Raw genomic sequence first — 144,179 nt, forward strand, 5'->3', positions numbered from 1 at the left:
GCACTGACCTCCCGGTCGCTACTACCATGAGCCAGAAATTATCTATTTTTCTGCTCCCTGTCGACCGCAAGTCTGCCAGGCCCCATCCACACGTTCATCTGGAAAGGGCAGCCTGCAGTAGAGTCACAGGAAGTAGACAAGGAGCCATTTTGGAAGGGGGCAGATGCCCTAAAACAATGCCAGTGTTCTATCAGAATACCGCTACCTCTCAGATTCTGCAACCGGAAGTGACGTTCGGACGAGAACAAGTTATATATAGGTATATATAATAATATATATACTGAAATAGACTATTTCACCACGACCAAGTGAAATAGTCTATTTCACTATATAATCAGTTTGTCGCTGAGCAGTGTGGGGTGTACCAACATGGCCGTCGCCACCTTCTGCCTGCAGGTTTCTCGTTATTCTTACTAGAATAGAATAATAATAGAAATCTAATACTGTTATTCAGTACTGTATATAAGGAGAATAAACTATTGGAATGCACACAAGACACCTGGGCAAAATCTGAGCCATTTTTATGAATTCCAGGGATTCTATGTTAGCTGCCATTTAACCACTTACCGACCCCCAGTTTTGCATCGGTCCTTTGAGGCTAAATACCGGGGTTATGGCAGCAGATAGCTGCCATAACCCTGGTATTTTTGAAAACGGCGGGCGATCGACATATAAGTGTGGTCCCAGCAGCGTATTTGCCGCGGGATCACCCTTACGGTGTGGCGGAAGAGGTGCCCCACCCCCATCCCGCCACATCCTGGCCGTTTTTCCATGCTTACCGGACCCGCTGGCAGCGGGGAAAACAATCCGGTCCAGGATCCTCAGAGACAGGAATTCGAGTGAGGGTAAGATGGCCCTCACTGGACTCTATGTTCTTGGAGGACCGGAGCGACGTCAAACGTCGTTGCCTAGCAACCGGTTTGAAGGGCCGATTTTAGTGTAGTTGTCTTTTTGACCCCAGATCTCACAATAAAGAGGACCTGTTCATGCCTATTTCTATGAGTACATTCCTTGTAATAGGGATCAAAATTATCAACATTTTTTTTTTTTTTTTAAAACTGAGTAAAAATAAAAAAATAATAAAAAAAACAAATATGAGGAAAAAAAATTAAAGCTTTCTGTCCCCGTTAGCTCGCACCCAGAAGCGAAAGCATATGGAAGTTCCGTCCACATATGTAAATGGTGTTCAAACCACACATGTGAGGTATTGCCACGATCGTTAGAGCGAGAGCAATCATTTGAGTTCTAGACCCCCTTTGTAACTCTAAGCTGGTAACCTGTAGAACTTTTTAAAATGTCGCCTATGGGGATTTTTAAGTACCAAAGTTTGTCGCCATTCCGCGAGCATGCTCAATTTTGAAGCATGACATGTTGGGTATCTATTTACTCGGTGTAACATTATCTTTCACATAATGGAAACAAAAATTGGGCTAACTTTACTTTTTTCTTATTTTTTAATTAAAAAAAAGTAAATTTTTTCCAAAAAAATTGCGTTTGGAAGACCGCTGCGCAAATAAGGTGTTATAAAAAATATTGCAACAATCTCCATTTTATTATCTAGGTTCTCTGCTAAAAAAAAATAGGCCCGATCTTGAAGTGGTTAAAGCAAATACAACAAAATGATCGCTGTCAATTTTCCTTATTGGGCAGCAATTTAAATGTTCAATAAATATTTTCTGCTGGTGTGGTGAATAACAAATTTTGTTCTTAAAGCAGACCTTGCCGTTAAATGTAAGGTATCCCGAATTGCTTAGGCCCCTCCGTCTTTACAAATCCCCTAATTATTTACTCTTATTATTTTACAGGATTCATATAGCGCCAACAAAATTAAATAAAAGACCAAAAACGGTTCACCCTGCGCGTATGTGAATAATTAAATGAAGATTAACTAAATACTGCAGCTGCTGCTCATCACCAAGTGAAAAAATGAATAAGTAAATAAACACAGCACTGAAAACAGTGTAAATTTAAACAATTAATTCTAATAAACCAGTGATAAAGTGATTTAAATATACATTGATAAATAGAAGTGTCCAAAAAAAATATATTGATATTGATGAGAATGAAAACATTTTATATTATATAAATATCAGTATCCAAATACATTTCGTAAACACAAATGTCCACTGTGAAATTCTTTGGGCAAATAATGAATAATAAATAGGGATGATTGAACTTTTGAAAAGTTCGGTTCAACCAGAACACCCGAACTTCCCGAAAGTTCAGCCCAGATTTCAGAACCCCATTGAAATCAATGGGACCCGAACTTCGGTAATCAAAAAACACCATTTTGAAGCCCTAAAACCCAATAAATGCCCCTAAAAAGTGCCTAAGGTTCTGGGTCATGCCCCAGGGACTATTAATCACACAACAAAAAGTTCTTAAAAATTGTTGTTTTTGATAGAAAGCCAATTATTGAAAAAACTATTGAAAAAAAAATGAGATTTCTTTGGATTTAGTGTCTGGGGGGTCTAAAAAGTGTACCTGTGAAGTTTCAGCTCTGTAGCATGTCCAGAACCAGAAAAAAAAGATTGTTTGTATTAGAATTGCAGTAGAGCAGGATAGTGGCTCCGCTATTTTCACACCCGGCCGTTTTTGTTGCAGGCGTTTATTGGGCTTTTTTGTGGACGTCTTTGGAGGCAGGCATGACAGCTGAACTTCTGTGTAGGGGTATATATACACACACACATGTATGTATATATACACATATATAGGTGTGAAAGTAGCAGAACCCTATGCATGCGCTAATGAAATAATTTGCAGGCATAGGGCTTCGCTCCTATTACACCTATATGTGTGTATGTGTATAAATACATATAAGTGTGTGTGTATATATATACCCCTATACAGAAGTTCAGATGTTATGCCTGCCTCCAAAGACGCCCAAAAAATGCCCAAAAAAAACGCCTGCAACAACACACCTGGGCGTTTTTGTTGCAGGCGTTTTTGTGGGCATTTTTTGGGCGTCTTTGGAGGCAGGCATAACATCTGAACTTCTGTGTAGGGGTATATATACACACACACATATATGTATTTATTTATACACATACACACATATAGGTGTGATAGGAGCAAAGCCCTATGCCTGCAAATTATTTCATTAGTGCAGGCATAGGGTTCTGCTACTTTCACACCTATATATGTGTATGTGTATATATACATACATGTGTGTGTGTATATATACCCCTACACAGAAGTTCAGATGTCATGCCTGCCTCCAAAGACGTCCACAAAAAAGCCCAATAAACGCCTGCAACAAAAACAGCTAGGTGTGAAAGTAGCGAAGCCACTATCCTGCTCTACTGCAATTCTAATACAAACAATATTTTTTCTATGGCGGTCACCCTGACATGGAAGAGTTTGGTCACCCTGCCATAGCAGTCAGAGTCAGTTCACCTTACACTACACTACGGTCACCCTGACACTTAACACTTTCCCTACAGAAACTAGATTATTAAATCTAACTATAGTGGAAAATAGTACCCTAACTACACTAGATATCCCTTTCCTCACACTAATAATTGCTAAATGACACTTTTGAAGCAGGAGTAACAGAACTGCTTCCACTCTCTTCCACATCCCTGTATTACAATGTTAGAGATTTGGCGGGGCTATCTTATATACTGGGGGGCGTATTCACTACTGATTGGCCTCTGGACCCCCTAGTCACTCCAATCACATTCCTAGCATCCTCCTGCTCCCTCAATTGGCTTTTACTGATGGTTCTGGTCCAATCATGGGCTTTTAAAGCCCAGTTCCTGTCCCATTGCATTTTGGTCGGTTCTGGTTGCCGAATTCCGAACTTTTTCAGCAAAAAGTACGGAATTTGGCCGAATTTCGAACAGTCAATGTTCGGGTCGAACCGATGGTCGACCCGAACCGTTCGATCATCCTTAATAATAAAGTGCTCCCAAGTGCTTCAACGAATTAAGTGAAATCAACACGTGCCCTTCCCCACACGTGAGTCCACTTACCAGATTTTGTGGACCCCTTAAGGCTTTATGGTCTTGGGGTCTGACAGGCTTTAGGTAAGTGGATAAGCTTGGGTGCCTTCAGGATAACCTTCCCATGTGGATATGCAAATAAGCATAAAAGACCAATGGTGCAGTACGTTCCAGTTAAATTAATTTTAATTATTCAAAGTAACTACAGGAAATACACTCACATTTCCAAAATGTATACAAGCCTTCTAATATCAAAAATATCCCCGGCGTCTAGTGGATAGTACTCCTACCTTCCTCCTAGATCTGGATAGCGGAGTGCGTTCCAATGCTACTTGCGTTCCACCACACCGGAAGTGACGTATCACGTTAGCTGTGAAGACCGGACATACTTCGACGTGTTTCGCCCCTCCTTGTGGGCGTCATCAAAGACATAGTTTCCGTCCTCACAGCTCATGTATATATATATACCGCCTCTGGAGATCAGCTGACCTACAGAGCTTGTATCTGGTAAGGTGTTCTTCCAGCTTCAAGTACACCCAATAGGACATTTCCTGTGTATGCCCCCGTGCATAGAACTAATAACTAATTGACAACAGAATTTGCACCGGAACCGGAAGTGAGGGTTCGTGCGGTTCGTGCGGCAAGGGAGAGAGGAGGAAGGAAGAGGAGCTGCGGGGACACGTGCGGGGGAAGCCGCACAAGGGGTGCGGGTGCACCGTGCAGGGACCAGCAACTGAGCGGAGGTGGAGGACGGGAGCCGAGGCAGAGAGCGGCGGCGGCGGCGGAGGTCAGAACCCGCCTTCCCTAGTGCCTGGAAGAAGAGGAGGAGGACCGTCCGTGCCCAGTGAGGAGGAGGAGACATCCGTCCCAATGTGTGTGTGTGTGTGTGTCAGCAGCTGTGAGTAGAGCAGCAGCTGGAAACAGGGGGAAAGCTGTGTGACTGTACTCTGTAAGAAATCAATAGCTGTTTGTCTGTACTGCGACTGACTGCTGTGTGACTGTCTCTGCAACTGAGTACCTGGGAAGTCTGGTAAGTATCCTTGCGACTGGTGAGTATCCTTGCGACTGGTAAGTATCCTTGCGACTGGTGAGTATCTTGTGACTGGTGAGTATCATTGCGACTGGTGAGTATCTTTGCGACTGGTGAGTGTCCTTGCGACTGGTGAGTATCTTTGCGACTGGTGAGTGTCCTTGCGACTGGTGAGTATCCTTGCGACAGGTGAGTATCCTTGCGACTGGTGAGTATCTTTGCGACTGGTGAGTATCTTTGCGACTGGTGAGTATCTTTGCGACTGGTGAGTGTCCTTGCGACTGGTGAGTATCCTTGCGACAGGTGAGTATCCTTGCGACAGGTGAGTATCCCTGCGACTGGTGAGTATCTTTGCGACTGGTGAGTATCTTTGCGACTGGTGAGTGTCCTTGCGACTGGTGAGTATCTTTGCGACTGGTGAGTATCTTTGCGACTGGTGAGTATCTTGCGACTGGTGAGTATCTTTGCGACTGGTGAGTATCTTGCGACTGGTGAGTATCTTTGCGACTGGTGAGTACCTTGTGACGGGTGAGTATCCTTGCAACTGGTGAGTATCCTTGCAACTGGTGAATATCCTTGCACTGGTGAGTATCCTTGCGACTGGTGAAGTAGCTTGCGACTGGTGAGTATCTTGCGACTGGTGAGTATCCTTGCGACTGGAAGTATCTTTGCGACTGGTGAGTGTCCTTGTGACTGGTGAGTATCTTTGCGACTGGTGAGTATCCTTGCGACTGGTGAGTATCCTTGCGACTGGTGAGTATCTTTGCGACTGGTGAGTATCCTTGCGACTGGTGAAGTATATGGCGAGGGGTGAGTATCATTGCGACTGGTGAGTATCCTTGCACTGGTGAGTATCCTTGCGACTGGTGAAGTAGCTTGCGACTGGTGAGTATCTTTGCGACTGGTGAGTATCCTTGCGACTGGTGAGTATCTTGCGACTGGTGAGTATCTTGCGACTGGTGAGGATCCTTGCGACTGGTGAGGATCCTTGCGACTGGTGAGTATCTAGTGACTGGTGAGGGTATTAGCGACTGGTGGGTACCCCAGGTTTTGTACCAGGGAAGTTAGAGGTAGTGTAGGTAAGGAAGAGCAGGTCGTTAATATTATCCCCATAGAGTAGTGGGTAATAATGTCCGACAGGATTGGGGATGCCACTCAGTGCACTTCTTGCGGCATGTATGCGTTCCTTGATGAAACAATCGAGGACGAATACTGCTGTGCAAGATGTGAGCGACTTGTTGCTCTGGAAGCCCACATCGTGGATCTAGAGAACACAGTGACAAGACTGCGTGGCATCTACAACCTGGAAAGGAGCTTGGACTTTACCCATCAGGCGCTGGCAGGGGTCAGCATAGAGGAGGAAGGAATAGAGGAGACGCAAGCAGCAGAGGTACGCAGCTGGGTGACTGTTAGGAATGTTAGGGGGAGGAGAGTCAGGGAGGCCAGTCCTGAGTTGGTACACCCTAACATGTTTGCCGAGTTGCAGGTTGAGGGGGATATCAACTCAGGGGTGGCAGTGCTGGAGCATGCGCCCTCCCCCAGCTGCCAGGGGAGGGACGGCTCCAGGAAGAAGGGGGGCCGTAACGCAGGAAAGGTTAGACAGGTTGTGGTAGTTGGGGACTCAATTATCAAGAGGACAGAGAGGGAAATCTGTAAAAAAGATCGCGTGAACCGAACAGTTTGTTGTTTACCGGGCGCCCGAGTTCGGCACATCGCAGATCTGGCAGACAGATTGTTGGGCGGGGCTGGGGATGACCCAGCGGTCATGGTGCATGTGGGCACTAATGACAAAGTTAAAGGTAGGTGGAGGATCCTTAAGAACGATTTCAGGGACTTAGGTAATAGATTGAGGAAAAGGACCTCCAAGGTGGTTTTCTCTGAAATACTGCCTGTACCTCGAGCCACACAGGAGAGGCAGAAGGAGCTTAGGGAAGTTAACAAGTGGCTGAGGAATTGGTGTAGGAAGGAGGGGTTTGGGTTCCTGGAGAACTGGGCTGACTTCTCAGTCGGCTACCGGCTCTTTAGTAAGGATGGGCTGCACCTTAATGGGGACGGTACAGCTCTTTTGGGGAGAAAGATGGCCACCGAGTTGGAGGGGCTTTTAAACTAGGAGACGGGGGGGAGGGCTCAGAAATAGAATCAGTCAGGAGGGAGCAGAGGACTGAAGGCAGTTGTAGGGTCAATAGCGACAGTAGGTCAACAACATCAATTGGCGGGTCTGTGCGGGAGAACAGCAGACCAAACAGAAATAAACAAAACCGCCAATCACGTTTAACTTCCGTAAAACTAAGAGGGGTATATGCTAATGCCAGGAGCCTAGCTAATAAGATGGATGAGTTGGACATGTTAGTACATGAGGAGGACATAGACCTTGTGGGAATAATGGAGACTTGGTTCGACCCCTCACATGACTGGCTGGCCAATATCCAAGGGTATTCGGTGTACCGGAAGGACAGGGTTGGTAAAAGAGGGGGAGGGGGATGTCTCTATGTCAAGAACAATATAAAGGTGCTAGAAAGGAGTGACATTACGGATGGGATGAGCATGGATTTAGAATCTGTGTGGGTTGAACTCGATAGGGAAGAAGATAAGGGAAAAGTAGTTGTGGGGGTTTGCTATAGGCCACCTAACCAAGGGGAGGAGGTAGAGCTGGAATTTTTAGCACTAATAGGTAAAGCGGCAAAACTAGGATCAGTCATCATATTGGGGGACTTCAATTATCCCGACATTGACTGGGAAGAGGGGACTGCACACTCGCATAAGGCCCGGCTATTCACGGAAACCTTACAGGATAACTACATGTCGCAGTTGGTGGATTCCCCTACTAGAGAGAATGCTATCCTGGATCTATTGATCACTAATGACCCAGACATAATCTCGGAGGTAGGAGTCCAGGACAACCTGGGCTCTAGCGATCACAGGATGATCACATTTAGTATAAATAACAATATAAAAAGGCAAGTGGGGAACATAAGAACCCTAAACTTCAGAAGGGCAGACTTTCCAAAATTGTACTCATTGATGGAAAGGGTAAACTGGGACCAAACCCTGGGATCACTGACCACAGAGGAAAAATGGGAATGCTTTAGAACAATATTAAGCAAAGGCATCTTGCAGTGCATTCCTATGGGGAATAAATTTAGAAGAGACAAAGCCAAACCTGGCTGGCTAAACCGTAGCGTTAAAAAACTTATTAGGGGAAAAAAATTGGCCTTCAAGAAATATAAATCAGAGGGCACCGTATCGGCCTTCCAGCAATACAAGGAGGAAAATAAGAAGTGTAAACACAAAATCAAGATGGCTAAAATCAACTTTGAGAGACAAATAGCGGAGGATAGTAAAAAAAACCCAAAGAAATTCTTTAAATATATCAACAGCAAAAAAACTAGGGCAGAGCATATTGCACACATAATTAGCGATGATGGGAGGATGGTTACAGAGGACACTGAAAAAGCAACCGTGCTGAATTCTTTTTTCTCGTCAGTCTTTACGCAGGAAAAGGAAGGGTACACTGACCATGACTGTATGGTTAGTAGTAATACACAGGACTTGCCACTATGGCTAACAGAGGGGGAAATCAGGGAAAGACTGGATAAACTTAACACAAACAAATCACCAGGCCCGGATGGCGTACATCCGAGAGTGCTCAAGGAACTCAGTATGGTTATATCTAGACCACTGTTCTTGATCTTTGCTGACAGTATTAGGACAGGAGATGTACCAGGGGATTGGAGGAAGGCTAACGTGATTCCGATATTCAAAAAGGGCCAGAGACATATCCCGGGAAATTATAGGCCTGTCAGTCTGACATCAATAATATGTAAACTTTTGGAGGGGATGATAAGGGACTATATCGTAGAGTATGCTAAAGACAACAACATCATCAGTAGTAACCAGCACGGGTTTACAAATGGGCGATCTTGTCAAACCAATCTCTTAGCATTCTACGAGGAAGTAAGCTGTGAGCTAGATAGGGGGAGACCAGTGGATGTGGTGTACTTGGATTTCGCTAAGGCGTTTGATACAGTTCCCCACAAGCGCTTAATTTATAAAATAAGGTCTGCAGGTATCGACAGCAGGGTTTGCTCTTGGATACGGAATTGGCTAAAAGGCCATGTCCAAAGGGTAGTAATAAACAGCGCATACTCAGACTGGTCTGAGGTAGTAAGCGGGGTGCCCCAGGGCTCAGTCCTGGGACCAACCTTGTTCAATTTATTCATAAACAGCATTAAGGAAGGGATCAGTAGTTCGTTATCAGTTTTTGCAGATGACACAAAATTGGCCAGGGCAATAACTGCACAGCATGAAGCAGATATCCTACAGAATGACCTGGACAAAATTACGGAGTGGGCAACGACATGGCAAATGAGGTTTAATGTGGAGAAGTGTAAGGTTTTGCACTTGGGGACCAAAAACATAAAAACACAATACACGTTAGGAGGGGAACCCTTGGGGGAATCAAAAATGGAGAAAGATCTGGGAGTCTTAGTTGATGATAGATTAGGCAACAGCATGCAATGCCAAGCGGCAGCTTCCAAAGCCAACAGAATATTAGCATGCATAAAGAAAGGGATGTATTCCAGAGATAAGACTATAATCCTTCCACTTTATAAAACTCTGGTCCGACCGCATCTGGAGTATTCTGTCCAGTTCTGGTCGCCAGTCCTCAGGAGGGATGTGTTGGAGCTGGAGAAAGTCCAGAGAAGGGCAACTAAACTGATTAGGGGGTTGGAGGACCTTACCTATGAAGAGCGGCTGCAATCGCTCGATTTATTTTCCCTGGAGAAAAGACGTCTGAGAGGGGACATGATAGCAATTTATAAATATCTTAATGGGGATCTCAGCTTAGAAGAAAAGCTGTTCATTCGAAGGAATTGCATGAGGACTCGAGGACATACAATGCGATTAGAGGAGAAGCGTTTTAACCTCAGGCAACGTGGGGGGTTCTTTACTGTTAGGGCTACAAGATTGTGGAATTGTCTACCACAAGAGGTGGTTTCTGCGGGTAGTATGGTGACTTTCAAAAGACTCTTAGACTTACATCTCAAGGATCAGGAGATTGAGGGCTATGTTAGATGATTACAGTCACACACACCTACACAGGTTGAACTGGATGGACTATTGTCTTTATTCAACCTCACCTACTATGTAACTATGTAACTATGTAACTTTTTCCAATATCTTAAAATCTTAAAAACTGAAATTATATTAATAAGTCTTTTAAGAGGGGCATTAAGAACCTAGTCATAAGCCAAATGATTTGCAGATAAAATAGTCACATATAAAATGATTTGCAGATAAATACACACCAAACGATTTTCAAATAAATAGATTAAAATCATTGAAAATAAAAATAAAATAAAAATAATAATAACAAAAAATAAAAAATAAAATAAAAATAAAATTAAACTCAACATCTAACCTCTACAAGATATATAAATTATCTAAAATTATTACACTACAAAGCATTACCAATTCAATATAAAACAGTTCAAAGCTTTACCAATTAGATATAAAACAGTTAAGATCCAGTTCTATGTTCAGACCTTTGGGATTCATTGTATTTAATAAATAAATCAATTTCCCCTCATTCTGGGATATTCCTTGTTTCATATTGCCTCCTCTCCAATCTCTGAATACCCTGTCTATACCACAAAATTTAAGACCAGTGGGATCCTTAGTGTGAACTATTCTTAAATGATTGGATAGGCTGTGGTTTCTAAAACCCTTTTTAATATTAGCTATATGTTCTCTTAGTCGAATTCCCAGCTTCCTTGTTGTCCTCCCTACATATTGGAGCTTGCATGGACACTCCAACAAGTAGGTTACATGTGTAGTTTCACATGAATTGAACTTCTTTATCTCAAATGATTTCCCATTATGTTTGGACTCAAATGTAGTGATTTTCCTTGGTCTATTCTGGACCGTCGTGCAAGCCATGCATCTACCACACGTAAAAAATCCGACCTGATCAAGGAATGTTTTACCCTTTTTTGGGGGATCAACAACATTTTTTGCCAGTCTGTTCCTTAGCGTAGGTGCTTTTGTGTAAATAAACTGTGGTTTGCTAGGCAAAATCTTTTCTAATACTGGATCTCTCTTCAAGATATGCCAATGTTTATCAAAAACCCTCTCCAGCTGCTTATATTGTCTTGTAAATCCTGTGAGAAAAGACAGTCCAAAATCCGTATTATGGTTTCTTGTTTTTGTTTCTAACATACCCTTCCTTTCCTGCCTCCTTATATCTTCTTTTACCTTATACAGCTCTTTGCTAATATAGCCTTTTTCTTCAAATCTTCTCGCAATAACTGCCGCTTGGTTCTCATAGTCTTCCTCTGTGTCACAATTTCTCTTTATTCTTGAGAATTGGCCTTTGGGAATTCCTTTAAGCCATCTTGGGTGATGGCAACTATTGTACCCATTCAGATCAACTTCTTTAAAAAAGGTCTTGGTGCACAATTGATTATTATGCTTGTATATAACCAAGTCCAAGAAGTTAATACTCTGTGTGTCATAGGCTTCTGAAAAACTGATGTCAAATCTATTATTATTAATTTCAACCACCAAAAAAGTATCAAACGATTCCTTTGATCCTGCCCAGACAATTAGAATATTGTCTATATATCTCTTATATAGCCTTAGCTCAGGCCTCATTTGTTTAAAAATGGCTTACTGCTCCCAATAGCTCATAAAAATGTTATACACAATGTTAACAGGCGCTTGATCACATATCGAACCAAAAGTCCATAGAGTTAAAAGTCATTAATGGCACAGGGGGAGAAAAGTCCACCATGTAGGGCAGCCATCCAGAAACCAAAGCCAGGGGTTCCACAGGGCTAAAACAAAGACAAACAGAGGCGCCTCTAAGTGTAGACTTTATGCAACAGGTTTAATGAATAAAATTATGCACTCATGTTAGTAAGCATATTTTCATGCACATAAAACAAGGTTCCAGTTTGAAGAAGTGTACATCATCTGGTCATGGACATCCGTCCTGCTGGAGCTGAAATCATTTCGCCGTGGCCGCTTGCCACGGCGAAAGGATTTCGGCTCCAGCAGGACGGATGTCCATGACCGGATGATGTACACTTCTCCACACTGGAACCTTTTTTTATGGGCATGAATATATGCTTACTAACGTGAGTGCATAATTTTATTGATTAAACCTGTTGCATAAAGTCTACATTTAGAGGCGCCTCTGTTTGTCTTTCTCATACAAATGTTAGCCACTGATGGGGCATACTTGGCCCCCATTGCAACTCCCCTCTTTTGCCTAAAGTGATTTCCTTTGTGCCAAAAAAAATTTTCATTCATGGCAAGTTGTAATGCTTCCAATAAAAAATCCCTTTGCTTTTCTTTAAGATCTGTCTTTTGCAAAGCCCATGTTACTGCTTCAATAGCATGCTTCTGTTGTATGTTGGTATACAAAGAGTTTAAATCTGCACTGGGTAAAATATAATGACCTTGGACCTCAGTGCCTTTTAGAATATTAATCAACTCTTTGCTATCTTTTTGATAGGCAGGAAACTGTTGTGCCAAGGGTTGTAGAAAACAATCCAAATATTCTCCGAGTCTACTAAAAAGGGGGTCAACCCCACTCACGATGGGTCTTCCAGGCGGTTTACTCATGCTTTTGTGAACATGGTACATGACTGGCATTCTAGGTGCATCCGGAACCAAATATCTTGCTTCTTTTTTATTAATGAATCCTTCCCTCTGTGCTCTTTTAACAAGTCTTTTCAATTTAGCTTTATTTTTATTTGAAGGGTCCCCTTTCAGTTTTTCATATGTATCCGGATCATTTATAAGACTGTCCAATTCTTCCATGTAATCACTCTTATTCAGGATTACCAATCCTCCTCCCTTATCAGCTGGCCTTATTAATATGTTTTTGTTTTCTTCTAGAGTCTTGATTCCCATCTCTATATCCCCTTCCCAATTTGATTTTCAGGTTATCAATATCTTGTTCGACTAAAGATTTAAATACATCTATAAATTGATTGGCATTATTTTTAGGGTTAAAAATTGATTTGTTCCTTAAAAGCGTGTGTTTAACAAATTCATTATCAGGTATGTTTATGGAGTTAAAGTTGTGGTAATGCTTCCTAATATTCACTTTCCTGATAAACTTATGCAAATCGATAAAAACTTAAAATTTATTTAGATTCCTATTAGGTGCAAATTTAAGACCCAACTCTAAAACCTTCATTTCATCAATACTGAAAGTGGCATCACTAAGCGCCAACAGTTTGCGCAGCGCTTTACAACATGAGGGCAGACCGTACAGTTACAATACAATTCAATACAGAAGGAACAAGAAGGCCCTGATCATGAGAGCTTACAATCTAAGATTCTATTTTATAATTACCTCTCCCCCATCCTCTGCATCGTTGGGTGTGATGTCACCGCTCTCCCAGAAATATTCTTGGGGAGAGCTAGGGAGGTAAAATCACAAAAAGACACTTCATTACTTGATGTGGGAGAAGGGCATGTACGCACTTTCAGCTGAGGTATATAGCTATTTTTGGTGTCTGAGTTTTAGTTTGCTTGCCCTTAAACCCTTCTTTGTATTGTAATGTTCTGCATGGCAATTGGTTTATGCACTCATTGACTTTGCTGTACTTTCTGTTTGAATTATTGTTGCCTATGTTTAGGCATTGTTGTACCTCATTGCAAAAATCTTTCTAATAAACATATTGAAATAAAAAAAAAATAAAAAAAGACACTTCAGCCCACTGAGAGTGATTTTTGGCGAGAGATTGGCTGCTCATCATTCCCCGGAATCAAACCATTCTCCTCACCTAGGTGCCACTGGTGGGAAACAGGGGTAATGCATGTAAAAAACATATCTTTTCTTTACAGGTGCAATTTACATAACTTTTAAGAAGTTACTTAATTTAAAGCCATCAGCCAGACAGGAACATTCAGGTCAGCTTTGATTCTTTGGTGGTTGGTCCAGTTCTAAGTAGGAACACATGCATACACCCAGCTTATGTTATCTCTGCACTGTATTATTACTCTGTTTACCCTTGTATGGAGTGTGACCGCAGCATTATGTTTGGCCTCACATTACCATTTCTCAAATTATTCAGCCATGCTTCATTACATAAATTCATACTGGGATCAATGAATTACATAATATTCCTAACGTAAGACAGAAGATAGATAGACAGACAAATAGATAGATGTAAAAGTGTTGGGGCACCAGGTTGGGCACTAGTGGTATAACTAGTTTGTGAACTGCAGTCTTTACAAAAGGTATCCACTCTATTTTTCCTAGCCCAAAGGATGATGTATTGACCTAAATTAAAAGTGTTGAGACCAAAAAAGGTTGACTCCATATTGGGAGAGATTTCTTTTTTGCTTTCCTCTGGAGACACAACAGGAAGTGAAAGGAAATCCCTACAAAGTGAATTGAAATACCCTCTTAGACTGTTGGCACTGGAACAAGTGTCCCATTGGGAGAATTATACTCTTTTTTTTTTTTTCTTTACAACTTTCACAATTTGACTTTCCCATGCTTTGTTATTCTGGTGATGATGAGAAATATCATAAAGTGTCCTTCTCACTTCAGGAGGGACACTTTTCCATAGTTGCTAATGGCAAAATACCAATAGGAAACATAATGGAACTGACTAATATTCCTTTATAAATTGACAAAATCTAATCTAAGGAAAATATTTTATCATTTTCTTCTGTCTAGTGGCATTGGGAATCTGCTAAATATGGGTGGTGAAATATTTTATTAACCAGTAAAAAGGGAGAAAATAAGCCTTAAAAGGCATCACGATTTCAGTTCTCTTCTTTTAAAACTTTCCTTCGGTATTGTTCATTTAAAACATTTTGCCCAAATTAACATTTTCCAAGTAGAATGGACTTTTCAACATTGAAACCCTGGCAAATGTTAGAGCATCCACAACTGTGCAATAAAATAAAGAGCACAGCAGGCACTAAGCAACAATGCAATCAGCACCGAGGATAGGAAAAGGTTTCTATACACTGCTGTCTAGAATTTGGCCAATATGGCTTGCACTCATATCTGGCTGGAGTCTTTGGCAGAGTTATCTAATGAAAATGACACCCAGGAGCCAGGAACAAGAACAACAGACTGATGATGCCACAGTATGTGCTGCTCAGGCCAGTGAGCAAGCAAATTCACTTTTATAACCTTGAGATCTTTTTTGTTTTGTTTCTTCTCACACATGGATAGCCAAAGGAACAGCACAAACATTACCAGTAAAATGATGTAGGCTCGAACATTTTGTGAACAGTTTTGCAGATGGTGAAGTAAATACCCTTCACTTACATGCCTTCTCTGCGCTTTACCCATGCAGGGCCAAATAACAGAATTTCTTTAATGTAGACTTCCACAGACCCATATACTAACCTTCTTTTTGCTTCCCTTGGACATGTCCTGCCCCAGAAGTGAAAGAATAGCCCTGTGCAAGCTAGGAGTCTCTGGTGTCCTAGCTTACACAGGATTATGACTACTTGTGGGAAAGCAATGATTGGTAGAGTTCTGTCATATAGCTGAGGCACATGCTCCTCCATGTACCAGCTATTTCCATTGGCTTCCAATGCTGCATGGAGTGTTGGGGGAGCGAAGGAAAAGTGAGAATATGCTCCTGGGCAGGAGGGCTAAAAGAAAACCTTTGCATGACTGTGGACCGGCAAAGTCAGAATTGGACGTTTTCATATTTTTTTTTATCATGACATGTTCTCTCGAATGTGATCCTGTCATGAATATGAAAATTGCCAAAAAACAAATACTCTGTAACAACAAAAGAAAAATGAAAATAATGCTGATTGTGCCTCTAGTTTACACTCTGTTCAAGAGAAATAGTCTCCCAAAGTCCATTGGAAAACTAACACTTCAGGGAGTGTTGATTTTCTGTGTCCCCCACTGTGTTTACTGATTTCTCCTGGGAAAACACACAGCACCATTATGTTTACTGGTGCAAGGAGCTCCCCTTCATGCACCCCCTTGTTATGGAGTTCCAGGGTGCATAAAAAAACACTTTGGCAGTAGTACACCTTTACATTTTTCTCACTGGCATCTGTTCACAGCACTAAATACTTTTCTTGCACACGTTTCTCGAGCAGCCATGTGGCTAGTCCAGGGAAAATTTTTATACTGGCCGTAAGGCCTGCCTTGTGTTACTGCCTGCCTTTATTTACTTTTTTCACTATTTATCACAGGCACATCACAGCATGTGTGTTTGTTGGGTTATTTTTGCACAGAGACTGAAGGCGAAGGTTCATCAAGGCCATCCCTGTTGTTAAGTAGAGGATCTGTGGCCTTCAGGTTTTTTTCCTCTTCCAAACCAGAGGTCTCTCTTCAGGAGAGCCCCTACCAAGTACTTGGAGGACCAGCTTTGGCAGGTCCCTAAGCAGCAGGGTCGACCTGGCTTAGGCCTAGATAGGCCATAGTATGCCTTGTCCCTGTCAGGAGCCTTGCACCTTGGTGGGTTCACGGTTAGCAGCCCTTCCTCCTGATCCTATTCTGTATATTTTGTGCATTCTTTTGTGTCCTGTAATTTTACAGCTCACTTTTTTTTCTTCACACTGGATCAACTATGCACAGCACCGTTGAGCACTAGAAAAGAAAAAAAATGATGTCCTCTGGTGACGTAGAGACTGGCGGGAGGAACCAGTGAGTCCACAGAATATTGGCCATCCCAGGAATGTTGGTTTCCTAGCAGACATGGGGGGACCATTCCTCTTGGGGGGACCATTCAGTTGCTTGGCAGCAGGAAAGATATGTATCTACATTGTTCCTTTGCAGGGTGTTCATTTTGGCACCTTTTCATATTTATGGCAGGGTCATTTTACCACTTTAATACTGGGCGCTTTCACCCCCTTCCTACCCAGGCCAATTTTCAGCTTTCAGTGCTGTCGCACTTTGAATGACAAATGTGCAGTCATGCAACACTGTACCCATATGAAAATGTTACCATTTTTCTAGATAGATAGAGCTTTCTTTCGGTCGTATTTAATCACCACTGGGTTTTTTTATTTTTTGCTAAACAAACTAAAAAAGACTAAAAAATGTTTCTTTGTTTCTGGTAAAAAATGTTTGCTTCTTTACTGATGTGCACTGATTAGGCTGCACTGATGGGCACTAATAGGCTGTACTGATGAGGTAACACTGATGGGTGCTAATGAGGTGGCACTGATGGACACTGATGAGGCGGCACTGATGGGCACTGATAGGTGGTACTGATTAGGAGGCACTGATAGGAGGCGCTGATGAGGAAGCACCTATAGGCCGTACTGGTGGGCACTGATAGGTAGGTAGCACTGATGGCAACTGATAGGCAGCACTAATGGGCACTGATTGGAACAGATAATCAGGGCACTGATGATTATTGCCCTTATTATCTGTGTATATGTTCTCTGTCAAACTTGCTGGTTATCGGCTCTCCTCACGCTGTGACAGAGCGTCAGGAAAGGAATACCAATTAACCAGCAAGTTTGTTTATATGTGATCAGAATGTGCGTTATGGGCACATGAGATAGGGATGATTTTTTTTTTATTAAGGAAATCTCTGTCTTTGCCTTCTGACCTTTTTTCTATCTGATCCTGTGTTAGCTAGAGATAAACATTGTTATAATATACATGTGGGTGGGGCCTACTTACCCTGCACATGGGGGTACCTTTCGCCGTGCATGCGCTCATCAATGTCCAGGACCAGGCAGGGCCACGTTCATGTGAAAAGTCAACATTATGGCAGTACCCTGGCTTAGAGTCAAGTCGTACGCTGTGTGTAGCAATTAAATGTACAGTGTTTTTCCCATGTTACTGCACACCTTTCCATTTGTAAGTTGCATTTAGAAGGGGCACTGCTGAGCCCATGCCCTCTCTACCAGTGCAGCAAACCTCTGTCACCACCTCACTCTTAGTGACAAAATTGGGTTCCGCCAAGCACCTATCACTCTTCTGTACCATGTGGCCAGGTACATGGGGTCTCTGTCCCATGGATTCAGTCCTGAATTATTTTGGGGAACCGACCGCCAGGGAGAGAGCCAAAACACCAACCCCCTCGCTACCTGAGGACCTGTCATTTACACCAGGTATGAAGCTTCATGACCAACTGCTTTGTACTTATTATTTCTGGTTACCCATAGCAACTGCTTTCCTCCTTCCACTTGTTTTGCCAAGTAAACCTTTTGTAGTAGCCTTACCCCATACCCCATTGTGCATTATAGGCCCTGTTCTTTCATAGACCATCATGCACCCCTTTGAATGACTTCAGGCCAGGCTTAGAAACAGTTTAAGAACTTTACTGAATATTTGTGGCAAAGTCCAAACAGTAAATTTTTAGTGCATTGCTATCACAACCCTAACTATCTGAACTGAGCTGCCCAGGCATACTTTGACAAAGGTTATGGTCCATTACTGGCATCCACCAAAGCTTAGCGGTTCTCCAATCATCCGGTGTTCTGAAGGACTACTGGGTGCAGCAAACCCTTCTTAGTGTCCCATGTCTGTTGTGACCAGGAGCGGGAATGAGACAGCCCATGAACCCAGCCTTCCCCCTCATTTTATAACACAGGGTGCAAAGGTAGGGCCCAAAAAGCCAGGAAAAGAAGCCCAATGCTGGGTAAACTCTTCCCCACCTGGCCAAGCTAACTCACTTGCTGTAGCTAAACCCACACTTGTAGGCAGCCTGCCTACAAACAACAAAGGTTTTATGTATTTGATACCTTTTAATGGCTAATTCAAAATGATGAACTCAGTATAATGACTTGTAATGGGGTGGAGAGGTTTCAGTTGTAATTACAAAGAACATTACATTGTGCAGTGTGTTGGCCAACAGGTACTAGATTCCATTAAAAACTACAACATAGACACCTTCATAAGCTAAAATATATGTCATGTGGATACATATTATGTGCAAAATTAGCAGAAGAGCTAACAATCTGCCAACTGGAGTGCATTTAGTAGCTTGTGACTGGAAACGCAGAGCCTTATAGAGTTATTAGGTGACAGGGCAAATGTATAAGACCAGGACTGTCCTTGTCTTCCTTCCATTATACAATAAATGTGCACGGTCACATGGCCATTTCTTTGTGTTATTATGTCATTTCTCCTGACTAAAGAATAATAATATTTACTTGGTAACCAATCTGTATTACTAAACTTGTAACAATGTAATCTGTTTGTCATTTAGGTTTAATGACTATTTTGTAAGTGCTGTTGAACATTCCTCACATTCCCGTCAAACTTTCTCTGTCATCCCAATCCTTGCCATTGTCTGCGGTGAGTGTAACTCAACTGACTGTCTTCTTCGTATGTCTCTCTCTTCCCAGTCTTCTTCAAGTTCCAACTCTCCTCGCAGGGTTGCCAGCTTCTCAGAAAAGGTCTTGGTGTTTGGGATGAGGACGTAGTGATAGATTAAAGATCCTAAGACTGCACCAAGCATTGGTCCTAGCCAGAACACCTAAAATGAAAATGTCAAATTAGGAAGCAATTCCAGTAAAACTTTTTATTAAACTGCTAAAGCTACCCTGTATAAATTCTGGTTCTGCTGAAACCAAAGCAAAACATCAATTTACCCATCAATCATATCTAACCTGTGCTAGGAGTAAAGGAGCAAAAGGTGAGAGATTTCAGCAGCTGTAGCAAACACGCCCCTGGATGTTAGAGTTAATCACCATTATAGGCGTGGGCAGGGGTGGTGTGCTAGGGCACACCCTAAACTCTGTGTGTGGTGCCCATCCCCCCTACTGCCTGGGCTTCTCCCTGCGTTGCCCCCCACCTGCAGTGCTGCTTGCTTTCTTCCTCCTCTCTCCCCTCGGGTGCTGCGGGGATGTCTCAGGATGGAGAGCAGAGGCGGCTGGTGCTCCATGGGCCGGAGGGGGCGGCAGACGAACCACACCATACCCCCCACACCAGCTCGCACACCATACCACCCCCTCTCCTCCCCCTTGTCGCTGGCTCATTCACCCGGACTGACATGGAGGGCAGGCGGCGGCTTCCCTGAGCGGCGGCTTCCCCGGCGTCTCCTTCAGCCTCCTCCTCCTCCTTGGCCAACAGCATGGCCTCTCCTTTCGGCCAATCGGGAAACGGGTCTCAGGACCAGCTTCCTGATTGACTGGGAGGAGAATCAGTGTGATAATAGCGAATATTCATTCGCTATTGTCACACAACTGGGTGGGCTCAGGGCCCAGTGCTCTGCGCCCTAAGCCCACCCTTTTTTGTAGCCTATTAGAGCCTCTGGCTCTAATCACGTGCTTCAAAAAAAAAACCCATTGGAATCCATGCATCCGGCGCCCTGCATGTAGATTAGGGGGCTGGACGCATGGATGGGGGGGGGCGGCGCCCCTGTGCCCCCAATACACCAGCCGCCACTGATGGAGAGTGGTGGGAAAAGGGTTATTCAATATGCCACTTACCGTCCCCTTTCTTTTCTAAATTAACACAATGAACATATTTACTGTGTTCATTCTTATCTGAAGCATAGTAAACTGTTTACTCTGCTTCAGTTTGCAAAAAAAAAAAAAAAAAGGAAGCTGCTCAGAACAGAGCCATTCCCATTCATTCACTGTCCAGTCCGCCTGAAGCAGCAAAGAAAGGCATGCGTGTTTGAGCTTTGGGGGTGCACACCTTAATGCAATAGGCTGTGCACACCTATGATCAACATATGCATATATATATATATATATATATATATATAAAATATAGTGGTGATCAAAAGTTTGGGCACCCCAGGTAAAAATTTGTATTAATGTGCATAAAGAAGCCAAGGAAAGATGGAAAAATCTCCAAAAGGCATCAAATTACAGATTAGACATTCTTATAATATGTCAACAAAAGTTAGATTTTATTTCCATCATTTACACTTTCAAAATAACAGAAAACAAAAAAATGGCGTCTGCAAAAGTTTGGGCACCCTGCAGAGTTAATATCTTGTACTGCCCCCTTTGGCAAGTATCACAGCTTGTAAATGCTTTTTGTAGCCAGCCAAGAGTCTTTCAATTCTTGTTTGAGGTATCTTTGCCCATTCTTCCTTACAAAAGTCTTCCAGTTCTTTGAGATTTCTGGGGTCTGTCTGTCACGCACTGCTCTTTTAAGGTCTATCCATAGATTTTAAATTATGTTGAGATCAGGAAATTGTGAAATTGTGAAGAGCTCTCAGAAGACCTACGATTAAGAATTGCTGACTTGCATAAAGCTGGAAAGGGTTATAAAAGTATCTCCAAAAGCCTTGCTGTTCATCAGTCCACGGTAAGACAAATTGTCTATAAATGGAGAAAGTTCAGCACTGCTGCTACTCTCCCTAGGAGTGGCCGTCCTGTAAAGATGACTGCAAGAGCACAGCGCAGACTGCTCAATAAGGTGAAGAAGAATCCTAGAGTGTCAGCTAAAGACTTACAACAGTCACTGGCAAATTCTAACATCCCTGTTAGCGAATCTACAATACGTAAAACACTAAACAAGAATGGATTTCTTTTTGGGAGGATACCACAGAGGAAGCCACTGCTGTCCAAACAAAACTTTGCTGCACGTTTACAGTTTGCACAAGAGCACCTGGATGTTCCACAGCAGTACTGGCAAAATATTCTGTGCAAAATATTCTGTGGACAGACAGATAAAACCAAAGTTGAGTTGTTTGGAAGAAACACACAACACTACGTGTGGCGAAAAAGAGGCACAGCACACCAACATCAAAACCTCATCCCAACTGTGAAGTATGGTGGTGGGGGCATCATGGTTTGGGGCTGCTTTGCTGCATCAGGGCCAGGACAGATTGCTATCATCGAAGGAAAAATGAATTCCCAAGTTTATCAAGACATTTTGCAGGAGAACTTAAGGCCATCTGTCTACCAGCTAAAGCTCAACAGAAGATGGGTGTTGAAACAGGACAATGACCCAAAGCATAGAAGTAAATCAAAAACAGAATGGCTTAAACAGAAGAAAATACGCCTTCTGAAGTGGCCCAGTCAGAGTCCTGACCTCAACCCGATTGAGATGCTGTGGCATGACCTCAAGAAAGGGATTCACACCAGACATCCCAAGAATATTGCTGAACTGAAACAGTTCTGTAAAGAGGAATGGTCAAGAATTACTCCTGACCGTTGTGCACGTCTGATCTGCAACTACAGGAAATGTTTGGTTGAAGTTATTGCTGCCAAAAGAGGTTCAACCAGTTATTAAATCCAAGGGTTCACATACTTTTTCCACCTGCACTGTGAATGTTTACATGGTGTGTTCAATAAAAACATGGCAACATTTCATTCAAATCCATATCATTCCAAAAGGTTCACATACTTTTTCTTGCAGCTGTATATATATATATATATATTGTAACGGACCGTTTCAGCAGACAAGGGGTTAAAATCCGTTTAGGCGATATGCCCCTTTCTGAGAGACAGGCACAGCTACTGCAGAACACCAAACTCCCGAACTCGATACAAAATAGCACTCCAACCTGGAACCTCACGAATAGCTGCTAGCAGACGAACAGGAAAAGCATACATCAGCTTACACTCCTAGCAATCAGCCTCCAACAGCATACAGTGAATCCCCCCAAGAACCAGCTAAAGCTCTGAGTTGAGGGTAAAACAGGAACAACAACAACATTTATTGGAAGAACACAGCACACTTTTATACAGAATTTGGAACATCCTTCCCCCAACAACCGCTTTCCCATTGGTCAATTTCACAGTACCTGCAGTCCCCCATAAGGTCCTCTCCAGACATGCAAATGAGGGCTCGAAAATGAGTCAGTAGTGATTGGTCAGATAGCTTGACCAGGAGGGCTGCTATGCAAATGAGGACTTGAAAATGAGTCAACAGGGATTGGTCAGATAGCTTTGACCAATGCAAGGAGACAGAAGCCCCAGGGGGCAATCAATGTAAACTATAGTCAGACACAGAACAATGGTTCCCTAACAAGCCCTCAATACACATTACTCTGAGTGTCAATACCTCCCTTAGCAGACAACAGGTGAGGTCATTAGCACACCTGACAAAAGGTATATGGGGAGCCACCTTAGACATGTCCGTCTCCTCAGAACTTCTTGGAATGACCATATTAGGAGTTGACTTCCTGTTCCTTACAGTTTACAGGAATACGTTTTAGCTTCCAGGATAGAGGCAAGACTCCATTAGCCACATTGGTTAAAGAAACACAAAAAGACACAAAAATGCATAACTCCCAGTCTACTGAACAGAACCCCCACTTTCAACCCATCCCCAGATAGCCTGGATTTGAGCGCTCAATATATCCAAACAGCGCTCAGATGCCACAAACATAGTCAAATTGCCATGGGGTTTACGTTTGGCATGGGCTGATGAGAAGGTCCATAGTCACCTTGCAGGAGGCGAGCAACCAGGCTTCTCCAATGTCCAGTGGCGAGATTGGTCTCGTCACATATATATATATATATATATATATATATATATATATATATATATATACACACCACTATACACTACCCAAATACATCACCAACTAAAGTGTTACTGTATATCACATTGATAAATAAATTACCTAATCGCAATAAAAAATAACATTCCATCCAAAAAATGAATTATATCCTGACTCATTAGGTGGATGAGTAAAGTGCTATAAGTGCTGTTCTTTAAAGTGTCCAGTACCTGAATTAGATGAACAAACTGAACAAATTAAGTGTCCAATGGTTTGATGGTTGTAAAGGCAGAAGGTTGTTTACCTTATTGGCTTCTTCTGCTGTCAATTAGAGCCAGTAACAAGGGGGGGGTGCTGTCTAATGGACACACAGAGCAGGGCTCAGGAGCAAGCACATAAGAGTGCCCCCATAGCAAATAGCTTGCTATGGGGGCACTCAGTGGGCGAAGGGGGGTGGAGCTAGGAGCGCCGGCGGGGGACCTGAAAAGAGGAAGATCTGGGCTGCTCTGTGCAAAAATGCTTCACAGAGCAGGTAAGTATGGCATGTTTGTTATTTTACTGAAATAAACATTTAACCCCTACAGTCACATTAAAGTGTCCAGTGCATAAAGCTATTAGGGTTTCCCATTCTCCTCATAGGTGACCAAAGTTACCCCAAGGGGAAAATTTTGTTTGTATAAAAAAGGAAGTCAATACTATCTGGTAAGTTTTCAGGAGTGAAGGTGATGTTACACCACAGAAAAAAAGTGGTGTGGAAAATATAGGATTTTGTGGTGAAGCATTACTATATTGATTAATGGTCACCTCTTTCTTCTCTGGTGCTGAAAACTGAGCTGCACATGCTCAGCTTAAAGTGGAGTTCCACCCATTTTTGGAACTTTAGATCTATGTAATCCCCTTTAAAATGGCTTTTACCAATGGAAACTTTTTTTTTTTTTTTTGCTAGTAAATACCTTAATTTCGGCTTTATTCCTCCTCACCTCACTTCCTGGTCCGATCGGCGATGACGTCATTCGGCGATCCGCAGTGTCTGCTGGGATGTATTCTATTCCAGAAATCTCGCAGTAGCTGTATCTGTACTGAGCCGTGCCTGCCCCGCCTCCGCCCCGCCTCCGCCTCGCCTCCTCTAATTGAGTTGCATTGTATGAATGTATTAAGGCTGTTCTCTGCCCCGCCTCCGCCCCGCCTCCTCTCATTGAGTTGCATTGTATGAATGTATTAAGGCTGTTCTCTGCCCCGCCTCTGCCCCGCCTCCTCTCATTGATTTGTAAGAGGAGGCGGGGCGGAGGCGGGGCAGAGAACGGCCTTAATACATTCATACAATGCAACTCAATGAGAGGAGGAGGGGCGGAGGCGGGGCAGGCACGGCTCAGTACAGATACAGCTACTCCGAGATTTCTGGAATTGAATACATCCCAGCAGACACTGCGGATCGCCGAATGACGTCATCGCCGATCGGACCAGGAAGTGAGGAGAGGAGCAATAATGCCGAAATTAAGGTACTTACTAGCAAAAAAAAAAAAAAAAAGTTTCCATTGGTAAAAGCCGTTTTAAAGGGGATTACATAGATCTATGTATTCCAACCTATTAAAAATGGGTGGAACTCCGCTTTAAAGTGCCAGACCCGTCTCTGTGAAATGACGGGGGGGCTTTGGAAAGGTAAGTTTAACTCCATTAGTACCACTGTAAGCTAAGCAAGGAAAGCACAAGGATATATATCGGACTATATAAATGCAGCAAATCTATTTGAAGGGCAGCAATATATATATATATATATATATATATATAAATAAAACGTGGGTATAGAAAATAATTACCCCCCTGAAATGAAGACAGACACAGTTTTTGTTTCATCCAGCTGTATTTACTAGTGCAGCTTATAACATCCAAGTGAAAACTATAACACCAATATGTCAGAAAAAAATATAAACCAATTCAAAAACAGAATCACTGAGTTGGAAAAAAGATCACAGCTTGTGTCAGTATTTTGTTGGACCACCTTTTGCTTTAATTACAGCCTTTAGTCTGTTGGGATTTGTCCCTGCTAACTTTGCACATTTGCTCATTCTTTGCAGAACTGCTCAAGTTCAGTTACATTTGATGATGACTGTTGGTGGACTGCAGTCTTTAAGTCATTCCACAGATTTTCAATAGGGGTTTAAGTCTGGGCTCTGACTAAGCCATGCAAGGACATTCAACTTTGTCTCCCTCAACCACTGTGTGGTAATTTTTGCTGTGTCCTTTGGGTCATCGTCATGTTGGAAGGTAAACCTTCTTCCCATTGACAACTTTTTGGCAGAGGGCAGCGGATTTTCCTCAAGAATTTCATGGTATTTTGCCCCATGTAATTTTCCTTCTATCCTGACAAGTGCTCCAGTTCCTGCTGCAGAGTAAAACACCCCCATAACAGGATGTCACCACCTCCATACTTTACTGTAGGAATGGTGTCATTTGAATGGTGAGCTGTATTGGATTTCTGCCAGACATATCGTTTGGTGCTGAGGCCAAATAATGACATTTTAGTCTCATCTGACCATAACACCTTTTTCAATGTGGCCTCAAAATCTTCAAGGTGTGTTTTGGCAAAGCTCAGTCATGACTGCATGTGACCTTTAATGAGGAGTGTTTTTTCCCTGCAACCCTCTCATACAAGCCACATTTGTGGCTATATGTCAGGGTGCCAACAGCATGAGAAGGGCTCTAGGACTCAGCATCCCTACCAGCACTTTGTCAGGGAAGAACTCTAGGACCCAGTATTTTTACCAGCACTTCACCTGGGTCTTTTTAAGGAAGCCTGTAGGTTATTTTGGTGGCTGGTTGATCTTCAGCTTCTCCCGTGTGTTCCTGTGCTTGATATTATTGGATTTCCTGGTACCGACCTGGCTTGCCTTTGACCTGTCTTGATTCCATTCCTGGCTTTGACCCTTGGCTTGTTCCTGTGACCCCGCTTTTGCTTGCTGCTCCTTGCTTGACCTCTGGCTTGCTCTTTTGACTCTGCTAATGCCAGATTATCCATGTATGAGCCCGGCTGACTCCTGACCCTGCTTGCTGCTTACTCCTGGCTTACCTTCTGTGCATGACTTCTGGCCTGGCTCCTGACTTTGCTCCTGGCTCTCCCTGCTGCCAAGTCTCACCTGGTACTACTGAGGGACTCCTGCCCAGCAGTGCATCCTGCTCGTCAGCCACCATCCAGCGGACATTTCTGCATGCTGGTGCTGAGCATAACACTCCCTGTTATCACCTTCTGGGACGCTCTGCACTTAGCCGCAAGGGAAGCCCTCTCAGCACTTCGGCCTCCATCCAGGTACATGACAATATATTTGTGATATATTGTCGCATGCACACAATGCCCACTCTTTTTCATAAATTCTTGCAACTGCTTCAGAGTTGCTGTAGCCCTCTTGGTAGCCTCTCTGACCAGTTTCCTCCTGGCTCTTTCATCCAGTTTGGAGCGACGTCCTGATTCAGGGAGGGTCTGTGTTATACCAAATACATTCCACTTCTTAATAATAGACTTCACTGTGCTTCTAGGCATTGATAAAGCCTTTGAAATTTTTTTGTATCCATCTCCTGACTTGTGCCTGTCCACAACTTTATCCCGAAGATCTTTTGACCGTGCCTTGCTACCCATAGTTACATAGTTACATAGTTAGTGAGGTTGAAAAAAGACATCCGTCCATCCAGTTCAATCTATGATGTGTGTGTGTGTGTTTGCTTTTAACCGTACATTGTATACCCCTGTATGTTGTGGTCTTTAAGGTGCCCATCTAATAGTTTTTTGAAACTATTAATGCTCCCTGCTGATACGACTGCTTGTGGAAGAGAATTCCACATCCTTACCGCTCTTACAGTGAAGAACCCCTTACGCACTTTAAGGTTAAACCGCTTTTCCTCTAGTTTTAGTGAGTGGCCACGTGTCTTATTGTATCTCCTTTCTCTGAATAGTTTGTTCCTTATGCTAGGGTCGCCAGTAAAGTATTTGTACATTGATATCATATCCCCCCTCAATCGTCTCTTCTCCAGAGAGAATAGGTTCAGTGCCTGCAGTCTTTCCCCATAGCTGATGTCCTCCATTCCCCTAATTATTTTTGTTGCCCTTCTCCGGACTCTTTCCAGTTCCAGCACATCCTTCCTGAGGACCGGTGCCCAGAACTGGACAGCATACTCCAGATGTGGCCGAACCAGAGTCTTGTAGAGAGGGGAATAATCTCTTTATTTCTGGAGTGAATCCCCTTTTTTATACATCCCAGTATTCTGTTGGCTTTGCTTGCAGCGGCTTGGCATTGCACATGCCACTGCCAAGCCTGTTGTCTACCAGTACCCCCAAGTCCTTTTCCATCCTAGACTCACCCAGAGGTTCCCCCCCTAGTGAGTAGCTTGCTTTCTGGTTTCTGGCCCCCAAGTGCATTACTTTACATTTTTCAACATTAAACCTCATCTGCCATGTAGTTGCCCACCCCATTATTTTGTTCAGGTCCGCTTGTAAGGTATCCACATCCTGCATAGCAGATATTGGCATGCTTAGTTTAGTGTCATCTGCAAATACTGAGATTGTACTAGATGTCCCCTCCTCTAGATCATTTATGAATAAATTAAACTGGATTGGTCCCAGGACAGAACCCTGGGGGACCCCACTTTCCACACCCGCCCAATCTGAGTACTCCCCATTAATCACCACCCTCTGGACTCTCCCCTGGAGCCAGTTCTCTATCCAGGTACTCACCTTATGGTCCATGTTAGTTGATTGTTTGCTTTAGTTGCACTACCAGGGACTGAAATGCTCCAGGAAAGCCCTTTTCATGTTGAGCCAATCAAAATGTCAAATGGCTTTGTGTGCCATCGGAAGCTGATTAGACTACACCTGATTGTACCTCAGGAATCACCTCAGTGATTCTGTTTTTTTAATTTTTTAAAAAAATGTTTGACATGTTGGAGTAAATACAGTTGTAAAAAACAAAACTGCATTTGTCTTCATTTCAGGCTGCAAAGAAACAAAATTATTATGAAGGGGGGGGGGATTCTTTTCTATACCCAATATATGTATGTATGTATGTGTGTGTGTGTACACTAAATTACCAAAGTATTGGGGCCCCTGCCTTTACACGCACATGAACTTTAATGGCATCCCAGTCTTAGTCTTTAGGGTTCAATATTGAGTTGGCCCACCCTTTACAGCTATAACAACTTGAACTAGTCTGGGAAGGCTGTCAAAAAGGTTGAGGAGTGTTTCTATGGGAATGTTTGACCATTCTTCTAGAAGCACATTTGTGAGGTCAGGCATGTAGACAAGAAGGCCTGGCTCGCAGTCTCTGCTCTAATTTATCCCAAAGGTGTTCTATGGGGTTGAGGTCAGAACTCTGTGCAGGCCAGTTAAGTTCCCCCACCCCAAACTTGCTCATCTTTGTCTTTATGGAGCTTGTGCACTGGTCCAAATCATTTGGTGGAGGGGGGATTATGATGTGGGGTTGTTTTTCAGGGGTTGGGCTTGGCCCCTTAGTTCCAGTGAAGGGAACTCTTAAGGCGTTAGCATACCAATACATTTTGGACAATTTCATGTTCCCAACTTTGTGGGAACAGTTTGGGGATGGCCTCTTCCTAATCCAAAATGACTGCGCACCAGTGCACAAACAAGGTCCATAAAGACATGGATAGGCGAGTTTGGGGTGTAGGAACTTGACTGATCTGCACAGAGTCCTGATCTCAACCCTATAGAACACCTTTGGGATGAATTAGAGCCGAGACTGTGAGCCAGACCTTCTCTTCCACATCAGTGCCTGACCTCACAAATGCACTTTTGTAAGAATGGTCAAACATTCCCATAGACACACTTCTAAATCTTGTGGACAGCCTTCCCAGAAGAGTTGAAGCTGTTATAGCTGCAAAGGGCAGGCCAACTCAATTTTGAAACCTACGGACTAAAACTGGGATGCCATTAAAGTTCATGTGCGTGTAAAGGCAGGTGTCCCAATACTTTTGGTAATATGTGTCTCCCAGCACAGTCTCAAGAGAATGGAGGAGATTCTAGGAGACAGGCAGTTTCTCTAGGAGAGTTGGACAAAGCCGTAGACGGTCCTTAACCCATCAGCAGGACCGGTATCTGCTCCTTTGTGCAACGAGGAACAGAATGAGCACTGCCAGGGCCCTACAAAATGACCTCCAGCAGGCCACTGGTGTGAATGTCTCTGACCAAACAATCAGAATCAGACTTCATGAGGAGGGCCTCAGGGCCCAATGTCATCTAGTGGGCCCTTTGCTCACTGCCCGGCACTGTGAAGCTTGATCGGCATTTGCCATTGAACACCAGGCAGGGCCGGCGTTAGGGGGGGGCAACCTGGGCAACTGCCCCGGGCCCCGTGTCACTGTCAGCAGCTGGATCCAGGGCCGGACTGGCCGCTTTAAGACAAGGCCGTCCGCAGCCCCGCTTTAAGCATTGATCGCCGCTGCATTGATTGGGGCAGCTCGTCGGTCGCCGCTGATGATGGTTGGCCGCCGCTGCAGGCCTGCACTGCCCCGCCCCCTCCCCCTGCTGGGCTCCGTCTCTTCTACGTCTGTGAGCGGCGTGACGTCACGAGGCGGCTGCCCCTGCGCGGCGGATCGCCGGCGGTGCTGGTGCATAAGCGAGCTGACTGGCTGTGGCGGCTGCTGAAGAATGTCTGTCACTGCGCCGACAAGATGATCCCTCCTCCTGTGACACAGACAAGACGTCACGCGCCAGAATGTGATGTGATCGCAGGTGAGGGGGCTTACTGAGGGGTCTGTACTGGGAGGGGCTTACTAAGGGGTCTTTAGTGGGAGGGGGGCTTACTGGGGGTCTGTACTGGGAGGGGGGCTTACTGAAGGGTCTGTCTGTACTGGGAGGGGGGCTTACTAAGGGGTCTGTAGACTGTACTGGGAGGGGCTTACTAAGGGGTCTGTACTGGGAGGGGCTTACTAAGGGGTCTGTAGTGGGAGGGGGGCTTACTGGGGGGTCTGTACTGGGAGGGGGGCTTACTGAGGGGTCTGTCTGTACTGGGAGGGGGGCTTACTGAGGGGTCTGTCTGTACTGGGAGGGGGGCTTACTAAGGGGTCTGTACTGGGAGGGGGGCTTACTGAGGGGTCTGTACTGGGAGGGGGGCTTACTGAGGGGTCTGTACTGGGAGGGGGCTTACTGGGGGGTCTATACTGGTAGGGGGGCTTACTAAGGGGTCTGTACTGGGAGGGGGCTTACTAAGGGGTCTGTACTGGGAGGGGGCTTACTAAGGGGTCTGTACTGGGAGGGGGATTACTGAGGGGTCTGTACTGGGAGGGGGGCTTGCTGGGGGGTCTATACTGGTAGGGGGGCTTACTGGGGGTCTATACTGGGAGGGGGGCTTACTGAGGGGTCTGTACTGGGAGGGGGGCTTACTGAGGGGTCTGTACTGGGAGGGGGCTGACTGAGGGGTCTGTACTGGGAGGGGGGCTTACTAAGGGGTCTGTACTGGGAGGGGGGCTTACTGAGGGGTCTGTACTGAGATGGGGGCTTGCTGAGGGGTCTGTACTGGGAGGGGGGCTTGCTGAGGGGTCTGTACTGGGAGGGAGGCTTGCTGAGGGGTCTGTACTGGGAGGGGGTCTGTAGTGGGAGGGGGGCTTACTGGGGGGTCTGTACTGGGAGGGGGGCTTGCTGAGGGGTCTGTACTGGGAGGGGGGCTTACTGAGGGGTCTATACTGGTAGGGGGCTTACTACTGGGGGTCTATACTGGGAGGGGGGCTTACTGAGGGGTCTGTACTGGGAGGGGGGCTTACTGAGGGGTCTGTACTGGGAGGGGGGCTGACTGAGGGGTCTGTACTGGGAGGGGGGCTTGCTGAGGGGTCTGTACTGGGAGGGGGGCTTGCTGAGGGGTCTGTACTGGGATGGGGGCTTGCTGAGGGGTCTGTACTGGGAGGGGGGCTTGCTGAGGGGTCTGTACTGGGAGGGGGGCTTGCTGGAGGGTCTGTACTGGGAGGGGGGCTTACTGAGGGGTCTGTACTGGGAGGGAGGCTTACTAAGGGGTCTGTATTGTATTAGGGATAGGGGGAAAACAGCGTTGTATTAGGGGGAGGGGGGTCAGCATTGTATTAGGGGGAGGGGGGATCAGCATTGTATTAGGGGGAGGGACGTTGCGCTGAAAATGACGTTGCGCTGGTATAATGACGCAATGCTATGGGGCTGGTATGTCATTTTTTCCAGGGCTGGTTTTCATACCCAGTCCGGCCCTGGGGCCCCACTTTTAGGTTTGCCCAGGGCCACACTTTGTCTAAAACCGGCCCTGACACCAGGATTGGCAGGTGCGCCACTGGTGCCTTGTGCTTTGCACACATGAGATCAGGTTCACCCTGAGCACATGCAACAGATGCCAAAGGATCTAGAGAAATCGTGGAGAACATTATGCTGCCTGTAACATCGTTTAGCATGACCAGTTTGACTGTGGGTCAGTGATGATCTGAGGAGGCATATCCATGGAGGGATGCACAGACCTCTACAGACTAGACAATGGCACCCTGCCATTAGGGTATCGGGATGAATTCCTTGGACCCATTGTCAGACCCTACGCTGGTGCAGTGGGTCCTGGGTTCCTCCTGGTGCACGACAATGCCAAGCTTCATGTGATGAGACTATGCAGCCAGTTCCTGGAGGATGAAGGAATTGATACCATTGAATGGTCCGTACTCTCGTCTGACCTAAATCCAATAAAACACCTGTGGGACATTACATTTCAGTCCATCTGATGCCACCAGGTTGCACCTTAGTCTGTTCAGGAGCTCAGTGATGCCCTGATCCAGATCTAGGAGGAAATACCCCAGGACACCATTTATCCAGGGTCGGGCTTTGCCGGGGGGCAGGGTGGCAATTTCCCCCCTGGCTGCACTTACTTATATTCAAAATGGCTGGTGGCTGCTGCCAGCTTATCCGGCAGCCGCTGTTATATGAAGCCCCGCCTCCTGGACCGGCTCCTATCATAGACAGCACATTGGTGATATCTATCATAGGAGCTGGTCCAGGAGGCAGGACTTCATATGACAGCGGTCGCCGAGTAAGCGGGAGATCCCTGCTCTGTTTAATCCAGTGGCTCTCCTTTCTCTTCATTGCAGACTGCATTGGATGGGCATGCACTGGTGAGGCTGCATTGGATGGACACTGATGAAGCTGCATTGGATGGGCATGCACTGGTGAGGCTGCATTGGATAGGTACACACTGGTAAGGCTGCATTGGATGGGCATTGATCAGGCTGCATTGGATGGGCATGCACTGGTGAGGCTGCATTGGATAGGTACACACTGATGAGGCTGCATTGGATGGGCATTGATCAGGCTGCATTGGATGGGAAAGTACTGGTGAGGCTGTTTTGAATGGGCACTGGCGAGGCTGCATTGGATGGGCACTGGCGAGGCTGCATTGGATGGGCACTGGCGAGGCTGCATTGGATGAGCACTGGTGAGGCTTCATTGGCCGGACACTAATCAGGCTGCATTGATGAGCACTAATCAGACTGCACTGGTGAGACTGCATTGAAGGGCACTGATAAGGCTGCATTGGATGGACACTAATCTGGCTGCATTGATGGGCACTGATCAGGCTGCACTGGTGAGGCTGCATTGAAGGGCACTGATGAGGCTGCATTGATGGGCACTGATGAGTCTGCACTGATGGGCACTAGTGATGATACATTGATGGGCACTGATCAGGCTGCATTGGATGGGCACTGGTGAGGCTGCATTGGATGGGCACTAATAAGGCTGCATTAGATGAGCACTATCAGGCTGCATTGGATGAGTACTAATCAGGCTGCATTAATTGGCAGTGATCAGGCTGCACTGATGGGCACTGGTGAGGCTGCATTGAGTTGCCCTGCTCAGGCTGCATTGGTGGGCACTGATGAGGCTGCACTTATGGGCACTAGTGACACTGCATTGATGGGCACTGATCAGGCTGCATTGGGTTGGCACTGATCAAGCTGCAATGAAGGACACTGGTGAGGCTTCATTGGATGGGCACTGGTGAGGCTGCATTGGATGGGCACTGATCAGGCTGCATTGGATTGGCACTGGTGAGGCTGCATTGGACGGGCACTGATGAGGCTGCACTGATGGGTACTGGTGATGCGATATTGAAGGGCACTGATCAGGCTGCACTGCTGGGCACTAGTGATGCTGCATGGATGGGCACTGATCAGGCTGCATTGGATGGGCATTGATCAGGCTGCAATGATGGGCACTGGTGAGGCTGACCTGATGGGCACTCGTAAGGCTGCATTGATGATGGGCACTAATTAAGCTACATTGATGGGCACTGGTGAGGCTGCACTAATGGGCACTAGTGACACTGTATTGATGGGCAGTGATCAGGCTGCACTGATGGACACTGGTGAGGCTACATTGATGGGCACTGGTGAGGCTGCACTGATGGGCACTAGTGACGCTGCATTGGTGGGCAGTGATCAGGCTGCACTGATAGACACTGGTGAGGCTGCATTGGATGGGCACTGGCGAGGCTGCATTGGATGAGCACTGGCGTGGCTTCATTGGATGGACACTAATCAGGCTGCATTGATGAGCACTAATCAGACTGGACTGGTGAGACTGCATTGAAGGGCACTGATAAGGCTGCATTGGATGGGCACTAATCTGGCTGCATTGATGGGCACTGATCAGGTTGCACTGGTGAGGCTGCATTGAAGGGCACTGATGAGGCTGCATTGAAGGGCACTGATGAGGCTGCACTGAAGGGCACTAGTGATGATATATTGATGGACACTGATCAGGCATTGGATGGGTACTGATGAGGCTGCATTAGATGGGCACTGGTGAGGCTGCATTGGATGGGCATTAATAAGGCTGCATTAGATTAGCACTATCAGGCTGCTTTGGATGAGCACTAATCAGGCTGCATTAATTGGCACTGATCAGGCTGCACTGATGGGCACTGGTGAGGCTGCATTGAAGTGCACTGCTCAGGCTGCATTGGTGGGCACTGATGAGGCTGCACTTATGGGCACTAGTGACACTGCATTGATGGGCACTGATCAGGCTGCATTGGATGGGCACTGGTGAGGCTGCATTGGGTTGGCACTGATCAGGTTGCAATGAAGGGCACTGGTGAGGCTTCATTGGATGGGCACTGATGAGGCTGCATTGGATGGGCACTGGTGAGGCTGCATTGGATGGGCACTGGTGAGGTTGCATTGGATGGGCACTGATCAGGCTGCATTGGATGGGCACTGGTGACGCTGCATTGGATGGGCACTGATCAGGCTGCACTGATGGGTACTGGTGATGCGGCATTGAAGGGCACTGAACAGGCTGCACTGCTGGGCACTAGTGATGCTGCAATGATGGGCACTGATGAGGCTGCATTCGATGGGAACTGGTGAGGCTGACCTGATGGGCACTCATGAGGCTGCATTGATGGGCAGTTATTAGGCTGCATTAATGGGCACTGATGAGGCTGCACTGATGGGCACTAGTGAGGCTGCACTGATGGGCACTGATAAGGCTGCACTGATGGGCACTGGTGAGGCTGCAATGATGGGCACTGATCAGGCTGCATTGATGAGGCTGAACTGATGGGCACTGGTGAGGCTGCACTGATGGGCGCTGCTGAGGCTGAGCTGATGGGTACTGGTGTAACTGCATCGATGGGCATTGATCAGGCTGCACTGATGGGCATTGGTGTGGCTGCATTGATGCATTATTTTTGTTAAACCTCCTTTGTTGCTATTAACATTAAATTATGTTATCACGTTGTATCATGTTTGTCATGCTTCACAACATCAATATCCATTATAAAACCAGGTGGGCATGGATGGTGAGCTGATTCAGTGGTTTAACCACTTTACCTCCGCTTACATGGAGGCTACTGCGGCAAAGTGCCGCGATCCCGTCCAGCGACGTAGACCTACGTCGCTGGACTCCGCCCCTTGTGGGCGGCGCTCGCGCGCCGCCGGAGGCTCGCTCCCGCTGTGTTCATTCACAGCGGGAGTCGGGCCAGCGGAGGAGCAGCGGCGATTGCCGCTGCTCTGCCCCGATCGTCGGGCATCGAGTCTGGAGATCCGCCCGCTGTGTGTAAACACAGCGGGCGGATCTCCATAGTGACAGGGACTGACAGATCGGAGTGTTCAGCATAGCTGGACATCCGATCTGTCCTTCTGTCACACAGTCACCTTCCCCCCCACACGTCAGTAAGCACCAGGCATACATTAACCCCTCCCTCTCCAATAAAATTAACCCCTTCCCTGCCAGTGTCATTTTTACAGTAACAGTGCATATATATAGCACTGATTACTGTAGAAATGTCACTGGTACCCCCAAAAGTGTCAAAAATGTCAGTCAAGGGTGCGATCTGTCCGCCGCAATGTCGCAGTCCCGCAAAAAAAATCGCAGATCACCGCCATTACGCGTTAAAAAAAACCCACCAAAAATGACAGAAATCTTTCCCTTAGTTAGTAAACGCAATAACTTTTGCGCAAACCAATCAAAATACGCTTATTGCGATTTTTTTTACTAAACATAGGTAGCAGAAAACAAATTGGGCAAAAATTTAAAAAAAATTTGATTTTTACATTTTTTTTGGGGGGGAATTTCATATAAAAAATGTGAAAAATATTGTTATTTTTTCAAAATAAACGCTCTTTTTTTGTTTATAGCGCAAAAAGTAAAAATCGCACAGGTGATCAAATACCACCAAAAGAAAGCTCTGTTTGTGGGAAAAAAAGGACGTAAATTTCGTTTGGGTACGGCGTCGCACGATCGCGCAATTGTCAGTTAAAGTCGCACAGTGCCGAATCGCAAAAAGTGGCCTGGACGGAAGACAGCAAAATCCTCCGGTGGTAAAGTGGTTAATGGGCCACTTCACTGGACTTACCCCCCAGGCCTAAGGCTGCCAGCCCTCCCCATCCGTCGTCTCATTGGGAGCATGCCCCGATGTTGTCAGGCATGCATACAAGCACGTGGGGGCCATACAAACTACTGAGTTCCGATTTGAGTTTCTGCAATGAAATTTCAAAATGGACTAGCCTGCTGCATCATTTTTTCACTTTGATTTTTTAGGGTGTATTCGAATTCAGCCCTCTGTACGTTGATAATTTTAATTTCCATCAAATGATGTGGCATCCTTTCCTTCCTAACACATTACCCAGTCCATATCAGTATATATATCCAGCATGATATTTTTCCCCATTGAGATCTGATGTGTTTTTAAAGTGTTCCTTAAATTTTTTGAGCAGTGTATATATACACACACAAAAAAATACCAACATGTTTAATATGTGACTGCTGTATTTACCAGACTTTATTTACCTGTACATCTGGTGTGAGAGCAATGTCTGCTCCTTTATTTTATCATAGTACATTATAGTAAATGTTATCTGCTGTATAGTAGAGGTACCATGGGATATACTGTATATAGATAGCTGACCTGGAAAATGTCATTACTGTGCATTGCCTTGGTTTGTCTACAGACATATCACAGGCACTTTAACTGATACATTTAGACCATGATTATTTACTAAATAAATGTAATATACAGTTGTGCTCATAAGTTTACATACCCTGGCAGAATTTATGATTTCTTGGCCATTTTTCTGAGAATATGAATGATAACACAAAAACTTTTATTTCATTCATGGTTAGTGTTTGGCTGAAGCCATTTATTATTAATCACCTGTGTTTACTCGTTTTAAATCATAATGACAACAGAAACTACCCAAATGACCCTGATCAAAAGTTTACATACCCTGGTGATTTTGGCCTGATAACATGCACACAAGTTGACACAAAGGGGTTTGAATGGCTATTAAAGGTATCCATCCTCACCTGTGATCTTTTTGCTTGTAATTAGTGTGTGTGTGCGTGTGCGTGTGTGTGTGTGTATAAAAGGTCAATGAGTTTCTGGACTCCTGACAGACCCTTGCATCTTTCATCCAGTGCTGCACTGACACTTCTGGATTCTGAGTCATGGGGAAAGCAAAAGAATTGTCAAAGGATCTGCGGGAAAAGGTAGTTGAACTGTATAAAACAGGAAAGGGATATAAAAAGATATCCAAGGAATTGAGAATGCCAATCAGCAGTATTCAAACTCTAATCAAGAAGTGGAAAATGAGGGGTTCTGTTGAAACCAAACCACGGTCAGGAAGACCAACTAAGATTTCAGCCACAACTGCCAGGAAAATTGTTCAGGATGCAAAGAAAAACCCACAAATAACATCAGGTGAAATACAGGACTCTCTGAAAACATGTGGTGTGACTGTTTCAAGATGCACAATAAGGAGGCACTTGAAGAAAGATGGGCGGCATGGTCGAGTCGCCAGAAGAAAGCCAGTACTACGCAAATGCTACAAAGTATCCCGCTTAGCCCCCGTTCACACTGGGGCGACCTGTCAGGCGACCTGGTCACCTGACAGGTCGCCGTAGGTCGCCTGCCATACAGAAGCTATGGACCCGTTCTAATAGGAGCGACACAAGTCGCTCCGACTTAGAAAAAGGGTCCGGAGCTTCTTTGGGGCGACCCGGAGTGACCTGCATAGACTTCAATGTTATGAAGTCCGTGCCGGCCGCTCCGAGGTCGCCTGGCGAAGTAGCGTTGCCCCAGTGTGAACGGGGCCTCACAATACGCCAAAATGAGACCAAAATTGAGCCACAACCATAAACGCTACATTTGGAGAGGAGTCAACAAGGCCTATGATGAAAGGTACACCATTCCTACTGTGAAACACGGAGGTGGATTGTTGATGTTTTGGGGATGTGTGAGCTTCAAACGGCACAGGACATTTGGTCAGAATTGATGGCAAGATGAATGCAGTATGTTATCAAAAAATACTGGAAGAAAATTTGCATGAATGAAAGAATGGGCAGCTTTACCATCTGAACAGATAAAGAGCCTCATCCACAAATACCACAAAGGACTTCAAGCTGTCATTGACGTTAAAGGGGGCAATACACGGTATTAAGAACTGGGGTATGTAAACTTTTTGATCAAGGTCATTTGGGTAGTTTCTGTTGTCATTATGATTTAAAAAGAGTAAACACAGTTGATTAATAATAAATGCCTTCAGCCAAACACTAACCAAGAGTGAAAGAAAAGTTTTTGTGTTATCATTCATATTCTCAGAAAAATGGCCAAGAAATCATAAATTCTGCCAGGGTATGTAAACTTATGAGCACAACTGTAACTTGGTACTAACATTTGTAGGTAAAGTTGATCCAGGGAATATCCGACTGCCTCTCGGGGGATCAGGAAGGAATTTTTTCCTCTGCTGTAGCAAATTGGATCATGCTTTGCTGGGGGTTTTCGCCTTCCTCTGGATCAACTGCTGGTATAGTATTGTACGGTTGTCTTTTTTGTTTTGTTTTTTGGTTGAACTAGATGGACTTGTGTCTTTTTTCAACCTTATTACCTGTGCACTATGTAGACCTAATAATCCTCATTTTTTTCATGCTGGTATAGAAACAATTTAAAGTAAAATTTTAAGTATGGCAGACTTTACATAGTTGCCCCGGGTACCCCAGCGGAGGCCCAGTCTACCAGCCGCTCAACACAGAACCCGGAAGCTAATGGTGATCACTGTAGTAGCTGTGGCTACTACAGAGATTTCCAGCTTCCATGGGGATTCCACAAGTATGGCACACACATAATTACATTGGTCCAGGCCAATATCTACACCTCCACTTTAATAAGTCAATATTATAAAATGTTACAGTGATTTTGTTTTATAACTGTCCCAATATGGTATGTGTAAGAGCACAATTACTACCTAGCAATGACTATAAGTAAAAAAACATCCAAGCCGTATCCACATGTTCTACATCATAACATGGAATGTAATTAGACCCATGGCACAATAAAATGACGGAGGGGAGGAATTTTTCTCACCCAGTGGGCAGTAAAGTTTCCTGTTATAACTGCAGGTGCAAAAGATCTTGCTGGATTCATGGAGCAGCCGGTGTAATGGATCTAAAACAGAAGACAGTTTATTACAAGAAAGAGACATTATCATCTAATTTCATATTATAAACATATTATTCAAGATCCTAGGGACTAGAAAGCTGCCCAGGTAAACCTACCTGTAGATACTGACCTGAGCCTTATCTACGACTAGAAAGCCTGCCCAGAACCTGCTTTTCAAAATGACTGTGCTCTCACAACAACGTGACCCTTACCTGTTCTTACCTGCAATCAAGACCTGTCATTGCTTCTGTCATGTAAGAAAATATATGTAAGAAAATATATGGTAAGTAACTTGCAGTCACTTGTAACATTATAGGGGACTGGGGCAGACAGAGAACAAGGATCCAAATGACCTAATTTGCTAAAAGAAAAATGTAAAAAAAATTGCTGACATTTTGCTGTCAGCAGGGAATCCCTCTGACAGCAGATTAGTCATGGTTATTGGGGACGCAGTAAGTGGCAGCTCCTTAAAGAGGTTGTAAATGTCAAAAAAAAAACATTTTAAATAAAACCCTGACAGACAAAGGCATAATGAGCTAGTATGCATCGCATACTAGCTCATTATGAAATACTTACCTTAGAACGAATGCGCACGGGAGCCGCCGTTTACAGCACAGGGCTCTGAAGGAATGGGCGGCCGTTATTCAGAGCGTATGCCCCAGTGATGTCACTGGCTGCATGCAAAGTAAATACCTCCTAAACGGTACATGTTTAGGAGATATTTATAGTCCCTTTAGGTAAGCCTTATCATAGGCTTGCCTATAGGTACAAGTTACAGAGGAAGCTTTGCTTCCTCTTTAACAACCAGTTATTCATTAAATCCCACTGACAGCAGATAAGCTGCGGTTGTTAAGGACGCAGCAGGTGCCGTCTCCTTAACAACCAGCTATTCACTGGAATCCTGTTGACAGCAGATGAAGCATGGTTGTTATGGATGCAGCAGGTGCAAGCTCCTTAACCTCCCTGGCGGTATGATTATTTCCGATTTTAGGTGCTTATTTTGAATGTAATTCTTAAGGATGAGCAGCCCAAACCAACTAGTTACATATGATTTTTTTTTACTGTGCGCTCTTCTTTATAACATCTCGGGTATGATAAAGTTTGAAACACAAAATCATAAATTATAATATAATAAATAACTATAAATAATAACAAATAATCATATAATAATACTTTTTATTCAATAAATTATAGTAAATAACGTAATCAAAAACCCCGGCCTTTTTTTTTTGGCCAAACCAGGATGCAATACTAGTAGTCATATTGCTTCAGTTAATGTCCCAGGTATGGAAAATTTTAAAACAGGGTACAGCACAAAGTCCAATCAGGACAGTAGTACCGCGTTTCTTTTCGGATTTTCCTTCCAGTGTCGTCACGTTTGGAACAGCAAACCACACACATCCTTGTGGGTGCAGGCTTCTTTTCTGTTGGTGGAATGTGGTCCATAAAGGGATGACCAGTCAGTCGTTCGGGGTTCACAACACCAGCAGCACGGCGTCCGGATCTACTTACAGCTGTTGGTGTTTGGTGCCTGAGAAATATCAGTTCAGCAACTTTACAAACAAAGTCCACATGAACCACAGGCCTGTCACTCTTTTGTTTTTTTTAGTAGAATAAATGTGTTCCACAAACACTGTTCAAGGAGATGCCTGAAGATTTTTTTGTAATATTTTTTTTGTTGTTTCCGCATTGCCAGATAAAAAGTCATGGCCTGGTCAGCTATGTCCACACCTCCCATGGTGTTGTTGTAATCCATCACCAGTTGTGGTTTCATTACATCTTTTCCACCTTTTGTGTGTACCATGACAGTAGAGGTGTTGTGGATGGTACTCATTAGGCACACATCTTTTTTGTCGCGCCATCTCAGTGCCATCATTTTGCCTTTCTGCCAGGCAACTATTTCTCCTGCCTTGAGCTTTTTGTTGGCAAAGGTTGGCGGCATGTCACGCCGGTCAGCTCTAACGGTCCCATACGCATCCGTCTTGTTTTGAAGAAGGAACTCATAGAGTTCTGGAGACGTGTAAAGATTGTCTGTTACACAGTACCCCTGATTCAGCAATGGCTCAATCAACTTAAGAATCAAAGCGGTTGCCGTTCCATAACTGCTGAATCTTTCATTGAATTTGGTTCCTTTCCCGGTGTATAGGACCGAATTCCATATGTAACCAGAGCTGGATTCACATAGCATGAATGACTTTATGCTAAAGCGTGCTCTGTTTTGACGCAATATACTGTATCCAGCTGAGTCTTCCTTTATAGGCCATTAGACTTTAGTCGATACAAATGTCTCTATCTGGCACATAGGACTGCTGGAAAGTTTGCTGGAATAATTTGATAAACGTCCCAAATCTTGGAGCTGGATGAGAAGTCTCGTCAAATCCATCATTATTTGCAAAGTGCAAATATTTCATAATGAGCGAAAATTTGTATTCCGACATGACCGTGCCAAAAAAAGGAGTGGCCAGGATTTGTTGGTGGTCCAATACCACTTCTTCAGGGGTTTCCCCACCACTCCCTGCAGAATAATTAGGCCCAGAAACTTCCAGATGTCCACTTTGGTCACTGCTTCCCACATTCTGCTCCTTGAAAACCGCCGATGTGCTGCAGCTTGTTGCTCCTGGTACGATTCATTTCCATAACAATCTTTTCAATAACCTCATCGGTCAAAAAGAGTTGGAGGTATGCCAAGGAGTTGTCATCCTCAACATCCACTTTGATACCAGGTGCTCCAGTAAACGGGAACCTTGGGGGTGCTACGTGCTCCGTACCGCAGTAAATCGAGCACCAAGTCCACACATCGCTGGGCACAGTTGCAGGATCATCGCTAAAATCGCTTTCTGCGTCCGATGACGAACTTCCCCACGAATCGCTATCACTCCATTCTGCAAGTGATTCTGTATCGATGTCGCTATTTTCCAGCAGGTCATATACCGCTTTTGAGGTGGCGGCGCGCTTTTTTAATGCCATGGTCGCTCTGCAGTTTCCAGACACAAAGTACAGGAAAAACGCAGGAAGGGCACTGGAGAAAGCACTGGGGGGCAAGCTATGGTCAATTTATTTTATTTTAGTAATGTATTCCAATATATCAGTGTGTTTGTGTTTTTAACTTTTTGAATTTGCCGCCGGTTCCACCCCCCTGCGAGCATCACGTCGCAGGAGACGGAAGCCGGGTCACAGAGCATCAGGCGGAAGATCTGGCCGCCGTACACTGCCGGGATACATCGCTGGATCAGGGGGACAAGGTGAGTACCCTCTCTTTCAGGATCCAGCGATCCTCCCTGGCAGTACCCCAAGTGTGGCTCGGGGTTACCGCTAATGGCACTGAAATTTAACCCCAAGCCACACTCGGGAATACCGCCAGGGAGGTTTATGGGTAACTACACATTTGTGGGGGGAAAAAAGGCAAATAATGAAAAAATGATATAGTGTACACAATTGCGACAAGACATATTGTAATTATATGTTATTAAAAATGACCTTTCCTTTTTAATCTGCAGCTGTTGTACTTTTCTGAAAATTCAATGCAATATGGCTACCTGGAGGTTTTCTGTACACAGAATGTATACTGACCACACCCCAGAAACATAATGTCCTGCTTGTGTGATTGGCTCACTGATTTTTCCAGAAGTCTGCACTAAGATACAAGTCAGATTTCAGGCATCCCCTGCAACACAAATGTCATTTTTGGTGAGCTACTCCCAAAAGGAACACGTCTAAAGGGATGCAGACCCTGCAGCTTTCCTCATTAGTGCCCTGCAGGTGAACAGCTGATTGATAATTATGAAACCACTCCCATTAGACTTACTCAGCACAAGGGAACAACCAGCGATTTCTTCATAATAACAAAAGGTAGGAATCTGCAGCAAGGTTTGTTAAAATCCTTAGAATGTACATAGACCACCCAGAAGCAAATTTTTTTTTTTTTAACAAGTGTGGAGTTACGCTTTAACAACCAGCTATGTACAGCTATAGGATGCTGGCGAGTGCGGACTCCTTGACAACCAGGTATTCACTGGTTATTAATGATGCTGGCTCCTTAACAACCAACTATTCAGTGGTTGTTAAGGACGCTGGTGAGTGGCAGCTGCTTAACAACTAGCGGAAATTTCACACATTACCTAAATTTTGCATGCCTGGACCACTACTTTTTTAACGCATTTATTTATTTCCTTTAGTGAATTTTTTATGTGTTTTTTTTACTAAGCAGTCCTTGCTTTTTGAAGTAAATACTGGGAAAGTAATAGTAAATTGACATTTTTAGTATCACGTGGGATTTTTTGGGAAAATGTGTCACGTGACCAAAATACCTCATGCAATATGCTTTTAGTGATTTGAGCCTATTGCCTTGGAAGACGGGGGGTTGTTTCAGGGTGGACTTATTTATGATATGCACATTATTATTCACACTTCTATTTGGTTGTAGCAAATTATGATTAGTACAGTTCCAGTGTATCACTTGTGATAGTTTTCGTTTGATGGTTTTGACACTTTATACACTGTGTATTTATTTGGCTTGAGAACACTAGGAGCACTTCTGGATGGTATAATAACCACAGCCTTCACTGGGAGCACGCTTGTTTTTGGATTTATCGACTTTTGATTTGTTTCATATATGGAAGTGATGTATGGCAACAAAAGTGAGTATACCCCTAAGTCAAAATGTCCAAATTGGGCCCAAAGTGTCAATATTTTGTGTGGTCGCCATTATTTTCCAGCACTGACTTGACCCTCTTGGGCATGGAGTTCACCATAGCTTCACAAGTTGCCCCTGGAGTCCTCTTCCGCTCGTCCATGATGACATTATGGAGCTGGTGGATGTTAGAGACCTTGCGCTCCTCCACCTTCCGTTTAAGGATTTCCCACAGATGCTCAATAGGGTTTAGGTCTGGAGAGATGCCTGGCCAGTCCATTATCTTCACCCTCAGCTTCTTTAGCAAGGCAGTGGTCATCTTGGAGGTGTGTTTGGGGTCATTATTATGTTGGAAAACTGCCCTTCGGCCCAGTCTCCGAAGGGAGGGGATCATGCTCTGATTCAGTATGTCACAGTACATGTTGGCATTCATGGTTCCCTCAATGAACTGTAGCTCCCCAATGCCAGCAGCACTCATGCAGCCCCAGATCATGACACTCCCACCACCATGCTTGACTGTAGGCAAGACACACTTGTCTTTGTACTCCTCACCTGGTTGCCACCACACACGCTTGAGACCATTTGGACCAAGTTTATTTTGGTCTCATTAAACCACAGGACATGGTTCCAGTAATTCATGTCCTTAGTCTGCTTGTCTTCAGAAAACTGTTTGCAGGCTTTCTTGTGCATCATCTTTAGAAAAGGCTTCCTTCTGGGACGACAGCAATGCAGACCAACTTGATGCAGTGTGCGGCGTATGGTCTGAGCACTGACAGGCTGATCCTCTGCCCCTTCAACTTCTGCAGAAATACTGGCAGCACCCATACGTCTATTTTCCAAAGACAACCTCTAAATATAATGCTGAGAATGTGCAAAACTTCTTTGTTCGACCACGGCGAGGCCTGTTCTGATTGGAACCTGTCCTGTTAAACCGCTGTATGGTCTTGGCCATCGTGCTGCAGCTCAGTTTCAGGGTCTTGGAAATCTTCTTATAGCCTAGGCCATCTTTATGTATCTTTCTGAGAGATTTCCCCACAGGAAGTGATGGACACTGGGGTCTTCCCGAAAAGGAACACACACAAAAACAAAAGTGCATTTTTAATAGCATGAAAAGTTTGAACTTCTGACTTTTTTTTTTTTTTGCTGCTGTCTGTACATTCCTTTCCTGGCGGCAACTACTCCTCTCAATTTCTGTACTGGTGTCACAGGGACAGGAAGGGAAGGAAAATGTGCCCGGTGGGTCCACAGTCAGAAATACACATATGGCAGATGTTGTTTCCTTGCTCTTTCCAAAACTGAGAACGGAATTTTGGATGAAGTTAGGCTTTAATAGTTTGTATATGAATACAGAGCAGTGAGGGAGAAGCTGATTGGTTGCGATGGACAATAAGAAGATTTCTTTACATCTTTATTTTCTCAGTACTACTGTCTTTAAAAAGATTCTCCTTGACTCGTAAATGAAACCTAATTGTATCTGTGAAGGTTATTGCTTAGTGTGATTGTTATTGTTGGTGTAGCTATAAATTATGTTTTGTGAATATATAATATGCTAAAGTGTGTGCTTATCTATGTGTATAGCTAAAGTATAAGCAATAATATACCCACTGCCATAAACTGAATGGTCTTTTTTCATCATTATTAAGAGATGTATTTCATAGTTGTACGCTATCAAAGCATCCTGGCAGCTGAGTAAAAGTACGTTCTTGGAAGATTTCTTACAGAAGTAGAAAGGAGGATTCCTGCTTCTACCAATAGACATCATATATTGTATCTGCAATGGTAGAATGATAACAGAGAAAATGAGCTCATGGAAGAACGGGTGCTGCTTGTGATAATCAGGCAGTCCTGGGGAGTAGTACTGGTCATAGATGACTTTTTTTTTTTTTTCGACCAGCCAGCGGGTTAATCAAAAAAGAAACCAAATGGATTCCCACATCCACGCAAGTAAGGTGGATGGAGGAATCCTCCCCACTATGCCATTGTATTCTGACAGCAGGGACTCCTCTGAAGTCCATTGGCTGCAGCTGTTGATCAAGAAAAACTGTCCAACAAACCTGTTAAATAAAGGACTGTAAAAAAAAAACCCTACACTGGCTACAACTATTACAGGTATTACCCATATAAAGTTACCAGAATACAATATTTTTCACGATAGTGGTTATCATGGTATTAAAAATATGCACTGTTACTGTACAAATGACACTGGCAGGGAAGGGGTTAACATCAGGGGCGATCAAAGGGTTAAATGCGTCCTTAGGGGGTGCTTTCTAACTGTGTGGGGGATGGGCTTGCTGGATGAACACAGAGGCCTGTGTTCCTAAATAGGAGGAAGACAGGATCCCTGTGTTCATCACTGACAGAACAGCGGTCTACCTTGTTTACATCGGCAGACCGTCATTCTGTCTCCATGGGGAGCGACCGCGGGTGCCTGGCAGACATCGTGTCTGCCGAATCCGCTGATTGGCACCCCCTGTGGCCACTCGGCGCGTGCGTGCCCCCACTTGCTGTCTCTCCAAGTGACTTAAAGGTACGTCGTTTTACAGGACAGAGTTGACCTGCCGCCATATAAGTGCGGCGACTGGTTGGCAAGTCGTTAATTAGCAGCCTCCCGTGAAGCGTGTACATGTGACAGGTGGGACAGTCTCTTGCAGTGAGAGAGTTGTTGTTGGCACTCTCTCTCTGGGTGGTCCATCTCCCAAAGTAATGGGAGCAGATTGGTGCCAAAGAGGTTCCCGACTTGTGCACAGGTAGTGAAGAGAAAGAGTTAACATAGTGCACATATGGAGTCCACGCTAGGTGCTCAGTGGAACCCCATCCCTTTACTGGTAGTGAAGTACCGGAGATACGCTGGACCGAGGCAGAGGGCATAGGCTCAGCATCCCTCCTAAATGCAACAGAGACAGCATGGTGTACAGTACATTGACACGGGTACGTTAACTAGAAGGCAGTTCATTGCTCAAGTGTACACGGCACAAGTAAAGGTACCTGTGGAAGGCAGTGACCCGTCTCAGATGCCTAGCAACCCTCAGCATAGCCAGAAGAACCCATCCCGGGGTAGGCTCCCTATATGACCCACACTTGGCTCCCAAAGCATGGAGGAAGTGTCATCCGTCTACCCTACAAGCAGCTCCTGTGGAGGTAGCACTACTTAAAAATGAGGGAAAAAGGGAACGCCTGTTTTAAGACTCCCCTTCCCTATGGGACTGTGACAGTTAGGAAGTTTCAGGGCTCCCCTGAGTGAGTGAGGGGGTCAGGGGTTTCTGGTCCCCCTTTCTCTTCAGGGGATACTTGGGGTGTTTTAAGTTTCAAGGCTCCCCCACTCACATGAAAGGATATGTGAGGAGCCTTCTAGAAGAGGTACCTGATTGGTGGGGTGAATGCTCTAGGGGGGGTCACATGACCTCCTGGAAAATTCTGGAACAATTTGGGGGGGCTATATAAAGGGGGTTCTGACCCCAAGAGCTCACTTGCCACAGAAGGAATCTCTGTGGTGCTCCCATCCCTCCAATCCCAAATGTCATGGCCTGTTGTTATGTGGTTGGGTCACCTTTTTTGTTAAAGGGGAACTTTGTTTTATAACATTTTCCAGCTTGAGTTTTATGACTAAGCTGGTATGTTAACCAATTCCTGACCACCCGCCGCCTTTTTACTGTCGCAGGGTGGCTCTCCTGCGCAAACCGACGTAGACCTACGTCGGTCGCGTGCGGGAAGCTAGGGGGCAAGATCATTACGCCAGCTACGCACTCCCGCCCCCACTCAGCAGCGGTGAAGCCGATGCACAGGTCAGGCGCTCTGACTACTGCCTGAAACCCGCGATTGCTCCCCGCTGAGAGAGAAGGATGGGCAGCTGTTGTAAGCACAGCCGACCATTCTCCCTGGAATGATCATAGAGCCCATGTGATCCTTCTATATAGGATCGCATGTCTCTATGGTCATTTCAAAAGCCACGCCCCCCCCACAGTTAGAATCACTCCCCTAGGCTTACATTTAACCCACTGATCACCCACAGGGTTAACCCCTTCCCTGCCAATATTATTACAGTAACCGCGCAATCTTTAGTTAAAGTAATGCAGTTGCAAATCACAAAATATGGCCTGATCATTAGGGGGTAAAACCTTCCGGAGCTGAAGTGGGTAATATATGTTGTGCCTTCACTGGGAAACTCTGAAGACAGGAAGGAGTAGGGAAAAGTTTTATTTTCATAGTAAAATTTTCGATTACCAAAGGAATTTTCCATTAGCTTAGTGAATTTGGTAACAGTTCACTTTGCAAAGAATACCCAATCATATGTAAGGGAAATAAAAAAATAACAGCATTTTTGCATGCACATGACTGGATGATGAAAGTCAACAGAGCTTCACCTCCTGTATGCTGGTCTTTGGCTGACTTCATTGGCTGGCGAAAGATGACGTCTTTACAGCGCATGCGTAGGAGAATGTCATTCCGACGCATAAAGTCCACCCCAGACGCTGTAAGGTGAACTGCACATGCACAGATCAGTTTACAGTGCCGAAGACAGGGAGCGGACAGGTAGGGGCATTTTATTGCAGAACAGACGGCGCATGTCTCTTCTGCAATAAAAGCCTGCCTTCTCACTATTTGCTACAGCCAACCTTCAGTTCTTCTTTAATAGAAAATTCCCTTGCAATAGGAACAGTCTGTTTGCCTTTTGTAAATCAACTCCAACATCTCTGGATCTGCTGATCATTTTTCTGTGCAGTGTTCATTCACAGTAACCATTGATTATGTTTTGTTCATCCTATGCTGGAATCACCCCTGAATTTCACAGGTTTACTTAAATGATTTCTAATTTTACCCTATCTACCTGCAATATACTGGGAAACCTTTATTTGGATGAAATATCAATACATATGTACATTCTTTCCTCCTGTCATTATTTCAAAGCTGCTCTAGATCACCCTAGACTCCTAAAATTCTTCAGGGGAGCGCCCTCTACTGTCTGCATAAGTGTCCTTGCAAAGTTTTTGTTAGTAAGTAGAAATTCCCTTTAACAGGATATTTAAACCCCAAAACAAAAATAAATAAATATTGCAGCTTACCAGTCCATAGACGTGGTGGCTGCATTCGATTTATTTTCCAGACTTTCATTCCTTTAGTTCTACTTAGTGATTAACACACTATCAGTCCTAGAATGTTGCCCACGCATTGCACTGTATCTAATGCCCCATACACACGTGCAGATTATCTGCAGACTTTTGTCTGCAGACTTACCAAAACCATATAATATGAGGTCAAATCTAAACACTTTCAATTTGTATGCAATCCGGCAGGCCCTTGCACTACATAGAAAAGGTAAGTCTGCAGACAAAAGTCTGCAGATAATCTGCACGTGTGTATGGGGCATAAGAAGAAGCAGAATCGTTACCCTGGGCTGTTGTAATCATTTAGACTACAAACACCTGGGGGGGTATTTTTTCCAGACTAAATACCTTTTCTGCAAGTACTGAAAATACCTGTTGATCTTTCCAAAATGTTAGTGTCCTTTTCACTTCTTGTGTACTGATCTTAAATAGAGAAAAAAAAATGTTAAAGCGGTGTTCTGCCCCCTCTCCAAAAATTAAAAGTCAGCAGCTACATATACTGTAGCTGCTGACTTTTAATATTATGACACTTAGCTGTCCTGGAGTCCAGTGATGTCGGCACCGCAGCCGATGTTTCCATTGGCTGTCGGGTGCTGCTGCCGCCATTGCCGGTAAGGGAACCCGGCAGTGAAGCTGCACTGCGCTGTCTTACTGGCCTAAAAGCAGAGGAAGGAGGAGGGTGGAGGAGGGGGCCGATCTTCTGTTCTGACGTACCTCGCAGCGGGACAGATAAGCAGAAGTTCCACTTTTGAGTGGAACTCCGCTTTAATAGCTTTTCCAGCTATCTTCTGCCAACCACTAACCCTAGTCTCTATGTAATGGATTTGAGGAAAGTGGGAGGTGTTTGTAGTTCAAATTAGGAGAGCAGCCTGGGGTAATAATACTGCCCCCTACATAGATACAGTGCGGTGCGTGAGCATTGCCTCTGTAGGACAGGAAGTGTGTTATTCGCTTGATAAAAAAAAAGGTAAAAACAATTGGAAAAAGGCCTGAAAAAAGAAGGACTAATGCATCCACCACATCTAAGGACTGATAAGCCGCAATATATTTTTTAGTTTTTGGGTTTAGATATGCTTGAGGCTGGGTTCACACCAGTGCAAATTGGATGCAGGTTTCCCCGCATCCAAATCACATGACAGGAGAGTGTTCCTGCTCCTCAATTGAGTCGGTTCACACATCTCCGTGAAGCGGATTGCACAGGGGTCCTGTGCATCTTTTGCTTCGTTTCAGGTCCGAATTCAGGCAAAAATTCAGACCTGATTTGCACCTGAAATGGAGAACAGGGACGCACTGGACTCCCTGCTCCCCCCAGTCAAGTTCCTCCACCCTTTGTGCACTGGTGCGCAGTCATGCTGGAACAGGAAGGAGTCATCCCCAAACTGTTCCCACAAAGTTGGGAGCATGAAATTGTTCAAAATGTCTTGTTAGGCTGACGCCTTAAGTAATCCCTTCACTGAAACTAAAGGGGCCAAGCCCAACCCCTAAAAAAAGAACTCCACACCATAATCCCCCCTCCACCAAATTGTTCAGACCAGTGCACAAAGCAGAGTCCATAAGGACATGGATGAGTGAGTTTGGGGTGGAGGAACCTGACTGGCCTGCACAGAGTCCTGACCTGAACTGGATAGAACATCTTTGGGATGAATTAGAGCGAGCCAGGCCTTGTCGTCCAACATCAGTTCCTGACCTAACAAATGCGCTTCTGGAAGAATTGTCAAACATTCCTATAGACACACTCCTAAACCTTGTGGACAGCCTTCCCAGAAGAGTTGAAGCTGTTATAGTTGCAAAGGGTGGGCCAACTCAATATTGAACCCTACGAACTAAGACTGGGATGATATTAAAGTTCATGCACGTGTAAAGGCAGGTGTCCCAATACTTTTGACAATATACTGTATGATAAAAACAAAAGAAATACATAATATCCCATTGCTTTCACAACTAGTAAGAAACATATCTAATTCTTACTCCAAGTAGGTGTCCAAAAGCCACAGAAAAACCAATAGACAGAGCTGGAGATCCCATATTATCTGTCCTTCGATCATCGGTGGAGGCAAATATACATAGAACCAGCTGAAGAGTTAGCAATAGCTCAATGGTAAAAGCCTTTCCAGCATCCGTGTTATTAAATAACTAAAAAAGAAGACAAAAAACACACCATTTTTATGCATATTTTATTTACCTGAGTAATACTACACTAATATGTGATCACAAACAATCCACAGTTAATGAAAGCATTTATGAACTTTGTGCTAGGAACAGAATTCAACATTAAGGCCCCATGCACACAGGGCGTCAGAAAAAACGAGCTGCAGAGCCACTTCTAACGCCTGGAAAAAGCAGCTGTAAAAATGTGCTTTTAGTAGCTTTTTGCATTGGCGTTATTGCACGTTTGGCCACGTTGGCTTTTAGCAGCGTTTTTTTCTGCCTCCATTCAAAATCAATGGTTGCCTAGGCACTGTCTTTGATACGGCTTTCAGCCTATTGATTTGAATGGAAGTTGCATCATAAGTCGGATTATAATGATCCGACTTGTGGTGCGACTTGCACTCTGAGGATCTTGAGGGGGAACTCCAAGCCAAAATAGGAAAAAAAAACGGTGTGGGGGTCCCCCCAGGTTCCAAACCAGGCCCTTCGGGTCTGGTATGGATTTTGAGGGGAGCCCCACGAAAAAAATGGCATGGGCCCCCCCCCCAAACCCCATACCAGACCCTTATCTGAGCATGCAGCCCGGCAGGTCAGGAAAGGGGAGGGGACGAGCGAGCAGCCCCCCCGGACCATACCATACCAGGCCACACGCCCTCAACAAGCGGGGTTGGGTGCTTTGGGGCAAGGAGAGGAGACACTGGAGACCCTGGGGCTGCAGTATTGTGAGTACAGGGACTCGTGTCAAGGGGCCTGACCTGAGGAGGGCACCTCTGCTAGTAGGACAGTCAGGGGACGGGTGTTAGCAGAGGAAGAGAGAAAGGATACTAGGGAGAGTATCCTGAAGAGAATTAGTGTTCACCAATTTGTTTTGGGAATAAAAGACTTAGGCCCCTTTCACACAGGGGGACCGTCCAGATCCACCTGTCAGTTTTTTTGGCGGGTCTGAACAGTCACCCCATGCATCTCTATGAGGCATCGGATGTCAGCGGAGACATGTCCGCTGACCTCCGATCCGTCAAATCTGGACGGATGGAAACCCTATTTTCCATCCGTCCAGCGGATCGGATCGGATGAGAACGGACCGACGGACGGTTCCCATCCGATTCCCCCATAGAGATGCATGGGGACCTGACAGCTGTGTCTCCGCACACAGCACAGAGACACAGCTGTCATCCTCCTGCTCAGCGGAGGATCAGCAGATCGATCCCCCGCTGAGAAAAACTGAGTTTGTCCGAAAGAGCCCTTAAGTTACATTCATCCAAGTGGCAGGATGAATCAACAGCATGGATGTTTCACACCTATAGAGAAGCAGAGGAGATAGAAGTCCTCAATCACTGTGAATATTTAAATTTGGAGCATCCCACTATTTCCTTCTCCTACCCCCACTGCTACAGAGTGAATATTCAGCAGTTCCTATGGGGGGGGGGGGGGGGGGGCAGTGCTACAGTAGGAATTAGTAAACTGCATTTTTTTTTTAATTTCTTTGGTTTTAGGTTTAATACCACTTTAATGAAGAGTAAGGTGAAAGTGGGATAACTTTCCTTTTAGCCTGTTTGTATAAGATTTTGGTTGTTACCCTTCTGAGAATACTCTCAGTACAAAATGAAGATAAATGTATCTTTTTGTTTTAATGAAATGTACTTTAGCTAGCACTCCCCTATGAACTTGACGAGATGCAAAGAGCAGAGCAGCCGCTAATGCCAAACACAAGCAGCTTTACTTAAATCAAAATCAATGTCCAGAAGGTTAGTTCATGTTTTAGAAATTGGTTGTTTCATGTTTTTTTTTCTGCCTTCAACATTACAGTGTGTTCCCCTTGGCTATCAGCCTGATTCATTTGTGAATATAAAGAATTCAGAAGTGAGCTGAGCTGATTCAGTGAAAGTTTCTTAAAGTAATTCCCAAACACAAGGCCAAAATTCAAGAAAGTGGCATGCATGTGTTGAAGTCTCTTCAGCCTCATAAATCATGTGCTCCATAATTGATCCTCCACCGGCTGAATTGATTGCTCACCTTGTTAGTGGACCCATAAACTAGTACAGGTCAATCAAGCATATTACAATCACATCAATGATGCAACGATCCTCCGGCTTATGTCATCAGCTTGGATTATATTTAGATGTAACAGCCTCAAATGGCTCCATTCCCAAAAGGTACTCCATGTATAGGGAAAGAAATAAACAGCCACATATAGAATAGAATGTTCCTTTGATATTAAGACACTTGCCAATCTTCATTAAACTACTCACATTTATTAGTGAAAAAACCCAGCATGTACAAATGACTGTATAGGCTCTAACATAAGGACTCACGATCCGGTCTGATTGTGGCGTCACACGGCTCTGCCTCCACACGTTACAGAACTACCCATGTGGCTTCGTCAGGAAGTGAGATTGTAACATGCTTGATTGACCTGTATTAGTTTATGGGTGCACTAAAAAGGTTAGTGAGCAATTCAGTTGGTGGAGGAGCACTTGATTTATGAGGGTGAAGAGCCTTCAACATATGCACATTACCTTATTTTGAGTTTCTGGACTTAAATTTAGGAATTATCTATCCATTGCTGGACTCTTTTTTTTATTTTTTAGCCATATATACTGCACTTATTCCCATGGGACTGCACACTTATTCATGGTTGTCACTTTATGTTGGTATTTTGTGTTTATTTAAGTCTTTGTTTCTAGGGGGTTATTTAATTGCTACAGCAGCGCAAACACATAGGGGGAGATTTACTAAAACTAGAGCACTCAGAATCTGGTGCAGATGTGCATGGTAGCCAATCAGCTTCTAACTTCAGCTTGTTCAGTTAGGCTTTGGCAATGAAACCTGGAAGATGATGGTTTTCTATGCAGAGCTGAACCAGATTTTGCATGTGCACGTTTTAGTAAATAAACCCCATATTATTTTTATTTAGCACTTTTTACTGTGCAAAATGTGGGAACACAATCAGTGTTTGCAGCAGCTTATTTTACATTTTTTTGGCTAAGAAGTGAAGGTTATAACCCCTGTCAGATTTCTTTTATCATCATTTGCATCTCATTGCGGAGATTTTCCTTCATTTCCTGCCCCAAAGCCAAACAGGAAGTGAGAGGAAATCCCCTGCAAATAAAGGAATCCCTTTGGGACCCCAGGTCACCAGCACTAGTGTCCTCATAGGAAAATTTCCTCACTATTACTTTTCTGGGGACAACCCAAAAAATTGGATTTTCTTTTAATTCCTTTTAATATTAATGGTAAACAGGAGAAATAGAGAGGGTACATCTATCAGGGGCACAGACAGCAATAAAAACTGACAGGTGTTCTAATCCCTCTCCATTCTATCCAAAATGAAAAAAATAGTGTAGCACCCTACAGGTAGGTGCTAGGTAAAGATATGGGGCTGTGATTTGATAGTTAGGGTGTGCCTGCTGAGGGGGGAGTCTCCCCACTGGTTCCTGTGAGAGGCTTCTCATAGTGCGGTGGAGGAAACCCAATCAGGGGGCACATCCCAGCTTGTAACTACCCCAGGAGGCAGATTATGCCGCAAAGGATTCTGGGAGTGGGTATAAGTTTGGGGGTGGCACATGACACGACGTCCCAGGAAATCTTACTACAATAAGTTTTGCCTTTAGTTATATATACTAAACTCTGGATTAAATTAAAATTAAAAAAAAAAAATTCTACCCAAGCATGGACTCATAATTCAAAAAGTAACATAGCACCCTCTCTTGCTGACTCCTGAGATGGACAATGGACTATGTTATCTGTAGTGTGTATAGAGCAGTGCATGTGACCACAACTAAGGTGTACTGCTCACTGCAATCAAACAAAAGTGGGAAGTAAAGGAGAGGTTTGGAAGCTCATGAAGGATGTTAAAAGGAGGCAGCAAAACACAGTAAGCCCCAGTTCACATTGACTGTGGCTTTGAAATTGTGCTACTTCATCTGAAATCACACATTTTCAAAGCCGCATCTCAGTGCGACTTTGGGTGCGACTTTGAAGACATCTGTGCGGTTTTATGCACGGATGTCTATTCAAGTCGCACCTGAAATCGCCAAAAGGGGTGCATGTACTATCTTCACCGCAAAGTCAGCAAAGTCAGCATCGCACCGATTTGAACAGTGCGATTGCTGGCAATAGGATACGACTTATCATGCAATTTGACCTGTCAAATCGCATGACAAGTCGCCCCAATGCGAACTGGGGCTTCAAAACAATTTCATGAAAATTAGTTTACAGAGCTTTTAAGTAATGGATGTGTTTGGTTGTTTTATTGTTTTGGAGAAAAAGGATATAATTTAGTACCACTTTAATTTAATTGCAATAAAACGACCCTGTCAGTCTGTAATAAATGTTTGTTATACGTTCTTTGCAATAGAATTTATATTGTACTCAGCTCTCTGACCTGAATATCATTACACTATTCCAATGCTGCAGCCTCCACTAGACCCTTAGGCCCCTATCACACGGGCGGTCTGATCAGGTCCACCTGTCCGTTTTTCAGGTGGACCTGATCGGACGCTCCATTGACCCCTATGGGGCAGTGGATCTCAGCAGAGACCTGCCTCCATCCGATCCTGTCCGCAAAATCCTGATGGGTGGTGGTCCTATTTTCCATCTGCCTGGCGGATCGGATTGGATATGATCAGATAAAAACAGACAAGCGGTCCATTTTTACTCGATTTCCCCATAGAGGAGAGCAGGACTCTGTCCATCTCCACTCTGCACAGTGAGCGGACAGGACCTGTCATCCAACTGCCCAGCAAGGATCAGCAGATCGATCCCCCGCTGAGCAACCAGATTCCGTCCTAACCGTGTAAAAGGGGGCCTTAATCTCTTAACGTAGCCAGGAGGCTTTAATGCCCAGAAAGCGGTGTTGCTTTCTTATCATTTGACTACTGTGATTGGCTTTCACGTTGGTCACATGATTGGGAGCTCATCCTGCTGACTTCCGATCAGAAGCCTTGACCAAAAGCTGACAGTGACAGCTCAGTGTGCTGTAGCACAGAACCTCCTTCCTCCATGAATGCATATGTGAAGCTACACTGAACGAAGGATGCATCATAGGTGTTTAAAATACAACTTTTATTCATGCCTATAAAACATTGTCTGGACTGTATACATGTACAAAAAGGAAGGGTGGGTTTATTGGTTGGCCAATAGTGTACTGATGACTGAGTGCACACAATAATAAATAATCATGCCAAAATAGAAGATAGATAATGAGAAAAGACAATTACTCTCTTCTATGGAGTCTCGAATTGCGCCTGACTAGACAAGATGGTCTATAATAATCTAGGTAGCCGTACACCACTGGTTATGCTCGCTCCTCTTACTCATCAAGTCTACCTAATAAATGCCACTGAAGGCTGTAAGGCTCTATCTCTCTGGTTCATATCTATCCAAAATATCTTCTTTTGTAGCAAAGCTATCCACTGGAGCTTGTATCTGTATGCTCACAAAGCTTAGTAGTTGTCTGACATTTGAAGCAGCACATATTGCCTGCCTGCTCTAAATCTGAAGGCTAGAAAAGCTGTTCAAACCGGCCTCATAGCAAATCTCTCTCTCATAAGCTCTCTTATCAAGTCTGTCTCAGAGAATATGACCTTTCAGGATCTGGATACTAGCTACACACTAATAAATTGGCTGGCTACTCTTGCTCGTCAAGCCTTCCCAATATCTACTGCTCTCAAATTAGGATGGCTGGCTAACAAATAGCCTGACAAATGCTGTCCTGCCTACTCTGTTTCCAAAGGCCAGAAAAGCTCTTCAAGCTTGAGTCATCAAAAAACAAAATGCTATTAGCACTGGTAAAGCCTGACCAACCCTAAAGAAACACTCTCCCCACAAACCATGCTGGACCCCAAATCATAATAGTGCTCCCAAAAAACTAAAACCCTACATGTTTCGCTTAGTAAATGAGCTTCGTCAGGAGTGAAAAATAAATGCACCAAAGTAAAAGTGTCAAAAGATAAAGAAGGATAAAGGAGAGAACCAAACTATCCCCACATGGTTGGAGTAAAAATGGCATGTTATTTCCGCATTTGCGTCATCAAGCATGTCCTGTCATGGCGTCATGATGCAAATTTGCGTAATGACGTAATATGACGTCATGACGTTACCGCGGAATCAGGTCATGACGTAAATATATGTCCAGATGCAATTTCCGTGGGGAATATCTCCATCTGGTGGGGAGTAACCAGAAAACAGTCTCCCAATCTGGGGAAATATCAAAAACTCACCCAAATCCCCAAGAGACCTCTTTAAAAGTCCGTATAAGAAGGCATAGAGACAATTAAGTAAGGACATATTAATATTCCTATGTCTATCTCAAAATACACCTTCTTTATATTCCCAGTCTTCTCTAACCATTTTTAACAGTCAAGAACATTATAGGCTGAGATAGAGATAGAACCTTGGCTAGACATATGTGACAGGTGCATAGTAGGGAACAATACCAACTCAAGTTCTCTGCTCATTGAACAACCAAAAGTGGGTGCAAGAAAGGGAAACCAATATAAATATTTATTAAAAACAAAGGCAAGGTGGATTTTCCGGTTAAACGCGTGTGCGACATTAGGCTTAAATTAGGGTTTTGCATTCTGAGTTCCCCTTTAAATTGAATATAAGCATATAATGTTCTAGACTGTTAAAAATGGTTAGAGAAGACTGGGAATATAAAGAAGGTGTATTTAGCCTAGAAGAGCATAGAAGAGCCAGTGGAGTATCCCACTCATTCCCTTCTCCCATCCCCAATATACAATAAACCAAACAAACCAAAGATGCCAGAATGGGCATTGTCTCAGTTCTCACGCCTGGGTTCACAACTTAAATGTGTTGGGAGTGTTACTGGTACTGATGGCAGACCCACCTCAGGTCCAAGGCCTGGAAATATTGCTACATTTGGGGGCTCGTTTGGGATTTTGCCATTAGTTACTGGGCCAGTTGCCCCTGGCAACGGCAGAAGAGAAAGTAAAAAAAGTTAATTTTTGTGCCCAGAACTGTCGTTCAAGCGCCAAGGCAGGTGTGAGACTGGATCTGCAGGAGGCAGGGAGAGTGGGATGAAGCTAGAAGCCCATATGCCGTGGCAACGCAAATGTTCAAGGGAAAATTGCAATTTGATGAGAACCTTTAATATGGACTATGAAATGTACTCTGCTGTCAGAACATGGAGAGCCAAAGGAAAAAGAGTGAGAGTGCATGAGTGCTGCTTAACAGAGAGAGATCCCAGTGAGGACACTAAAGATGGTGTCAGGGGTCCCAGTGAGGACAGAGAAGAGGACGCCGGTCGTCCTAGCAGGGACGGTGAAGATGGAGGTCGGGTGCACAGGAAGAGAAGTGCCAGGGGCCGGGTGTATGTGCACGCTATGTGGACTGATGTGGACAGTGCTTTTGACAGCGGGACATTTATTCTGTATCGTAATTGCACCAATACTGTGGGGATCGTAGTTGGCCATGCCGAGAGGGGCAGTGGGGCTAGCCTTGGAGACAGTATGGAAGAGGAAAATTGCACATGTGTGGCATGGAAGAGGACTATTTACCGACAGCAGGATATTAATCTTGCCAAGCAAGGAGGGACAGCTGGCTTCAGTGCAGGAAGGCGCAGTTGTGGCCCTAGTGCAATTGAGGAGAGTGGATGCATGTCTGGCAAGTGACATTATCCGCTTAGCAGCTACTTCCCTGTGGGCTATCGTTGGAAAGCATGGCAGGGGAAAAGCTACAGCACCGTGCAGGAAAGCGTGCCATATGCAGATCTGCCTAGCAGGAGGAGTCATCACACAATATGGCGAAAGGGTGGAGACAGTGGGAACATCCAGCCAATAAGAGAGTGACCAAGGGAACCCTATTAATATCCCCTCCTTCGGGTGTGGCTGTGCGGGAGACAGGTGTAGGAGAGAAAAGCATGTAGTTTGTGAGAGAAATGAGGAGTGTGCCCTCTATCACTGCCGCCATGGGTGAAGACTCTGCAAGGCAGAACCCGGAGCAGATCCACCGGCTCGATCCGTCCCTAGTCTGGGACACCGGTATCTGGATGGTGCCAGACGGCAGACTCGCACTGTGCATGGGAGGAGGCCGGGAGTTCCTAGGAGCGGTATGTCCTCAGTGTGCTACTGTTACACTAAAAGTACAGGCGTGGGTCCAGTGCGGGCAGTGTGGCTTATCTGCTGCTCCGGGCACAAAAGAGCGATGTCCGACCCAAAAAGCTCTCTGTTAAGTGGGAATAAGGCCTTACTCAAGAGGTGACTGTGACTGAATCCAAGTTCCCCCGCGGAGGCGGGAGGGAAATGTTACGGCTGATGATGCAGCTGGAGACCCTGCCAGCAGTCAGTGGGCCTACTATGTGTGGAAGGGGGATTCGGTCGCAGAGTTCCATTGGGAGGGAATCCATGCCCACAATGGCAATTGGCGATTGGCCGGAGGACATAACTACCTCAGTAACCACGATGGGATCCACCACCATTAGTATCCAGCAGCCAGAAACGCCTGCGGTGATTCAAGCCTCACCCTCTAGCACTAGTAGTGAGTGAGGAAAATGCCCCGTACGTGTCGATTCCCCATCTTTTCAAAACAGATACGGGTCTATCGAAAAAGGGGTCGACGATTGGGGGTCTGTGGATGAAACCGAGTGGGACTGGGGTTCAGAAGCTGGGAGCAGCTCCCCAGGTCCTGACATGACATTAACCCTGGATCAAGAGGCTAAGGAAGCCATAGAAAGGGGGGGGACTTGGCTCAGAAATTGGGATTCTGTAATGCAAACGTAGAAAGGATCCCAGACCTCACCCCTCCAGGGAACATTGCCAGGGCCAGAGACCAGAACGCGGCCTATGAGCATATGATACAGAGGGTGTGCAGAGGTAACAGGAGGACTCTCCCCCGACTGTCCAGGATGCAAAGATGGCTGCAGAGAAAAGTGGTACTCGAATAAGAATATGATTATCCATATGCACCCAGGGAGGTGATGCTGCTGGTAGAAAAATTCAGAGACTTTTGGTGTGACGAAATGATCTGGGATTTCTTGTTTGTGCCCAAACAATACAGAGACTCACCGGAGGAAAAAATAAAGGAAAAATTTAAAAGTGTAAAGGCTCAGTTGAACTTTGGGTGCTCCATTTACATACTGTAGACAAAGTGGAGGTTCGTCGCCCGGATTGATCAGGCCATGCCTGGTCCATCAGTGAGTGGCCACGTGTCTTATTGTATCTCCTTTCTCTGAATAGTTTGTTCCTTAAGCTAGGGTCGCCAGTACAGTATTTGTACATTGATATCATATCCCCCCTCAATCGTCTCTTCTCCAGAGAGAATAGGTTCAGTGCTTGTAGTCTTTCCTCATAGCTGATGTCCTCCATTCCCCTAATTATTTTTGTTGTCCTTCTCTGGACTCTTTACAATTCCAGCACATCCTTCCTGAGGACCGGTGCCCAGAACTGGACAGCCTACTCCAGATGTGGCCGGACCAGAGTCTTGTAGAGTGGGAGAATAATCTCTATTTCTGGAGTTAATCCCCTTTTTTATACATCCCAGTATTCTGTTGGCTTTGCTTGCAGCGGCTTGGCATTGCATGCCACTGCCAAGCCTGTTGTCTACCAGTACCCCCAAGTCTTTTTCCATCCTAGACTCACCCAGAGGTTCCCCCCCCTAAAACTAGAGGAAAGGCGGTTTAACCTTAAAATGCGTAAGGGGTTCTTCACTGTAAGAGCGGTAAGGATGTGGAATTCTCTTCCACAAGCAGTCGTATCAGCAGGGAGCATTAATAGTTTCAAAAAACTATTAGATGGGCACCTTAGAGACCACAACATACAGGGGTATACAATGTACGGTTAAAAGCAAACACACACTCACATCATAGGTTGAAATGGATGGACTGATGTCTTTTTCCAACCTCACTAACTATGTAACTATGTAATCAGAGTCAAAGATGAACAAGGAGTATATGTGCAAGTCCCTCACCCTGACTATTATATTTGAGGGCCGCAAGTGTCTGTTTGTAGGAAAAAGGAAAAAATTCAAAAGCAAAAAAACCTGTGTTGGCCGGCTGGCTATCACAACTTTGAAAATGTAATGCTGAGTTTACAAGTTTGAAAGTGTTCTAGTTCAATGCTGACCCCTTGGGCCATCGGGCCAGGGTCTTTGGGAAAATTGTTTGCTATGCTAGACCCGTTTTGACAAGGTGAAGATTTGTTGTTGCAAACTTCAAGTGTCCAGGAACTTTGGTGGGGAGTATCCTACAAGACCCCTGTGTTACTTCCCTGACTCAGCAAGACTGCAGGTTATACAGAACTGTGACTTGCTTTGTTCCTTCAAAGTACTTTGAAAGACAGCAAGAGGGCGCTGTATTTCACTTAATTTAAGGACTCTGAATAGTTAGTCAGTAACAGGGTACAAACTCATCGGAAAAGGAGTGAACCCCTGCGAGTCAAGATACTGGTCAGCAGTGGAGGCTGGTGTGTTGGGGGCGCAGGGGCGCCGCCCCCCCCCCCCCTATCCATGCGTCCGGCCCCCTAATCTACATGCGGAGCGCGGGACGCATGGAGTTCAATGGGGGTTTTTTTTCTGTATCACCTGATTAGAGCCAGAGGCTCTAATAGGCTTCAGAAAAGGGTGGACCTGGGGCGCAGAGCACTGCGCCTAGCCCACCCATTTGTGTGACAATAGCGAATGAAAATTCACTATTGTCACATGGATCCTCCTCCTGGCCAATCAGGAAGCGGGTACAAGACCCGCTTCCCGATTGGCCAAAAGGCAAACCCATGCCATTGGCCAAGGGCAGGAGGACTCGAGGAGACGCGGGGGACTGAGGAGAAGCCGCCCCTGCAGGTAAGTGCACTGGTCTCTCTGCATTGAAAGGGGGCATGGCACGCTGGTCACTCTGCATTGAAAGGGGGCACGCTTGTCACTCTGCATTAAAAGGGGGCATGCTGGTCACTCTGCATTGAAAGGGGGCACGCTGGTCACTCTGCATTGGAAGGGAGCAAGCTGGTCACTCTGCATTGATAGGGGGCACGCTGGTCACTCTGCATTGAAAGGGGGCATGCTGGTCACTCTGTATTGAAAGGGGGCACGCTGTTCACTCTGCATTGAAAGGGGGCACGGCATGCTGGTCACTCTGCATTAAAAAGGGGCATGCTGGTCACTCTGCATTGAAAGGGGGCACGGCATGCTGGTCACTCTGCATTGAAAGGGGGCACAGCAGCTGGTCACTCTGCATTGAAAGGTGGCACGGCACGCTGGTCACTCTGCATTGAAAGGGGGCACAGCACGCTGGTCACTCTGCTTTGAAAGGGGGCACGCTGGTCACTCTGCATTGAAAGGGGGCACGATGGTCACTATGCATTGAAGGGGGCACGATGGTCACTCTGCATTGAAGGGGGCATGATGGTCACTCTGCATTGAAGGGGGCACAATGGTCACTGCATTGAAGGGGGCACACTATACATTGATTACTGAAGGCCCCTTTCACACTTTTGTGACCTCAAAGTCACGCAATTTTTTACAGCGTTTTTGCCACAAAGCAATGCCTATTACATTTTTTTGTTTGCGCCCCCCCCCCAAAAAAAAATTTTGAGCACCAGCCGCCACTGCTGGTCAGCAGAGGTAGTCAGGGAAGGGAGTGAAAAGGTCGGACTTAGAGTTAAGAGGAGGGTCTTTCCATTCAACTGTCAAGATAGTTAGGCTTGCATTCTCCTATGTGTATGCCAGTGGCGGCCCATGCATAGGGGGCGCCAGAGCGCCGCCCCCCCTAAAAAAAAAGAAAAAAAATAGAAAAAAAAATGACAAAAAGAACAAATAAAGTTTTTAAAAAAAAATTGCGTTCGCAGGCCTATGCGCTCGGCCTGGTGGCTATGGGGGGGGGGGGGGGATTTACGACCCAGAAGAGGCGCCGACTGGCTGCCTTCTGGGGGCGTAACCTGGGTGCAGGAAAAAGCGCTGAGCCACCCCCACCTTCGTGATATCCTGGCTGTGATCGGTCCAATCTCCAGCCTGGACCAATCATCATCCAGGACATCGCTGACTCGCAATGGGGGTGGTGTCGGTGCGTGCGTCAATCACGCACCGTCACCGCCCGATCTCCTTCCCACCGCCCGGACCGGAAGACAGAAGACTGAAGAGGAGGACGTCCACGGCGCTGCTCGTCTCGGTTCCCGGAATCCCGCCATCCCGCCGCCGTCAGAAGGTAAGTGATTGAAGCCGACCTGTGCCCTCACCTGTGCCATGCCTGTACCATCACCTATGCCATCACCTGTGCCATGCCTATGCCATCACCTGTGCCATCACCTGTGCCATGCCTATGCCATCACCTGTGCCATGCCTATGCCATCACCTGTGCCATCACCTGTGCCATTCCTATGCCATCACCTGTGCAATCACCTGTGCCATGCCTATGCCATCACCTGTGCCATCACCTGTGCCATGCCTATGCCATCACCTGTGCCATGCATATGCCATTTCCTGTGCCATGCCTATGCCATCACCTGTGCCATCACCTGTGCCATGCCTATGCCATCACCTGTGCCATGCCTATGCCATCACCTGTGCCATGCCTATGCCATCACCTGTGCCATCACCTGTGCCATGCCTATGCCATCACCTGTGCCATGCCTATGCCATCACCTGTGCCATCACCTGTGCCATGCCTATACCATCACATGTGCCATGCCTATACCATCACCTGTGCCATGCCTGTACCATGACCTCAAAGTCATGCAATTTTTTTACCGCGTTTCTTGCCGCGAAGCAATACCTATTACATTTTTCTTTTTACATTTTTCTTTTTGCGCCCCCCCCCCCCCCCCAAAAAATTTTGAGCACCAGCCGCCACTGGTGTATGCAGTTGACTAACTTTTGGTTCCATTTCTCTCTACAAGTGGGATCATCTTAGAAATAGTTAGTTAGGGGATTTGCATTGGATTTTTCTTCTTAGTCCTCACTAAACGAGTTTGGTCAGGGGTGCATCAGTTTTTCATGCACCTTAAAATGTTTGTAAATTTGTACAGCAGAGTGTAAAGCTATATTTTTCCACCATAATTTATTTGTACATTCATTTTTCCCTTCTCCCCCTTTCCAGGTTTGTGGGATACTCCTGCGTTTTTGGCAGTATTTTGATAGGAGGCTGTTGCCTCAGAGTCAGAGGGACCTTACTCCCTTTGGTGTGGGGTGGATGTAGCACCCTACAGGTAGGTGCTAGGTAAAAGTATAGTGGGCCTTGGCTGCCTAACAGCAGGGCCATGATTTCAGCTGGCTGTCATGTCTCCTAGGTGTGTCTGCTGGGAGGGGAGTCTCCCCACTGGCTCCATGGGAAAGTTCTCATTGGGCAGTGGAGGAAACCCAATCAGAGACACACTCAGGGCTGTATCTACCCCAGAAGGCAGATTCTGCTGCAGAGGATTCTGGGAGTGGGTATAAGTTCTGAGGGAACGCATTACGCAGCTTCTTTGGCGGGAAGCAGAGTCCCAGGAGGGAGAGTACGCCTGTCTCTCCTCCTGTCAGAGGAAGCGGGTGTCTCGGGTGGTGACCTGGTAACCCAAAGAGTGTGGAGCTGAGCTGCAGAGGGGATCTGGTGTGCCGAGAACCAGCGGAGAGAGAGAGGGGTCTAGTTCCAGGAAAGCCTACAAAGATCGTGAGTACTGTGGACTGCCCCTGGGGGTCTGCCTAGTGTCAGAGGGGACCACTCCTGGGAAGTTTCTAGGGATCCAGGAGTCAGCTAGTGTAAAAGGGGTGCCTAGTCAGAGGACCCTGAAGTGGAAAGGGGGTACCTGTGGTTGGACCCTGAAGAGTCAGTGTACAGTGTGTAGTGTACAGAGTTAAGAGTTGCAGCAGCACAAGTAGTGACAAGGAGCTACCTCAGTCGGTGAAGGGTTGGAGGGAGCTGTTCAGTGACTTTTGAGCTAAATCGAGTATCAGGAGTCAAGGATTCTACAGTCCTGGAGCTTCTAAGCTAACAAACAAGTTAAAGTCGAGGTTTCAGCACTAATTCAGCCAAGCAGTATTTGCAAGCATCAGGAAGCGCTGGCCGGCATTCATCTGGCGCCAAGACAGCGCTAGTGAGCATTTTTGTACAAAGTCCTAGTCAAGCCTAGAAGAGCCAGAGGAGTATCCCACTCATTCCCTTCTCCCATCCCCAATATACAATAAACCAAACAAACCAAAGATGCCAGAATGGTCATTGTCTCTGTTCTCACACCTGGGTTCACAACTTAAATGTGTTGGGAGTGTTACCGGTGCTGATGGCAGACCCACCTCAGGCCCAAGGCCTGGAAATATTGCTACATACATATATACAGTCCAGACAATGTTTTATAGGTATGAATAAAAGCTATATTTTAAATACCTATGGTTTATGGTGAGTACGCACCCTTCGTTCAGTGTAACTTGAGTTTGTTGCCAGTCTGGTATTTGTTACTCAACTTCAGGTATTAGTCTGTGTCGATGAATGCATATGTGCTGAATCTAGATGTTAAAGTGATACTAAAGTCACATTTTTTTAATTTGCAAATAACAAACATGTTATACTTACCTGCTCTGGGCAGTTGGTTTAGCACAGAACAGCCCAAATCCTTCTCTTCTCGGGTCCCCCACCGGCGCTCCTGGCCCCTCCCTTCTGCTGAGTGCCCCCACATGAAGCAGCTTGCTATGGGGGCACCTGAGCCGAGCTGCTGCTCTGTGTCTCTATTCAGACACAGTGTGCTCAGCCCCGCCCCCTCTCTCACCTCATTAGCTCACTGACTTTGACTGACAGCAGCGGGAGCCAATGGCACCTCGCTGCTGTCTCAGCCAAGGAGAAGAGAGAGTCCTGGACAGCTGAGTCTCTCCTGCAACATCACTGGATCAAGATGGACCTCAGGTAAGTATTAATTGGGCTGTTGCACACAGAAGGTTTTCTATCTTAATGCATAGAATACATTAGGATAAAAAAAACATCTGCCTTTAGAACCACTTCAAAGTCTGCCTTTTTTGCAGCCACATCTATGCTTTACTTGGTCGACAGGAGGTTAAGCACTCATTTTTTCTAGGTATGTGGGATGCTGTGATCCCAACTATCTGGTGCCGTTTTATTCTATGACCCTTGCATCATTGGCATGTCTTGCAGTGACATATTGGTTGGAGGAAGAAATTACAGCACGGTGGGTGACACATGCATCTGACACCCCTAGAAGTGTTGATTGCTGAAGACTCTGACAGTGCTGGAATGGAGAGACGGTAGGAAACACGAGCCACTGGAGGGGTTACAGTATACATTTTTATTTATCTTATTATAGATATTTATACAGCACCAACAATTTTCTGGAGCACTTTAAAAAGTTGTATATTCACATTGATCCCGCCCCCAAGGAGCTTATAATCTAGGGTCCTTATCTCATTTACATACATATGCATACTGGGTCCAAATTTAGGCAAGAGCCAGTTAACCTACCAGCTTGTTTTTGGAGAGTGGGAGAATACTGGAGCACCCAAAGGAAATCCGTGCATACACAAGGAGAACTTGCAAGCAGTGTCCTTGGATTTAAATTTGGCACCTTAGTGCCACAAGGCATACCATGAGTGCTTACCACTAAGCTGCTGTGCAAGGAGGTGCTGCTTAGGATATATTTTTTAAGATGTTTGAAGATAAAGTTTATTTTCTATAAAATTTATATACACTCACCGGTACACCTTGGACCGCTTTTTGCCTTCAGAATTGCCTTAATTCTTCATGGCATAGATTCAACAAAGTGTTAAAAACATTCCTCAGAGATTTTGGTCCATATGAACATGATAGCATCACACAGTTGCTGCAGATTTGTCGGCTGCACATCCATGATGCAAATCTCCTATTCCACCACATCCCAAAGGTGATCTATTGGACTGAGATGTGGTGAGTGTGGAAGCCATAGGAGTACAGTGACCTCATTGTCATGGTGAAGAAACCAGTGGTGAGATGATTGGAGCTTTGTGACATGGTGCATTATCCTGCTAGAAGTAGCCATCAGAAGATGGGTACACTGTAGTCATAAAGGGATGGACATGGTCAGCAACAATACTCAGGTAGGCTGTGGCGTCTAAATGATGCTCAATTGGTACTAATGGGCCCAAAGTGTGCCACAAAAAAAAATCCCCCACACCATTAAACCATCACCACCAGCCTGAACCATTGATACAAGGCAGGATGGATCCAATTTTTCATGTTTACGTCAAATTCTTAGACTACCTTCTGAATGTCGCAGCTGAAATCAAGACTCATCGGACCAGGCAGCATTTTTCCAATCTTCTATTGTCCAATTTTGGTGAGCCTGTGCCAATTGTAGCCTCAATTTCCTGTTCTTAGCTGATAGGGGTGGCACCCAATGTGGTCTTCTGCTGTTGTAGCCCTTCTGCTTCAAGGTTCAATGTGTTGTGCGTTCAGAAATGGTATTCTGCATACCTTGGTTGTAATGAGTGTTTCTTTTAATTACTGTTGCCTTTCTATCATCTCGAACAAGTCTGCACATTCTCCTCTGACATCAACAAGGCATTTTTGTCCACACAACTGCTGCTCACTGGATATTTTCTATTTTTCGGACCATTCTCTGTAAACCTGAGAGATGATTATGTGTGAAAATCCCAGTAGATCAGCAGTTTTTTAAATACTCAGACTAGCCCGTCTTACACCAACAACCATGCTACATTCAAAGTCACGTAAATCTCCTTTCTTCTCCATTTTGATGCTCGGTCTGAACTTCAGCAAGTCAACTTCACCACATCTAGATGCCTAAATGCACTGAGTTGCTGCCATGTGATTGGCTGATTAGCAATTTGTGTTGCCAAGCAATTGAAGTGGTGTACCTAATAAAGTGTCCGGTGAGTGTATATGAGTAGTATGTGATGAATGAGGCCATTTGTCTTGGTTTACAGACACTCCTGAACCATTACCAGGCATAGTGCTTTCTGTATTTTACATTCTTTTATGTCTTCCAGCATGAAATGTACATTGCCTTTCACAGTTTTTTATGTGTGGCCCTGGAATAAAACCATGTGTTCTGCACACTCTATGTGTAATATCTTAAAGCAAGAAAATAAATACCTCTTCTTTAGCTGATAAAAACAGACAGAAGGACGCAGGAAGAAAAAAAGATTAAGAAGGAAATGTGAAAAAAAGGGACTTTGTTGCATAAGTACAAGGCATCACATTTATGTAATCTGACAATGGGAGGCTGTGGTTTGGTGGTTATGAATAAAACAAGATCCAGAAAATAAATCAAGATTTCCCAGAGCTAGGATGGGTTCACACTTCACATCTCAAAGTAATAAAGTAATTTATGAGATACTTAAAGCTTTGTTAAACCCAAAGCCAAAATGTAATATGTTGCAGCTTACCAATTATCAGATGTGGTGGCTGCATTTTTTTTTTTTTTAAGGCTTTTTTCCTTCTGTTTCCACCTGGTGATCTGGCCAGTAATACACCTCAGAATTAAAGTGCCCCCACTCTGGATGAAGGAGCACAGGGGCTTTGGGCAGCAGCATTGTCAGTCTGGGGTAAGGGGATTGATAAATGTATTAGCAGATTTTAATACACTAACAACCTGCTTTAAAACATATCTCATAAAAAAAAAAAAAAAAAATTGGCAAAAATGTATTCTGCTACAAAAAATTCCAATAAGTGTTACATAATTACATATATAGTTACATAGTAGGTGAGGTTGAATAAAGACAATAGTCCATCCAGTTCAACCTGTGTAGGTGTGTGTGGCCGTAATCATCTCATACCCCTGAATGTCCTGATCCTTGAGATGTACGTCTAAGAGTCTTTTGAAAGCCACCATACTTCCCGCAGAAACCACCTCTTGTGGTAGAGAATTCCACAATCTTGTAGCCCTAACAGTAAAGAACCCCCCACGTTGCCTGAGGTTAAAACGCTTCTCCTCTAATCGCATTGTATGCCCTCGAGTCCTCATGCAATCCCTTCGACTGAATAGCTGTTTTTCTATGCCGATATCACCATTGAGATATTTATAAATTGCTATCATGTCCCCTCTCAGGTTTCTCTTCTCCAGGGAGAATAAATCAAGCGATTTCAGATGCTCTTCATAATTAAGGTCCTCCAATCCCCTAATTAGTTTAGTTGCCCTTCTCTGGACTCTCTCCAGCTCCAACACATCCCTCCTGAGGACTGGCGACCAGAACTGGACAGAATACTCCAGATGTGTTCGGACCAGAGTTTTATAAAGTGGAAGGATTATAGTCTTATCTATTGATTTTTGATTAGTTTGCGTGAAGGTTATAGCGTCTGCAAACTATGGGATATATACTGAATTTTTTTATTTTTTTTTTAAAAACTAGTAATGGAAGTGATCAGCAACTTGTATAGCAGGACGACAGGCAATCTGACACTAGCACATTTTTTGTGGGAACTAGCTAACTGCTACTGACATTACCAGTGACATTAATACAGTGATTAGTGCTAATAAAATGCACTGTCACTGTACTAATGACACTGTGCAGGAAGGGGTTTACATCTAGGGTGATCAGGGGGTTAAATATGTGCTGTTTTTACTGGGGATCTAGTTATTTTGATTTTCTGCTTAGCAGGAACTGAAAAAACCAACTAGATCCCCTGTCACTGAACACAGCTCTGTGCTGTTTACACTCACAAAGCTGTGTTTTGTGAAGCTCAGTGCCAAACGCTGGTGGCCAATCTCTGGCTGGGACCTGGTGATCGGCATGTGCTGTGACGAATCACAGCACAGCTGGGCTAGCGGGTGCAAGCAGGCATGTGTGCCCCCTACCCGGAAATGCAGAGTCACTTCTAAACACTCACCGGTCACTTTATTAGGTACACCTGTTCAATTGCTTGGTAACACAAATTGCTAATCAGCCAATCACATGGAAGCAACTCAATGCATTCAAGCATCTAGACATGGGGAAGACGACTTACTGAAGTTCAAACTGAGCATCAGAATGGGGAAAAAAGGGGATTTAAGTGACTTTGAAGGTGGCATGGTTGTTGGTGTCAGATGGGCTGGTCTGAGTATTTCAAAAACTGCTGATCTACTGGGATTTTCCCATATAACCATCTCTAGGATTGACAGAGAATAGTCCGAAAAAGAGAAAATATCCAGTGAGCGGCAGATGTGTCTACGAAAATGCTTTGCTGATGTCAGAGGAGAATGGGCAGACTGGTTTGAGATGATAGAAAGGCAACAGCAACTCAAATAATCACTCTTTGCAACCAAGGTATGCACAATAAGCAAGAAAATAATCAGGCGCCAATGTAATCAATGGCCATAAAACACAAAAAGGAGTCTGGATAAACTGCTGCTAATTAACTGCAGGTGATCCCACATCAAAAGTAGGGAAAAATATATCAGCAAAAGTTTTTATTCCCCTCAGTAGGTGAACAATATTGTCCTTTCATCTAAAGTTCTAATGCATCACAGTGCATCATAAATCTTTTTCAAAACTCATATCCATAAACTTTTTCAAAAAGTGCTAGTGCAACAAAATCTGTGCAGTGCAATCAGAATGAATAAAATATATAAAAAACAATACCTAATCAATTCATCAAAAAGTGCTAGTGCATAATTGTGAAATTCAAAAAATGATCTGTGCGGTGCAGTCAGAACAAATAAAAATATATATATATATAAAAAAATGCCTAATCATTTCATCAATAAATTCATATTATACACGTGTAATTAAAAACCACATAAAAATGAAAATAAAAATAAAACAATTATTTTCAAAATAAATGTTATTTTAAAACCAATATTCAATCTTCCTCAGAGTCCCAAGTGAATTTAAAAAAGTGCAAAAAATATCTATCACATGGTGCAATTTCTTCTGTGAAAAAAATGTCCAAAACACCCAACGTGCTCCTTCCACCGTATCCCCCAAACTGACTCACCAGATGGGGTAGCTGGTCAAATTATAAACCAGCAAATGTGTCTTTTTGTATAAAATTTTCAGCAGGTTGGTTCTTATTCTAAAGAATGATCATTCCCATCTTTCCATACAGGCATTCTCACAGAGATAAGTAAGGGTAGTGATTTGAAAGAAAGGAGAATCCATAAAGTATAATTCCATATTTTACTTATTTATTAAAATACACTCACATTTTTTAAGTGTTTACCCGACACTGAGGGTTAAAAGCATTCATCCTTTACTCCTCTGGCCATGTATCAGAGCCGGGAGTGTGAGCCAGACCGGTGTGGTGGTGTTCGGCGTCTCGGCCCCACACTACTAGTTTCGAGACTTGACGTCCTCACGGAGTATTGTTTTTTATATATTTTTATTCATTCTGATTGTACTGCACAGTTTCTGTTGCACTAGCACTTTTTTGAAAAAAGTTTACATTCTCTGTCTTGCATTGTTTTTGGATATGAGTTTTGAAAAACTTTAGATGAAAGAACAATAATATTGACCTTTGAGGGGAGTACAAACTCGTGCTGGTATATTTTTTTCTAAGGTATGCATAATACCATCTCTGAATGCACAACACATTGAACCTTGAAGCAGAGGGGCTACAGCAGAAGAAGGCCACACCAGGTGCCACTCCTATAAGCTAAGAATATAAAACTGAGGCTACAATTCGCACAGGCTCACCAAAATTGGACAATAGAAGATTGGAAAAACGTTGCCTGGTCTGATGAGTCTCGATTTTAGCTGCAACATTCAGATGGTAGGGTCAGAATCTGACATAAACAACATGAAAGCAAGTGTATAATGGTAATAAATATAAAATTGTAGCGCTAATCATATAAATAATAAATGCATAAAGTCCATAAAAGATTGCTAAAATCCACGTGGAATTGTGAAATCACACGAGCACTCTTGTATGTGGGAGGGTGCAATAGATCCGCCACCAAAGAAATATCCAGAATACCCTTACCAGATCTATGATTTAAATGTGCCAAGAGTGCTCGTGTGATTTCACAATTCCACCTGGATATTAGCAATCTTTTATGGACTTTATACATTTATTATTTATATGATTAGCGCTACAATTTTATATTTATTATCTGTATTCAATATTTATCAGTATATGGTTTGTGTAGCTGCTTTATGATATTTATTAATCTCTATTTGGAATCCTTTGTGGTGCTTAGCGCAGCTATTATTTATATTTATTTAAGTGTATAATGGTGCAGGGGATATTTTCCTGGCATGCTTTGGGCCCCTTAGTACCAATTGAGCATCGTTTAAATGCCACATCATACCTGAGTATTGTTGCTGACCATGTCCATCCCTTTATAACTACACTGTACCCATCTTCTAATGGCTCCTTCCAGCAGGATAATGCACCATGTCACAAAGCTCAAATCATCTCACCACCAGTTTCTTGAACATGACAATGAGTTCACTGTACTCCAATGGCCTCCACAATCACCAGATCTCCATCCAATAGAGAACCTTAGGGAGTGGTGGAACGGGAGATTCCCATCATGGATGTGCAGCCGACAAATCTGCAGCAACTGCGTGATGTTATCATGTCACTATGGACCAAAATCTCTAAAGAATCTTTCCAACACCTTGTTGAATCTATGTCATGAAGAATTAGGGTGGTTCTGAAGGCAAAAGAGGGCCCAAATCAGTATTACAAGGTGTACCTAATAAAGTGGCCAGTGAGTGTATATGTGGTTTTGCGCAGCCGGCCCACACTGTTGCAGTAATTGTAGAGTGTGCAGTCGGAAAATGGTTAAAATGGAATTCCTGGCTAACTAAAACTATTCTTAGAAATGCCCCACCCTCCTGATACCTATCCTGCTTTATGTAAATGTAAAAAAGATCTGTATACTTGAATTTTTACAGTCTGATTCATTCTGGTTATATGATCCTGCAGCTCCAGCTCTCCTGTGTCAGTGAGCCGCGGCTGCACTGCAGGGAAGAGGAGGAGCATTGACAATGCCTGGGACATAGGAGCCTATGGGTGACGTTATCACTCCCCAAAATCCCAGCTTTTGTTGAGGTTAGATAGGTCAGGCAGAATAGGTAGCCGGATGGAGTGGGGAGATGGGGGGGGGGGGTGAACATTTTTAAGAATAGCTATGGTTAGTCACAAAGTATATTTTAATTCTTTAATTATGATGGTACATTTAATTGATTTTCAAATTAGATTTTGATTTGAGCCATTTTGATTTTCACATTTGTTGTATGTATGATGTGCTATGTTTTCATTATTATATTTCAGATAGATTTGTAGATTTTTTCCCCTATGTACTGTATCTATATGTCAGGATGTGCAATTAACATTCTCGCTGAATGCTTGATGTAAAAATACAGGATAAGCAACTTACAGATTGTAACAAGACATTACGGATCTGACTGTAAACTGTCTGGGGTCTGTTTATAGGTCATTCATTTCATGAATTTCTGAAGCATTCAGAAGGACGTGTGACTGTAATTTTTGTTATGGACTATGGCCTGTTTTAAAAAACGATATCACATTTTGACCACTAGATACCGAAGATACAGGCAATATTCTCATACAAAAAGTATGGTTACATTTCGGTTAGTGGGCCCCCCTTTCCTGGCCAGCCAGGCTGCATTCTCAGAATAACGGTCTTATAGGAATATTTAGGGAGGCCTCACACATTTGTTGCTGGTACAATCATTTTTATTGCATAAAGTATAACATCTTGACAAATGTTCACCCCTGCAGGTATAGTTCAACGAGCATAACAATCAAGTGACTTTTATAGGTACTAACTGTCTACTGGGCGACCTAATAGGATAACCCAAAGGTCCATATAAATCACCAAGGCTCAAGGGCTAACTAACAAGGGCCCAAGATGCAGGTGCACTGGTTTACAGCAGAGGGTATTGCATGTACTGGTCTATTGGATACCCCCGACACAGGTCGGGGTAAACAATCAGTAGAGAGATACAGAAACATTTGGGAACCAGCAAAGCTAGCCGCTTGACAACAAGAGGTAGGCCCTAAGTCTGAGGATCTAGGGACACCCTAGAGAAAAGGAGACCAAGGGTGGCCGTAGGCACGGCCTCAGTTGCGAAAAAGAGAAGGAAATAGAAAAGAAAAGAGACAAAGAAGTAAGGATCAGGATAGAAAGAAAAGGAAGGAAAGGAGGAAGGGGAGGAGGGGAAGTCTCCAGGTTAGCTCTTAGGAGAGGCCCAAGCTGTTTAGGCGCAAGGTGGGAAGATAATAGGACTACTAAGGTGACCATACTTTAAGGGATTTAGAGTGAGAATCATTTAAAATACTCAACATTTTCATGTTGATCATAAGATCCGTTAGAGTGCTCTTCACCATAGCAAATGGAACAGAGGGCTTCTTCCAGGCCCTAGCTATTACCCTTTTCGCCGCAATAAACAAATAGGATGCCAGTTTCTGTTGGTATGAAAACAAGCCCTGAATCGGGCAGTGCAACAAGGCGAATTTAGCATCTCGGTGTATGGGTATAAGAAATAAAGGAGTCCAAACACCCTGGACCAGAGTCCTACGAGGTGAGGACAAACCCACCAAATGTGTACTACATCATCCCATTGGCCACACCCTCTGAAGCACCGGTCGTTATACTATTTGTTTAAATTGCTAGCAAATTATATTCTTTGCAGCTTCTTTAAAAAATAATACCATACAAACCACTCCAAAGGTTCCCGAAAACACATAGCATACCCTTGGAGGAGTCTGTGTGTCTATGTGCTGTTTTTCTTTTTTTTTTTTTTATAAACAAAGCAGCTCAAAGAAGCTCAAAGAAGATGCTCCTACAGGCTTTTGAGCTTTTTTGAGCTCTCATTAGTTTTTCTGCCTGGAAACTCCCCTCCATGTTAGCCAATGTGTCCATGCACATTATGGCTTTTTCAGGAGTTTATAGACATATGCTCTTACAGGAAGAAAAAAAAACCCCACCAAAGTTGCATTTTTGAGAGCAGGCTTTCGAGCAGAAAAGACGCCTAAGTGCCCAAAAACGAGCCTAAGTACCCAAAAATTTCAATCTGGGAGGTTAACAACACTGGTCTAGAAGCAGCTCATTAATGTACAGTATGCAGCCCTGAGCAGAACCACAACATTTTGTTGTACTAGATTAGCTGCATTTCTTGCTACTTTGGATCCCAGCCCTTTACATAAAACAATGTAAATATGGATCAATTAAATGAACTCACCCCATTTATTGATAGGTTTCCTCTAGCTTCCAAAGGAGTAAGGTCTTGAAGTATGGCTGCTCCAGAAACGGCTCCCAGCAGCTGAGCTCCAACATAAAACACGGCCTTCAGGAAAGAAATCTGAGAACCCACCATAAAGGCCAGGGTTACGGCTGGGTTAATGTGGGCACCACTTACATGGCCAAAAGCCTGAACCAAGGTGCCTATACCAAGGCCAAAGGCCAAGGCAATCTGAAGGACATTTGGACTTGTTCCTGGCCAGCTTAAAGCTGACCCCAACCCAAATAAAACAAACAAAAGAGTAGCAAAAAATTCTGCAAAGACCGCCCGTGCAAATGCTACAGAACGCAGTTCCCATAGCCTGATCATGTTATGGAACCAGGAAGAGCAGGTTTGTGGTCTTTATGGAAAGGGGGAAGAGGACTATGGCTTGTCACTTATATATGGCAGCCAGATAAACAGATGTAAAAGGAGGGGCTGGTGATAAGTTATGCATTAGTACAGGCAAATGTTTACTTCAGCATTGACTTTAATTTGCAGTCATTTTCTTTGACCTCTTCCGAGAGTTCCATAGAGCACACTGGCTTATCAGAAATCTCAGAAACATTGGTAAAAACTTTCATAATTGCTACAAGGGTTTGATATCTCACTGCTTCGTGAAGCGTAGGACTGCAGTAATCATTTCATCTGTACTGGATTACATTTTGAATTAATATCAAGAACATTTTAAATTAACCTTGTAATTTTTACATGCTTGATCTGAAATTCCATAACTAAATTGATGAATACGCACTTCTTCTTAAGTCATTTATAAAAATGAATGTATTGCTGATTTCATCCCTTTTTCATTTTACCGATCAATGACTATTGTCTGGTAACAATGGAATTGTTAAAATGCTATGCATTCTGGCTGCAACTGCTAGAGATGTATTCACATTATTTACTGACCTTTTGGTTAATATATGCATTCTCTGTGGTTTAAATGGACAAAAACTGGCATATACACTACCAATCAGAAGTTTTAGAACACCCCAGTTTTTCCAGTTTGTATTGAAATCTAAACAGTTCAGGATAACCCTAAATGGTGGAAAAGGTAAGCAGTAAATTGCTAGAGGTGAAAAAAAAAGTTTAGGTTAATAAAACCTGAAAAATAGTGTATATTTCAGAGTTATACAAAAAGGCCTTTTTCAGGAAGATGTAATAGGGTAACAACTCACAGTTGTTCTGCAGGAATAAGTAAATTAGGCCTTGAAAATACACCGCCTGGCCAAATAAAAAGTCGCCACCAAAGAAAAAGGTCACATACTGTAATATTTTGTTTGCTTTGATTACAGCACCCATTCGCTGTGGCATTGTTTCGATAAGCTTCTGCAATTTCGCAAGATTTTTTCTGTCCAGTGTTGCATTAATTTTTCAACAAGATCTTGTATTGATGATGGGAGAGTCGGACCAGTGCACAAAGCCTTCTCCAGCACATCTCAAAGATTCTCAATGGGGTTAAGTTCTGGACTCTGTGGTAGCCAATCCATGTGTGAAAATGATGTCTCATGGTTCCTGAACCACTCTTTCACAATTTGAGCCCGATGAATACTGGCATTATCATCTTGGAATATGCCCGTGCCATCAGGGAAGAAAAAATCCATTGATGGAATAACCTGGTCATTCAGTATATTCAGGTAGTCAGCTGACCTCATTCTATGGGCACATGCAGTAACTATCCAGTAGGATACTTACTGCATGCTTAGTTTAGTTAGTTGCTTAGTTAATGCTAGGTGGAGACTTTTCTTTTTTTTTTTTTGGCCAGGCAGTGAGTGTATAAACTAACAGTTCCTGAAGGTGTCCCAGATTCTGATAAGTCCTCTGCCCACAGACCCACCACAACCACCGCCCAGGGTTGTCGGGAAGAGGCCCTTGTCCATATCAACATGGGGACAAGGTGCCTTGGGGTGGGGGGGGGGGGTTGCAGAGCCCCCCCCCTTCCCCAAAGCACCCACCTCCCCATGTTGAGGGTGTGTGGCCTGGTATGGTCCAGGAGGGGGTGGGGCCGCTCGCTCGTCCCCTCCCCTTTCCTGACCTGATGGTCTGCATGCTCAGATAAGGGTCTGATATGGATTTTGGGGGGACCCCACTCGGTGTTTTTGCATGGGTTTCCCCTCAAAATGCATACCAGACCCAAAGGGACTGGTATGGAACATGGGGGGGACCCCCACACTGTTATTTTTTCCATTGTGGCGTGGAGTTCCCCCTCAAGATCCTCAGAGCGCAAGTCGCACCACAAGTTGGATCATCTTGATCCAACCTGGAAGCGACTTACATTCAAATCAGTGGGCTCCCATAGGGAACCATTGATTTTCACATAAAAAAAAAAAACGTATGACGCGACTTAACGCTGTATAAGCAAAGTTTAGCAGCCTTTAACAACGTCAGACGTTTTTACAGCTGTAACGCCCGTCCTCAGAACGTGCTGACCCTGGGTTTTGTTTGCAGCTTGAAAATGCCTTTGCCACTTACAGCTTCAAAACATCTGTGTGTGCATGAGGCCATAAAATAACAGGGAGGGGCGTTTTTAAGCTGCAAAAAAAAAAAAAAGTCTGACGCACCTAAAAGCAGCTGCAAAAACACCCTGTTTGCATGAGGCCTTAAAGTCACATTTTTGTTGTATATTTTTGTCATAAGCATATTATTAACTCTTGTTTTTGATTATAAGTTTTGATATATTCATTCTTGATCACTTAGGCACTGCACTTTTTTTTCACATTGTATAAATATAGTGTTAAAACAGACTGTGTCTCTTCACCCTCTAAAGCAATATTTGGACAGTATTGTACAGAAGGAGGTAGTATGGTATAGTGTAGGTCTTTCCTATAAAGAAATTGCAAAGAAAGCAAAGGTGTTAGTCTCCTACATAGGGTTGAGCGGACACCTAGATGTCCGTGTTCGACGGGTTCGGCCGAACTTTAAAAAATAGTCCGGGTCCGTGTCCCGGACTTTTACCGAACTTTTCCCGGACACCGAACCCCATTGAAGTCAATGGGGACCCGAACTTTAAGGCACTAAAATGGCTCTAAAACACCAATGGAAAGGGCTAGAGTGCTGCAAATGGCAGCAAAACGTAGTTAAGAGCATGGCAAGTGCTCTGCAAACAAATGTGGATAGGGAAATAACTTAAAACAACAAAAAAAAACAGAAAAATAAAACAATGTTTTTCATCTCTGAAGGACGAGGCCCATATGGAGTAGGAGGGAGGTTGAGGTGGTGGTGGATGTGGCGGTGTCATAGGCGTGCGCACAGGGTGTGCCTGGTGTACCTGGGCACACCCTAATCACCTAGGGCACATAGCATTATCGCTCTGTTTGCCAGTGAGGAGATGGGAAAGATCTCCCTCGCACCTGCTCTGCTCTATTTCTCTTTGCCAGCAGGGAGAGTAATGTATCGGGGTCATGTACATGTAGGCAAACACATGCATGTGTATTTCAACTTTGGGGTGCACACCCTAATGCAATAGGCTGCGCACACCTATGGGCGGTGTAGGTGGAAGCGGCGGTGGAGGAGGACCAGGGCCGGATTAAGAGCATCATGGTCTTGGTGCTGAGGATTTTGAAGGGCCTTAAGGGCCGTGCCTTGGAATGCACCCAGAGGAGGAAGGGTGCAGCCATGCATGCCTAATTCAACATGGGATGCTGTCTCTGAAGCCCATAAACACATCCATGCATCGGCAACTGTTCCTCCTTGTCCGGCCTTCGCGCTGTGTGGGGAGGTTCTGAGGGTGCTGCCTGGGGAAGCGAGCATAGAAGCCAGACATCTGTGTTTACAAGTGACAGAAGAGCGGTCACAGTGAATATGGCCAACCCGGGGCCTATATAATAGGTAGGGGCCTGCATGGAGCTGCAGCTCCAATAGCCCCTACGTTAATCTGGCCCTGAGGAGGAGGACGAGGTAGCCAACACTGCTTCTTTTCACAAATTTTAAATGAGGGTACACCCCAAAAGAGTGAGAAAGAGCAAAAATGGAACAATGGCTGGGTAAGGTCGGTATCCATTGCTATTCTGCACAAGGTACGGAAAAGTCCCGTGGGATCCATGCCTGGTTCATTTTAATGAACGTGAGCTTGTCCACATTGTCTCTGGACAGGCGGCTGCGCTTGTCTGTTATAACACCCCCAGCCGTGCTAAATACCCGTTCAGATAATACACTGGCTGCAGGGCACGCCAGCACCTCCAAGGCGTAAAGGGCAAGCTCAGGCCATGTGCCCAATTTGGAGACCCAGAAGTTGAAGGGGGCAGACCCCTCATTCACTACATGTAGGCGTGTGCACACATACTGCTCCACCATGTTGGTAAAATGCTGCCTCCTGCTAAGACGTTCCATCTGAACTGCTGGTGCTGCTGTTTGTTGTGGCGTGCTGACAAAGCTTTTCCACATTTCGGCCATGCTAACCCTGCCTTCTGAGGTGCTGGCGGTGCCCTGGTTGAGTTGGCGACCTCCTCCTCCTCTGCCTTGTGCTTCCACTGTGGCCCCACTGTCAGATGGGAATGCCAGCAGCATCGCGTCTACCAGCGTGCGCTTGTACTCGCGCATCTTGCGATCGCGCTCCAGTGAGTGAATTAAGGACGGTACGTTGTCCTTGTAACGGGGATCCAGCAGCGTGGCCACCCAGTAATCAGCACAAGTTAGAATGTGGGCAACTCGGCGGTCGTTGTGGAGACACTGCAGCATGTAATCGCTCATGTGTGCCAGGCTGCCCAGAGGCGACGAAAGGCTGTCCTCTGTGGGAGGTGTATCGTCCGTGTCCTCTGTATCCCCCCAGCCACGCACCAGTGATCGCCATGAGCTGGCCTGGGTGCCACCCTGCTGTGAACATGGTTCCATCTCCTCCTCCAGCTCCTCCTCCTCCTCATCCTCCTCATCCTCCAGAACTGTGCCCCTGCTGGACAATTGTGTCCCTGGCGTTTGTGTGTGCAGGAACCCACCCTCGGAGCCCCTTGCGAATGACTGCCCTGAAAGCCTTTGAAATGTTACCTCTTCATCCTCCTCCTCCTCCTCCTCATCCTGTGCCACATCCTCTTCCATCATCGCCCGAATTGTTTTTTCAAGGAGGCATAGAAGTGGGATAGTTAAGCTGGGAACGGCGTCATTGCCACTGGCCATGTTGGTGGAGTACTCAAAACAGCGCAACAAGGCACACAGGTCTCGCATGGAGGCCCAGTTATTGGTGGTGAAGTGGTGCTGTTCCGCAGAGCGACTCACGCGTGCGTGCTGCAGCTGAAACTCCACTATGGCCTGTTGCTGCTCGCACAGTCTTTGCAGCATGTGCAAGGTGGAGTTCCACCTTGTGGGCACGTCACATATGAGGCGGTGAGCGGGAAGGCCGAAGTTACGCTGCAGCCCTGCCAGGCGAGCAGCAGCAGGGTGAGAACGCCGAAAGTGCGCACAGACGGCCCGCACTTTCTGCAGCAGCTCTGACATATCGGGGTAGTTTTTAAGGAACCTCTGCACCACCAAATTCAGCACATGCGCCAGGCAAGGGATGTGCGTCAAACCGGCTAGGCCCAGAGCTGCTATGAGATTTCGCCCGTTATCGCACACCACCAGGCCGGGCTTGAGGCTCGCTGGCAGCAACCACTCATTTGTCTGCTGTTCCATGCTCCTCCACAACTCCTGCGCGGTGTGTGGTTTGTCCCCCAAACAGGCAAGTTGTAAAACTGCCTGCTGTCGTTTAGCCCTGGCCGTGCTGAAGTTGGTGGTGAAGGTATTACGCTGTCCGGATGAGGAGGCGGTAGAGGATGAGGTAGCGGAGTAGGATGAGTTAGGAACAGGAGGCAAACTGAAGCGCCCTGCAATCCTCGGTGGTGGAAGGACATGTGCCAAATTGCTATCCGCCTCAGGCCCATCCGCCACTGCATTTACCCAGTGTGCCGTTAGGGAGATATAACGCCCCTGACCGTGCTTACTGGTCCACGTATCGGTAGTTAGGTGGACCTTGGCACAGATGGCGTTGCGCAGTGCACACCTGATTTTTTCCCCCACTTGGTTGTGCAGGGAAGGGATGGCTTGCCTGGAAAAGTAGTGGCGGCTGGGCACGACGTACTGTGGGACAGCCACCGACATAAGCTTTTTAAAACTGGGCGTCTCCACCAGACGGAATGACAGCATTTCAAAGGCCAATAATTGTGAAATGCTGGCATTCAGGGCCAGGGATCGCGGGTGGGTAGGGGGGTACTTCCTCTTCCTCTCAAGTGTTTGGGAGATGGAAAGCTGAACGCTTCCACGGGACATTGTGGAGATGGTTGTTGGTGACCCAGGTGGTGGTGTTGCTGACAGATCGTCTGTTTGCGGGGTGGCAGGTGCCGGTATGACTACAGAGGTGGCTGGAGCGGCCGAGACTGCAGCAGAAGAGGAAGCAGGATGAGCCAGAGACGTTTCTTGGTTTTGAAGGTGTGTACTCCACTGCAGCTCGTGCTTTGCACTTAGATGCCTGATCATGCAGGTTGTGCTCAGGTTGAGAAGGTTTATGCCTCGCTTCAGGCTCTGATTGCACAGGGTGCAAACCACTCGTGTCCTGTCATCAGCACATTTTCTAAAGAACTTCCACGCTAGAGAACTCTTTTGAGCTGACTTTGGTGCGCTCGTTCCCTTGCTGCATTGGGCAGTAGCAGGCGTAGTGTCTAGGGCACGGCCGCTCCGCTTCTGCACCCTGCTCCCTCTTCTGCTGTGCTGGTGGCTCTGTGCGACCACCGCCTCTTCCTCCAAACTACTCAGGTCACCTGCAGGACCTTCATTCCATGTGGGGTCGAGGACCTCATCGTCCTCCACATCATCTTCCACCCAGTCTTCACCCCTGCCCTCCCTGTCGGTCTCCACAATGCTGAACGCCGCAGCAGTTGGCACCTGCGTTTCGTCATCATCGGAGACGTGCTGTGATGGTCCTTCCATGTACTGATCTTGAGAAATAAGTGGTTGGGCATCGCTGCACTCAATCTCTTCCACTTCTGGGGCAGGGCTAGGTGGATGGCCCTGGGAAACCCTGCTGACAGAGTCCTCAAAAAGAATAAGAGACTGCTCTATGGCTTGGGGCTCAGACTGCTTGCCTGATTTGCAAGGGGGTGAGGTGAAAGACGGTTGGACATTGGCTGCAGGTGCCAACTCTGACCTTTCTGCAGTAGACTGGGTGGGAGACAATGTGAAGGAACTGGAGGCACTGTCAGCAGCAAACCAATCTACTATCGCCTCTCTGTGTTCTGGCCTCATCATTTCTAGAGGCGTATGATGCCCTACCAAATACTGATGCAGGTTCTGTCGCCTACTCACACTTGAGGAAGGTGTTTCACTTGTGCGTGTAGCTGGCACAGATCGACCACGTCCTCTCCTTGCAACAGGAGCTCTAGCAGCAGCACCACCACGACCCAGGCCACGGCCCCTATTTGACGCTCTCCTCATATTTCTGAAATTTAAGATCTTGCCCTAGAAAGGTCTTTATTGAATAGCGGAACAAAAGAACAACAGTATCGCACGGGTGTATCTCACAGTCAAATATGCAAACTATGCCGCAATTTAATGTTTTTTACACCAAAAGGGTGTGTATTGAATAGCGGAATAGGATACAAAACTGTGTATCTCACACGTACAAACACAGACTAGGCCCGATTAAATTTTTTCCTACCCTAAAGGGAGGATGAGGAAGAGGAGTATGGAACATGCAGCACCCTCAAATCTTCAGAAGTATGAGATGAACCCCAAAAACTTGGAAAGGTGGATCTCACACGTACCGACACAGACTATTCTGCAATTTAATTGAGCCACAAAGGTTTTTATTGAATAGCGGAATAGGAAATATGATCAAAAAAAAGTGTATGTTTTTCACACGTACAGAAGCACACTAGGCCCCAATTACTATTGTTTGTACACCTAAAAGGATGGATGAGGAAGAGGAGGAGGAGGAGTATAGAACAGGCAGCACCCTCAAAGCTTCAGAAGTATGAGATGAACCCCAAAAACTTGGAAAGGTGGATCTCACACGTACCGACACAGACTATTCCGCAATTTAATTGAGCCCCAAAGGTTTTTATTGAATAACGGAATAGGAAATATGATCAAAAAAAGTGTATGTTTTTCACACGTACAGAAGCACACTAGGCCCCAATTACTATTGTTTGTACACCTAAAAGGATGGATGAGGAGGAGGAGGAGGAGTATAGAACAGGCAGCACCCTCAAAGCTTCAGAAGTATGAGATTGTGTTCACTGTACCCCACAAAGATTGTGTTCACTGTACCCCACAAAGATTGTGTTCACTGTACCCCACAAAGGTTTTGTTCACTGCACCCCACAAAGATTGTGTTCACTGTACCCCACAAAGGTTTTGTTCACTGCACCCCACAAAGATTGTGTTCACTGTACCCCACAAAGATTGTGTTCACTGCACCCCAAAAGGATTGTCTTCTCTGCACCCCACAAAGATTGTGTTCACTGTACCCCACAAAGGTTTTGTTCACTGTACCCCACAAAGATTGTGTTCACTGCACTCCAAAAGGATTGTCTTCACTGCACCCCACAAGGATTGTCTTCACTGCACCCCACAAAGGTTTTGTTCACTGCACCCCACAAAGATTGTGTTCACTGTACCCCACAAAGGTTTTGTTCACTGCACCCCACAAAGATTGTGTTCACTGTACCCCCCAAAGATTTTGTTCACTGCACCCCACAAGGATTGTTTGTCTTCACTGCACCCCACAAGGATTGTCTTCACTGCACCCCACAAGGATTGTCTTCACTGCACCCCACAAAGATTGTGTTCACTGCACCCCACAAAGATTGTGTTCACTGTACCCCACAAAGATTGTGTTCACTGCACCCCAAAAGGATTGTCTTCTCTGCACCCCACAGAGATTGTGTTCACTGTACCCCACAAAGGTTTTGTTCACTGCACCCCACAAAGATTGTGTTCACTGTACCCCACAAAGGTTTTGTTCACTGCACCCCACAAAGATTGTGTTCACTGTACCCCACAAAGATTGTGTTCACTGTACCCCACAAAGGTTTTGTTCACTGCACCCCACAAAGATTGTGTTCACTGTACCCCACAAAGGTTGTGTTCACTGCACCCCACAAAGATTGTGTTCACTGCACCCCACAAAGATTGTGTTCACTGTACCCCACAAAGGTTTTGTTCACTGCACCCCACAAAGATTGTGTTCACTGTACCCCACAAAGATTGTGTTCACTGCACTCCAAAAGGATTGTCTTCACTGCACCCCACAAAGATTGTGTTCACTGTACCCCACAAAGGTTTTGTTCACTGCACCCCACAAAGATTGTGTTCACTGTACCCCCCAAAGATTTTGTTCACTGCACCCCACAAGGATTGTCTTCACTGCACCCCACAAGGATTGTCTTCACTGCACCCCACAAAGATTGTGTTCACTGTACCCCACAAAGATTGTGTTCACTGCACTCCAAAAGGATTGTCTTCACTGCACCCCACAAAGATTGTGTTCACTGCACCCCACAAAGATTGTGTTCACTGTACCCCCCAAAGATTTTGTTCACTGCACCCCACAAGGATTGTCTTCACTGCACCCCACAAGGATTGTCTTCACTGCACCCCACAAAGATTGTGTTCACTGTACCCCACAAAGATTTTGTTCACTGCACCCCACAAAGATTGTGTTCACTGTACCCCACAAAGATTTTGTTCACTGCACTCCAAAAGGATTGTCTTCACTGCACCCCACAAAGATTGTGTTCACTGTACCCCACAAAGGTTTTGTTCACTGCACCCCACAAAGATTGTGTTCACTGTACCCCACAGAGGTTTTGTTCACTGCACCCCACAAAGATTGTGTTCACTGTACCCCACAAAGATTGTGTTCACTGTACCCCACAAAGGTTTTGTTCACTGCACCCCACAAAGATTGTGTTCACTGCACCCCACAAAGATTGTGTTCACTGTACCCCACAAAGGTTTTGTTCACTGCACCCCACAAAGATTGTGTTCACTGTACCCCACAAAGATTGTGTTCACTGCACTCCAAAAGGATTGTCTTCACTGCACCCCACAAAGATTGTGTTCACTGTACCCCACAAAGGTTTTGTTCACTGCACCCCACAAAGATTGTGTTCACTGTACCCCACAAAGGTTTTGTTCACTGCACCCCACAAAGGTTTTGTTCACTGCACCCCACAAAGATTGTGTTCATTGTACCCCCCAAAGATTTTGTTCACTGCACCCCACAAGGATTGTCTTCACTGCACCCCACAAAGATTGTGTTCACAGTACCCCACAAAGATTTTGTTCACTGCACCCCACAAAGATTGTGTTCACTGTACCCCACAAAGATTTTGTTCACTGCACTCCAAAAGGATTGTCTTCACTGCACCCCACAAAGATTGTGTTCACTGTACCCCACAAAGGTTTTGTTCACTGCACCCCACAAAGATTGTGTTCACTGTACCCCACAAAGGTTTTGTTCACTGCACCCCACAAAGATTGTGTTCACTGTACCCCACAAAGATTGTGTTCACTGTACCCCACAAAAGTTTTGTTCACTGCACCCCACAAAGATTGTGTTCACTGTACCCCACAAAGGTTGTGTTCACTGCACCCCACAAAGGTTTTGTTCACTGCACCCCACAAAGATTGTGTTCACTGCACCCCACAAAGATTGTGTTCACTGTACCCCACAAAGGTTTTGTTCACTGCACCCCACAAAGATTGTGTTCACTGTACCCCACAAAGATTGTGTTCACTGCACTCCAAAAGGATTGTCTTCACTGCACCCCACAAAGATTGTGTTCACTGTACCCCACAAAGGTTTTGTTCACTGCACCCCACAAAGATTGTGTTCACTGTACCCCACAAAGGTTTTGTTCACTGCACCCCACAAAGATTGTGTTCACTGTACCCCCCAAAGATTTTGTTCACTGCACCCCACAAGGATTGTCTTCACTGCACCCCACAAGGATTGTCTTCACTGCACCCCACAAAGATTGTGTTCACTGCACCCCACAAAGGTTTTGTTCACTGCACCCCACAAAGATTGTGTTCACTGTACCCCCCCCCCCCAAAGATTTTGTTCACTGCACCCCACAAGGATTGTCTTCTCTGCACCCCACAAAGATTGTGTTCACTGTACCCCCCAAAGATTTTGTTCACTGCACCCCACAAGGATTGTCTTCACTGCACCCCACAAGGATTGTCTTCACTGCACCCCACAAAGATTGTGTTCACTGTACCCCCACAAAGGTTTTGTTCACTGCACCCCACAAAGATTTGTTCACTGCACTCCAAAAGGATTGTGTTCACTGCACCCCAAAAAGATTGTGTTCACTGCAGCCCACACACAGAATAATGGATGTGGATCACTGACACCTGCCTATCTCCTATCCCACACCACACAGCAATATCGATTGTAGTTTGTAGAACACACTTTACCTAAAATTCAGCAGACTCTGTCCCTAACAGGATTGAGAAGAGATCGTAGATCAGGAGAACTAAGTGCAGACCCCACCCCACACAGCAATATCGATTGTAGTTTGTAGAACACACTGACCCTATAATTCAGCAGACTCTATCCCTAAAATGCCTACAACTCGCCCTGCCTAAACACTCCGACCTGTCCCTCAATTCTATCCGGACACAAATGGTTTTTTCCTGCCTATCTTTCCCTAATCAGCAGCCAGCACGTTGATGTGTGCTCTGTCCCTGATCTAAGCAGCATAATGACGCTGCTGCGGCTGCCTCGAACTTATAAAGACTTGGTCACATGCTTCAGACGGCCAATCGCAGCTACTGAGACATTTGCAGGCATGGCTGGGATGGCTTAAGGCACACCAGTTAAACGATTGTTGATTGGCTGTTGAAAGCCCGCCATGAAAAGAGCGCCAAAGCATGCAAAACCCGGAAATAAAACGACCGAACACGGATTTTTACCCGAATATACAGTAAAGTGTCCGTGTTCGTGTTCGGGTAACAAAAATCCAATTATTCGGTACGAACACAAATAATACAGTCCGTGTTCGCTCAACACTACTCCTACACCATCAAAAGGCACTTGGAAACTGAAGGAAACTCTGACAGGAGTAAGTCTGGCAGTCCCAAATCCACAACAGGATCAGAAGACAAGACAGGCCCGAAGCAAAAAAATAAAATAAAATGAGCGTAGGGCCTCATGATGGGGTTTACTGGGCCACGGTCAGTTAAGGGTTAAGGTACTAGGTACAACTAGAGGTCAAGGTCAGGGATTGGGCAGTGGCAAGTAGGTGGGTCTTGAGGCAGAGAAAAGTGGGGGGGTACTTACAGTTTAGCACATTTCCTCGTGGAGCCACAGAAGAAAGGATCCTCTTCCCTGCTTTTCTGCTGCCTGGACGATTGATCATCCATGGGGGATTTGGAGGCCATCCTTAGTCAGCTGTGGGAGGCTGCGGCCACCCGTGGAACGCCGTGGCTGGAACGGCAACTGGATGCTGTCATGGCGGGTGAAGACTTGGAGAGGGGGGGCGGCATTCCCACGCTTGGCGGTCCCGGCCGCCGGAGTGTTACAGCCCCGCGATGTCCCTCCAGGGTCGCCATCCCAGCGCTCGCTTGCTGGGCTCGGCGGGCCCCCTGGGAGGAATCCCCGACACCGGCGGAGCTCTAGCGGGTGGGGCCATGCTCGTGCTGCGCCTCCGGCCCCGCCTATTCGTCTGGATCCAGGAAGTACAGCGGCTGCCCGTGGCGGGGAGGATCGGCCTGCCGGGTCAGCTCAGCGCGGGAGAGGACAGAGCGGGCGTTCAGGCCAGTCGGGTGGAGCGGCCGGCGCTGCCGCATCGCACATGCCCAGTGTGGCGGTGACACCGGAAGCGGAAGTGGCGGAGCGGCCTAGCAGGAAGCGACAGAGGAGATCGTTGGAGGACTCCAGTTCCGGTCGACAGCGGGGGGGGAGGCCGAGCGGAGTGCCCCCCCTGTGCTTTCCAGCTCCAGGTCCGCCGGGGAGGCTGAAGATTCGGATGTCAGGTCGGAGGGTGAGCTGTCCAGCTCTGAAGAGGGGAGTGCTCCGGGACCGTCGTCGGCAGTGGCTGCGGGACCCGCGTCCGTGGGGTCTCAGTCAGGTGAGCCTTTTCCTGTTAACCCTTCTTCTTTACAGTCTGCTCTGTCCGCTTTAGTGGGGGTGCTGGGTTTGGAGCAGAGCCAGGGGGGGTGGGGGTGACTCCCGGGGGGCTGGGACTCTTCCTGTTATGGAGGTGAGGGGTCCGGGGCCTGCTGCGCCGGTGGCGACGGGAGGCCTTGGGGACTTGCTGGCGGGACTGCGGTCCTTGGTACAGCGTTTTGATGGGGACAGCGTGGTAGGTCCGGCGCCTGTGGCGGCGTGGGGCCCGGTGGGGGTTCCGGTCGCGGCGGCGTCCGGCGCGGGGCCGGCGGGGGCTGGGTCTGCTCCCGCCGCTGCGGGGGACAAGGTGGTGACGCCGGGGGTGCTGTCTCCTGCGCCGACTACGGGGGACAAGGTTGCGGAGCCCAAGGCGGCAGGTAAGGATGATGCGATTCGTATTGCGGATTCCGCAAAATGTGAGGTGTATGTGTGTTTTGAGGGCCCCTTGGGGGCGCACCTCAAGGCGGAGGTCCGGGAAAAGATCTGGAAGGATGAGTACATTGAAATATTTACTCTACTTCCTTTGGAGAAATTAAACCTGGACAGGGTGAAGCCGGAAGAAACGAAGAAAGAGGATGAGGAGCGGCGGCGGTTTCGTTTGATTCCGCGCACATTTAGTAATTGGCTTCAAGCCATTGCTATATTTGCGAGTGTGGTGGGGGAAAAGCTCCGCCTTGTTTTGTTATTTGGACCCGATCGGGGAGGCCCACAGGGTGTATGGTGGGGTTGCGTGGCTCCGTTATGATGAGCAATTCCGGCAACGCAAGGCTGTTCGCCCGTCGTTGCGGTGGGACCACAAGGACATCAGTTTGTGGATGCGCCTTATGACGTCGGCCCGGGCGGCACCGTCTTCTTTTCCGAGCGGGGTCGGCGGTCCGTCTACCCCTAGACAGACGGCCGCGAAGCGCCGGGGTTTCTGTTGGCAGTTTAATGAGGGGACGTGCCGATTCGGGACTGCCTGTCGATTCAAACACGAGTGCTCCGGTTGTGGGGGCACTCACCCCTTCTCGCGTTGTTTCAAGCAGGGCAAGCCACGTGCCGGGAACGCTCAGCACAGAAGGGATGACGCTGGTGAGGGTGGAAAGGATGCGGCCTTTTCTAAGTAAGTATCCGGACCGGGCGGCGGCACTCTTGTTGGAGGAGGGGTTTTCGGTCGGGTTCCGGATTCCTTGTTCTCTTGGCCGTGTTCCTCCTATGCCGGACAACTTGCGTTCGACGAGGCTGAACCCGGGGGTGGTGTCCGACAAGTTGGCGAAGGAGGTGGCGTTGGGCCGCATGGCTGGTCCTTTTGCTGCCCCTCCCTTGGCTGATTTGGTGGTGTCCCCGTTGGGTTTGGTTCCGAAAAAGGAGCCGAATAAGTTTCGCCTGATTCACCATCTGTCCTTTCCTAAAGGGGGTTCGGTCAATGATGGCATTGATCTGGAAGCTTGTGCGGTGTCTTACACTTCGTTTGATGCTGCCATTTTCTGGGTTCGCCGTTATGGGCGGGGCGCGTTGCTGGCTAAGACGGATGTGGAAGCCGCTTTTCGATTGTTGCCGGTCCATCCGGTCCATCCGGGCAGTTTTCGCCTGTTGGGTTGCAGGTGGTTGGATGCCTTTTATGTTGACCGCTGCCTACCCATGGGTTGCTCTATCTCCTGTGCGTTTTTTGAGACCTTCAGTTCGTTCGTGGAGTGGGTGGTCAGGGAGGTGGCGTGGGTCAATTCGGTTATCCATTACTTGGATGATTTTCTGTGCATTGGCCCCCCTTCTTCTCCCTTGTGCGGAGTTCTGCTGGCCACCATCCAACATGTGGCTGAGCGTTTCGGCATTCCCTTGGCGGCTGATAAAACGGAGGGTCCGACTACCACGATCAGTTTCTTAGGCATAGTTATCGATTCGGTAGCCATGGAATGTCGCTTGCCCGACGACAAGTTGCGCGATCTTAAGGCGGAGATCTGCCTGTTGGTGGGCAAGCGCAAGGTGCAACTCCAGCGGTTGCAGTCGCTTCTCGGAAAATTGGCATTTGCGTGCCGGATCATGCCCATGGGTCATGTGTTCAGCCGCCGCCTGTCGGCTGCTACGGCGGGGGTCAGGTCACCGCATCACTATGTCACGCTGTCTGCTGAGCTGGCTGACGACTTGCGGGTCTGGTACGTTTTCTTGTCGGCTTATAACGGTCGTTCGCTTTGGCTGCAGGGTCCAGTCAGCAATTGTGATATGGAGCTATTCACGGATGCTGCGGGTTCCACGGGTTATAGTGCGTACTTGGGGGGTCGTTGGAGCGCCAAGCGTTGACCGATGGCGTGGCGAGTGGAGGGTTTCTTGCGGAACCTGGTCCTGTTAGAGCTCTTTCCCGTCATTGTCGCGGTGGAATTATGGGGGGAGGTTTTCGGTGACAAGAAGGTGCATTTGCACTGTGATAACATGGGGGTGGTGCAGGTTATTAACAGGTTGTCGGGTTCTTCCCCGCCGGTGATACGGTTGTTGCGCCACCTAGTTCTGCGATGTTTGCAATTAAATGTTTTCTTGTATGTGGTACATGTCCCTGGTGTGACCAACTCGGTGGCGGATTCTTTGTCTCGTTTTCAGATGGACAGGTTTCGGGAGTTGGCGCCGGATGGGGAGCAACGGGGGGAGCCTTGTCCATCGGAGCTGTGGACACTTGCTTTGGGATCGCCGCCGACTTGGTCCGACGGTCCTTGAGTGCCGGGACTTGGGCTGCTTATTCTAAGGTATGGAGGGAATGGCGGGCCTTTTTGGCTCAGACTGGTGTGGGCCGGGTGAGTATGGGCTCCCGTTCACTTTTATTGTACTTTGTGTGCTTGAATTTTGAACAAGGGGTGTCGGCGGCGGCCATCACTCGGAAGTTGGCTGGCTTAGCGTTCTTGTTCAAAATGTCCGGGTCTGTGGATTTCACTAAGGACTTCATGGTTAGGCAGGCCTTGAAGGGGTACAGGAGGGGTGTCAGGCGGCCGGACGGGCGCAGACCGGTCTCCTTTTGTTTGCTGGGCGAACTTGTGGGTAGGTTGCAGAGTACGTGCTCCTCTGGGTATGAGTCTCTCTTGTTTACGGCGACTTTCGTTTTGGCCTTCTATGGGGCGTTTCGCATTGGGGAATTGGTCAGCCCTTCTAGGAGTGTGCACGGCGGTCTGCAGGACGGGGAGGTATGTTGTTCTGATTCGCCCGTTGTGATCTTTCTTCGGCACTCCAAGACGGACCAGGAGGGCAGAGGTCTGTATGTGCGCCTGTACCGGGTGCGGGGTTCACCTATTTGCCCGGTTACCGTGGTGGAGGAGTTTAGGCGGGTGCGTCCGTCTTTGGTGGGTTCTTTTCTGATGCACAGGGACGGTTCAGCGTTGTCCAAGTTTCAGTTTGTCTCGGTGTTCCGGCGGTGCCTATCCGAGCTGGGTTATGATGCCCGCAGTTACGCTTCTCACTCCTTCCGCATCGGGCGGCCACTGAGGCGGCCAGGTGGGGTGTGGATGAAGCTACGTTAAAACGGATAGGCAGGTGGGAATCTTCTCGTTTTAGGTTGTATGTTCGTCCTCATTTGGTTTAAGTTGGGATGTGGGGATCTGGGGTGGTGGCTTGTGGTATTTATGTTATCATTGCCGTGTGCTGTTCTTTCCTTACAGGGGGAGCCGCCTGCCTCGTGTGGATTTTGGGACATTCGTTTGTGTTCTGGGGGGCCAGACGGGCGGAAGTGAGGCATGATTGGCGGCAGTTGGGTTTCACTAGGGAGGAGGCTACCATCAGGTGGATAGGAATCCCGGGGTTGCTTTGGTGCAGGGTCCTGCCGGAGGTTAATCGTTTTGCGCAGTTGGACAGGGCTCCTGGTATCTTGGTGTTGCACGCGGGGGCAATGATTTGGGGGTCCTGTCCATGCGCCACCTCATTCGGGACATTAAATATGATTTTCTCCGGCTGCGCACATCCTTTCCCGGGATGATTGTAATTTGGTCGGAGATTGTTGGCCGCACCTCCTGGCGTTTTGCGAGGTCGGTCGCGAAGCTGAACAAGGCTCGGATCAAGGTCAATTCGGCGGTCAGCCGTTTTGTCATGAGAAATGGGGGGTTGGTGGTCAGGCACCGGGAACTGGAGGTGGATACCTGGCGGTATCTGCGTGGTGATGGGGTGCACTTGAATGCTGTGGGGACGGATTTGTGGTTTCTTGGCATTCAGGATGGTATACAGCGGGCTTTGCGTTTGTGGAGGGGCTCGCAGGTGTAAGGTTTCACGCCTGTGCGCTGTGGCGGTTGGGGGTTTTTGGAGGCGGTAAACAGTTGTTGGTAAAAGTGCATAGGGTGAACCATCTAAGGTATGGAGCCCTCTAGTGTATCCCGGTTAATAGTGGATGAACGGGAAGTGGTAACAAGGAGGTGTTGCGCGGCTGGGGACCGTTGAACGATTTACGCTGATACATAGTTAATTGGAATTTTGTGCCTCCCAAGACCAACAACTTATTTCATGGGATACTGGATTATTTATGGTTCTGTTAATAAATAATGGTTTTTGGTTATTTTGTTAATAAAATGGCCTACCCGGCCAATTTTCTCCAATCTGGTGTCACTGGTATTTTGTATAGGATTAGTTATAATGGGTAAGGTTAACATGGAGAGTAAGCATCAGTAATACCCTAATCATGTTTCTGAGAGTCCATAGCTTGCGTGACAGGCAGCTTACAAGACAACAGCTTTAAGCACATCTTAACATTGATTAAAGTAGGTCAGAAGAGAAGACTTCGAGCTTCAGGTTTGACAGGTCAAGCTGTAAGAAAGCCATTTCTAAGATTGCAACATAAGGCCAAAATACGGCCTCAGCCATGAACCACCGCCAGTGAACTACCGAAGACTGAAATAACGAATAAAAATTTTCAATCTTCGGTCAATCACACAAGGTTTTTGTATGCTGTCGAGTAGGTAAAAGGTTGTTTTCTCGGGGTGACCCCAGCTGTCAAATATGGAGAAGGAAGCGTGATGCCCTAGGGGTCTTTTGCTGTTCCAGTGTCGGTGACCTGCACAGAGTGAGAGACACCCTGAACCAAAACTACAACCACAGCATTTTGCTATGCCATGCAATTCCCTTTGGAATATGCCTAATTGGTCAGGGATCATCATACAGCAAGATAATAACCAAAAACATACCTCTGCACTGTATCAGAACTACCTTAGAAGAAAAGAATCTCTGGTGATGTCCCCTACAGACTCCCCAAATCAGCAATGCAGTGACACTCCTCTTCTATGCTAAATGATGTCCTAGCATCATTCTACTTCTTGTAAGTCAGGCCATCACCCTGGAGGGGGGTCCATGCCCATAGTTGGGCTTTAAGGTCTTGTACACCCAGGGCACAGAATGTGCATTCCTTATTTCCATGTATTAACCACTTGCCAACTGCCCGCCGACTTTAGTGCGGCAGAGCGGCTTGGCTGGGTCCAGTCACGTAGTACTATGTGACTGAAGTGCATGTGGTATTTAGACACAGTGGGAGGCGGGCCGTGGGAGGAAAGGCGGCGATTCCCGCCTTCCTCCCGCAATCGTCCGGTAAACAAAGCTAAGCTGAAACTGCGATCTGTCTGTGCCTGTCACAGAACCCCCCCCACACACAGTAAGTAAGCACATAGGCATACATTTAACCCCTTTGATCACCCCCAGTATTATTCCCTTCCCTGCCAGTGTCATTTATACAGTAACAGTGCATATTATTTAGCACTGATTACTGTATTAGTGTCATTGGTCCCCAAAAAGTGTCAAGAATGTCAGTTAGGGGTCCAATCTGTTCAATGATATGTTGCACTCCCACTAAAAATCGCAGATCGCCGCCATTACTAATAAAAAATAAATAAATAAAAAGTCCAAAAATCTATCCCGTAGTTTGTAAACGCTATAACTTTTGCGCAAACCAATTAAAATACGCTTTTTGGGATTTTTTTTTTACCAAAAATATGTAGCAGAATACAAATTGCCCTAAACTGATAAACAAATTTAATTTTTTAAAAAAATTTATCGGGAATGTTTTATAGCAGAAAGTAAAAACTATGGCGTTTTTATCAAAATTGTTTTTTTATTTATAGCGCAAAATCTAAAAACCGCAGAGGTGATCAAATACCACCAAAAAAAGCTCTATTTGTGGGAAAAAAGGACATTAATTTTATTTGGGTACAGCATCAAATGACTGCGCAATTTTCCGTTAAAGTAACACAGTGCCGAATTGCAAAAAATGGCCTGGTCATTAAGGGGGCAAATCCTTTCGGGGCTGAAGTGGTTAAGATAAACTTCTCAATTCACACACGTACTTTCTTTGTGAACCATATAATCTGTAGCACTACCCTGGGAGGAGCCACTGCTTGGTTGGGTCTTTTTTCTTCCAGATGTGATGACCCACTCAGGTAGTTCCTGAACTAGCTATCACACCTAAAGTTTACAATGGTTTTACTGGGCTAAGATATCATGCAAAGGGAAGGCAACAGGCAGATAGTAACTCACTGCAATATATAACAATTGTTTTAAGCACAGAAATGTATTGAAAGAACCATAGGGTTCTACGGAACCCTGGTTGAGAAAGGGTGCTCTATAGAAAACAAAAAAGGCCTCGCTGACAATGAATGAGTTTAAATGCCCTTTTCCATTACCTTACCGTAAGGCAATCTCTTGGCCCATAAAGTGTTCTTATGGTAGACTGTCACAAAAAAATAATAAGAAGATTGTGTATTGTAAAGAAGTCATGCTATGATAGACAGTAATAGGCTGTGGAACGTGATATTTTCTAAGGAGATAATGCATAGACTTTGTCATGAGCTCCGGGCATAATTTAGTTAGACTGCCAAGATAACGCTGAAATGATATATGACCCAAAAGCTACACTTGGTTTTTATTTTTTCTACGGTAAATCTTAACACAAGAAAACTCAAAGTCACCTTTACTATCTACAAATGGGTACCAAATGTATATACTAATTAAAAGCATTTACATATGATTATCCAAAAGATGCCTATCCATTACAATAAATAGTTTTACCTTATATCACCTTTGGATGGCTGAAATGGAGGCTTCATGCACATTCAAGCAGTTCTCTAGGCAGTAATTGGTTTCTATGTACATAGGAGCATAATTATAACACCGTTAGGGATAACCACCGTTATCAAAGTTAATTACAAATTAAACTTTGCATATTCTGAAATCTCCAATAAGAAAATGAGCAAATGCAATGATCTGTACCTATGAAAAAAGACAAAAAATATATCAGTGTACAGCTTTCAGGCCACCGCATAAACAGAAAATATTTAACAAGGAGAATATAAATCTAAAGAAAATTTAGAGTATACGGGCCCATTCACCCCAGATACTGTGCGACTAATGCACAGTATCCCAGGTTACGGTGGGTTACATTCATGTAAATGGGCTCCTGCTTTAACCACTTCAGCCCCGGAAGGTTTACCCTCTTAATGACCAGGCCATTTTTTGCACTGCATTATTTTCACCGAGAATTGCGCGGTTGTGCGACACTGTACACAAAAAAAATGTATGTCCCTTTTTCCCCCACAAATAGAGCTTTCTTTTGGTGGTATTTGATCACCTCTGGGGTTTTTTTATTTTTTATTTGAGAAACGAAAAAAAGAGCGACACTTTTGAAAAAAATATACCGTTTATATTTTTTACTTTTTGCTATAAAACACATCCAATAAAAAAAATTTAAAACATCTAATCTCTTCAGTTTAGGCCAATATGTATTCTGATACATATTTTTATTAAAAAAAATACCATAAGGAGTATAGTAATTGGTTTGCGCAAAAGTTATCGCGTCAAAAAACTATGGGATATTTTTATGGCATTTTTCGTTTTTTGTTTTGTTTTTTTTCTAGTAATGGCAGCGCTCAGCGATTTTTAGCAGGACTGCAAAATTGCGGCGGACAAATCGGACACCTAACTGACACTTTTGACACTTTTTTGGGAACCAGTGACATTATTACAGTCATCAGTGGTAAAAATATGCACTGTTACTGTACTAATGACACTGGCAGGGAAGGGGTTAACAGTGACGATCAAAGGTTAACTGTGTGCCTAGCTGGTGCTTGCTTACTGTGTGGGGGCTGCTCTGACTGGATAAAGATAGAGATCCGTGTTCTTGCTTAGCAGAAACACAAGATCTCTATCTTCTCCCTTGTTTACATAGGCAGACCGCCATTTTGCCTCTCTGGGGAATTATCGCGGATGGCCCGGCAGACACCGGGTCCGCCGGACTCGCTGATTGGCATCCCCTGCATGCGCCCCTAGTGTCTATTGGACAAAGTGACATACAGGTGCGTCGTTTTGCGCAATAGAGCCAACCTGCCACAGTAAAAGTGCAGTAGGCGATTGGTAAGAGGTTAAAGAAGTATGGCCAAATCTTTGTTGACTGTACTTCTCTTGGGAGTGTAGGAGTGCACTTACTTTTGTTCTTACTGTGACCCAGCGGCATCTGATAGGACAGAGCAGTGCCACATGCTAGGGCACTATGCTGATAATAATTTTGGGATCAACCCTGCTGCCTGATTGACATCAGTAAGCTGCTGACAGCCAGAGCCAACTACGCCTTGCCCCCTTCCCAAGCCTGCCACTGCAATGAGCACTGAAGGAGCAGAGCAGAGAGCGGTGATTGACAGTCACTGTTCTCTGCTCAAAGCTGACTGAGTGATCAGAGGTCAGTTCTCGCTCTTAGAGAGAACGCAGGACAGCTGAAGCATCACACAGATGTTGCAGCATGGAGGAAAGTATGTATGTTTGTTTTTTAAAAGCCCATACTTCTCCTTTAGTTTTGCGAGTGCTGCACACCACAATGCAAGTGTATTGGAAAGGTGCATTGAGGTGTTTTTCCCAATGAATGGCATCAACACACCTAACATAACTGCAGCACAGTGGTGTGAAAGGGCCATGACTAAAGGATTCGTCAACTTGGGTCCTTAAGCACTAGAATAAAGACGCAGACTGCATGACATGGGTTTACTACGGCCACAGCAGCAAATTTATTAATCAAAGAGTAAACATCACATTTACCATAACAATAGGTACAAAATTCAACAATGAACTTCAAACAATGCCCAACAACAAGGGGTTTTTGGGTGTCCTGAAGGCACAATTTTAACTGTAATCCTCCATGTCCTCAGCCACACCCCAACCGCCTCGAAGACGTTTCGACCTCACACATACTTCCAATTTTTTCCCCCAAGGGGCCTAGCTCCTGGGAGAACGACCACAAACCAAATGAGGAGCGCCATACCCTAGATGGGCCCCCACCATTAGGTATGTAGCACCCTCCTAGGTAGGTGCTAGGACAAAGCATATATTGACCCTGTCTGCTTATCAGGGGGGCTGGATCTGTTAGCTGTTCTGTCAAATGCCTCCAGGTGTGGTCTTTTGAGTCTAGGAAGTCTCCCCACTGTATCCAATGGGGGATCTTGTTGGAAAGTGGAGGAAACCTAGCCAATAGCACACCAGGGTTTAGGACTGTCCCAGTGGCCTGGCTTTGCCGCAGTGCACCCTGGGATTGGGAATAAATCTGTGGGGAGCATGGGACAGAGTGTCTTTTGGCGGGAGCATCAGTCCCAGGAGGAGGTGATGGCTGTCTCTCCTCTTGTAAAAGTGAGAAGGTGGTCCAGGCAGTCGGCCTAGGGACCGGAGGTTGAGCCGGGCTGCAAGGGATCCAGAGTTGCTGACCGATTTGGAGCTGCTGGGCAGAGATCTTCAGGAAAAACAGGGTTGTGAGTACTCAAGATCTGCCCAGGGGTCTGCCTAATAGAGGGGACCACTCCAGAGAGGTCAAAGGGGATCTAGGAGCCAGCTAACCAGGAGTGCACAGTAAAGGGGGTGCCAAGTAGTAAAGCCCTGAAGTTTGGGGAGTAAAGGGGGCGCCAGGAAGGGCCCTGAAGTGTTCAGCAGCACAGTTTGCATTAAAGTCAGCTGCCCCAGGGAGGAGTACTTTGGGGAGCTTAAAGGGACATTTCCACAGTCAGAGGTGAAGTTCTAGTAACTGGCCTTGTCAAGGCCAGCATCAGTCAGCGTTAACCAGCTTCAGTGAAGTGCTAATCAGCGTCAAGCAGCATTTTTCAGTGTCCCTGCCTAATTGTGCATAGTTCAGTTGTTGCAGTATCCCACTTCTCCCTTCTCCCATCCAAGTTTTCCAATAAACTCTAAAAACCAAAGAAACTGGACTGGTTCTTGTTTGAGGTGCTCACACTTGAAAAGCATGCTTAAAGGTACTGTTGTTGCTATCGGTAACCCAGGGGGACCCACACTCAGCATCTCCCTTGGGAGTAGTGCTACAGGTAAAATGTAAGTAATTATTGACCCCCCAAAGACCCCCTGATCTGCCAACTGCTGTGACAAAACACGCAACATACATAATCATGTATTCATTTTTTTTTTTATATATATATGGACTTAATTAACACAAAATTATTCCCACAACCCATACTCCTCAGCAACCCTTAACATAAGGGCGGGTGGGAGGGAAGTTACCTCTTCTCCTGAATTCTTTGGACTGAACCCAACACCACCTATCTGCATTGCCCCCTAACATCTGCTCCAAGCCCATCCAGCCTTTTTCTCCAGTCGGGTAAAGATTACTCCCCTTGCCACCCCTCTGACCTAGCTGACCCTTCCCTGACCCTGTTCCTCCTTAAAGCGGAGTTCCACCTAAAACAAAAAAAAATACATAAAAATACCCCCGAGACAGTCAGGGCTAGTGCATTCCACAATGGATAGCCTCTGAATTGTCCCAGGTTGCACTTACCTTTTAGAAGAAATACTTACCTTGAAAATGTCTTGTCCAGCGCTGCCATCTCAGGTGTGGGCATCTGAAGCCAACGCGATCCTCTTCTGCGTCCTCTTCGGTCCCACGATGCACTGCACCGGCCACGCCGTCACTTCCGGGGCTGCAGCGTCATCAGTGGCGTAGCGTGGGTTGTCAGCACACGGGGCAAGGTAAGTAATTTGCGCCCCCTAACCCGCAGGATTTTAGCACTCGAGTCTCTTCCACTAGATTAGTTAAAGATACCCATACCCCCTAAGCACATGTATTGTTTGTTATGGAAATACTGATGTAATTAAAGTAAAATGCATCTAAATATAAGTTTGAATGACCAGCATGCCCTCTTTCAATGCAGAGACCAGAATGCCCCCTTTCAATGCAGAATGACCAGCATGCCCCCTTTCAATGTAGAGAGACCAGCGTGCCCCCTTTCAATGCACAGAGACCAGCGTGCCCCCTTTCAATGTAGAATGACCAGCGTGCCCTCTTTTAATGCAGAAGGACCAGCGTGCCCCCTTTCAATGCAGAGAGACCAGCGTGCCCCCTTTCAATGTAGAGTGACCAGCGTGCCCCCTTTCAATGCAGAGTGACCAGCGTGCCCCCTTTCAATGCAGAGAGACCAGCGTGCTCCCTTTCAATGCAGAATGACCAGTGTGCCCCCTTTCAATGCAGAGAGACCAGCGTGCCCCCTTTCAATGCAGAATGACCAGCGTGCCCCCTTTCAATGCAGAGAGACCAGCATGCCCCCTTTCAATGTAGAGTGACCAGCGTGCCCCCTTTCAATGCAGAATGACCAGCGTGCCCCCTTTCAATGCAGAGAGACCAGCATGCTCCCTTTCATTGCAGAATGATCAGCGTGCCCCCTTTCAATGCAGAAAGACCAGCGTGCCCCCTTTCAATGCAGAATGACCAGCGTGCCCCCTTTCAATGCAGAATGACCAGCGTGCCCCCTTTCAATGCAGAGAGACCAGCGTGCCCCCTTCAATGCAGAGAGACTTACCTCCAGCGGCGGCTTTTTCCTCAGTTCCCCTCGTCTCCTCGAGTCCTCCCGCCTCCTCCACGGCCAATGGCATGCGTTCGCCTTTCGGCCTATTAGGAAGCGGGTCTCGTAACAATAGTGAATTTTCATTCGCTATTGTCACACAATGGGTGGGCTCGGGGCGCACTGCTCTGCGCCCCGTGTCCACCCTTTTTTGAAGCCTATTAGAGCCTCTGGCTCTAATCTGGTGATAAAAAAAAACCACTCTGTGACAGCGCCAGGCTGCTGACTCACTCGCTGCTAAACTGACTGAGCAGTGAGGTGAGGCGGCATATGCAGGGCTTGGCTTGCAACGCCACCCCACTCTACACCAATGGACAGGTGAGGCACAGTCCAGCCCCGCCCCGACCCACCATTTTCAGCCATAGGACGGCCACGCTGGACATCTCCCAGCCTAAAGATGGAGGCAGCCGCAGAAAGTGTGTGAACTGTGTATGTCAGAGTCAGACAGACAGACAGAGTGACACTGCGAATGCGCCCCCCCCCCCCCAGATGTTGTGACCCGGAGCAAGAAGATGGACCGAAGTTAAATTTTAGGGTGGAACTCCACTTTAAGTCATGCCGCCCCTTTGTCCTTTTTCTCCTCTGTGCCTCACTATACTGTTTGCCAAGTTAAAATAAACTGCTAAAAGGTGAGCAAGCGCAAACACTCTATGCATCATTTGCACCAAGCAAAGAGTGTCATTTTTCAGTGTGGCTGTATCACAATACACTGCATAGTAATATTTTTCATAAAATGTAGCTGCTACATAGGCTATAATGGAAAAGTACTATTAGCTAAGTAATGATGACATTGCCTATAATAAAGCAGCAAAACAGGCACTGTGGCTGGCTTAGTTCTTGTCTCTGATAAATCGACTTGGTATGTCCCTGCCTTTCATGACCTTAAATGACTATTGCATAACATATCTGTCTTTCAGCAGTTGTTTTATTTGTTAAAGCTGAACTCCAGCTATAATCTGTATTGCATACTTACAATGATCCGGCTTGGTACAATGTAATTATGCATATCTCATACCTGAGGGGTCAGCACTACTACAGTGATCGCTTCATATTCTAAGCCCTGTGTTGAGTAGCTTCCCTTCTGCACACTGATCACAGGAAAATTACCCACTTAGCACTGCTGCCATTCACAGAATGCATTGTATTTTTTAATGAATACAAGACATTCTCTGATTGGATGAGGTGACAATGTGACATCAATGCCCCTTCTCTCCAAGAGATTTGCGTATTTATTAAAAAATAAAATTCTGTGAATGGCAGCAGTACAGAGCGAGTGACCCCCTATAGTTAGGGTACAAATGCGAAACAATCTTGCACATTACCCAAAAATTCCCGGCTATAACTGTAGTACATCCGACTACTACAGTGATTGTCAGCTTCCCCAGTGGTCCATCAGGTATAAAATAAGCATACCTACAGGATATTGGTCCAATACCAATACCAAACCAAGACCAGACCACCACCCAAATGAAGTGGAAGCACTTTTGCCATTTCTTATAGCTTTCTGCAGTAGATACATTCAGGTCAGGGACCAAGAATGGCACCATTCACTAACCAATAAGAGGTTGTGCACTATCCCATACCACCCACAAGGCATTAGGGCATGTTAGAGGTTTAATTGCACCCTGATACAACTGATGAGAGACTTAGCTTGTCCCATTACTTAGCCTAAGTGGTCTGGAAATACAACCATGTAGTACATTCTTCGACAAGGATCATGTTATTTTTGACTGTACATTCAGGGATCCCACAGACCCATGGGCCTCACTGCTCACAGGAGAACCCTGGCTCCCTGGATTCTGGAGTGGAAACAATGCCTGTCTGAAGTTCAGCAGTTCATTAAAGATTGGTCATGAGTGAAGCAAGAAGAATTGGAAGTGTCAAACTTTGACCTCAGGGGACAGAGCACAAGTCTAACATAAAGGTGCCCACCAGCATGGAAAATTGCAAACACCGTGGGAAGAAATCCCTAGAGTTGTCCTACAACAGCATATTAGAGGTGTGACAGTCTCTGATATCCACAAAAAAGAACTCTAAAAAAAACGAAGATGCCTACACCATAAACTCCTCAAGCCCATCGGGACCCACAGAGGGGCTTATAAGGGGTTTTCAAAGAACCTGTAGAAGTTTGTGAGTCACAAACGTCTCTCCCACCAAGCATTCAATGGTGATTGCCTCCTTTTTTTCCACCATTATCTCCAAGACCCCCCCCCCAGGAGAAGTGATGGCATCTGACAATATTCCACAGCCCAATGGTCAATCAGTTCCCAATGTCAAGTCCTCTAAACCATGATCTGCTGACATGCCTAAAGACAGAGACGCGTCACCTCTTTTCATTCCATCTGTCCAACTGAGACAAAAAACGGACGATTAAATAAACCCTGTCATGTTACAATCATGGAGGCTGCAATTGCTAGGTTCCTTAGAAGAAGTATAATGGGAGGTAGATGACTCACCAGTACTTTACTAACTTTTTCTTTGGCACGTCAGGAATGGAAACTCCCATACTTCTCTCATGAGAATGTTGCTTTAGGCAATAAGCGCAAGCTAAACACTACAATAACGCTGCAAGGCCATTAACTGCTTTATAGGAGAGAGATCAGATTCTAATGCAAAGGCATAGAAAGACGTAGCTGTCACCATTGATTATGTGGCTAAAGCTATGTTTCTTGTTAGAGGTCGAGATGTTGATTTGACAAGCATGTTTCCTCTGTCCAGATACCAAGCACAGAAAGCAAAAGCAGGAAATGACAATAGTATCAGGTTCTGAGATAACAAAGCCTTTATGCCCTGAAAAAATAAGGCCTAGAGGAAAAGACCGGGAAAGAAAAGGACAGAGGGACAACATGACTGGGGTTAAAAGGGGATTGATGGACATGGGTAGAGTTCCAAATGTTTAAAGAGGGAGGGGGTACTGACCTTATTGGTGAGGCTGGACAGGACGGGCAGGGTTTGCAGGGTGTTGTAGGCAGGATGGTTTCAGGGGCTTTCAGTTGGAAGACGGCAGACATCAGGGAATCTTCCCACCTCCTTCTCTCCCCAGTATTCATTGATTTATTTTCTTCCTGTTGCGGGTGGTGCTAGTATGGGGATTGGGTGTTTTTGTCTTAGCGGCTGGTAGGGTTCAAGGCCCTAGGTAGGCAGTAGTTAAGGTGAATAGGTTGGGACTCATTTTGGGTACCACTCCCCCAAATTTGGTACCTTTACGGTAGCGATTGGGTATCTGACTCTGTTTCTGAGTCAGTGAGATGTGGCTGGAGGCTTAATTTATAAGTCACAGGTTCACATTTTTGTTGCCTTCCTTGAGTTTACATTCAGTCTGTTGTCCGTTATTTGTTGTATATATTTGGGATTGTATATTAGTTATTTATTTGTTATTTATATTTTGTTAAAATGAAGTGGCTGTTGTGGCCACTAAAATCCCAGTTGGTGTCAGTGTGCTTTATTTGCTGGCAAGGTAGGGTGGTGTGGTGGCCAAGCAGCTTGGAGGGCCTAACTGCATCTTTTATACCCTAGTCAAGCATCAGCCTGCAGACTTATAAACTCAACTTTCACAACCAAATTAGTCCAGTCATATCTATTTTTCTATTGCATCACATCATCTTCTTTTCCAACCATCTCCTAACAAACTATATTTAGAATGTCCTTTCACAGAGACAAGGTGATCTCTTTAATGTTGGCAATATTTCTTACTAACTACTGTTCTTGAGGACAATATTTTACCTAAAGCTTTTATTTATTCCTCCCTTCTCAGGTAACATCCTATTTACTTATGGGACATGTCAGAAATATTTCATTTTGTTGATCGGACACTTTATATTGTGTATTCACAGGCAAGTACATTTTCCCGATTGTGTCGTCATGTCTGTCTCTTTTGCCCGTCACCAACTGTCATTAAAAATCTTCAGAACAGAGGTGAAGAGAGATGTGCATTAAGTGCTCCAATGTTTCAGGGAACATAGAAGCTTTATGAGTAAGCAGTCAATTAATCAAAGAATGGCGGAACCTGTCCAGATCATAAAAAGAATTCCCAGAACATCCAGCAATTGAAGAGGTTACTTAACTGCACACATTTCTCCGGGCTCAATAAATTTGCTATCATGTCTTTGTACGGTTTTGCTCAGTAGAAGATTTCATTAGCAGATAATATTCCCTACGTGTAAAGTTATCTTATTAGTAAAATAACTTGTCACACAATGTTGTAAAACAGTTTTGATTAAATAAGGGTTTTAAAAATAAATGGAACGTTTACTCTAATCCTGTCTTTAAGGGTTTATAAAATAAATGGAACTTTTTGTTATAAACCTGTCCTTAAGAAAAATATGTTTATGATATACATATCACATTATTGTCTATGCTGAAATGAAATCCCAACCATTGGGTTGTCAGCCCTGAGTTCCACTTCCCTCCTGCTGGACTACAAAACACACCCTTCATTTTTAAACCTGAAGTGGAAGTGCAGCGTCCCACTCAGGACATGTGGGAACTGCAAATGTATTATTTCTTTGTCATCGCTGTATTGCATGTCATTTTGCATTTGACATTTGTTAATCCCTGTTCATAGGCTGGTCAAGTGTGCTTCATACTTCCCACCACAAGATGGGGATAGCACCACTTTGGGATATCTATCTCAGCTCAGGTTTATCTGTGGTCAGTTGTTCAGTTCAGGAAGTGAGTGTACAGAGAGAAGCACCATGTAGAAGGTTAGTGAAGGTCAGTCCAGAGAAGGGACAAATTGGAACTGCTAAAATCAAAGGGTAAAAGCCACCAAACGGCAGCAACTGACCTTTGAGAATAAAGGTGAAGGATTCCTTAGCCACTGGCAATCTCACCAATGTCCAGCATTACTAAAGCCTATTAACAGTGGATCAGCAGAATTTCTCTATTTACCCAGAGACTGTATTCTATCTGAATGTTTGTGCTGCAATCAAAACCAGTCACAGTAAAAGTTGTGAGTTGTATCCTACCACTGTCTACCTCATTCTTCACTATTGCTATTACAACTGGTTGTACCACCATTAACGGTACTGGCGTCACGACAAATACCATCAAGGGACCCAGCCACCACAAGCACTCTAAACACCCCTGTCATCACGGGCACCTCAACCACCATCTTGGCTGGCATTTCCCTATCACAGAGTGTGCCCCGGAGGATTTCGTGCTGTCTTCCTCTTCACTGTGCGACCAGCCCAGGGAGGCTTTCTGCTAACCGTGAGTAAACCGATGAACTGTATTATTGCTGTCTCTCATCGGCCCACCGTGCACCTCACGTGTCGCCCCTGTGGTTCTGGCTCGTCGCATAAAAATTTGGCGTCACGAACAGGATATTAACCCCTGCGCCTTATCTAAAAGACTGTCGCATCAGAATAAGCCCCTTTGCTTTATTGAGAGACTGTTTACTTATTGCACACTGTGTGGGGCCACAGAACTGTTTAAATTGTTTCAAAGTCGCATGGAAGTGTTATCCCAGTTATCAGCATAAAAATCGCAGCATCCAAAGTGAGGAAATCAAACATTTGTGTGTCAACAAAACTGCTTGCTGTATTTGAATTGACTGTTTCTATTCACTTAAAATGGCTGCCGGAGACCTTCTTGTTCAAAAATTTCTGCGCCATCACTGTGGATAAGTTAGTGACACCCCCTGAAGAGCGGGAAAGTTTGGTGCCACCCATTTATGCAAAATTGTCCAGCCAGCCCGCCTTACCTTTGCTGTGTCAATCCTGGGAGGAGAGTGTGACAAGCGCATGCCCCAGAAGTCACGAGACTTTGCATGCGAGCAAAAGAGAAAATAATCGCATTGCTTGCCGTCCGAGCAGTAATCGCAACCTGTCAGCTGCCTCTACTAACTATAAGCAGCACTAATAGCCGGAACTCTGCCAGAGACCCAAAATCAACATTGCTGCAGCATTGTATTCAGCCGGCATTAAATTCTTAAAGGGCCATACACCCGCAAGACAGCGGTTGCCCATAGCAACACCGCACAAAAAGTGTCTAAAAACGCATTTGACTTACCTAACTATAATTCACCTGCTGTCACCATGTCTGTGCAGGAAGATGACGTGCAGCCTGACCTCAGCGGACCCCCTGCAGCAGCCGCAGTCGGTCCCAGGGCAATACCAACTGCTGCAGCACCAAGCCTAATGCCTTTAACCATGCCTTATTATTTTGGGGCCCCCTGGTTCCCACGATATTCTGGAGAAATTCATACTTTAAGGGACTTTAAAGAAAAAATTCTTGCTGTGTTCAGATTGTACCCTGTATCCTCAGAGCAACAGATGGAGATTCTTCTTGCGCAATTGGAAGGAGCTGCGCTCAGAGAAGTGAAATCTTGGCCGAGCTCAGAGAGAAAGACCATGGAGCAGATTTTTGAACGTCTCTACACCACCTTTGAACCCAGAACCGTGTCAGAGGTCAAGATGAGGTTCTTCAGCAAGAAACAGCAATCTGGTGAGTCACTCAGAGACTTTGCATTATTTTTGCAGGAAGCCCTTAGAGCTGTTGTCCAAGTAGACCCCCGTGAGGCAGAGAATCAGGACAAAACCCTGAAAGAACAATTTATTGAAGGCGTCCATACAGACAATCTAAAGAGCCAACTAAGAATGTTAGCCGCCCAACATCCAGGAGCTACCTTCTTAGATTTCAAAGAATTAGCTATCAGCATACTGGGAAAAAGCCCACCAACAGAACCTGTTAGATCTGTTGAAGTGCCTGTATCACAGCTGGTTACCCCTGCAAAGTCTTTACCTATAGTCAGTCAGGCAACCCAAGCTCCAGTTCCTGACGCAGTTGCCGCCTTGACTGAGCAAGTCCATTTCCTGACTAAAAGTCTGGAGAAAGTCCACCAAAAGCTGGAACAATGGGAGAAACCATTAATGCTAGAGGATGAGAAACCTGTGTCCAGAAGACTCTTCCCCTCTAATTATAGAGAGACTTATTCCAGAAATTCTGGCGGACGCCCCCCTGACCGCACTAGTACCCCTAAGCGGCCAATCTGCACATACTGTCACAAACCAGGCCATACAGAAGCAACCTGCTGGCAGTTAAACAGGGAAACCCCCGAGGCCAAGGACCACCCCTCGGGAGTTAAACCAATAGGTCCAGAAGATCCCCACTGGATGCCAAGATACGTTGGATCCCGTCCTGAAGTGACACTTCAAATAAATGGAGTTCCTTTTGTTGCCCTAGTTGACACCGGATCCCAAGTCACCACCATCCAACAAGCAGCCTTTGAAAAATACTGGGATCAAAATCAGCTTACCCAGCCTCCAGAATCCTGGCTGAGTCTCATAGCCAGTAACGGCAAACCCGTACCAGTCCATGGTTATTGGGAACCTACCATTCAAGTAGGAGGAACTACACTACCTCGACAAGGCCTTATTGTGGTACGAGTCAAAAGCAATAACCCTAACCCTCCAATAGTCCTAGGAATGAATGTCCTCAGGAACTGTTATGTTGAGATGCTAGAAGCCTTGCACCAGTTAGTGCCTACTGCCTCTCCTGATTCTAAGAAGGTGATCCAACAAACCATCCGTGTACTAAATGCGCAACAGAGATTCACCAACGAAAAAGGAGAAATTTGCTGTGCCCGCATCCGGGATAAGCAACCTGTGATCCTCAAACCCAACACCGAAACTCTCTTGTGGTGCCGAGCTGTAGTCGGAATTCAAGGTCAAGACTACCAAGCCCTGGTAGAGCCTGTTGTTTTGGAAGACTATCCTCTAGTTAGAGCTGCAAGGAGCCTAGTAACCGTCTCTGAAGGTAAAGTGCCTATACGACTCCTAAACTTGAGTGATAGCAGTGTAACACTAACTAAACACCGTCCTATTGCACAGTTAATTCAAGTCACTTTTCAAGATGTCATCAGTGTGGCTACAGCTACCACAGAGCAAATTACCAAGAGACAGAACCCACAGGACCAAAATGTAAACACATCCTGGTGGAAAGAACTTCATGTGGGAGATGCTTCCACACCAGCAAACCAAATTGAGGGCGTACTAAAAATTGTGAAGGAGCTTCACCGTGCCTTCAGTAAGCATTCCACAGACTATGGAGAAGTGGATATCATCAAGCACTCCATCCCTACAGGTTCACACCCACCGATCAAGGAAAGATATCGGCCTATACCACCAACTATGTACCAATCCGTAAAGCAAATGATCCAAGAGATGAAGGACTCCAATGTCATTAGAGACAGCCATAGTCCATGGGCTGCACCTCTAGTCCTTGTACGTAAAAAGGATGGTAACATCAGATTCTGTGTGGATTACAGAAAAATTAACCAAATCACCCACAAGGATGCTTACCCTTTACCACGCATAGAGGAATCTTTGACAGCTTTAGGATCTTCAGCCTACTTCTCTACCCTTGATTTAACCAGTGGATACTGGCAAGTACCAATGGCACCTGAAGAGCGTGAGAAGACTGCATTTACCACTCCTATGGGCCTATTTGAGTTCAACTGCATGCCTTTTGGACTTTGCAATGCGCCCGGAACTTTTCAAAGATTAATGGAGCGTTGCTTAGGACACAAACATTTTGAAACCGTCCTGTTGTACTTAGACGATGTCATCATCTACTCCAAATCTTATGAAGATCACTTGAAACATTTGGCCGAAGTTTTTCAAATCCTCATTAGACATGGACTCAAAGTCAAACCATCTAAGTGCTATCTACTGAAATCAGAAGTCAAATACTTAGGGCATATTGTAAGCTCTGAAGGTGTTAAACCGGATCCAGAGAAGATAGCCGCAGTCCGAAATTGGCCTACTCCTACTACAGTGAAAGAAGTGAGGAGTTTTCTCAGTTTAGCAGGATACTACAGACGCTTTATTCCTCATTTTGCCCAAATTGCGGGGCCAATACTAGAACTTCTGAGAGGACATCCTAAGAGGTACCAAAAGTCTCCAATACCAGTTGAATGGAACACAGAAAGAGAAATTGCCTTCCAGCTCCTGAAGAAGAAGTTAACAGAACCACCAATCCTAGGCTATCCAGATTACCAGCAGCCATTTCATCTTTACACAGATGCTAGTAAGAAAGGTCTGGGAGCTGTCCTGTCGCAAGTACAAGAAGGTAAAGAAAGAGTTATTTCCTACGCTAGTAGATCTCTTAGAGGTACTGAAAGAAACGACCAAAACTATAGTTCCTTCAAATTGGAATTCCTCGCACTCGTGTGGGCTGTTACAGAAAAATTTAAAGATTACCTTGCCGCAACACCATTTGTGGCCTTCACAGATAACAACCCGCTAGCACATCTTAATACCGCTAAGTTGGGAGCATTGGAACAAAGATGGGCCTCACGCCTAGCTAACTACGATTTCACCATAAAATACAGAACAGGAAAAGCAAATGAAAATGCGGATGCATTATCCCGTCTGCCTACCCAAGAAGACCCTACTACACAGGAAGATGTTTGGGAAGAGGTAGAAATGCCAGCTTTTTACAAAAATTTTGCCCAACAAGACATTATCACCATCAAAGGAAGAAAAGTCCTTAACCTTCAACAACAAGTGGATCCAAGATCCCAAGTGGACAAAGAAAGGTGGATCAAGCTGCAAAATGAAAGCAGAGTGTTGGGAGAACTGCAAGATTTCTTCACCAGCGGAAGAACACCTGAAAGAATTCGCAGAAGAAATGCTGATCCAGAATTGTCAAAACTTTGGAGACACCGAAAACATCTCTTCCTACAGAAGGGCCTACTATTAAGAAGAACTTTAGACCCAATTACCTGGGATCGTCTATACCAAATCTTAATACCACGCCGAGATGCAAGAATCATTCTTGAAATGTACCATGACCAATCGGGACACTTTGGCGTGCAGAAGACAGAAGCTACCATCCGTAGAAGATTCTATTGGATTGGGATGAGAGGAGACATTGAAAAGTGGTGTCTAGAATGTTCCACCTGTGCTGTTGGAAGAAATGAGAAACATGACCAAAAAGCACCCTTACATCCCATTGTAACCCAAACACCACTAGAAATAGTTGCAATTGACCATGTGAAGCTGGAACCAAGTCGCTCAGGTTACACATATGCCATGACCATCATTGATCACTATACCAAATTTGTTGTAGCCGTACCTGTCAAGGACTTGACCGCTAAAACAACTGCAGATGACTTCTGGAAACATTTCCTATTGCCATATGGATGCCCAGAAAGAATCCTTACAGATCAGGGATCTGCCTTTGAGTCGCAACTCTTCAAAGAACTGTGTACACTTCACAATTGTCAGAAAATCAGGACCACAGCCTACCACCCCCAAGGGAATGGACTTTGTGAGAAAATGAACCAAACTTTAATTGAGATGTTAAGAGCAGTACCACCTGCTACAAGAAGTGATTGGCCTACTCTATTGCCTCAATTGATGTACACCTACAACAACACCATTCACTGTTCTACTGGATATACACCTTACTATCTCATGTTTGGCCGACAAGGTAAACTACCTGCTGACCATACTTTGGGTGTACAAGTGCCTGATGCAATCAACCCTCTACCAAAGACTGATTGGGTGAGTGAGCACCAAAGACGTCTAATTGATGCACAAGAAATTGTTCAACATCGCATGGAACATGCTCATGAAAAGCAACAAAAAGATTATAACCAATCTGCCAAAGCAGAACCTCTCAAAATTGGTGACCATGTGTGGTTAAAAAACGACCATCGCACCAGCAAGTTAGATAGCAAATGGGAGAGAGAACCTTACACCATTACAGCTATTCTCAATCCAGAGACTCATACTTATGAGATCACTAAAGAAAACAAATCACGTGTAGTACATCGCAATCGCCTTAAGTTATGTCTCAAGGAAAGTACTCAAGAAGAAACTCTTCAAGAAGAAACTGTCCAAGAGGAAACTCAATCCATAGAACCAGAGCCTACAAAATCATCTGATTCAGAGAGTCCACTACAGTCCTTTGGAAAAGCATTATTAGACTCTGATCCTTTACAATGGTTCCTTACACCATGGCTCAATATCTTAGTGCCTGCCAAGACCAATACAACCGCACTTCAACCAGAGGAGCTATCTCAAGAAGTGTCTACTACAGCTCAAGAGACACCAAGTTCCCTTGAAACAAGACCTGTAGAAACTCAGCCGCTACGAAGATCCGACAGGACTACAAGAGGACAACCACCTGTCCGTTTTAAGGATTTCCTACACCAGCAGCCAAGAAGACAACTACCAGCCCTGCCATCTCATCGTTGAATGCATCCTTACATCGTCTGAAGTTCCAGAGTGAGAAGAAGACTTACTTGTGATGATATGTTTATTTCCTTTAAAGGACTTTTTAAAAGGACTACTTACCTACTGTTTTGCAACGTTCAAACTTGCACCCAGAGATAGACTTTAACGTACCTGAGCCTCCGTGATATTCTTCTTTTGACATTTTTCTGTGCCCAGGGAACGGACTCATACCCTGTGAGCCTCCTGAGATGTTATTTTTGTTTCGTTTTTCCATCTCATCACGGACTATTCTGGTTTTGCCATACATCACCAGTCTTCAGAGAAAAAAAAAAAATACACCCCTTTTTGTCACCTTTTGACACATTTCGTTGTTGTTGCCTGAGATGTGTTTGCCTAACCCATTTTACTTGCAGATACAAGAAGTACAAGAATGGGGTTATATTGTTATTTCCTATGCATGCATGCTTTTCCCTTTCTCTTATATCTTACAGGAAGACACAACATCGAGTCAAAAGTGTGTCGAGGTCGACACACGTTTTACCATGGGGGTATGCAGCGTCCCACTCAGGACATGTGGGAACTGCAAATGTATTATTTCTTTGTCATCGCTGTATTGCATGTCATTTTGCATTTGACATTTGTTAATCCCTGTTCATAGGCTGGTCAAGTGTGCTTCATACTTCCCACCACAAGATGGGGATAGCACCACTTTGGGATATCTATCTCAGCTCAGGTTTATCTGTGGTCAGTTGTTCAGTTCAGGAAGTGAGTGTACAGAGAGAAGCACCATGTAGAAGGTTAGTGAAGGTCAGTCCAGAGAAGGGACAAATTGGAACTGCTAAAATCAAAGGGTAAAAGCCACCAAACGGCAGCAACTGACCTTTGAGAATAAAGGTGAAGGATTCCTTAGCCACTGGCAATCTCACCAATGTCACTGGATTCAAAAGGGATCACAAACAAGTAAGCATTATACTGAACCACAGCCTGAGTCCAGCATTACTAAAGCCTATTAACAGTGGATCAGCAGAATTTCTCTATTTACCCAGAGACTGTATTCTATCTGAATGTTTGTGCTGCAATCAAAACCAGTCACAGTAAAAGTTGTGAGTTGTATCCTACCACTGTCTACCTCATTCTTCACTATTGCTATTACAACTGGTTGTACCACCATTAACGGTACTGGCGTCACGACAAATACCATCAAGGGACCCAGCCACCACAAGCACTCTAAACACCCCTGTCATCACGGGCACCTCAACCACCATCTTGGCTGGCATTTCCCTATCACAGAGCGTGCCCCGGAGGATTTCGTGCTGTCTTCCTCTTCACTGTGCGACCAGCCCAGGGAGGCTTTCTGCTAACCGTGAGTAAACCGATGAACTGTATTATTGCTGTCTCTCATCGGCCCACCGTGCACCTCACGTGTCGCCCCTGTGGTTCTGGCTCGTCGCAGAAGGTGTTCTGTAGTCCAACACAGGAGACCTCAGCCATTGCTGCCAATGCTGTTTGGGATCTTGTTGCAGCAGAGGTAGAGTTGTCAGCTTAATACAGGTGTTAGGATTTACTGGATGTCGGGCAGGATCAACAATCATTTTTCTGCAGACAAAACATGGGGATATGTGCATGTATTAGCGTCTGGTTGTGGTCTTGGCCTGTTTTGGTCTGGTCTTGGTCTGGACTGGTCTTAATTTTGGTCTGGTCTATTCTTGGTCTTGAGCTGGACTGATCTGGTCTGTTCATGAACTGGCCTGGTCTTGGTCTGGTCTTGATATGGTGTGGTTATGGTCTGGTCTTGGACAGATCTGCTTTGCTCTGATCTGGTCTTGGTCTGGTCTTGGTCTGGTCTTGAACTGGTTCAGTCCTGATTTTGCTCTGGTCTGGTCTTAATTTTGGACTGGATTTGTTTTGGTCTTAGTCTTGGTCTTGGACAGGTCTGGTCTGGCCATGGTCTAGTCTTGCCTGGTCTTGGACTGGTCTGGTCTTGGTCTTTGTATGGTCTGGTCTGATCTTGGTCTTCATCTGGTCTTTCTCTGGTCTGGTCTTGAACTGGTTCAGTCCTGATCTTGCTCTGGTCTGGTCTTAATTTTGGACTGGATTTGTTTTGGTCTTAGTCTTGGTCTTGGACAGGTCTGGTCTGGCCTTGGTCTAGTCTTGCCTGGTCTTGGACTGGTCTGGTCTTGGTCTTCGTATGGTCTGGTCTTGGTCTTCATCTGGTCTTTCTCTGGTCTGGTCTGGCCTGGTCTTGCTCTTGTCTGGTAAAAAAAAAAAATGCAATGTTCTATGACAATAAAACATGAAAACTTCTAAGGGCTGATTATTTTTTTAAATGCAGTACATGTTATGTAAAAAGGAAAAGAGCCATCCACAAAGGACTTCTACATAAATTAATACATAATAAGTTGCATTCACCACAAGCTACATAACCAGATACTTTACCTTATTATTACCAATTAATGTTATGTTATTTAGGAGGTAAAAGAGAGGTTATCACCTGTGACGCATGTGGAGCAGAGATAGAATCAGGAAAGCTGTTGACTTGGCATCTATGGAACAACACTAAAGATTAGAGAATAACCAGGAATCCACTTTGTTGACAATGCCTTCTGATCTGCCAATTTATTAGGTAGATTTTAAAATGGTATTAAACCCAAAAGCAAATATTTGTTATATTATATTGCAGCTTACCAACTCTTAGATGTGATGGCTGCAATTGTTTTCTTTTTTTAGGCTTTCTTTTCCTTCTTTTTACCTGGTGATCCTGCCAGTAAGCCTGATGATTTTTAATAGAACAAGCTCTCCTGCAAATGTATACGTTAAGAGTGTTGAGACAAACAATTTATCACTGACAGCGGTGCTTACAATGATCAGCTTTTATTTAATAATGTAAAACCTTTATCCCAAAAGGAAAGAAAAATTGCTGTACCTGTTTGTGTATCTGCAGTGTGAGCTGGAGTTTGGTTTTGTTAGGGAATCTAAATCTGCTAGTACTTCTCCCCAGACTGACATTGCTGCTGTCCAAAGGATCTCCTGTGCTTCTTCATCCAGAGTGGGGGGGGGGGGGTGCTCTAATACAGGAGGTGTGTTACTGAAAAGATGACCAGGTGAAAAAAAAAACAAATGCAGCCATCACATCTAATGATTTGTAAGCTGCAATATATTACATTTTGGGTTTGGGATTTATTATTACTTTGTTTGCCAATCCTTAGTTATTTATAGCTGTTGTGTGGTTCATGCCCCAAAATGTTTCTAGTTGGGCACATACAATGGGTATAGAAAAGAATCACCCCCTTTTAAAATAAACACATTTTGTTGCTTTGCAACCTGAAATGAAAATTTTGTCTCATCTGTCCATAACACATTTTTCCATGTGGCCTCAGAATCTTCAAGGTGCGTTTAAGGTGGTCAGATGAGACTAAAATTGAATGTTTTGGCCTCCACACCAAACAAAATGTCTGGCAGAAATCCAATACAGTTCACCATCCAAATGACACCATTCCTACAGTAAAGCATGGAGATGGTAATATCCTGTTATGGGGGTGCTTCTCTGCAGCAGGGACTGGAACACTTGTCAGGATAGAAGGAAAAATGGATGGGGCAAAATACTGTAAAATTCTATAGGAAAATCTGCTGTCCTCTGCCAGAAAGTTGTCAATGGGAAGAAGGTTTACCTTCCAATTTGACAATAACCTAAACCAAACACAAATTTGCTGCACTAGGTACATAGAAGATTACCTACAATGAAGCTGCTAGCACAGTATTGCAGGATGACAACATAAACATTAGGGGTTAGTAGTAGTGCAGCACTAAAATAGAATATCTAAAATTGATTTAAAGTCCATAATGACTAACGTCCATATAAAACATCCAGAGAAGGTATTGATACAGTAGTGCACCTTTATATATCAAAGGCGTGAAGAGACAATCACCAACACCCGATCACACTGTCATACCCCCCAACTGTCCCTGATTTCGAGGAACTGTCCCTGAACACTTGCAGTAACAGGCTCAGTAACACTTGTAGTAACAGGCTTAGTGTCACTTTCAGTAACACTTGCAGTAATAGGTTCAGTAACACTTGCAGTAATAGGTTCAGTAACAGGCTCAGTAACACTTGCAGTAACAGGCTCAGTAACACTTGTAGTAACAGGCTCAGTAACACTTGCAGTAACAGGCTCAGTAACACTTGCAGTAACAGGCTCGGTAACACTTGCAGTAACAGGCTCGGTAACACTTATAGTGTAATAGGCTCAGTAACACTTGCAGTAACAGGCTCAGCAACACTTGCAGGAACAGGCTAAGTAACACTTGCAGTAACAGGCTCAGTAACACTTGCAGTAACAGGTTCAGCAACCCTTGCAACAACAGGCTCAGTAACACCTGTAGTAACAGGCTCAGTAACACTTGTAGCATTAGGCTCGGTAACATTTGTAATAACCGGTATAATGACCACTCCACTCAGGCACAGCTCAAGTCCCAGCAGTGTGCTATCACAGTCCCTAATACACATAAGTAACAATCAAGTATAGGTAGGCCAGTTGGGGTAATTGCAGCCCTTATCACAGATATGCAGCCGTATGTCCTCAGGCACATAGGTTATCGCACAGACAAGATCTACATTACCAGGGCGGCATCTGCTGGAGGGGTTAGGGCCAGTAGTACTGAAGGGGCAGTTGATAATGGAGGTTAGGAGAAAGTAATACACACAGCTTCCAACAACAGCCCCTCTGCCAAGTCTTAGATGTCCCTTATCACTTATCTCCCCTAGTGTGGCCCCATGCACTGACTTGTTTCTTGAACTAGGGGCCCTCCAGCAGTTGTTATTGGATCAGGATTCCATTTCTGGGCCCTAGGGCTGCTTTCTCTCTCCTGTCCTGGTTCAAGTGGGTCTGCAGCATCCTTATCTTTCTCCTGGCGCATGCAGTCCAATCAAGGAAGGGGAGGGTGGCTTTGGATCTCCTTGATCTGCAGCCACAATTAGCAAGCATGGCTGCAGCTCAAGGGATGACGGAGGAGTGCTTCCAAAATTGGATCCCCAGTGAGTGCACTTGGGGGCCTTATGGCTGAAAACACTGCACACATAAGGATAGACCGAAGACAATGCACACACATATATTTGAAACTATCCATTAATAGGCAGCTATACCAGTTAAAAAAATTGGAAAATGGCAATATTTTTAGCACGTTATCTTAATTAAAAGTATCTGTTCAGGTTAAAAGAAAAATTTGTAAAAGAAAGGTATCTACAATAGCAGTGGCAGCCGGTTTATAGGGGGCGCAGGGGCGCCGCCCTCCCAATCTGTGGCAAGAAAAAAAAAAAAGAAATAAAAAAAAAATTACCATTTTCAGCCCACTAGGGGCACCGGACCTACTGGTGGCTATGGGGGGGTTTTGCACCCCACGTGCGCCACGCAGAGGCGCCGATTGGCGGCCTTCTGGGGGTCATCGGGGCGCAGAGCAATGTGCCCCAACACTCCCCACTCAAGTGCTATCTTGGCTGTGATTGGTCCAGACTCCAGCCTGGACCAATCTTACAGGACATCCCGGGTGACTGACGTTGCGTGGGGGCGGTGCGTGCGTCAGTCACTCATCGTCCCGGCGTCACGTCATCTACCCGCCCGCCGTCAGATGGTCAGGAGCAGCGGGCCGGAGCGCGTGGTGATCGAGGAGGAAGAAGAGAAGAGGACATCTCGTCTCCACTCTCCAGACTAGAGTCCCGACTGGCCGACTCCCGAGTCCCATTGCAGCGCCGCAGAGAGCAGCAGCACGTCAGGCAGCAGTGACAGTCACTCAGGTAAGTGAGATTAAATGCTGCCAGTGCCTCAGTCAGACTCAGTGCCTCTCTCTCCTGTCTGTGTGCGGGTCCGGGACCGGGACTGCGGACTCGTGTGTGTCTGTCCGTCGGGGGGGAACTTTTTGCAGAGTGCAGACTCAGAGTGCAGACTCAGACAGTCAGAGAGAGTCTGTCTGAGTCTGACCAGGCCAGCCCAGGACACCTCTTCCTCCGAGTCCGAGTCCTCCAAGCCAGCAGCAGCCAGCCAGTCTCTGAGTCCTGGAGATATTCATGTCAGCCAGTGCAGCCACCAGAACCATGATGTTAGGAATGGGAAGTTGGGAACCATGATCTTATACCAGGCCGCTGTGTGCCATAACCATTTACTATTAATAAATATATAGTGTCAGGCCAGCAGCCTGCTTAGCAGTGAGTGTGCACAATATAAGACATCAGGTAAAGTACTGCTATGCTAACTTAGCATAGCACTTTACCAGTGTACAATGTCATTGGCTTGGCCTGCACTGTCTTATATTGTGTACACTCACTGCTAAGCAGGCTGCTGGCCTGGCACTATATATTTATTACTGAAGGCCCCTTTAACACTTGTATGATGTCAAAGTAACGCAATTTTTTACCGCGTTTTTTGCCGCAAATTTTTCTTTTTGCGCCCCCCAAAAATTTTGAGCACCAGCCGCCACTGTACAATAGAAGAGCCCAAATATTTACGTCTCTTGCAGCCCATGTCTTCTACCTTCCTTCAATTCCAGCACTCCCACCTCTTCCAGATTCTTCAGCATTTAACACTTCTGGGAATGCCTATGTTCCCCACTGTCCACCTTAGTTCCATCCACCAATCCCTATGCCACTGTAGGGCCCAGCAATGACATAGGAGTCAGAGGATGAAAAGGAGGGAGACATAGGTTGCCAGAGAGGTAAGCTCTACTGTTGCAAGGAACTTAGTTAAGGATTTTTTTTTTATCCTGACAGAGTCTCTTAAAGTGTTACTAAACCCAGAACTGTAAAAACAGTATGTATATGCAGTAAAGCATGCTTGTTTGTATGTATATGCAGTAAAGCATGCTTGTTATACTCACTAACCTGGAACCTAAGGGGTTATCCTCTGCATTGTGTAAAAAGGCTGTTTAATGCTGTCTTCTCTGATCCCTCCTTTCTTCCACAGTCCCCAAACCATCTCCATATAGAACAGAGTCCTGGGGGGCAAGCTGCACATGCTCAGTTTGGTGTGTATTGCTATAGAGTTTTTTCTTGGGAGGGTGCATGTGATCAGCACAGGGCCAATCAGCACTGTCCAGACAGAATGTCAGGAGTCCTGCAGCCTCATAGGACGTTCAGAATAGAATGAAAATTCCTCCTACAAGCTTTAATCAGACACTAACAGAAGTCACAAGACTGCTCTAACTGCTGATGAGAAAAGGTATTTAGCAGTTTTTATTTACTAAATCTATAGCATTTTCCATGTTCTGTGTATTGTGGGTGACCAGATATAGTGAATGCAGGTTCTTGGTTTAGTAACACTTTAAAATAAATTATAGATGACTAATTAGCTAAAAACAACGAGTCAACAATACATAAGATTAAGTTTACACCTATGACAGACCTTGCTGCCCTTCTGAAAAGTGATCCTAGGTGGAATGTTAAACGTTCAAAGGTGCCTCCTCACCCCTTGTTTAACCCTCTAAAGCCCACACCACCATGCAGCGGCATGCATTGAACATGATTGCAAAGTGGTTGGGGCGTGGCCTATTCACTTAAATGGGTGGCGTCTGGCAGCAGTACTGTCCAACAAACATAGCAGGGGGTGTAATTATAATTTTTACCGCAGCATGTATACAAACCAATCCAGATGCATATGCAGGTTAAGGGGGGAGAAGGGGGATAAATAATGGCCCGACCACCTATTTTTGCAATTCCTATAATGGCAAATGTAAATGAGCTCAAAGGGTTGCCTTTGATTTCCAGCAACTGTATGTGATTTACTGCCCTGCACATTATATGCCACGGCTGCAATTACTAGGGCAATTATAGGAAATATTTGTTTATGCTTGTTGTAAATGGAACAATCATGATGCAGCAAATCGTTTATGATGAGAACTCCACTAAGCCTGACATCCATGTCGTTTATTACCACCTGCTCCAGATTTCAGTACTGCATTGTCCAAACCTATCCTTCTGGGATTCCAAGCTGCCAAATCTCTAATGTTTCTCAGATCAGTGTTAGAATAGCTAATTAGTATTGCAGAGGACATAAAGCAGTATGTTAATGTATTGCTCTGAAAAACCTGCATGTCACCCCAGAATACACACATTTCATTTACACCCATGAATCAAATGTGTTATATGCAAGCATGGCACGGTCTCTTACAAGACTTTCCTCCTCCTGCTGTGTGAATGCGCCTGGATAACGGTACTGTATACAGTCAAAGATATATGATGCTGAATTATTCATTGCTTTTAAAATTAATATGGTTAGTTCCAAATTCTGCTTGAGATAAAGTAGAACTGAAGCCAAAACAGTTTTTTTTTTTTTTTTAGATAGGTTAGATTAACCGTTTCAGCTCTGGAAGTTTTACCCCCCTTCATGACCAGGCCATTTTTTGCGATACGGCACTGCGTTACTTTAAGTGACAATTGCGCGATCACGCAAAACTATACCTCAATAAAATGTATGTCCTTTTTTTTTCCCTCACAAATAGTGTTTTCTTTTGATGGTATTTGATCACCTCTTCAGTTTTTATTTTTGCGCTATATACAATTTTGAAAAAACAACAATATTTTTTACTTTCTGTTATAAAACATTCCCGATAAAAAAATCAAATTTCTTTATCAATTTAGGCCAATTTGTATTCTGCTTCATATTTTTGGTAAATAAAATCCCAATAAGTGTATATTGATTGGTTTGCACAAAAGTTATCGCATCTACAAACTATGGTATATTTTTATTTATTTTTTTATTCTTTACTAGTAATGGCGGCGATCAGTGACTTATAGCGGGACTGCGATATTGTGGCAGACAAATCGGACATCTAACTGACACTTTTGACACTTATTGGGAACCAGTGACACTAATACAGTGATCAGTGCTAAAAAAAATATGCACTGTTACTGTACTAATGACACTGGCAGGGAAGGGGTTAACATCAGGGGGATCAAAGGAATAACTGTGTTCCCTGGGAGTGATTACTAACTGTGTGGGGGATGCTTTGGCTGTGGGAAATGCAAAGATCTGTTTACCTGCTTAGCAGGAACACAGGATCAGCACATTCCCCTCTCACGTAATGGCAGTCTGCCTTGTGTTCATAGGCAGACCACCGTTCTGCCTTTCTCCTGAATAATCGGCAGGTCCCGTCAGACATTGCATCCTCCAGACCCACTGTTTGGCTCCTGCTGTGTCCAATCACAGCAGAAGCAGGTCACCGACGGCACGCGCACATGCCTCTGACCCAGAAGTGTCAGATTAAGTACTAGGTATATGATCTGGCACAGAGTGGCTGTCCAGCCACAGTATATCTGCGTGGGGCAGCCGCTAAGCTGTTAAGGGATCCTTTTCACTCTTGTAAGTTTTTATTTTTTCTTGCTATCTGTGTCCCATTGGGGAAGTTTCCCTTCACTTCCTATCCCATAGTAAAATCAGGAAGTGAGAGAAAGTTCCTCCAAAGAAGGTGAATTTGCATAAGGGAAGGAAGGTAGGAAGGAAGGAAGGAGAGAAGAAAGACTGACATGTAAATTAAATCATGGAGGAATGAGGGAAGTAAGGAATGGAAGGAAAATAATGAAGAAATTAGGGAAGGAAGGAAGGAAGGGGTCAACGTAGAAACATGGGACCCAATACAGTCAGGGACTCCTGCGGGGGTAGCGCTAAGGAAGGAAGGGAGGAAGGGAAAAAAATGAATGGTGGGAGAAGGAAAGAACTAGAACTTTATGGAAGGAAGAAATTATGAAGTTTAGTAAGGAACTGAAAAGTGCTGGTTTATTAATGTGTTGTTATGGTTGACATTCCTATAAGTAGTTCCCTTTTTCTGCCACAAGATGGAGCTTTGTTGACTCACTTCCATACACTGCAATGTGGGCAATGCAGTCCCAGCCAGAAGGAATCTCATTATCAATACAGTCTTGAAACTACAAAACGTATCTACTCTATTCACAGCGCTGTCCTGAAATCATATACATGTTTCTATTTCAGCAAAGAAATGTGCAATATACTCAATCAAAAAATCATGCAGCAAATAAAGTGTACCATCATACAATACTGCTGTTAGGGTCCAAAAAATACAGTAAATGTCTATATGTGAAATTGTCTTCATACATCAAAAATATATCAATTAAAGTGCTTCAAAAGTTCTTATGGTGCTCCGTATACAAAGTGCTTCAGTGTAGTGCCTATGTGCATAAACAAAGCGCCTCCGTGCCTCTTACACCACTCTGTGCCTTATAACACTTTCCAGATGTTTTTGACTTTGTGCTTTCCAGCTACAAAGTCTCCATATGCTTGTTTATATTACCCTCCCAGGTAATATATAGACCCAAAATAGTCTATATGAATATAAATTGAGTTGAAATGTTTAATATAAGGACCAATTCATGGGTGCCTGGTAAACAGCAGCAGTCCGAGTAGAAAAAAGATCATCTAAAGTGACAGCACTGTGGAAATAATATACATATTAAAACTACAAAACCCAATCTGCCTGAATTCAGGAGGGGTCATGTTAATTTAAAAGCCTGGGAAAGCATGGGGCAGTTGAGAGAGAGAACCCTGTGTGCGCAGAAGGGAAAGGTCCTGTCTGGAAGAGAAACAGGAGGGAAGATACCATAAGAGGCTATGCGATGTAACAGAGAAAGTGTCAGACCGTCCGGAGAGCAGGGAAAAAAATGCTGTAACCTGTTTGAATGGTCCTGTTCGAGTCATTACTTCTGCCTGCTGGAGCCGAGGATTGTCTTGAGCCCTACTAGCTGGGCCACTGGAGATACAGGTCTATTGATCTTGGAAAGTGATTTTAAAACTGCAGCCCGGGGTCTGGATATAGCCCTTTACTTGCTTTTATCTGGCCCTTGGGGCTTCTTTCTTTCCACTGTCAGCAACAGTGGGACATAGTTCCTGCTACTGACACCGACAATGGGCCACTGGTCTGCTTACTGACATCCACGATAGGACACAATTCCTTCCACTGATACCAGTGATGGGGCACTATTCCTCCTACTGACACCAATGATGGGACACTATTCCTCTCACTGACACCAATGATGGGACACTATTCCTCTCACTGGCACCAACAGTGGAAAGCTATTCCTCCCACTGATACCAAAGATGGGGCACTATTACTCCAGCCTAATAACAATGATGAGGCACTATTACTCCTCCTGATACCAAAGATGGGGCACTATTACTCCCCATGATTCTAAAGATGGGGCACTATTAGTCCCCCTAATACCAAAGACAGGGCCCTATTATTCCCCTAATACCAATGATGGGGCACTATTACTCCCCTAATACCAAAAACAGGGCACTATGATTTCCCTAATATCAAAGACAGGGCACTATTTTTCTCCTAATACCAATGATGGGGCACTATTACTCCCCTAATACCAAATACAGGGGACTATTATTCCCCTAATATCAAAGACAGTGCACTATTATTCCCCTAATACCAATGATGGGGGTCTATTACTCCCCCTGATACTAAAGATGGGGCACTATTATTCCCCTCATACCAATGATGGGGCACTATTATTCCCCTAATACCAATGATGGGGCACTATTATTCTCCTAATACCAATCCTGGGGCACTATTATTCCCCTAATACCAATGATGGGGCACTATTCTTCCCCTTATACCAATCCTGGGGCACTATTATTCCCCTAATACCAATGATGGGGCACTTTTATTCCCCTAATACCAATGATGGGGAACTACTATTACCCTAATACCAATGATGGGGAACTATTATTCCCCTAATACCAATGATGGGGCACTATTATTCCCCTAATACCAATGATGGGGCATTGTTTGGCATAGTTTACTCCCACTGAAGCAAGGACATTTTCTTCTCCCACTGTCACAGTCCCCCCCCCCCCTTAAAGATTGAAGGATAGTAAACTGGATCTTTGTGTAGAAAGTTTGGAGACCCCTACTCTGGGTTATGCTGGCCTAGCTACAGATTGCAGCTGCAGAGATACCATTGTCTAATCGCTGCTGAAGTTCACCTGAAGTCTTTCTCATCTGAAAGGAGACCCCTTGTTATTCATCAAAGGAAACCTGCTTCTGAAAGTGCAATTTGGGTGGGTGGTGCGCTTCAGAAGTGGAAATGTAACTTATAAGGGTGTGGCTTAAAACATGGCTTAAAATGGTGAATATATAAAATAAAGACGTGTTCCTGTGATAAAATTGTGTTGTCGTTAAATTATGCCGTGGTGATCAAACAAATTAAAATGTAAATAAACCATTACAATATATCTTCTATACGAAAAAAGTGCTGAGTACTTAAATTTCATAAAAAATCAGTAAATAAATAATCCGTTAATAAAGTATAAATATATAGATGGAACTTCAAAACCAATTAAAGGTGCTTTGTGCTTTCTGAAATAAATAAATAAAGTGCACTGTTCAAGGTGTCCATTCATAAAAATCCAAAAATCAGGTACAATTCCCTTCAATAGCTTCAAAGAATAGTAAACGTGCTCTCATGCAAGAAATAAGGGTGTTGTGACTTGCTGCCTCCACCAGGTGTCACATCTAGGTGTTCTATATTCTCACCTCAATAAGGTGTATATTGCGCCTGTATGTAAAGCTTAGCCTCCGGGTAACATGTAGGCTTTTGCTAATTCCAATCTCCTGTTTCGACCTCCGGGTGTTTTCCTGTCCTGTCCTTTCAGCTTTTGGGGTGTTAAGCTTTCTGACGTCCTTAACTCCTTATCGTAACCTCGGGCTCAGTTAAAATAGAGGGCAATCATGGTGCAGTATATCAAATCAGGTTTATTGTTAAAAACATAGTTGCACTTACAATTTGTAGATCATTCATTCGCAAATAATATATGAATGCAGCGTGGGGAGCGATATCGCTCCGATCTCCAACGTCACTTCCGGTAGTCTGGCGGCTCCTCCTACGCGTTACGTCACATCACGTGACTTCCTCAGGGAGTGGCCTGTATTGGATGTGACGTTTATTTATATAAGCTGGACCGGAAGTATCATCGCGGCCATTTTGAAAAAACTTGTAAGCGGAGTTCCGGCGGATATACTAGCTCCGCCATGTTGCTTTTTAAACAGGTGTATTATTAATGATATTCCTTCAATGTTTACACCGGAAATGAGGTTGTGGATCGTGCTTCCAATCTCAATGAATACATGTACTGCATATATCAAATTGTTCACAGTCTACTCATCAAATATTCATATTCACGAAACATACAGAAGAGATAATACAAAGAAGAATAATATGTATTTCTAAAAGTGTAAATATTTAAAAGTATATATGTATGTATACCGATGATTCACTATCTTCATAATAATTTTAGTCTGCCTAGGGGGATGGGAAAATGATTTGATTCTTAATAGTAGAAGCAGGTTACTCTGACATATTAAAAGGTGTTTAAAATTATATATATTAAAAATTAAAATATTCTCTCTTTTAAAACTTAAAAATCACTAATAAAACAGTTTAAGTCGAAATCTACATTGAGGCCATTCGGTGTAAAAGAATCCATTTTAAAAATCCATTGTGACTCAAGTTTACTCAGGGTGCGAACTTTATGACTCCCTCTCCAATGTCTAATGTAGGGAGTGATCCCCCAAAAGATCAATTTCGAGGGGTCTTTGCGATGATATTTGGCAAAGTGTCTTGATACTGTGTGTTTGTCGCTTCCTTTGATAATATTTTGTACGTGTTCTTTAATGCGAATCCTTAATAGACGTTTTGTTCTGCCTATGTATTGCAGTCCACAGCTACATTGTAAAGCATAGACTGCTCCCTCTGTATTACAGCAGATAAAATCTTTAATTTTGAATTTTGTTCCATTACTGGTAGATGAAAATTCCGTTATTTTCTGCTTTGGTTGTTTTGTTTTTGTACATGCAAAGCATCTTTTGCAGGGATAAAATCCCTTTCCAGTAAAGAAGGAGAAAGGTTTTTTCGGGGGTTCTATGATGGTTTTTACAATTTTGTTTTTTATTGTTGGTGCCCTTTTGTATATAAAGTGTGGTTTTTCTGGAATGTGGTTCTTCAAGTGCCTATCTATTTTTAGTACATGCCAGTGTTTTTTAAAATTTTTCTCTACTGCTTTATATTGTAGATTGTAATTCAGAATTATTGGAATTTTGTCTATATAGGAATTATCATTTTTCTTTGTCTTCAATAGTTCTTTTCTCTGTGTGTTCTTTACTTCCATTATTTTGTTTTCCATGAATTTCTGTTCATAGCCTTTGTCCACAAATCTTTGGGCTAGCGATTTGGCTTGTTCATCAAAGTCTTTATCCTTTGTGCAGTTGCGTTTAAGTCTTAATAATTGTCCCTTCGGGATATTCCACAGCCAATTTTTATGGTGGCAGCTGGTGGTGGGGAGGTAACTATTGCGATCTGTGCCTTTGAAATACGTTTTTGTGGATATTTTTCCATTTTCTTGAGAGATATGGAGATCTAAGTAGGTAATTTCTTCCTCACTGATATTCCATGTTAACTTTATATTTTTGTCGTTGTTGTTCAATCTTTCTAAAAATTCTTCTAGTGTATTTCTTGTTCCCTTCCAGAATATTAATCCATCATCTATGAATCTGTTATACAAAATGAGTTCTGGTGGTCTGTTTTGATAGATGGTCTCTTCTTCCCATTGGGCCATAAATATATTGGCTATGCTCGGTGCGAACTTCGCGCCCATTGCAACTCCGATACTTTGATGGTAGTATGTGTTGTTATACCAAAAGTAGTTTTTCTTTAGGCAAAAGTCTAAGCATTTTATTAGGAATTTCCGTTGTTTGCAGATCAGTCCTGTGTATTTCCTTAAGGCCCATTTTGCAGCTTCGCATGCTTCATAATGCTTAATAATTGTATATAGCGAGGCTACATCTATGGTCGCCATTTGTATCTTTTCTTCTTGTTGGGTTTCTTCCAATATCTGCAAAATGTGCTTTGTGTCCTTGGTAAAAGCTTTTGTTTGCGGAATTATTGGCTGTAAGAATGTGTCAATGTATTGTCCTAGTCGCATAGTAAGTGAGTCTATACAGTTGACGATTGGCCTCGGCGGTGGGTTTTCTCCATCTTTATGTATTTTGGGTAATGTATATATTAATGGTGTTCTGCAGGCTTCTGGTATTAGGAATTTGGCTTCTTTTTTGTTTAGTATATCTTTTTTAAGTCCTAAATGAATCAGTTGTTCCAGTTCTTTTTTATGCTTGTAAATCGGGTTGCTCAATAATTTTGTATAAGTTTGTCCATCGTTGAGCATATTTAACATAGTTTCTTGATATTTTTATTGAAGGAATATCATTAATAATACACCTGTTTAAAAAGCAACATGGCGGAGCTAGTATATCCGCCGGAACTCCGCTTACAAGTTTTTTCAAAATGGCCGCGATGATACTTCCGGTCCAGCTTATATAAATAAACGTCACATCCAATACAGGCCACTCCCTGAGGAAGTCACGTGATGTGACGTAACGCGTAGGAGGAGCCGCCAGACTACCGGAAGTGACGTTGGAGATCGGAGCGATATCGCTCCCCACGCTGCATTCATATATTATTTGCGAATGAATGATCTACAAATTGTAAGTGCAACTATGTTTTTAACAATAAACCTGATTTGATATACTGCACCATGATTGCCCTCTATTTTAACTGAGCCCGAGGTTACGATAAGGAGTTAAGGACGTCAGAAAGCTTAACACCCCAAAAGCTGAAAGGACAGGACAGGAAAACACCCGGAGGTCGAAACAGGAGATTGGAATTAGCAAAAGCCTACATGTTACCCGGAGGCTAAGCTTTACATACAGGCGCAATATACACCTTATTGAGGTGAGAATATAGAACACCTAGATGTGACACCTGGTGGAGGCAGCAAGTCACAACACCCTTATTTCTTGCATGAGAGCACGTTTACTATTCTTTGAAGCTATTGAAGGGAATTGTACCTGATTTTTGGATTTTTATGAATGGACACCTTGAACAGTGCACTTTATTTATTTATTTCAGAAAGCACAAAGCACCTTTAATTGGTTTTGAAGTTCCATCTATATATTTATACTTTATTAACGGATTATTTATTTACTGATTTTTTATGAAATTTAAGTACTCAGCACTTTTTTCGTATAGAAGATATATTGTAATGGTTTATTTACATTTTAATTTGTTTGATCACCACGGCATAATTTAACGACAACACAATTTTATCACAGGAACACGTCTTTATTTTATATATTCACCATTTTAAGCCATGTTTTAAGCCACGCCCTTATAAGTTACATTTCCACTTCTGAAGCGCACCACCCACCCAAATTGCACTATTGTATTGACTGGTTCCTGGTACCAGTATTGTGGTGCAGCAGCAGGAAGGGAAACATATACGACCTCGGATAGCGCAGGAACCACCCATGCTTCTGAAAGTACTGTGCAATCGGTGAGTGGATATTAGCATCTGGTGACACATTGACTGACCTTGTAGCAAATATATAGTTCATATTCCTATCGCACACCTTCCTAGTTTGTAGGCTCGTGTATGTTGGGTGCTGAAGCGATCACCAGTTGGCAACTGGATTCGTTACAAATAAATACATATTCGCCAGCACACCAAGGCTCTTGCAAAAGCAGTCCAAAACTTTATTGAAGTTACGATCACATCAAAAATAGTGCACTATTTTTGATGTGATCGTAACTTCAATAAAGTTTTGGACTGCTTTTGCAAGAGCCTTGGTGTGCTGGCGAATATGACCTTGTAGCAATTCTATTGGAAAAAGCAACATTGCCCTATCACTCTTATAGGCACCAGCACCACCTATTACCCCTTTACGTGCTTCAACAGTCCTGCTGCCAAGAACTGTATCCTTAGATATCTTAGAAGTATCTAACACTATAAGCCTGATAATTAACTCTTTATTGGACACTTTCTCACTCAGTGCTAAGGAAGGAAGGAAGGGAGGGAGGAGGAAGAGGATAGAGGAAAAAAAAAGGAATGGAGGATGGGAGAAAAGAACTGGAACTGAATGGAAGGAAGACATGATGAAATTTAGTAAGGAAATAATGGGGGAAGGAAGAAAGGAAGTGGAGTGGAAGCAAAGAAGTAGGGGGAATGAAGAAAAGTAGTAAGGAAATAGTGGAGGAAGGAATCAAGAAAGAAAGGAAGGAATTGTGGGAGGAATAAAAGGATGGGGGGAAGGAATCTCTGCTGCCAGGTAACAAACAGTAATACCAAAGATCTAAGAAGAAAGTAAATCTGCAAATAACTAAACATGCAATCAAGGCAGGATCTCTTTAGTAAGACATTCTTCCTAGGGAGTTGGTATAGATTTTCTTGTTGTCGCTGAAGTATAACAGCACCTCATTATGAAATAATTAGTCACACCCACAGCTCATATCTGGGTTTTCACTTTCGTCATACGCTTTAATGGAAATGCCAATAAAAGTTATATGTAAAGATAATAACAACTCCATCAATGCCGTATTTACAATATTTGTTCTGTAGAAAAAAACATGTACATTACAGATTTATTAGGTCTTAAAGCCAAAACCAAAAATGCAATGTATTGCAGCTTATAAGTCAATAGATATGGTGGCTGCATTAGTTTTATTTTCTCCGTTTTCACCTGGTGATCTGCCCAGTATCCCACCTCCTGTATTCGGGTGATTACACTCTGGATGAAGGAGAAACAGAAACACCTTTGGGCAGCAGCATTGTTAATCTGGGGGAGGGGAGTGTTAGCTGTACAAGCAGATTTAGATACACTAAGGCCAGCCATAAACTGAGCAAATTTCTTGCAGGAAAGAAATTTGCTAGATTCCCCCATTAACACAGACAGTGTTGATGCGAGAATCCCTCCTGCCAGGCCATTGTCTGCTCCCGGTTTGGGGGGGGGTTTGGGCAGACAGTGATTATTGCTGGTGGCCATAGAAGCTGCTAAGGATAATCGTAAGAGAATCCAGCAGGCTGATTGTACCCAAGTTTATCGATCAATCAACTTGGTACATCCAGCCTGCCCATTAACGGTTCGAAACTCGGCCGATTCAAACTTTGTATTGCCAGCCTAACAAATTAAAGCCAAACTCCAGCTAATATTTTGCAAGCAGTTACAGCAACATTTTTTTTCTTTTGGGGTAAGGGTTAAACAATAACCTATGAAAAATAAATAGTAATTATTGGACTGCTACTGCGGTAAAAAGTCAAAGTGGAGATAAGTGTGTGTGTCCTCAGCGCTGTCACAAACTAAGATTATATCCCGTGCTATCTAACGCTTAATACAATGATGAATGATGTGTACTGAAAATATAAACAGAGTATAATATAATCAAATAAATCACAATATAAAACCAGTGAAACATAAAATGAATGTGATTCAAGTCAATAAATCTCTATAGTGCCACAAATCTACATAAAGTGCAATCAGTGCTTGAAAATTCTTTTGCCAATAGTGAACTTCTAATTGTGATGTTCCGTGTTCCCCTCCTCGTGTGTGCCCACTCACCCAGGGCCGGATTAAAAGCATCATGGGCCCGGTGCTGAGGATTTTGGTGGGCCCTTTAATAGAAATAAATAAAATGAAAATGCAAACAATTTTTTGTTAAAACAAATTAAATATTTTAATTACAATTAAAGCTGGTAGAGAAGAAAGAGGAGTTGCAATGTCATGTCAATTATAAGGGCAGGTAAAGCAAGGAAAGCAGAATGCATGTCATGTAAAGGGTCAGGAAGATGCATGTCATGTAGCGGGTAAAGAGGATGCATGTTGTGTAATGGATCAGGAGGATGCATGGGAATTAAAGGGTAAGAGTTGGTGGAGAAGGGAAAAGGGGGGTGCATGTCATGTTTAGAGTAGGACAGTAGAGTGCATGTCATGTTACGTGAAGCAGGGAAAGGAGGATGCATGTAACATAAGGGGTCAGGAAGATGCATGGTATTTAAGGGGTAAATAGTGGTAGAGATGGGAAAGGGGTAAGGAGGAAGCATGTCATGTAATGCGTCAGCAGGATGCATGGCATTTAAAAGGAAAGCATTCTCTATGGTATTAAAAGGACAGAGAGGATGCAGGCAGAGTTGTATAAAGTACTCGAAACCCATGCTTGAGTAAAAGTACAAGTGCTCGACCAAAAAGTGACTTAAGTAGAAGTGGAAGTGCTCTATCAAAAAGTGACTGGAGTAGAAGTACTAAAGTATTCAACATTTTTTGTACTTAAGTATTGCAAGTAGTTTTTTTAAAAATTTTGCTACTCAAGTACTGAAAGTAAAAGTACCAGTAATTTTGAAAAAAAAATTGCTACTCAAGTACTGAAAGTAAAAGTACAAGTACTGTGTTATGTAGTTATTAAAGAAAGAATTCAAAAGTTTGAACATCTTATTGTTTTTTATTATTTCAAATGCAGCTTTTATTTATACATACAGTAGCATTTATTTTCCTATGCGCTGATAATACACATGTTTTGAGATTCATGAAACCTGCCATCTACTTTTCTGACAGTGGTAATTTTAATAATAGTAACGAGTAACTATGCAGCAAAAAAAATATTGGAGTAGAAGTATTGAAATCATCGAAAAAATGTAGTGAAGTAAAAGTGGAAGTAGGAGAAAAAGATTCTACTCTAGGAAAGTACAGATACCGCCTTTCGGTACTTAAGTACAGTAGTGAAGTAGTTCTACTTACTTACTATACATCTCTGGATGCAGGACATCTAGAGAGTAAAAGATGGTGGAGCTGGGTACAAAGGATGCATGTCATGTATAGGGAAACGAGGATGCAATTGAATGGGTAAGGACTGATGTGTCAGGGTGGGGAGGATTTTTCATGTAAAAGGCTGGAGGAGCTGAAAAGAACCTAGACCCCTCCACTGCACTTCAAAGTATCGAAAATGTCAAAATTGGCATTTTTGAATACTGACAGTTTTATGAAATTGGTGCCATTGGAAGCCGAGTAAACAAAAAATGACGTCGCTTCCGAGTTACGTGATCGGAGACCTGATTGAAGCCGAATCCGACTTAGTTTAGGACTCCAACCAGCCAGTGGACATAGTGACCCGGGCAGAGCCGCTCGCTGGGATAACAGTCCAACAGCTGCTGAGCCACATCGGTTGTTATCTCCTGAAAGCTAACCACCAGCTCTAAAAAAAATTGGTACCGGTTGATGCCTGCAGCTGCAGGCATCCTCTAGGTACAACCACTTCTTCAAGTTGACATAAAGGTACGTCACTTTGCAGGAAGTGGATAATGAACAGATTCAGGAAAAACAATCCACTAACAAGGAAGACGACACACCAAAAACCACTGGTGCTGCTTAGAAGTCATGGTGTGAATTCTGTGCCTAAACTTGTGGCCAATCAAAGGGGAATGAATTTTTCACTGCCAGAGAGAGTTGGCTGCCGTTGTAAGCCAAAACTTGTGCACTGACAGTCCTGATACTCTGAATAGAAACCGGAAGTGGCCACAATCCCCTTCTCTTAAATCTCGCACTTCCCTAGTCCCACCAACTTCAGGATGGGTGGCACGGACATCATGGATGATGTCACCAATGGGCCCCCCCCCCCACACTTTTATCCCCCCTTCTCCAGCAACAAGGTGTTTATGTCATTTGGCCTATTTTCTCCTATACACGTAAAGCTGCTGCTCGAGGGAAGTGAGAGTAGAATCCTCCCTCCAGCAGCTGTTGCAGTTCCCGCTCTGTGCTCCGTTCTCTGGCTGCCTGAATGAAAGGAGTGACAGCAGCATTTAGGTAGATAGAGAATGGAGCACAGACAATCTCCCAGTGCCCCTTCTGGGCCTATATGGAGGTAGAGGCCTGGAGCTGCAGCTCCAATAGCTCCTATGTTAATCCGGCACTGCACTCGCCAACTCCCGGTGCCGGTGGTTAAATCGCCTGTTTGGTATATGGTGTTTGATAGTTGGTTTTCTTCCTGGTATATCTGGTATTTAAAGGTTAAACATTGTAAGCACTGCTGTCAGTGCTAAAGCGGAGCTCCACTCAAAAGTGGAACTTCCGCTTATCTGTCTCCTCCCCCCTCCAGTGCCACATTTGGCGGTTTTTGACAGGTACCCTGTCCCCATGTCCATCTGACCTCGCCGCGGCGAGGTACGTCAGAAGTTCAGCCCCCCCCCTCCTCTGTTTACAGGCCAGTAACCAAGTGCAGCACGCTTCGCACATGCGCAGTAGGGACCTGGCCGTGAAGCCGCAAGGCTTCACTGCCGGGTTCCCTTACCAGCAATGGCAGCGGCAGCATCCGATAGCTAATTGAAACATCGGCTGCGGTGCCGACATTGCTGGACTCCAGGACAGGTAAGTGTCCTAACATTAAAAGTCAGCAGCTACAGTATGTATAGCTGCTGACTTTTAATTTTTGGAAGGGGAGGCCAGAATACTGCTTTAAGTGTCATCCCTCTAACTCTAACTGCAACGTCTGCAAAACAGCCTGTTCTGATAAAAAACAACAGACTTATTGTCCGGGTCACCAGGTGAAAATAAAAAAAAAAGAAAGCTTAAAAAAAGAAAACAAATGCAACCACATCTAAGAATTGGTCAGCTGCAATATAGCAAATGTTTGCTTTTGGATTTAATACTGCTATAAGCAGAGATGTATAGTAACTAAGTAGAACTACTTCACTACTGTACTTAAGTACCGAAAGGCGGTATCTGCACTTTCCTAGAGTAGAATTTTTTTCTCCTACTTCCACTTTTACTTCACTACATTTTTTCAATGATTTCAATACTTCTACTCTGATATTTTTTTTTTGTGCTGCATAGTTACTCGTTACAATTATAAAAATTACCACTGCCAGAACATTAGATGGCAGGTTTCATGAAGCTCAAAACATGTGTATTATCAGCGCATACCAATATAAATGCTACTGTATGTATAAATAAAAGCTGCATTTGAAATAATAAAAAACAATATGATGTTCAAACTTTTGACTTCTTTCTTTAATAACTACATAACACAGTACTTGTACTTTTACTTTCAGTACTTGAGTAGCACAATTTTTAAAAAAAACTACTTGCAATTCTTAAGTACAAAAAATGTTGAATACTTTAGTACTTCTACTCAAGTCACTTTTTGATCGAGCACTTCCACTTCTACTCAAGGCACTTTTTGATCGAGCACTTGTACTTTTACTCAAGTATGGGTTTCGAGTACTTTATACAACTCTGGCTATAAGTAGAAGGTTCACTCTAGATCTTGTCGGCATGTGTAATAAAGTGCTGCGCTCAAATATCCTCAAAAAAATTGAGCGCAGCACACAGATTTTGCAACACAATATTTTGTCTATTGCAGTGTTTTCAGCTTTATATATAGATCATTAAGCGCGGTAATTTCCACTATATTTAGATCTTGTCGTTATAATTACTAACAATCCCTACCCTTCCCAGGGAGGATCATCAAGCATCTGCCTCCTTGTGCCCTAATGCAGGAACTGCTTCTGACCCCTCCCTGCTACTTCTTTACATTATGCATACACATCTTCGTGCCATGGATCCATTTCTTCTTGGCAGCTTGCAGTATTTGAATACCTCCTGAAGCGATTTACAGCTGAATGCAGTCCAGAAGCTTTGACATATGGCCAAATGATCACACAGCACCACACACCGACAAAGATATAATCCTGCAGAATTAAAAGTATAGAATTCACTTTATACTGGTGGACCATTTGCCCTTTGCCCGATTACTATACTGTATACTTATAAGCAGGTGCTCCTCTTTAAACATTTAATTTTGTGTATAAAAACCTTAATAGTGAAAGTCTGTCACTGCCTTCTTCTATGTCTACTAATCCTAATACACAATACTATTATTTATATAATGTTCATATTCCATAGCAAATACTTGTGATCATGCCAGTCTTTCTTTAGCTTTCTGACCACATCCAGCACAAAAGCAGGCATGGCAAGTTTGCGCTCCTCACCTCCAAATGGAAGATACAGACCTGTAGTCTTTAAATCAGCCTAGCCCCATGTCCTCCACCCAGCTTGGTTGACAGCAGGTACTAGCAGAAGACATGCTATTACAAAAACCGCTGCACATTGGCATTGAGCAGCACATTCAGACCATGAACCCACTCCCTGACCCTCAGTAAGAGGGATCAGAAGATAGCCACTGAATAAAGGGAAATTGGATGTTAAAAAGTAGGTTATATTTAAATATTTAGTAGTGTTTCACTCATATAAATATATTATGACAGCATACTTGGTATTGCATGGGTTTACATAAGCTTTAGGAACCTTCTGGCAGCTTCCCCTGAAACTGAATGCTGTTTACAGTAGACTGTACAGGGCTCCAATGGGCAACCGAGGCCATCCGGGCAGTGCCAGAATTTAGGTTTACATTTAGGTTCAAAAAGGTGGGTACTGTGCCATGTACAGATCCCTATAACAGTGTAATTAATGTGGACCTTTGTATTAGTGTAGCACCTTTCTAGGTAGGTGCTAGTGTAGGTGTATATAGTTTTTGATTTCTCAGCTTAACAGGGAGACAGCCAGGCAAATCTTGGGGCTGTTTGCTTAACAGAGAGCTGTGATTGTGGGACAGAACCTGGATCAACTGCAGGTATAGGATTGTGTATACGGGATTGTATGGTTAGATTTTCATTACTGTTTTTTTTTTTTTTATTGGTTGAGCCAGATGGACTTGTGTCTTTTTTCAATCTGACTAACTATGTAAATATGTAACCTGCCTAGTGTGCTCTGATGCTGCTCGCTCATCCAAGCTTGATGTTTCACACTGATCCAATAGTAATACAGTGTATTGGACAGCGGGAGGAAACCATGCAGATGAGAGCAGGAGATATCTGTACAGCCCTGGCCAATAGGCACGGGAGGTGCCCTGGTGCATGCTGGGTGACTGTCCTTATATCTGAGGTGCACATGGGGCTTCTGGTATTTGGCTGGAGAGCAGAGTCCAGGTGGAGAGGGGGCCATTGCCTCTCCCCAGCGCAGCCTGCCATGCGGCTTCAGATGGTCAACCTGAGGGCCAGAAACAGAGATGCTGAAACCCCGGGACTCTTTTGAGGGCTGACTGAAGGAGGATGTCTGTGGATCTCGTCTGGTATTACAGAGGAAGATGACCTGGGTGACAGGACCTTGTGAGTACAGACTTTCCACAGGGATCCTAGAGACTGTTGCTGTTCAAATTAGGGATCGACCGATTATTGGCCATGCCGATATGCACTTTCCCCGATATATTGGAAAGTGCTTGTACCAGAGTGATGCCTGAAGCTAGAGGCATCACCCCCGTACCGGCGTCCATAGCCAACGGTCGGCTGTCTTGTAATGACAACGGATGCAGCTGAGAAGCCGCTTGGCTGTCATTACAAGGAGCAGGAGGGGATGCCCCCCCCCATCTGCCTTCCGCGGTTTGCCTAGAAGAGGAAAAACAGGCGCCGCTGAATGCAGCAACAAATTTATTACATGACAATAATAAATAGTGACTCACATCATAGTATTCTCAAGTCCATGTTCCATAGTGTAAACGCTTCCTGTATTCAATCTTCCGTGTCCCGACTGGCCCGCAGCCGGGAGATGACGATGCAGAAAGCCTCACAGAGGAGCTGGTTAGAGCAGAAGCTATGGTGGACCGCAAGCTCACCGTAAGTGACACAACGCGTTTCGGAGCATGCGCACTTAGCTCCTTCATCAGACATAAACCCTTCCTCTGAATTCTGCGGTTTGCCTGGGTCTCCAGTGCCACCGGGAGACCCAGGCATCCTACCTGCACGGCCGCCGAAGAGAAGGCCCGATCAAAGCCGCATTCGGCTCTGATCGGGTCTCCATGTAAAAAGCCCGTAAGTGATGTCATGACATCACTTCCGGATCCTCTGCGGCAAATTAAAAGAAATGCGAGCATTCAAAACAGCCAAACTTGGCGTTTTGAATGCTTTTAAGTGTAGAGGAGTGGTTTGGGGTCTTTTAGAACCCCAGATCCCTCTACCAGAGTACCTGTGAAAAAAATTAAAAAATAAATATATACTTTTTTAAATGTCCGAAAATATCGGCCGATACCGATATCCTATGACCAAAAAATTGGTATCGGTATTGGCAATAAAAAAAACAATATTGGTCGATCACTGGTTAAAATCCCCCTCTTGGTGCTAGAAAGTCAGTGGGCTGGGTGTAAGCTAAAGGGGATACTGGCTAGTGTCCTGAGTCTGCTGCTAACACAAGCAAAGAAATTATTCTTTCTATGCAAGTGCTGTATGGTTCGTCAGAAGATCTGCTATTCAGTTCCACTAAAGCCTCGTACACACACAACAAATTTCCGCCGACCGGTCGTCCGTCTTTTGTCCAGAGTGGCGTCTGTTGGTTGGAATGTGCTCTAGACTGCACACGAATTTTCCCACACGACAGAATTCTACTTCAGAAGTGATGTCATGTGTTGGATTGCTTTCTTTGTGTTCTTTCATCTCTGAGCATGCCTAGTCTTGCTCTTAAGATTTTTCCCCATCGAAATCTGTACTTATGAGACGAAAATCAGATGTGTTTTGACGGTCGACAAAAATTTTATAGCCTGCACACCAGGATTTTTTTGCCCGAAAAGTCGGAGTCGGTTGTCGGAAGCACCATACTAACAAGCCAAAAATCGGCAGATCGGTCTTCGGACGAAATTTCCCGGCCGAATTTCTACTCGTGTGTACGGGGCTTTAGTGAGGCAAAGTGAGAGTTGTCCTCACCTGTACATAGTTGAATTTTGAGTATCCCACTAATCCCTTCTCCTATCCAAGTTCTCACAATAAAACACCAAAAACAAATCCTCTAGACCAGGGCTTCCCAAACTTTTTGGGGCCGAGACCAACTTCTGAATAGTTATTTTTCGGGATCCACTTGCATGTAATTGGATATTGTAAAGCGCTACAGAATTTGTTGGCGCTTTATAAATGCAAAAAATAATAATTAATAAGTGTGCCATACATAAAGTATTTACTTATGCGTGGCCACCATGTTCTAAGTGAGGGGTCAGAAACCTGTGGCATGTGTGGCATATAAGTGGAGTTGTAAGTAATCAGCACCCTCATAGACAGTATAAGGCAGGCAGAGGACAGAAATCAACCACCCCAGGACAGTGATTAGCAGGCTATATGGCACTCACCCTCCTTCCTCTCCCAGCGGTCCACAGTGAAGGTGAAGCCCCTGTTTGCCTTCCTCAAACCTCACCAGAGTCTCCATGATGAGGAGCTCTATGCTGGTCTTGGTGTCCTGGCTCTTCTCCTTCAGATCCTCTACTGGGGTCACAGAAGCTGCCATGAACTCCTGACATCGCCGGGCCACCTGGTCCTCCCTTGACACCGAGGCTGCATATAGCTGAGAGAATCCTGCCGCCAGTCTAGCCACCACCGCTGCTGCCAGTAGGACCGAGGAGCTGGCTCTGCATCCCATGGAACATATCCTAACAGCCCAGATACGTACTCACTGATGCAAGTATCCTCCTTGCTGGATATGCAGACCAGCCTCCGTAAACTGCATGGGCAGGGTCCTGAATCCATAGCAATTTGACTGCTCTGGCTCTCTGTAATTTGCGCGGGCTCACACAGCACACTTTAAGCGGGCCCGCTCTCAGTGATTTCTGGCCCATTGCGACCCACTCAAACGCAGCTCTCGACCCACCAGTGGGTCACGACCCACAGTTTGGGAGCTTCTGCTCTAGACTGCTCATTGAAGACAAGCAAAAGAGTGTGTGTGTGCACCTGGCAGTGTGTGAAAATACCCAGTATCTGGCAACAGGATAATCAGAGGGAGTCCCTACAGGGGCAGTGCTGCATTAGAAAATGAGGTCCTGCTAGATCACTTCAGGCTGGCCTTTTGCAGGTATAGCTATGTAAAACATTATAAATGCCTATAGTGTTTAAAATCAGGGTTTTTTTTATACAATTTTGTCAATCATCGTACATTCTAGCAACCTGTATACTGCACCTTCATTGAAAGCAGTAATTAGGATATATCTTGTGGTACGGCACACTTTGTCTAGTTTCTACTCATAATTGAGCTATGTGGGTGCAGCGTTACAGAGGTGTGTCTGAGGACACAGGGTTCTGGATGTAACCACTTCCCAAGTTAGGGGTGTGGCTATCCTAAATATGTAGGGCATGGTATACATAACACTTGTTTATCACCCAGGTTAAGAATTAAAATAAAATGTAGCCAAACTGCAGCAGGTTTGGTGAGCTGCCATGCTTACGCTGGAGAGTGCAATCTGTAATCCACAAGCACTAATCATTATTTCCATTTAAACCAAATAACGCAACAGGCTTAGAAAATTATATAGGCTCTGCCGGAATGTACCATTCTTTTACAACATTATAAGGCAACGTCAGGTTATGTAGCCGTTTATAGTCTGGGAAAATTACTAGGGTTGAAAACATATCAGACAACAAAGCAAGGACAAAGGGCCTGACCAAAAAAACTTTAAATTCCTGATCTATGGGGTCAACCTTCATAATACTGGCTTCATAATGGGGCGTATGATGGAAGGGTAATCCAGATCCCATAACTAAAGCAGCTTCGCTTGTTTAAATACTCTGGGTTTTGAAGGACCATCGGAACTCTAAAGGAATCAGGGGCAGACTGGCAACTTTCAGCCCAGGGGGCAAGTACAAACCAGAGGCTCATGGTGCAGTGACTCGGCCCCTCTCCCTCTCTCCCTCTTCCTGTCCTCCTCCTGACCCCCATTCCAGGCTGAAGCTCTGCTCCCGGTACTCCCTACAAACCGGCTGAATCACAGTTCCTGACCTGGCCAGCAGGGGGCAGTTGGGGGAAGCTGGGACAGCTTGGTTGGGGCTGCCCGGTGGGGAGGAGAATCTTCAGTGGGGCATTAAACCAGCCTCTGCTTAGACACAGTTTACACTATCCATGCTGGGGGGGGGGGGGGGGGGGGGCTGCACTCTGTCCTTGTCTTCAACCCACACTCAGTAGGTCAGCGGAAAGGACTTTTTATTTCTCTTCACAGGGAATCCTTTAAGCATGTCTGTAGCAGAAGAGGTGCAGCCTTTTTAAGGGGCATCAGAGTGGCCCAGGGGGCAATTGCCCCCCTGCCTCCTGGCCCAGTCCTCCTCTGAAAGGAATGCAGGGTGATGTTATGGGAACCTGGAGAAACCTGCTATGCAAGGAACCATTTTACCCAATTAGTGCCTACAATTTGCTTTAAGAAAACATACACAAATATGTTTGTGTTATCTGAAGAACATTACTTCCAGTCAGAATTTAAAGTGTTGCTAAACCCACAACAGTAAAATCAGCCTGTATATGCAGTAAAGCATGCTTGTTATGCTCACTGCGGAACCTAAGGGGTTAATCCTCCACATTGTGTAAAAATGCTGTTTGATCCTGTCGTCTCTAATCCTCCCCTTCCATTTCATAGTTACATAGTTAGTCAGTTTGAAAAAAGACACAAGTTCATCTAGTTCAACCAAAAAGAGAAAAAAAAAAAGGTCATACAATCCCATATATACACAGTCCTATACCTGCAGTTGATACAGAGGAAGGCAAAAAAAACCCAGCAAAGCATGATTTAATTTGCAAAAGCAAGGGAAAAAATTCCTTTCCCTATCCCCTGAGAGGCAATCAGATATTTCCTGGATCAACTTTACTTATAAATGTTAAAACCCAGTTATATAATTTACATTTAGGAAAGAATCCAGGCCTTTTTTAAAGGAATCTACTGAGCTGACCAGAACCACCTCTGGAGGGAGTCTATTCCACATTTTCACAGCTCTTACTGTGAAGAAACCTTTCCGTATTTGGAGATGAAATCTCTTTTCCTCTAGACGTAAAGAGTGCCCCCTTGTCCTCCATGATGACCTTAACGTGAATAACTCAACACCAAGTTCACTATATGGACCCCTTATGTATTTATACATGTTGATCATATCCCCCCTTAATTTCCTCTTCCCAACAAGAGAGAATAAATTCAGTTCCTCTAATCTTTCCACATAGCTGAGCTCCTCCATGCCTCTTATCAGTTTGGTTACCCTTTTTTGCACTTTCTCTAGTTCCCCGATATCCTTTTTGAGAACTGGTGACCAAAACTGAACTGCATATTCCAGATGAGGTCTTACTAATGATTTGTACAGGGGCGAAATGATATATCTCTCTCTGGAGTCCATGCCACTGTTAATACAAAGGACTTTGCTTGCTTTGGAAACCACAGCTTGGCAACCACAAATATAGGCACCACATTGGCACTACACCAATCTAGTGGTACTATTCCAGTTCTTAAAGAGTCCCTAAAAATTAGAAACAAAGGCTTAGAAATTACAGAGCTCAATTCTTTTAGGATGCGTGGGTGGATGCCATCCAGTCCAGGTGCTTTATCCACATTTATTCTGTCTTAACCACTTAAGCCCCGGAAGATTTTACCCCCTTCCTGACCAGGGGGTATTTTGCGATTCGGCACTGCGTGACTTTAACGGACAATTGCATGGTCGTGCGACGCTGTACCTAAACAAATTTGGCGTCCTTTTTTTCCCACAAACAGAGCTTTCTTTTGGTGGTATTTGATCACCTGTGCAATTTTTTGATCACGCGCTATAAACAAAAAATAACATCAATTTTGCAAAAATAGCAATATTTTTCAAATTTTTTTATATGAAATTCCCCCCCAAAAAAATGTAAAAATCAAAATTTTTTAACATTTTCGGCCAATTTGTTTTATGCTACCTATGTTTGGTAAAAAAAAATCGCAAAAAGCGGATTTTGATTGGTTTGCGCAAAAGTTATCGCGTTTACTAACAAAGGGAAAGATTTTTGTCATTTTTGTTGTTTTTTTTTTAACGCGTAATGGCGGCGATCTGCGATTTTTTTTGCGATACTGCGACATTGCGGCAGACAGATCGGACCCTTGACTGACATTTTTGACACTTTTGGGGTTACCAGTGACATTTCTACAGTAATCAGTGCTATATATATGCACTGTTACTGTAAAAATACACTGGTAGTGAAGGGGTTAACTTTATTTGGGAGGGAGGGGCTGTGTGTGTCCCTAGGGGCGTGATTTCTACTGTGATTGGCTGTGGCTTAAGCTGTAAGGACACTGATCAACGGATCTACATAGTAGATTCGTGTGATCAGTGTTTTTACACCGAGGAGAATGACAGGTGGCTTGTTTACACAAGCCGCCTGACTTTCTCCCTCTCCCCCGCCGATCGCAGAGTGGCCGGCGGACATCGGGTCCGCCGGTCACACGTGCGGGGGGGTCCGTGACCACGGTGGAGAGGGAGCGCGCCTCCGGGGGCGCGCGCTCGCTCCCTAGACCCTCACAAGCTAGTGACGTAGCCCTACGTCACTTTGCCTGTGAGGGGCTGACTGCCGACATAGATCGGCGTTAGGCAGTCGGCAAGTGGTTAATATATCTGGACCATATCACTTTTGAGCCATTGTGGATAATTTGGTGTCAATATGATCCCCATTATGGTCATGAGTAGAGATGGCATTGCGGTTCGCCTGGCGGTCAGTTCGCGGCAAATTTTGCTTGTTCGCTACCCGCCAAATTTGCGAACACATGGCGTCGTTCGCGGTGGCCATATTTGTTTACATTGAGGAGAACTTTGACCCGTGACACAGACTTCAGGTGGAACGGGGCAGCCAGTTGAAACATTCCAGCACATGGACAGTCCCCCAAACCTATAAATAGACCCGATCTGGTGGCCATTTCACATTCCGCTTTCTGCCAGTGTAGGGAGAGGTCTGCTGTGCTCGTCAGGGAGCGTTTGCTAGACACATATAGCGCTGTGATGATCCACAAAAGTCCTTTCCAGGGCTGGTATTTTTCGGTATAGGTATACTAGTATCTTTTAAGCTTAGGGAGAGGTATCCAGTGGTTGCTTTAGGGGCAGTTAGAGATCGGCTGCAGTCACACACAAATCGCTCTGTCAATGTCCACAAAAGTCATGTAAAGTGCTCCAATGTCGTTCTAGGCTCTATTACAGTCTCTTTACTATAGGGGCAGGTATCCAGTGGTTGCTTTAGGGGCAGTTAGAGATCGGCTGCAGTCACACACATATTGCTCTGTTAATGTCCAAAAAAGTCACGTAAAGGGCTGCAAATTTTTTGGTATTGCTGTGCAGTGCACTAAAAAGGGGGGTGGGGTGGGGGAGGGGGGTAATCCACAGTATAATATACTTTGTAGAAAGCATATTATAGTGGATTAGTAGTATTCTTGTGCACTGTGCAGCATTGTGACAGGTGTGGTGGTGAGACTGAGCGTTTCTGCAGCAACACTACACACAGTGGCAAACTCCCTGGCCAATTTTTGTAGAACTGGTGTGATAGACCCGTGGCCCCCCAATTCCACATATTGAAGTGGGGTGTTATCTGACTGAGTATACTTTTAGAAGTGTATTTGTGTCCTGCAACAATATTGCCTCTGTTGCTGTGTGAAGTCTGATACACACAGCGCCAAACTCACTGGCCAATTTTTTCAACAACTGGTGTGATAAACCAGTGGCCCCCCAATGGCACATATTGAAGCGGGGTGTTATTTAACAGTATACTTTTCTAAGAGTGTATTTTAGTCCTGCAAAAATTTGGCCTCTCTTGCTGTGTTAACTGTGCTACACACAGTGACAACAGTTACTGGCCAATTATTTGTAGAACTGGTGTGATAGACCAGTGCCCCCCCCCCCCAATACCACATATTGAAGTGGGGTGCTATCTGACTGAGTATACTTTTACAAGTGTATTTGTGTCCTGCAACAATATTGCCTCTGTTGCTGTGTGAAGTCTGATACACACAGCGCCAAACTCACTGGCCAATTTTTTCAACAACTGGTGTGATAAACCAGTGGCCCCCCAATAGCACATTATGAAGCGGGGTGTTATTTAACAGTATACTTTTCTAAGAGTGTATTTTAGTCCTGCAAAAATTTGGCCTCTCTTGCTGTGTTGACTGTGCTACACACAGTGACAACAGTTACTGGCCAATTATTTGTAGAACTGGTGTGATAGACCAGTGGCCCCCCCAATACCACATATTGAAGTGGGGTGCTATCTGACTGAGTATACTTTTACAAGTGTATTTGTGTCCTGCAACAATATTGCCTCTGTTGCTGTGTGAAGTATGATACACACAGCGCCAAACTCACTGGCAAATTTTTTCAACAACTGGTGTGATAAACCAGTGGCCCCCCAATAGCACATATTGAAGCGGGGTGTTATTTAACAGTATACTTTTCTAAGATTGTATTTTAGTCCTGCAAAAATTTGGCCTCTTTTGCTGTGTTAACTGTGCTACACACAGTGACAACAGTTACTGGCCAATTATTTGTAGCACTGGTGTGATAAACCTGTGGCCCCCCAATACCACAGATTGAAGCGGGGTGTTATCTACCTTTTTCCAGATATACTGCGATTCTCTAGAGACTTTTGTCACAGGGTAATTAAAAAAACACGACAGGCAGAGGAAGAGGCAGAGTCGTACGCAGGGGTGGTAGGGGTAGGGCAGGAGCAGTAGGCCGGAGCCTAACTGTGACGTTTCAAAAGCCACGTGCAATTACGACAAAGGACGCACCAAACTTGGTTGAGTGGGTCACTCAGCCTTCTTCTTCTGCACCCTCCTCATCCTCTCTATCTGCACCCTCTTCACGCTCTGCTGTGTGCACCCCCAAAGACACCACCACCACATACCCTCAACTTGAGTCACTGGAATTATTTTCCGATCCATCACAAGACGTTTGCGATACGCAGCCATTGTTGGCATCGGATCAGGAAGAGGAGGTAGCAACAGCCGCCACTCAGCAGTCTGACGACAGTACCCAGATCAGCCCAAGGAGGTTGGTCCCCGCTGTTGCTGCCTAATCCGAGATCTCGAATGTTAGTGGTGGGGAAGATGACGTGGATGATGACGCGTATATGGACGTCACATGGGAGTCCACAAGAGAGGAAGAGGAAGGGAG

The 144,179-nt window shown here is 44.9% G+C and overlaps 1 protein-coding gene across 2 annotated transcripts; it reads right to left on the reverse strand.

Annotated features, from left to right (window-relative positions):
• Positions 1-19,015: 19,015 nt before the first annotated feature.
• Positions 19,016-75,620, reverse strand: LOC309546388 (aquaporin-2-like). 2 transcript variants are annotated; one of them, XM_082246045.1, is made up of 4 exons: positions 75,221-75,620; positions 50,990-51,154; positions 39,215-39,295; positions 19,016-19,418 (listed from the first exon to the last, which is right to left on the reverse strand). In XM_082246045.1, exons 1-4 carry the CDS (start codon positions 75,587-75,589, stop codon positions 19,197-19,199), a joined length of 837 nt encoding a protein of 278 aa, XP_082102171.1. In that variant the 5' UTR covers positions 75,590-75,620; the 3' UTR covers positions 19,016-19,196. The 2 variants fall into 2 exon arrangements, with proteins under 2 accessions (XP_082102171.1, XP_082102172.1); XM_082246046.1 differs by lacking the exon at positions 50,990-51,154.
• Between the last annotated feature and the right edge of the window lie 68,559 nt (positions 75,621-144,179).

This window comes from Pelophylax lessonae, assembly GCF_965119305.1.
Source record: "Pelophylax lessonae genome assembly, chromosome: 2".
Lineage (NCBI taxonomy): Eukaryota > Metazoa > Chordata > Amphibia > Anura > Ranidae > Pelophylax > Pelophylax lessonae.

Bases quoted from the DNA above. Each gene is read 5' to 3' on its own strand.
- LOC309546388 (XM_082246045.1), bottom strand. From the start codon at position 75,589: ATGATCAGGCTATGGGAACTGCGTTCTGTAGCATTTGCACGGGCGGTC. The intron at 39,296-50,989 runs GTAAGAATTAGA...CTTCTGTTTTAG, and splicing joins CTTTTGGACACCTACTTGGA to ATCCATTACACCGGCTGCTC. The intron at 19,419-39,214 runs GTGAGAAAAATT...TTTTCATTTTAG, and splicing joins GAAACTTTACTGCCCACTGG to GTGTTCTGGCTAGGACCAAT.